Here is a 103,578-nt window from a genome sequence, read left to right as displayed (position 1 = left end):
GATTTTCCACTCCTTTCATCATTTTTGTGGCTCTGTGCTGGGCTCTCTGAAGCAGTTCCCTGAGGTCCTTCTTGACCTGAGGGGCCCAGAAGTGGACACAAGATTCCAGATGTGGCCTCACCAGGACAGAGAATGACATGGCATGAGGCAGAACCAGAAGAGAAGTTCATTTGCTAGGATATTTGATTCCAGTGCAGAGAGCCATGTAAGTCATGAATCTTTTTTTTCCATAATCCTCCCCTGTTTTCCAACCAAGCATCCTGTTGTCCCAACAAATTATCTACAGGGCACTGTTTGCCCAATAATTTGTCTCTAAGATAAATATTTTGACAGTTTTCCTCCTTTCTCCAATAGAGGCAATGAGGTGGTTTCAATTAGGGCTAAGGAGATTGCTGAGAATTTGAACTTGGGAAAAAAAGTCAGTTGACAACTCTGATCCCTCTGGCACAGCACCAGGGATGACAAATGCAAGGCGCCACGTGATTGCCTGTTGCTGCTGTTTGCAAATCCAAGTGTCACACTGAATGCTCTCCTCTTTCCCCTGTGGCTCTTCATCTGTTCTGTTAAGGGAGTGTGCTTCATTTGACTTGTGGTTGCTAAATTCACCATAACAGGTGCAACATCATCAGGTCTGCAAGAAAAAAGTCACAGAATCACAGAGTTATTGGGGCTGGAATAGATCTCTGAGATCACCAAGCACAGCCTGTGACCTAACACCCCCACACCGACCAGACCATGGCACTGAGTGCCACATCCAGTCTGGCCTTAAACACCGCTAGGGACAGCAAATCCACCACCTCCCTGTGAGAGGTCCATCCCAGTCTCTCATTCCCCTTTCCATCAGGAAGTGCTTCCTAACATCCAACCTAACCCTCCCCTGGCACAGCTTCAGGCCATGCCCTCTTGTCCTGTCACAAGCTGCCTGGCACAAGAGCCTGACCCCCACCTGACTACAGCTTCTCTTCAGGTACTTGTAGAGTGTGGTAAGATCTACATCTAGGTCGGGGCAATCCCAGGCACAAATCCAGGCTGGGCAGTGACTGGCTGGAAAGCAGCCCTGAGGAGAGAGACTTGGGGGTGCTGGTGGAGGAGAAGCTCAACAGGAGCTCTCAGTGTGCACTTGCAGCCCACAAAGCCAATCAGATCCTGGGCTGCATCAGGAGAAGTGTGGCCAGCAGGGCAAGGGAGGTGATTCTCCCCCTCTGCTCAGCTCTGCTGAGACCCCACCTGGAGTACTGCCTCCAGTTCTGGAGCCCCTATTGCAAGAGGGATGTGGAGGTGCTGGAAGGTGTCCAGAGCAGGGCCATGAGGATGATCAGAGGGCTAGAGCTGCTCTCCTGTGAGGACAGACTGAAGGAGTTGGGGCTGTTCAGTCTGGAGAAGCCTCTGAGGTGACCTCATTGTGGCCTTCCAGTATCTGAAGGGGGCCTACAAGAAAGCTGGGGAGGGACTGCTCAGGATCTCAGGTAGTGATAGGACTAGGGGGAATGGAATGAAGCAGGAGGTGGGGAGATTCAGGCTGGAGGTGAGGAGGAAGTTCTTCCCCATGAGAGTGGTGAAGCCCTGGAATGGGTTGTCCAGGGAGGTGGTTGAGGCCCCATCCTTGGAGGTGTTTAAGCCCAGGCTGGCTGAGGCTCTGGCCAGGCTGATGTAGTGTGGGGTGTCCCTGCCCATGGCAGGGGGGTTGGAACTAGCTGATCCTTGTGGTCCCTTCCAACCCTGACTGATACTGTGATACCATGATACTAAGATCCCCCCTGATTTTACTGCCTATGGTCATGGAGATTGGGAGAACACCAGGGAGAGACACTCTGAGGAAAGAGCAGACATTTCTGTTTGCTTCCAGACATTTTAGTTACTGCTTTCCTACCTTGCAAGAATTCTACCTTCTAATTATTCTACAGGGTCTCAAAAGAGGCTCAGAGCACAGGATGAGCAGAGAGGAAACCTGAGTCAAAAACAGAAACAAATGCAGTTGTTCTGGTGATTTCACAGCAGCATTTCTAACTCATGGAAAGCTCAGGAAGCAAAAGGGGGTTCTTGCTGACATGACAGACACAGATGGTTGATTCAATCTAGCAGAGGAATAAAAGGGCCACTTTGGTAGGAGGCAGGCAAAACCTCTCCCAGTCCCAGCAGATTGCTTCAGTCTAGTAAATGTGCTTTTGTTATGTTCATGCTCACAAGGGGAATGCTTCATGTGCATAATCTCTCTAATCACTGTGCAATCTGAAGTTTATTTTTTCCTGGAAAGGTCACTGCAAAATCTCATGAGAGAGAGGATGAAAAGGGTGTGAGCTTGGAGAAGTTGTAAACTCAGGGAGGGGGGAAAATCTTGTCCTCACGGGATAGTGGAAAGGAACAAAAGGAGGAAGGAAGATGAACCCAAGAGCAGTGGGGAATGCAGCAAAAATATTACAAGAGGCATTAAAAAATGGCTTCTGTAAAGGAATCAGTGGGAGTTGTATGCTGCTGGTGAGCACTTGCAGCCCAGAAAGCCAACCGTGTCCTGGGCTGCAGCAAGGACAGCCAGCAGGGCCAGGGAGGGGATTCTCCCCCTCTGCACCACTCTGCTGAGACCACACCTGGAGTACTGTGTCCAGTTCTGGAGCCTCTGTTCCATGAAGGATCTGGAGGTGCTGGAAGGTGTCCTGAGAAGGGCCACAAGGATGAGCAGAGGGCTGGAGCTGCTCTGCTATGAGGACAGACTGAGGGAGTTGGGGTTGTTCAGTCTGGAGAAGAGAAGGCTCTGAGGAGACCTCATTGTGGCCTTCCAGTATCTGAAGGGGGCTCCAGGAAAGCTGGGGAGGGACTTTTGAGGGTGTCAGGGAGTGATAGGACTGGGGGGAATGGAGCAAAACTAGAAGTGGGTAGATTCAGATTGGATGTTAGGAACAGAACAAGGGGACACAGTCTTAAGTTGTGCCAGGGGAGGTTCAGGCTGGATATTAGAAAGAAGTTCTTCCCAGCAAGAGAGATTTGCCATTGGAATGTGCTGCCCAGGGAGGTGGTGGGGTTGAGGTCCTTGGAGGTGTTTATGAAAAGCCTGGATGAGGCACTCAGTGCCATAGGTTGGACCTGATGGTCTTGGAAGTCTCTTCCAACCTGGTTGATTCTGTGATTCCTGAATTGCTGAGACTGGCACCATCAGAACCACACTTTTAACCAGGAGGTTCTTGGGTCTGTTTTACTCCCCCTTTCCAGGGACCCTCTTACCAGTAGCAGCAAAATGCAATTTAAAATTGTCCAGAATCCAGAATTATCCAGGCTGGAAAAGACCTTCGAGATCATCCAGTCCAACCTATCACCCAACACCATCTGATCAACTAAACCATGGCATCAAGCACCCCATCCAGGCTCTTCTTAACCACCTCCAGTGATGGTGACTCCACCACCTCCCTGGGCAGCACATCCCAATGGCCAATCTCTCTTTCTGGGAAGAATTTCTCCTCACCTTCAGCCTAAACCTCCCCTGGCACAGCCTGAGACTGTCTGTCCGATCCTTTCTCCAAACAAAAGACACTCAGAAATAGAGATAAAAGCTGTACTGAACTTTTGCTCCACTCAGGACAAAAACCTAAGATGAATGGTGGGGTGGATGGATGGATGGATGGATGGATGGATGGATGGATGGATCAATGGGTGGATTGATGGCTACAGAGATGCACCCAACATTTCCCCCTTGCTTGCAAACTAATGGAAAACACATTTTGTTCCTCTGACAAATGAACAGAGCAGAGCAACCTAGTTTTATATCTCCCAATCTTATCATTTCCTGTGGTTTTCTTTCTCTAGAGAGTTTTGGCTTGGAAAGCAAACAGACTTGTGCACAAATGAGTAATGTGTTTAGCTTTAGATCTGGCCAAAGAAAATCCTGGAAGATCTTCTCTGCTTGGATGGAAATAATGGATGTCACTCTCTGGGATTCAGCTCTGTTGCTGCTTTGATAGCTGATTGCAGTGTGCTAATCTCCAAAGATTCAGTGAAGTTCATGGGAGGTTTTTCTGACCAAGTAGAATTTAAACTACATCTGAGGGAGGATGTTAGGGCTTGGTTTGCCATGAGATTTTTCACCTGCACCTTCAAACCTTTAAGCCCTGATAAAAAAAATGAGAATTATTTTGGAAGAGTCCTAAACACTGCAGCTGAGAGGGCTTCTGGAGTACTGGCAGGCATGAAGGAAAACAGCTGTAGGAGTGTCTTCCAATAACCCCAAGCCACAGTGCAAAGGGCATTGCAAGGACAGAGCAGAGAGTGGTATGTCAGCAACACAGTTGAAGCACAAGCATTGATACCAGGAGAGCTCTTAGGGTGAGCAGGGTTGCATGCAGAAGACAGTCTGTGTCAGACCCAAGATCTGGAGGTGCTGGAACATCTCCACAGAAGGGCCACGAGGATGAGCAGAGGGCTGGAGCTCCTCTCCTAGGAGGACAGACTGAGGGAGTTGGGGTTGTTCAGTTTGGAGAAGATTAGGCTCCAAGGAGACCTAATTGTGGCCTTCCAGTATCTGAAGGGGGCTACAAGGAAGCTGGGGAGGGACTTTTCAGGGTGTCAGGGAGTGATAGGACTGGGGGCAATGGAAGACAAATAGAAATGGGTAGATTCAGATTGGATGTTAGGAAGAAGTTCTTACCCATGAGGGTGGTGAGAGACTGGCACAGGTTGCCCAGGGAGGTGGTGGAAGCCTCATCCCTGGAGGTTTTGTAGGCCAGGCTGGATGTGGCTGTGAGCAACCTGCTGTAGTGTGAGGTGTCCCTGCCCATGGCAGGGGGGTTGGAACTGGCTGATCCCTGAGGTTCTTTCCAACCCTGACAATTCTGTGATCTTCTCATTCTGGCCACACTACATGACTTAGGAAAGAGATGATCTATAAAGCAGGATCAGCAGTTGAGCCCTTCAGAAGCATTAGCTTTCTTCCCTCTTCATCTGAGATTTCTGTAAAGAAAAGGCAGAAGTTCAAGCCTCCAGGTTTGTGGCTTTGATTATCCCCCTGCTGTAGAAGGTATTGATCTCATTGAACTAAAACTCCTGCCTCTTTCACCAAGGCCCCTGTGCAGTGTTCATCAGTACAAAGATGAGCTTGTGGTTTCAGTTGATTAGACAATGGTCTCAGCTGCTATCTGCCTGCTTTTAAGAGGAGTTGTGTTTCTCAATACATTTCAAGCCTGTGCAGCCAGAAAATGGGAACTAGATGGGTTTAAAGCCAGCACATCAACACAAAGAGCATTTATTCTTTGTAACCCCTCTGTTTTTAAACTAATCTCATGAATCATTAGGTTCTCTCTCTAAGGTTCTGAAGGCTGAGCATTCACATCACTTCCCAGCTTCAGAGGGTAAGAACAGTTCTCTCCTTGAAATTTCCACTGAGTATATAGATTAGTGGACACTGCTGTGGCAGCTTTGCAATCAAAATTTCCCTTCACAAGGAGCTGGCTGGAGCCACGGGTGTCTCTTGTATTCCATACCACAAAATAGTCACCTTAATGTACAAATTCTAGCCTTTTCAGACATCCATCTGCTCTGGCTGTTAGCCAGCTGGACATTTGTGAGGCTCTCTGTTTAATCAGCAGTCCTCTACATTCTCTTCAGCTTTTTACAGATATCACAAGGCTCACAGGATGTTAGGGGTTGGAAGGGACCTCTGCAGATCTTCCAGTCCAAGCCCCCTGCTAGAGCAGGAGCATAGAATCCAGCACAGGTCACACAGAAACACATCCTGACAGGGCTGGAAAGGCTCCAGAGAAGGAGACTCCACAACCTCTCTGGGCAGCCTGCTCCAGGGCTCTGCCACCCTCACAGTGAAAAAATTTCTCCTCATGTTGAGGTGGAACCTCCTGTGCTGGAGTTTACATCCATTGCCCCTTGTCCTATCCCAGGGTGCATCTGAGCAGAGCCTGTCCCCTCTCTCTTGACCCCCAGCCCTCAGCTATTGATAGACATTGATCAGATCCCTCTCAGTCTTCTCCTCTCCAGACTAAACAGCCCCAGGGCTCTCAGCCTCTCCTCCCCAGGCAGTGCTGCAGTCCCTTCAGCATCCTTGTAGCCCTGCCTTGGACTCTCTGCAGCAGATCCTTGTCCCTCTTGAACTGGGGAGCCTGGAACTGAATGCAATAGTCCAGGTGGGGCCTCACTTGGGCAGAGTAGAGGGGGAGGAGAGCCTCCCTGGATCTGCTGGACACACTCTTCTCAACTGCGTATCTTCCTAATGAGAAGGACTCTCTAGATAGGTTTTTTTGGACAAGTTTCCTGAGGAGACTCACATGTCATGCTCCCTTACCCTCCAGTGACACTCCTTTCAAAACCACCCTGTTATAGAAGGGTATTTTTGTATGCTCTGAAAGATTTCCTGTGGCTCATGGGACACTAAGACAGCACTGTGGCCTTCTGGTACGAGCTGTTACTGTGTTAGCCCTCTGTATTCACAGAAGGAAGCTACAGTGGGGCTGTTGTCCTGCCTTTCTGGGATGCACATCACTCTGAGCCAACCTGACCCATTCACAGATGATATCTGGACCGTTGGGAGATCTGGGACACTGCAGTTTTGTTTCCATTTTCCTGACTATAGGCTTTGTGATGCTGTTCCTACCAGCACACTCTTTCACTTCTGCTTTACAGGACTCCAGCCCCAGAATCTCTTTCTTCACTTGAAGGCACATTTCTACTAAATCTGTACTATTGCATCGCAATGACTTCCTACTCTGAAAAGCAAGGAAGCTCAGAGAACTGCTCTGGGACTTGAGGAGAAAGTACTACAGGGCCAGCACATGATCCTGCTCTGGCAGGGGGGTTGGACTGGATCATAGAATCACAGAACTGTCAGGCTTGGAAGGGACCTCAAGGAGCATCCAGTTCCAACCCCCCTGACAGGGGCAGGGACACCTCACACTACAGCAGGTTGCTCACAGCCACATCCAGCCTGGCTGCAAACACCTCCAGGGATGAGGCTTCCACCACCTCCCTGGGCAACCTGTGCCAGTCTCTCACCATCCTCATGGGGAAAAGCTTCTTCCCAAATGATCTTCCTAATGATCTTGTGAGGTCCCTTCCAGCCCCTACCATTCTGTGATTCTGTGAACCCGGTTCACTGTCACCCATCCTACATCAAGGATTCCATCTAATACTACAGACACAGTGTTACCACAGGCAACACAGCCTTCCCCTTCTGATAGTCTGCAAACTGCAGGCTCCACTCACAAGAACAGAAAGGATGTTGCAGACAACCTTTGAGCTAAAAGCTCCTGAGTAGGCTCTTCTAGGAGTCATCTGCTATTTCCTATCTGGTGCTGCCTCCTAATGATGGCTACAGGCCTGTAAGTCCCAGCTTTGATGTATTGCTGTTACTCATTTTCTAGCCAAAGGGATTTGCACAGTTAAAAAAATCACTACTACAACAATTAAAACAACAACTATAAAAGGGAGAGACCTGTTTGAAAATGTCTGTAGCTGTGGGAAGCCACCATTAGAGGGATCCCTAGAAGAGAAGGTTCTGAGGAGACCTTACTATGGCCTTCCAGTATCTGAAGGGGGCTACAAGAAAGCTGGGGAGGGACTTCTTAGGGTGTCAGGGAGTGATAGGACTGGGGGGGGTGGAGCAAAGCTGGAGGAGGGGAGATTTAGATTAGACATTCAGAAGAAGTTATTCCCCATGAGGGTGGTGAGACACTGGAACAGGTTGCCCAGGTGGTAGAAGCCACTAGATCTCCTCTCCAGACTAAACAGCCCCAGGGCTCTCAGCCTTTCCTCATCAGGCAATGCTCCAGTCCCTTCAGCATCCTTGCAACCCTACATTGGACTCTCTGCAGCAGATCCCTGTCCCTCTTGAACTGGGGAGCCCAGCACTGGATGCAATATTCCAGGGGAGGTCTCAGCAGGACAGAGTAGAGGGGGAGGAGAACCTCCCTGGATCTGCTGGACACACTCCTCTGAATGCACCCCAGGATCCCATTGGCCTTCTTGGCCCCCAGGGCACATTGCTGTCCCATGCAGAACCTCTTGTCCACCAGCACTCCCAGGTCCTTCTCCACAGGGCTGCTCTCCAGCAGATCACCTCCTAACCTGTCCTGGTGCAGTTTGTTATTCTGTGTCCTGTGCTGCACTTGCTTGTTTAGATAAGCCTTCATTGGTGGTATCAGTCTCTATGTCTGTCACTGGATCCAGTGACCTCTTGTCATTGCAGTTTTCAGGCATTAAATGATAAGCCTCTTCTGTGAGATGAAGGCTGGGCCAAGCAATGCAATGGCCAGTACTAAACCAGTGGTCAAATGGCCTGGTGGGTTAAACCATGACACACCAGCACTCAGAAACAAGAGGTTTGCTGCCAAAGTGCCTTTGAATGTATGCTCCAGGAGGTCTCAAAGCTTCTCTCTCTCATGAACCAGCAGGGACTGTCTTGGAGGCCACTGTTTCCACTTAAGTCATGGTGTGTTTGGTGTGGCACAGTCTCTCCTTTTTCACAGAGCTGCCCTGGAGCTGCAGTTCTCTGCTTGGCCTGGGAGCATTAACAACTCCTATTTCAAATCTCCCATCTCTTTCAGACAGTGGCTTAACCACTCATCTGTAAATCACTCCACCTTCCAGCTGAATCTGTACCCCTGTGAAGAAAAGAGTTGCCAAATTCTGAGGTCTGAGTGACTGCTCTGATGGAACCTGGCTTTGTGATTGCAGCCCTCTGGCTGGTAGGCAGGATGCTACTGGTCTTCTGGTTGTAAATGAGCCCTAATAAGACCAGCATGGGGAGGGAACCCACCCTGGAGGCAGCTCCTGTGATACTGGAGAGAGACCAGTTCCCACCAGCTGCTGTTTCTCCAGACAGAGGCTGAGACTTGCCACTGGCAGCAGCAGATCTGTTGGAGGAACATAGGAAGGAGGACAATGGGGAGGGGGCCACCAGCAGCAACTGGAAGTGGCTATAAGGAGACAGAAGGCATATCTGAGGGATGAGTGTGGCCACCTTCCTCCCCACCCCCCTGCCCTTTGCAGCCTCCCTGCACTGCACAGAGCAGTGTGGCCAGAGCTTCTGGTTAGGGAGGAAGGGCATTAGAAACCTGCATTTCACTTACTTTGACCCTGAAGAAAACCAAAACATCTGTTCTGGGAGCAGACACTGGAGCTGAGGTGACTGCCTGGCCACCTGGCCAGCACCTCCCCTTTCCCTGGCATTTTCGCTGCCCTTGGATATTGCCTGCACCATTAGGAGCTGAGTGGTTCAGTGATGAGCCCACTGTGTGAGCAGATTCACACTCTGAATGCAGGACCCTTCAGAGAGGATGTGTCTGCCTGTGATGCTGCCTCTCTGATTTATTATCTGCCAGACTGAATAGTCTCATCAACAGCCTTGTGTTCTCAGTGCAGTGTTACGTGCTGGGGAGTGGGAGGGTTCAGTAAAGTCACAGAATCACAGAAACATTCAGGTTGGAAAAGAGCCTCAGGATCACCGAGGCCAACCCAGAACCCTACTCTGCAAGGTTCACCCCTAAACCACAGCCCCAAGCACCACCTGCAAACACAGCCAGGCCTGGGGACTCCACCACCTCCCTGGGCAGCACATTCCAATGCCTGACCACTCTTGCCCTGAAAAAAGGTTTCCTAATGTCCAGTCTGAACCTCCCCAGTGGCAGCTTGAGGCCATTCCCTCTTGTGCTGTCACAGTCTCACAGTATCGCTAAGGTTGGAAGAGACCTCAGGGATCATCGAGTCCAAGCTGTCACCACAGACCTCATGACTAGACCATGGCACCAAGTGCCACATCCAATCCCCTCTTGAACACCTCCAGGGACGGTGACTCCACCACCTCCCTGGGCAGCACATTCCAATGGCTAATGACTCTCTCCATGAAGAACTTTCTCCTCACCTCCAGCCTAAACTTCCCCTGGCACAGCTTGAGACTGTGTCCTCTTGTTCTGGTGCTGGTTGCCTGGGAGAAGAGACCAACCCCTTCCTGGCTACAGCCTCCCTTCAGGTAGCTGTAGAGGGCAATGAGGTCTCCCCTGAGCCTCCTCTTCTCCAGGCTAAGCAACCCCAGCTCCCTCAGCCTCCCCTCACAGGGCTGTGCTCCAGACCCCTCCCCAGCTTCGTTGTCCTTCTCTGGACATGTTCAAGTGTCTCAATGTCCTGCTTAAACTGAGGGGCCCAGAACTGTCACTGTGAGAAGAGACCAGCACCAACCTCTCTAGGCCTCCCCTCAGCCTCCTGTATTTCAGACTATCTGTCCCAAACTCCCTCATTCACGCCTCATCAGATTTCTTCTCCAGGCCCTTCCCAGCTTCCTTGCCCTCCTCTGCCCTGGCTCCAGCACCTCCACATCTCTCTTGGATTGAAGTGCCCAGAACTGGACACAGCACTCCAGGTGTGGCCTCCCCAGAGCTGAGTGCCAGGGGACAATCCCCTCCCTGCTCCTGCTGGACACAGCACTGCTGATCCCAGCCAGGATGCCTTCGGCTTTCTTGGCCCCCTGGGCACACTGCTGGCTCCTGTTCAGCTGCTTGTCTATTAGCACCCCCAGGTCCCTTTCTGCCAGCAGCTTTCCAGCCACACTGCCCCAAGCCTGTAGCATTGCTTGGGGTTGTTGTGACCCAAGTGCAGGACATCTGGCCTTGTTGAAGCTCATTCCATTCATGATGGCCATTAATCCAATCTATCCAAGTTCCTCTGTAGAGCCTCCCTAGCCATTTTTCTAGAATCCCCCTTGCCCATTCTTTGTTAGCTTGCAATCTCTTTCCTACTCCCATGCAAGGGAAGCATTCACCTAGCAGGGGAAAAATCCAACTGCTGGGACAAATTGTCAGCTTCTGCAGCAAAAAGCACAGACAATGAAGTCCAGCAACTGGTTCCTTGTTATGGGCCTCTCACTCCAGGTTCATGCATGGGAGGTCTGGATTCACGCAGTGCATGAAGCTGAGCAAAGGGACATAGAGAATCAGGCATGAAATCAAAGGGAGGGTGGGGTGATGGAAAGCGTGGGAGGGAAGAAGGAATAGCCAGAAAGGAGGGAGGGAAGAGAGGAAGGGTACCAGCAGTTGAAGAAGGGGAACAGGTTAATGGGTGATCATACATCTGATGTGAATCATCCTGAGTTATCACTTCTCCCACTTGGTCAACTGATTGAGCTATCACTGGACAATTTCTGATGGGGTGTTACTGAGAACAGAAGTAGATCATGTGTCCAGTGAGCAGAAATGGAGCTGTTACTGGAAACCAGTAGCTTCTGGAGGAGACTGAGCTCCTCACAGGGATCTGGAAACAGAGCTCAGCTGGAAAGGACATTACAAAGATCAAGCCCTTGCTGGCAGATTTCCTGCTTTTCAAAGGAGTGATCACAGGCCAGTAGTGTGTTTTGTTAAAGAGGGGGAAATGATTAATTATGAATGGGGCAGCCCCAAAGGAATTGTTTGCACCAAGTTGCATCTTTCCCCTCTCAGAATCCTTCTGAGATGTGTAAGTATCAGTGGATGATGTTTGTGACTGGGCACAATGGCAGGGCTTTTTGTTTCTGAATTAAACTCACCAGCTAGCAGGCACCTAAACGTTTTTGTAAGGAACAGGAAGACAAGCTTTAAAGGTTTGGCTCTCCTTGTGGGCTGCTGGATTTGGCTATTCCAGTTGTACAGAGGGTAGGTCTGGATTGAAGTCTTTTCTGGAGCTGGGCAGGGATCTCATGTACTTCATCTTCTACCACAAATATCCCCCTTGAGGTTCATCCATCTGTCCCAGTGGCATTGCCAAGAAGAGCTGATTGAAGTAGCATCTAACAGTGTTGCTGGACACTATGATTTTCATTTCCAAAGGGACTACAGCAATTTTTTTTCAGCTGGCCCATGGTGCTCTTGTTGGAGAGGATAACTCCATTCTTTTCATCTTTCTGCAGAGCCTTCTGTTGCCAGACACTTTCCTGAGGCTTGAGGTTTGGGGGTTTTTGAAAAGTTTTGAAGCAACCACTGCTACATTCTAGAGGGTTTGGATGGAAGCTCTGGAGGTAAGAAGATCTCAGAATCACAGAATGTTAGGGGCTGGAAAGGACCTGGAAAGCTCATCCAGTCCAACCCCCCTGCCAGAGCAGGGGCACCTAGAGCAGATCACACAGGGACACATCCAGGCAGGTCTTGAGTATCTCCAGAGAGGGAGACTCCACAACCCCCCTGGGCAGCCTGTTCCAGGGCTCTGTCACCCTCACAGGGAAAAAATCCTTCCTCCTCTTTCCATGGAACTTCCTCTGCCTCAGCTTCCACCACTGCCCCTTGTTCTGGCATGGGGCATCACCCAGCAGAGCCTGGCTCCAGCCTCTGGGCACTCACCCTGCACATCTTTATTAACATAAATTAGGTCAAATTTTAGTCTTCTCTTCTCCAAGCTAAAGAGCCCTCAGCTCCCTCAGTCTATCCAGAGACATCTGGCCCTGGTAGAGTATGTCCCCCTGGGCCACAAGGAATACCCTCCAGCTGTACTCTGCAGAGCAGACACCAAATTGGACAGAAGTTTGCCTTGTTGTGCTTGTGCCTTCAGGGTATCACAGTATCACCCAGGTTGGAAGAGACCTCAAAGATCATCGAGTCCAACCTGTCACCACAGACCTCGTGACTAGAGGTCTGTGGTAGCAGCAGCCTAAGGGCAGCTTTGACTATACAAAAGTATATTTTCATATCTAGATCATCAGCTAAAGGGTGGTCTCTTGGCCACAATTTTGTTAAGGAGCCACCAGTGTCACATCAGGCATTACAGAGGAAAAGCCTCCATCAGCTCGCTCAGCATGATCACATCCAAAATGCTGCTGTGTGCTAGAAGGAGCTCTGAACGCTGTGCACTATGAGGAGGTCAGCAAAATCTGACAGAAGGAATAACAAATCTGTACATAAAGGCAAGGAATTTTGGTTCCCTGTGTTTGAGCCCACCCAGAATGCACACGGCAAGGTTTCCAGGAGATTGAGGGAGGTTCTCTTCCCCCTCTAATCTGCCCTAGTCAGGCCCCACCTGGAATACTGCATCCAGGTCTGGGCTCCCCAGTTCAAGAGGGATCTGCTGGAAAGAGTCCAAGGGAGGGCTACAAGGATGATGGACTGGAGCACTGCCTGGTGAGGAGAGGCTGAGAGCCCTGGGGCTGTTCAGTCTGGAGAGGAGAAGACTGAGAGAGGATCTGATCAATGTCTATCAATAGCTGAGGGCTGGGGGTCAGGAGGGAAGTGACAGGGACAGCCTCTGCTCACTTGTGCCCTGTGATAGGGCAAGGGGCAATGGATGTAAACTACAGCACAGGAGGTTCCACCTCAACATGAGGAAGAACTTCACTGAGAGGCTGACAGCATTAGAACAGGCTGCCCAGAGAGGTTGTGGAGTCTCCTTCTCTGGAGCCTTTTCATCCCAGTCTGGATGTGTTCCTTTGTGACCTGTGCTGGATTCTATGGCCCTGCTCTGGGGGAGGTTGGACTGGAAGATCTGCAGAGGCCCCTTCCAACCTCTAACATCCTGTGAGCCTGTAACACCAAATATCAGCTTGTGGCAGCCACAGAAGCCATCACAGAGAGAGATGATAATTTATTGTCATAGGATGACTGTTGTGTCGTTTGACTGTTTTCTTACACAGAATCACTCACACCATAGTTTGCAAGAGTTTGGTGCTCCCCAATGAGCCTCAGCAGCCATAGAATAGAATAGAATAGAATAGAATAGAATAGAATAGAATAGAATAGAATAGAATAGAATAGAATAGAATAGAATTAACCAAGTTGGAAAAGATATCAGAGATCAAGTCCAACCTATCACCCAACACCATCTCATCAACTAAACCATGGCACCAAGCACCCCATCCAGTCTCTTCCTAAACAGCTCCAGTGATGGTGACTCCACCACCTCCCTGGGCAGCACATTCCAATGGTCAACACCATTACCATCATGTAACAGTGGATCAGTGATGGAACACTGTGAATAAGAAAAGTAAACACAGAACTTTATTAGGCCTGATTATGTTGAGAGGATATTTGTTGATGCTGTTGTCTGTATGGGAAAGAAGCCACAGAGAGAGCTTTAGGGCAGGTGGGCACTTTTAGCATTGAAGTTTCTCAGTGTGAGCTTCACTTGGAGGTGAATGGCTTCTCTGTCCAGGAAACAGCTAAAAATCAGTCATAAATACAGTTGGCAAAACAATGCAGAAGGAATATCATAGCTTAGTTCAGGTAAATGGAGGCAAACTGGGCCTAGGAATGTCTTTGGTACACCTAGTGAATCCTAAGTGAAGGAAATGGAAGTGGAAAAAGAAGCCAAGCAACAGGATGAATCAGACTGGAAATGATAGAGGTTGATGTGCAGAGGGTGTGAGAAATCAAGCTGGGTAAGAGCAGGTTTGGTGCCCTCCTTGAGGCCAAGAGCTGATCCCTGATGTTCCCAGACCTTGGCTGACACCAAACAGCATTGCAGGGTGCTGGCACTGTTCTAGATGTACCTGTTGACACAAAGGATAATAAACCACTGCTAATCTCATTAAACCAGCCAGGAAAAAAAAGCAAATATAACCTTGTTCATGAACCATACAGAGGATGGGATTTCACAGGACTGAACACCTGCTCTTTCTACTTGTGTTTGATTTTTCATGTGGGAGGTTAGATGAAAAATATCACAGAATCACAGAATCACAGAATTTCAGGGGCTGGAAGGGACCCTGGAAGATCACCCAGTCCAACCCCCCTGCCAGAGCAGGGGCACCTAGAGCAGATCACACAGGAAGGCAGCCAGGTGAGTTTTGAATATCTCCAGAGAGAGAGACTCCACAACCCCCCTGGGCAGCCTCTTCCAGGGCTCTGTCACCCTCACAGGGAAGAAAACTTTCTTCATATTTGCATGAAACTTTCTGTGCATCAACTTCCTCCATTGCCCTTTTTGCTGGCATTGGGCATCACCCAGCCGAGCCTGGCTCCAGCCTCTGGGCACTTACCCTTTTCATATTTATAAACATTGATGAGGTCACCTCTCAGTCTCCTCCTCTCCAAGCTACAGAGCCCTCAGCTCCCTCAGGCTCTCCTTGCCGGGCAGATGTTCCATTCCCCTAATCATCCTCATGGCTCTGTGCTGGATTGTTTCAAGCAGCTCACTGCCTTTCTTGAGCTGAGGGGCCCAGAACTGGACACAATATTCCAGATGTGGCCTCAGCAGGGCAGAGCAGAGGGGGAGGAGAACCTCTCTGGACCTGCTAACCACAGCCCTTCTAATCCACCCCAGAATGGCATTTGCCTTCTTGGCCACCAGAGCACACTGCTGGCTCATGGTCATCCTTTAATCCACCAGGACCCCCGGGTCCCTTTCCCCTTCACTGCTCTCCAGCAGGTCAGTCCCCAGTCTCTACTGGTGCATGCAGTTGTTGCTTCCCAGGTGCAAGACTCTACACTTGCCCATGTTGAACTTCACCAAATTCCCTCCTGCCCAGGAGATACTGTTTACTAAAACAGTGTCTGTACAAACTAGAAGATCCTTGCATCCTTTTCCTGACCCCTTCACATGCAGGCACTGTAACAGACTTACTAAATGACATTTTAATTCAGGCCATAAATAAGGGTCATGTCTGAGTCTGATCTTTGCTGTTGAAGCTGGAAAGGATTATCTGAGACCACAGAGTGCAGGAGGAAAAGGGAGCTATGTGCTCAAAGTTGCAAAATCCTGGTCCAATTGGACAGGATTATGTTTCAGCATCTACTCTAGATGCAGCTCTGGAAAATTCCTTACCTGATGTACTGTGTTCCTTCTTTTGGGGGACCTAGACTGACATGCAGGGGTCAAAGTTGTAAAACTGTGTAGAGTTTACAGCTGCAGCTGAAGTCAGTGATTGCCTTCTTTCCAGAATAAAGTCATAGAATCATAGAATCATAGAATCAACCAGGTTGGAAAAGACCTCAGAGATCATCAAGTCCAACCTATCACCCAGCACCTCCTGACAACTAAACCATGGCTCCAAGTGCCACATCCAGTCCTTCTCTGAACACCTCTAGGGATGGTGACTCCACCACCTCCCTGGGCACCTCATTCCAACGGCAAATTACTCTTTCTGGGAAGAACTTTCTCCTCACCTCCAGCCTAAACCTCCCCTGGTGCAGCTTGAGACTGTGTCCTCTTGTTCTGGGGCTGGATGCCTGGGAGAAGAGACCAACCCCCACCTGGGTACAACCTCCCTTCAGGTACTTGTAGACAGCAGAAGGTCTCCCCTGAGCCTCCTCTTCTCCAGGCTAAGCAACCCCAGTTCCCTCAGCCTCTCCTCACAGGGCTGTGCTCCAGACCCCTCCCCAGCTTTGTTGCCTTTCTCTGGACACCTTCAAGTGTCTCAATGTCCTTCTTAAACTGAGGGGCCCAGAACTGGACACAGGACTCAAGATGTGGCCTTACCAGTGCTGACTATGCCAATGCTAACCACCCTCCAAAATCAGTTTGCTGGTGTTTCAGATGGAGGAATAATTTTGATCCTATTTTGTTTTCTGTTCTGCAGTGCCTGACCTGTAAAATGAGAATGACCTCAATCTTCAGAGAGGTTTATGAATTTATGTTAATGTTTCTGAATTATTCATAGTCCTTTTTTGGGGGTTTTGTTGTTTGGTTGGTTGGTTTTTGTGAACATGACAGAGGACCCTGAAGGAATTAACAGTTTTGGCCTCCTAGAGAGTTTGGAATGTATTTGTGGTCAAAATGTTGATTTGTTGACATCCACCAGAGCCATTTAAATGAAATTTGGTTTACAGTCCACTCTGAATACAAAGTAGGAAAATTATACTTCCTTTGAAAGTCAGTTAGGTTATATATAAAGTCAGTCAGAAGCTGAGCTCCCTGTCTAGCTGTAGATGAGTTGGAGGGACTATATATTGTTTGATGAAGATGCCAGCAGATGCAGGACAGAAACTAATGGAAGCAGAATCACATAAACATTCAGGTTGGAAAAGACCTTCAGAATCCAAGTCCAAACCAGAACCCTACTCTGCAAGGGTCACCCCTAAACCATAGCCCCAAGTACCACAGCCAAACCACCTTGAAACACATCTAAACCACCTGCAAACACAGCCAGGCTTGGGGACTCCACCACCTCCCTGGGCAGCACATTCCAATGCCTGACCACTCTTGCCCTGGAAAAAGCTTTCCTACTGTTCAGTTTAAACCTCTCCAGTGGCAGCTTGAGGCCATTCCCTCTTGTTCTCTCACTAATTACCTGGGAGAAAAGACCAGCATCAGCCTCTCCAAAATGTCCTTTCAGGTAGCTGTAGAGAACCAGGAGGTCTCCCCTCAGCCTCCTCTGTTTCACATTAACCATCCCCAGCTCCTTCAGTTGCTCTTCATCAGATTTCTTCTCCAGGCCCTTCCCAGCTTCCTTGCCCTCCTCTGCCCTGGCTCCAGCACCTCCACATCTCTCTTGTACTGAGGTGCCCAAAAGTGAACACAATACTCAAGGTGTGGCCTCCCCAGAGCTGAGTTCAGTTATTAAACTGTTCTTATCTCAACCCACAAGTTTTACTTGGTTTCGCTTCTCTTCTCCATCCCACTGTGGGATGTGGAGGTAAGTGGGCAGCTGCATGGTGGTTAGTTGCTGGGATGGAGTTAAACCATGACAGAACTCACTGAAATTTTGTTTCACAGTAGGATGGGAGGAATTGATGATATCCAAACTTCTGAGCCCAAATCATGAAAACAAGAGGCCACAGAAATTACAGATGCATATGTCCATGGATCATAGAATATAGCATCATAGAATTGTTAAATTGGATGGGGCCTCAGGGATCAGCCAGTTCCAACCCCACTGCCATGGGCAGGGACACCTCACACTACAGCAGGTTGCTCACAGCCACATCCAGCCTGGCCTTCAAAACCTCCAGGGATGAGGCTTCTGGATCAGCTCTGGGTTTACATAAAGCAATGTAAACTCTACAGAGACTAATGAAGACCGAGCTATGAAAGCTTCCAAGCCTTTTCCCTCTCCTGCAAGATAGCACATGTGTCCTCTTAACAGTATCTTGTGACTGGGACTGAAGTCAAGAGAGCTTTGGCGTAAGTTTAAAGCTGTTGAATATATGGTTGTGTGATTTGCTGTTTCAGATTCTTCATTTGCAGCTGGGTAAGGCTGGACAACATAGAGAGATAAAGATCTTTTCTTTTGTAACTCTAGATCTAGACAAAAGTACCAAAAATACTGAGAGTAATCAGGACAGCACTGAATGGAGAGGAAGAAATTCCTTTTATAGGGAATAATGTCCTAGATATAAACATCATCCAGTCCAACCCCCCTGCCAGAGGAGGAGCACCTAGAGCAGATCACACAGGAACACATCTGGGTGGGTCCTGAATATCTCCAGAGAGGGAGACTCCACAACCTCCCTGGGCAACCTCTTGCAGTGTTTTGTCACCCTCACAGGGAAAACATTTTCCTCCTGTTTCCATGGCACTTCCTCTGCCTCACCTTCCACCACTGCCCCTTGTGCTGGCATTGGGCATCCCCCAGCAGAGCCTGGCTCCAGCCTTTGGGCACTCACCCTGCACAGCTTTGTAAACATGAATGAGTTTGCCCCTCAGTCTCCTCTTCTCCAAGCTAAAGAGACCCCAGTAGGCTGAACAATAGTGAAAACTGTGTGCAAAACAATCAGCTGCAGAAAAGCTTTTGGCAGGCAGTAAGTCAAGCTTGGCAGTGCATGCAACACTTGGCCTTGGTATATGTTAGGCAGATTGGAGATGTCTCGAAGTGAGAGGATCCTTCAAGCTATTTTCACTTAGTGAATCTCCTTACCACAGGGTCTCTGGGGATGGATGTTTTCCTCCTTGTGTATTTTCAGGCTTCCTGTGTGGTAGGCTGCCAAAAAAGAGATCACCAGTGCAAATGAGATGAAGCTACTCTTTCTTAAATGCTCAAAATCTTCACTCCCAGTGGAGAAGTCTGTATTATATTTACACAGGCATGTATTAACCAACTTAAAATGAAGACATCTGAGCTCCTTCTGAAGCTGGTGCAGGAAATTGTTCCAATGTGGGGACTTGCTCAGAAGTCAGTTGGGTGCCTGATGACCATGCTCAAAGCTGCTGTAATGTATGCTGGTTTAAAACATCCATTCCAAGGACGTGCCAGGAATGCAAGAGCATCAGGTAGTGATAGGACTAGGGGGAATGGAATGAAGCTGCAGGTGGGGAGATTCAGGCTGGAGGGGAGGAGGAAGTTCTTCACCATGAGAGTGGTGAAACCCTGGAATGGGTTGTCCAGGGAGGTGGTTGGGGCCCCGTCCCTGGAGGTGTTTAAGCCCAGGCTGGATGAGGCCCTGGCCAGCCTGAGCTAGTGTGGGGTGTCCCTGGCCATGGCAGGGGGGTTGGATCTAGATGATCCTTGTGGTCCATTCCAACCCTGACTGATACTATGATACTATGATCCCTTATCCTACAAGTCTTCTCTGAGCAGGGATTTGACTGTGCAAGAGGAATAGCTGAGGGGGTCACTCTTAGGGAAGCACTTCAGATGACTCAAAAGTATTGTTTAACACCTACAAGAAATCAGCTACGAACAATCTCTGTAGTTTCCATGGAATTAACTGCAATGCATTTCATACACAGATTAGCAGATCTGACAAGGTGCTGTGTCCATGCCTTAAATCCCTCAAACTATATTATCCTGGGGTCAGATCAGCAAGATTTTAGTGAGTGGGAAAAAAACACCCTCAGTCCTTTTCCATACAAATCCCTCACCCTGAATCCACTCGATTGCTTTTTTCTACAAACAGCATCTATAACCTTTCCACCTTCTAAAGACATTCCTCATCTTCCTCCTCCTTATCTACTTCCCTGAAATCTTTTGGCTCTCAGCCCACTGAACTACTCATCAACTCTTCCTGGCTTTCCCCATTCTTAGTGCTGTGCTCTTACCTACCCAGGGACCCATCAAGGGCAACAAAATTGGTGAGGGGTTTGGAACACAAGCCCTATGAGGACAGACTGAGGGAGCTGGGCTTGCTTAGCCTGGAGAAGAGGAGACTCAGGGGTGACCTTATTGCTCTCTACAACTACCTGAAGGGAGGTTGTAGACAGGTGGAGGTTGGTCTCTTCTGCCAGGCAAGCAGCACCAGAACAAGAGGACACAGTCTCAGGCTGCACCAGGGGAGGTTTACGCTGGATGTTAGGAGGAAGTTCTACACAGAGAGAGTGATTGCCCATTGGAATGGGCTGCCTGGGGAGGTGGTAGAGTCACCATCACTGGAGGTGTTCAGGGGAATACTTGATAGGGTCCTTGGTGCCATGGTTTAGTTGATTAGGTGGTGTTTGATTAGTTGATAGGTTGGACACGATGATCTTGAAGGTCTCTTCCAACCTGGTTATTTCTATTTCTATTTCTATTTCTATTTCTATTTCTATTTCTATTTCTATTTCTATTTCTATTTCTATTTATTTCTATTATTTCTATTTCTATTTCTATTTCTATTTCTATTTCTATTTCTATTTCTATTTCTATTCTACAACAAGTGCAAAACTAAGTTTTGCCATTCCAAGGATAATTTCACAGAACCACAGTGCATTAGAGGTTGGAAGGGACCTCCAGAGAGCATTGAGTCCAACCCTCCTGCCAAAAGCAGGATGACCCAGGGTATGCATCCAGGTGGGTTTGGAGACTCCACAACCTCTCTGGGCAGCCTGCTCCAGGGCTCTGTCACCCTCACTGCAAAGAAGTTTCTCCTCACGTTGAGCTGAAACCTTCTCTGTTCAAGTTTGTCTCCATTGTTCCTTGGCTTATCATGATGCAATTTAGTTTCAAGTTACATCTAATTCTAAGTGAGCTACTGACAGGACAAGTCTAAGGCAATTTGAGAGGAGAAAAAGGTAAAGCTGAAACATTTTTCAACAGTATTATAAGAGGGGTGGAGGTGCTGGAAGGTGTCCAGAGAAGGGCTACGAGGATGATCAGAGGGCTGGAGCTGCTCTGCTATGAGGACAGACTGAGGGAATTGGGGTTGTGCAGTCTGGAGAAGAGAAGCTCCGAGGTGACCTAATTGTGGCCTTCCAGTATCTGAAGGGGACTACAAGAAGGCTGGGGAAGGTCTTCTCAGGATATCAGGTAGTGATAGGACTAGGGGGAATGGAATGAAGCTGGAGGTGGGGAGATTCAGACTGGATGTGAGGAGCAAGTTCTTCACCATGAGAGTGGTGAAGCCCTGGAATGGGTTGTCCAGGGAGGTGTCTGGGGCCCCATCCCTGGAGGTGTTTAAGCCCAGGCTGGCTGAGGCTCTGGCCAGCCTGATCTAGTGTGGGGTGTCCCTTCTCATGGCTGGAGGGTTGGAACTAGATGATCCATGTGGTCCCTTCCAACCCTGACTGATATTATGATACTGGATAGTATTACAATACCAAACACACAACACTCAACACACTTCTCTGGAAGGAGATTGAGTTCCCACACTTCAAGCCCCTGTGGAGCAGAACAGACCTGTTCCACCGTAGCACCTGACAATGTGTTGCCATACAGTAGCTCAAAATCTCTGCTGTATGCAGATTTTGCTGTTTGCAAGATGGGATGAGTGAGAGGCTTGCCAGGCAGCTAGTTGTGGTTCCAGCTTCTCCAGCTAATTCAGTGCTTGTCTGGACAGCTCTGAACTATACTAGCTGCTAATAGTCCCCCTCGGGATCGTTTTCTAATTGCAGATTACCAGACACAGCAGGGCATCCCTTTCTTCTCCAGGGGTAATCCTTGTGCTGGGACAGAGAGGAGATTTATGAGCCAAGTATTCAAGCCTCAGATGAGAATTGCCTGTGTGAGAGAGAGAACAAATAAGTTGGTGAAGGCTTGAGCGATTTCTAGAGCTTTTGTGCTCTTTCAAGCAGAGAATCTATCTTTTGCCCTACTAACATCAGCCTGTCAATTCATCGCTGTGGGTATTACACACCAGAATGGCTTCATTCAGGTGATTGTTATCTGGATTTACACTAATCCAGGACTGTGCTGTCCTATCAAAGTCATGCTCCTGTGTCATCACTTGTGCTGAACTCACTTGTCTTGTCCGTCTCACTTGAGAGAGCCTTTATCTCCTGTTTTTCCCACACCAGAGATCTGATTGTCAGGTCTTTGGTGTTACAGCGCTGCAAAGAACACAAAGCTGTGGCTTGTGTGCCTAGGACATGATTTCAAATGAGAAGGTTTTAATAGCAGCAGTGATCCTTAAAAAATTGAATCCTTGTTAGTGATCCCTCTGTGTAGCTCACCAAAAAAGCCAATATTTTGAAGCTTCAGTTATGATGTGGGACACTCATTTATATATTTTTTCCTCACTGGTCTTTGGAAAGTGCAGAAATCCTGCATAAAAGATGACAAAACACTAAGTAAAACATTTCCAATTACAAGATCCCAGAATTGCAGAATCACAGAATGTTAGAGGTTGGAAGGGACCTCTAGAGGTCATGGGGTCCAACCCCCCTGCCAAAAGCAGCATCACCCACGGTAGTCCACACAGGAATGCATCCAGGTGGGGTTGGAAAGTCTCCAGCTAAGGATACTCCACAACCTCTCTGGGCAGTCTGTTTCAGTGCTCCCTCACCCTTACAGTAAAGAAGCTTCTCCTCATGTTGAGCTGAAACCTTCTCTGCTCAAGTTTGTCTCCATTGTTCCTTGGCTTATTACTGCGCACCACCTCTGGGAATGGCTCTCCAAAATCACAAAAGCTTCCAGAAGATCTTTTAGTGCTGAGACCTATCTTAACTGTGTGTTTGCGAAGCGTCGTCAGCCTTACGGTGCTCCCGAACTATTGCGTGAAGGTGTTTTCAGACCCGTTGCTCGTGGCAGGATTTCCTCTACCTGCCACTAGAGGGCAACACTGCCGCTCGCATCAGTACACCACCCCGACCGGCTCCCGAGCAACTCTGCTGAGACCACGGCTGCCAATGCCGCGTTAAAATGTGCGTCGTCGTCATCATCATCATTATTAATAACGATACTGTAATAACTATATACGACTAATAATATTAATAATATTTTTTTTAATATTATTATGGGCTGCCCAGCTCAAGAGGGACAGGGATCTACCGGACAGAGTCCAACAGAGGGCTGCAAGGATGCTGAAAGGACTGCAGCACTGCCTGGTGAGGAGAGGCTGAGAGACCTGGGGTTGTTCAGTCTGGAGAGCAGAAGATTGAGAAGGGATCTAATCAATGTCTATCAATATCTGAAGGCTGGGGGGCAGGAAGGAAGGGACAGCCTCTGCTCACTTGTGCCCTGTGATAAGGCAAGGGGCAATGGGATGGAAACTGCAGCACAGGAAATTCCACCTCAACCTGAGGAAAAACTTCTTTACTGTGAAGGTCCCCGAGCATTGGAACAGGCTGCCCAGAGAGGTTGTGGAGTCTCCTGCTCTGGAGCCTTTCCAGCCCCCTCTGGATGTGTTCCTGTGCAACCTGCACTGGATTCTATGGTCCTGCTCTGGCAAGAGGGTTGGACTTGAAGATCTGAAGAGGTCCCTTCCAACCCCTAACATCCTGTGATTACATCATTATTATTATTATTACTGCTATTCTGTAAAACCCACCCTCAGGTACTTGCTTTAATAGTTCCTTGTTGAATACTTCTGAATAGGCGATCTGGAAGGACACTGAGAGGAGAGCAATTGCTGCTGTTTGTGGCCATAGGATTTCTCTGTGTGTATCACTCCATTAGAGAGGTCATTGTCCATCCCACTGCTGAGGACAGTAACTTCCAATTGATTTCAGACACATAGTTCCTGATTTTGAACTACTGGTGCCAATGGGAGATTAAAGGAAAGAAGGAAATTAAATAAAGGCAAAGAGGGAAAGAAAATAAAAGGGCAGAAAAGGAAAGTAAGAGGCAAAGAAGGAGAGAAGAAGGAGAGGAGAGAATATGAAGAGAAGGAAGGAATGAGGGGGGGAAGGAATGAAGGAAGGAAGAAGGGAAGGAATATGAAGAGAAGAAGGAATGAGAGGGGGGAAGGAATGAAGGAAGGAAGAAGGGAAGGAAGGAAGGAGAGGAGAGAAGGAAAGATCTTGATCCTGTCACATGTGACTCAAATATTACCAAACAGGTTGACTTGTCTTAACTTGCAAGCACCTGGCATGGGAACATTCTATCATTTTGAACATTCCTAAACACAGTAATACACTCACTTAACCATGGTTGTGTTGCCTACATTAAAAGGTGATGTAATTTCCAAAAGAGATAACACTGGATCAACCTGCAATCAAAGGTGATTCTAGTTGTTTCACTGAGATTAAGTTATTACAACCCACTGTGATTTTTACCATGTTGCAAACACCCTACTCAATCTTGGAGTCAAAGTTCTCTGATTTCATGTCATGATCTTGGGACAGTTCCCATGTCTATATACATGTTGGATTACCACTTGAGTGTATTTTCTTCCCTGCTTGCTCAAGTGGCATCTGCAGATCACCTTTCAAGGAGCCTATACATAAATAAATATTCAAGCCTTACAAATTCCTGCTTCTTTGAAGACATTTGCAGTGTAACCCCACAGTGTCATTCCTGTTCCATGTAGCAAATGCCAGTAACTCTAACCAACTATTAATGATGGAGTCAGAGGATGGGGGAAAGGCTCTGGGGCTGTTCCCTCTTCCAGAATCACAGAATGTTAGGGTTTGGAAGTGACCTCAAAGCATAATCCAGTCCAACCCCCCTGCCAGAGCAGGAGCACCTAGAGCAGATCACACAGGAACATATCCAGGCAGGGTTTGAATATCTCTGGAGAGGGAGAATCCACAACCCCCCTGGGCAGCCTGTCCCAGTGTTCTGTCAGCCTCACAGGGAAAACATTTTCCTCCTGTTTCCATGGAGCTTCGTATGCCTCAACTTCCATCATTGTCCCTTGTGCTGGCATTGGGCATCACCCAGCAGAGCCTGGCTCCAGCCTCTTGGCACTCACCCTGCACATCTTTATCAACAGCAATGAGGTCACCTCTCAGGCTCCTCCTCTCCAACTACAGAGCCCTCAGCTCCCTCAGGCTCTCCTCATAAGGAAGATGTTCCACTCCCTTCATCTTTTTTGTGGCTCTGTGCTGGACTCTCTCAAGCAGTTCCCTGAGGTCCTTCTTGAACTGAGGGGCCCAGAACTGGACACAATATTCCAGATGTGGCCTCAGCAGGGCAGAGTAGAGGGGGAGGAGAACATCTCTTGACTTACTAACCACAGCCCTTCTAATCCACCCCAGAATGGCCTTGGCCTTCTTGACCACAAGAGCACATTGCTGGCTCATGGTCAGCCTTTCATCCACTAAGACCCCCAGGTCCTTTTCCTTTTCACTGTTCTCCAGCAGGTCAGTCCCCAACCTATCCTGCTCCCTGGGGTTGTTCTTTCCCAGGTGCAAGAATGCTATGCTTGAAGGAACACTATTCAACAGAAGCTTAACATTGTTCTTTTAACTGAGTAGCCTTGTACATTGCATACATCCTTTGCCATATGTGATATGGAAATTCTTCTCATGACTTAAGAATGCTTGAGGGGTCTGAGCATAGATATCTTACCACCACAGATAATTGCATTAAAGTATAATTTGATTATTGCCCCCCCCCCCCAAGTTTTGGAGTAAAAACCCCCAAACAATAGGGCACCTTCAATTTAATGGTAGCTTCTTATTTAACAAGAGGGGTTTTTATTAACTGCAGGGTCTTCTCTTCAGAATGCACACCTGATCTAGAGTGGAGGTGTCCCTGCCCGTGGTAGGGGGCGTTGGAACTGGATGATCCTTGAGGTCCCTTCCAACCCTGACAATTCTGATTCCATGAATTAAATTCCTTCACTACCTTTTTTTCCTGACATTAGCCAGCATAGCAAGCTTCAGAAGGAGGTGGATAAGATCCTGCTGCTGGTTATAATGAGAACTGCTGGTTTTCTTTCCCAGAAAAATTATGCAGAATTGACAAATAGTTGTGTGGTACCACTCAGCTACAACCACAGTCATAAAGAAATGTAGATGCTATCCTAATTTTCGTTGCTGGAGGCAAGAATGTATACTTTTTTTTAATACTCTCTCTTAGCCCTTTTCAATCTTAAAGACAATAAAAGGTGATGAAAAAGTCTTTGTGGTGAATCCCAAATCTAGGAGATCCCCAAGGCAGTGTGGTTAGCACAAAACCAAGGAAAACCTTTTAATTCTGTAGATAGAGTCCAGGCCTTTCAGTAAGTTAATGCAAGCCTGTTAAACACTCCTCTTAATGACAACCCCAAAACACAACGAGAAAAAGCTAAGCTGTGTATTGTGTTCAGTTCTGGGCTCCCCAGTTCGAGAGGGATAGGGATCTGCTGGAGAGGGTCCAGCAGAGGGCTGTGAGGATGATTAGGGGACTGGAGCACTGCCTGGTGAGGAGAGGCTGAGGGACCTGGGGCTGTTTAGTCTGGAAAACAGGAGACTGAGAGGGGATTTAATAAATGTTTATAAATATCTGAGGGCTGGGGGTCAGGAGGGAGGGGACAGGCTCTGCTCACTTGCCTCCTGTGATAGGACAAGGGACAATGGATGCAAGCTGCAGCACAGGAGGTTCCAACTCAACACAAAGGGGAGCTGCTTTACTGTGAGGGTCACAGAGCACTGGAACAGGCTGCCCAGAGAGGTTGTGGAGTCTCCTTCTCTGGAGACTTTCAAGGCCCATCTAGATGTGTTCCTGTGTGACTTGAGCTAGATTGTATGGTCCTGCTCTGTCAGGGGGGTTGGACTCAATGATCTCTTTGGGTCCCTTCCAACCTCTGACAACCTGTGAGCCTGTAGGCAAAGACCTTGTTAGATTTGGGCAGCTAAATTCTCTCAAGAGTTCCTCTGCACGCAGATGGTTTGGGACTGGATGATCTCGAAGGTCTTTTCCAACCTGGTTAATTCTGTATCTGGACCCCAGGTGCTGCTCTCAGACCCTGCTCACAGCCCAGGACCCCAGAGCTGCTGAGAAAGAGCAGTGGCATGAACGGCACATGGCAGTCGGAGCCGGCAGCCTCCAAACCTCCTAAGAAAAACCCAAACCAAAACAACAACCAACCAGCCAACCAACCAACAAAAAACACCACGTGTTTTGTTTTTTTAAAGAACCCTTGACTCCCTCTCCGGGAAGTAAATGAGGCAAATCCAACGGGGACTCGGTGAAAAACGTGGCCGCGCTGCTTCCTCCGAACACCGCCCAGCAGCGGGGCCAGCCAGCAGCTCCGCGACGAGACGAAGCCGGCCGCTGGCCGCCGGCCTCTCGTTTGGGACCTTTCCTTTCCCTTCCCTTCCCTTCCCTTCCCTCCCCTCAGCCTCCGAGGGGCTGCGGCCGGCAGCTGCCGTGCGGCGCACAGGTGAGCGCCGTCGGCGAGGCGGGAAAGAGGCAGGGCAGAAGGGGAGGGGTGTGTGCCCCGCTCCTGTGCCCCTTGGGCGGGTCGAGGGGACCTGAGTGGATGAAGCCTGCGTCAGTCAGGGGCGGGGCAGGGCAGGGCGAGGCTGGCGGCTGGGGATGGCGGCCCCCGCCCGGCCTTGGGGTTCCAGTTGTGGAAGAGCGGCGGCAGCATGCGGGCGGCCGCCGGGGTAGGAGCGGTGGCTGTGGGTGGAAGGCGCCTGCTGGCTGTGAGGGCAGGAGGGCTGAGGCGGGGAGGGGGGTACTCTCCGCCGGCTTGTCGCTGCCCCGGCTGTGCCGCCACAGCGACGAGCCCGCTGAGGAATCCTTCCCTCCTCATCCCGTTCGGCAGGGGTAACGGCCACCCCCCGGTCCCCTCAGGCTGTTTGGTTCATCTCTTTCCTTCTAGGACGTGGTGGGCATCCTCTGCCTGATCTCCGTGGTGGCCGCGCTGGATTTCAAGTACCACCACGCCGAGGAGCTGGAGGCGTACCTGAAGGGGGTTCACGCCGAGTACCCCTCCCTCACCCACTTGCACAGCATCGGACGCTCGGTGGAAGGTAGGGAGTGAGGGCGAGGAGGGGGAAGCGAAGGCTTGCTGGTTTGTTTAAGGAGGGACAGGCGCGGGGAAAGGTGGCTGCGTGCGCGTTTGCTGGCGGCGGGAGCCGCTCTCATCGCCAGTCTGATTGCCGGCGCCTCTCTGCTTCGATCTCTCTGAAGTTTCCACTTCCTTTTGCCTAAGCGTGAATAACAAACTCTGATGACTCGCAACGCCTCAGCTAGGGCAGAAATTATTCTTTCTGTCTTTCTGTCTTCTTTTCCCCTGTGAATCGGAAACCTCCTAAGCGGCAGTTTCAGAAACAGGGCTTCAAAGAGCTTAAAAAAATCTGTGTCGTCCCCCCTTTGCTGAGTGCCCAGTCTAGGTGGGGCTGTAATAGGAGCGTGTGTTCTCCAACTTGTGGCTGTGTTGAAAATACCTTCTCTCTGGGCTTTACCTATTATTCCTGTCAGTCTGGACTGACTAGAAAACAGGTTGCAGATTCCATACTGATAGGAGGTCGTGTGTTTTAAGTGAGGAATTGGGATTCAGTCTCAGACCCTACCATACTGAAATCAGTAATGGTCTTTCCTGCCTTATACAGAATTGTTAGGGTCGGAAGGGACCTCAAGGAGCATCTTGTTCCACCCCCCCTGTCATGTGCAGGGACACCTTACACTAAATCAGGTTGCCCAGAGCCATATCCAGGGATGTGGTTTCCACCACCTCCCTGGGCAATTTGTTCCACTGTCTCACCACCCTTATGGTGAAGAACTTCCTAACATCCAATCTGAATCTACCCATTTCTAGTTTTTTTCCATTCCCCCCAGTCTTATCATTACCTCACACCCTAAAAAGTCCCTCCCCAGCTTTCTTATAGGCCCCCTTAGATACTAGAAGGCAATAAGGTCTCCTTGGAGCCTTCTCTTCTCCAGACTGAACAGCCCCAACTCCCTCAGTCTGTCCTCATAGCAGAGCAGCTCCAGCCCTCTGATCATCCTTGTGGCCCTTCTCTGGACACCTTCCAGTACCTCCAGATCCTTTTGACTAGTATTTTTTAATAATAAAACTATAGGCAAGGAAAAAAAACCCAACCAACTACACAGCACACTTTGTTTAAATAGATTAAAAAGTGTAGTATTTATTAGTATATAAAGAATGTCTACTTTTAAGAAAAACAAGCAAACAAAAAGACCCCCAGAAAGTGTATTTTAATTCAGAAACTTCACAGCTGGAATAGACCTCTGAGATCAGGTCCAACCTATGACCTAACACCGTGATCAGACCATGTCATTAATTGCCACATCCAGTTTTGCCTTAAACAGCTCCAGGGATAGCGACTGCACCACCTCCTTGAGCAGTCCATCCCTGTGTTTAATTCCCCTTTCCATGAGGAACTGCTTCCTACCATCCAACCTAAACCTCCCCTGGCACAGCTTCACAAGCTGCCTGGCAGAAGAGCCTGACCCCCACCTGACTACAACTTCCCTTCAGGTACTTGTAGAGAGTGATAAGGTCCCCCCTGAGCCTCCTCTTCTCCAGGCTGAACACCCCCAGCTCCCTCAGCCTCTTCCTTATCAGACCTTCCCTCCAGTCCCTTCCTCAGTCTCATTGTTCTCCTCTGGACCTGCTCCAGCACCTCAAGATCATTCTTGAAGATATCCAATGGCTTTGATAAAGAGGTGTAAAACCAAACAGAAGTTCATTCTTCAGAAGTGCCATCTGTTCCTCTAATTCCATCTCCTACCACTGGAAGGAGATAGTTGTGGCATCTGTTACCCATCTATGCTTGTGGGTTTCTCTAAAACCTACAACTTCTCCTGAGTAGATAATAGTGAAAATCACTGCTAGTTTCTTTTTGTACCTCCTCCTGCTGTTACCACATGCATCTTCAAGCTTTTAAGGTATTCTTCTATTTGTCTAGGACATAAGTCTCAGCTGAAGAGAGGTAGCAAACAGCATTCATGTTGCTGTGCATATGTGCTCTGGTCTCTGTGCATGGCTTCACTCGCTCTTCAGAAAGTCTCATGGGAAGGCTCAAGCTAAACAAGGAGTCTTAAAGTTATTTAAGCTGTGTTATTGGCTTCATCAAAGGCAGAATCATAATGGATTATGTTATTCATCCACTTGGGAGAAGGCTGGTCTCTAGAAGTACGCTTCCTTCCAGTACATCCTGCCTATTAACTATATCTTCATGTTCCTGCCTCAAAGGGACTTAGCTAGCATTTTAATGATAGGACTTGATTCTGACTTCTCTGGTGTGAGCTCTGCTGGCTTATCTTTGTGAAGGTAGGGCAACATCTTTCATCTAACCTGAGAGAATGAAGTTTTGGCACTTACATATCTAGGCATCTGAAAGCTGATAACATGAAAGGTTTAACTTGTCTGAGTGCCATTAGCATGAAGATCTCTTGATTGGGATCAAGCAATGCACTGTAACTTCATTCACATCTTGGTATATTGCCTCCTGCTCTGCCAAACTGCGTGAGAAAAGATAATTATGTGGACTCTCCCTTGTTCTGCCAGCTCCATGCCATGATTCATAGAATTGTTTGGGTTGGAAGGGACCTTAATGATCATCCAGTTCCACAGTCAGAGACACCTTCCCCTAGCCCAGCTTGCTCAAGGCCTCATCCAGTGTGGCTTTGAACACCTCCAGGGAGGGGGCATCTACAGCCTCACTGGACAACCTGTTCCAGTGTCTCACCACCCTCACTATAAAGAGTGTTTTACTAATATCTTGTATAAATCTAAATCTACCTCTAAAAGGTGATAAGTTATGCTTTTTACATGTCCTGTGTGCATGCAGCATTCCTCTGAATGGAATGGGTGGACAGTGGAAGCTTTCTCAGTGCCATAGAAAGCAGAAGGACAGTGAAAAATCTTCTGTATTTCTCTATTTATTTTTTTAATTAAGATATTTCTAGTTCTAAGAAATATCATAGTATCAGTCAGGGTTGGAAGGGACCACAAGGATCATCTAGTTCCAACCCCCCTGCCATGGGCAGGGACACCCCACACTAGATCAGCCTGGCCAGAGCCTCAGCCAGCCTGGGCTTAAACACCTCCAGGGATGGGGCCCCAAGCACCTCCCTGGACAACCCATTCCAGGGCTTCACCACTCTCATGGGGAAGAACTTCCTCCTCCCCTCCAGCCTGAATCTCCCCACCTCCAGCTTCATTCCATTCCCCCTAGTCCTATCACTACCTGAGATCCTGAGCAGTCCCTCCCCAGCCTTCCTGTAGCCCCCTTCAGATACTGGAAGGCCACAATGAGGTCACCTGGGAGCCTTCTCTTCTCCAGACTGAACAGCCTCAACTCCTTCAGTCTGTCCTCATAGCAGAGCAGCTCCAGCCCTCTGATCATCCTCCTGGCCCTTCTCTGGACACCTTCCAGCACCTCCACATCCCTCTTGTAATAGGGGCTCCAGAGCTGGAGGCAGTACTCCAGGTGGGGTCTCAGCAGAGCTGAGCAGAGGGGGAGAATCACCTCCCTTGCCCTGCTGGCCACACTTCTCCTGCTGCAGCCCAGGATCTGATTGGCTTTCTGGGCTGCAAGTGCACACTGAGAGCTCCTGTTGAGCTTCTCCTCCACCAGCACCCCCAAGTCTCTCTCCTCAGGGCTGCTTTCCAGCCAGTCACTGCCCAGCCTGGATTTGTGCCTGGGATTGCCTCGACCCAGATGCAGGACCCTGCACTTGCTCTTGTTGAACCTCATGCCTCTGAAGTCCCATGCAATATGGTAGGGGACAGAACTCAACTGGAGTCTCTCCTTTCTTTGTTTCTTCCCCCCCCTCATCTTGAAAGAAAGTTTTGTCATGGCAGTGGTTATATAATTTTTGTGTAAACAAAGTTTGGATTTCAGTCATCAGGCTGCAGTTCTGTTCCTCTTTTCTTACATAAGATGACAAAACCAAGAATGTGTGTGTGCACATAGATGTGCCCTTCCTTGTCCAGGTTTATTTTGTGTCCCACTAGCAATCAGCTGAACTGTGATAGCAAAATGTATTTTAAGGATGGGAAGTAACAGGCATTAATTTAAATACTATAAAAATGAGATCACTGCTTTGAGAAGGAACTATTTACTACCACCCTCTGGGTTATGGCCTGTCAAGCCAGTTCCCCATCACCACACAGACCACTTCTCTAGGCCATAATGTGTCAGTTTGTCTAGGAGGAGATTGTGGATGTCTGTGTCAAAAGCCTTGGAAAAGTCCAGGTAGCCAATGTCCACTACTTGCCCTGCATCACCTGAGCAAGTTAGTCACAGAAGGCTACCAGCTTGATCAAGCACAATTTGTCCCTGATGAATGCATGTTGGCTTTTTCCAATTACATGCATCAGCTCCTGGCAGTCCCCAGGAGGATTTGTTCCATTACTTTCTCAGGGATTGAAGTGAGGCTAATGGGACTAGACTTACCTCAGTCCTCCTTGGAACCCTTCTTGTACAGGGGGGTGGCATTAGCTTTCTTCCAGTCTTCAGGGATGTCCCCTGATCTCCATGATTTCTTGGGAGTCCCTGTCCAGCTCTTCATCCACAAGTGATTTTCTGCAGGGCTGCTCTCTATCACTTCATCTCCCAGCATACATTGATAATGAGGATGGTGTTGACCCAGGTGCAGGACCTTGCACTTGGCTTTGTTGAACCTCATGAGGTTCACCTGGGCCCATTTTTCCAGTTTGTCCAGGTGCCCCTGGATGACATCCTGTTACCTGGTATGTCAACCACACCACTCAGCTTGGTGACATCTGCAATCTTGCTGATGGTGCACTCAATCCCACTGTCCATAGCATTGATGAAGATACTGGACAGCACTGAATACAACAGAATTGAATCAGCCAGGTTGGAAAAGACCTCAGAGATCATCAAATCCAACCTGTCACCCAACACCTCATGACTAACTAACCATGGCTCCAAGTGCCTCATCCAAGCCTTTATTGAACACCTACAGGGATGGTGACTCCACCACCTCCCTGGGCAGCACATCCCAATGGCCAATTACTCTTTCTGGGAGGAACTTCTTCCTAACATCCAGCCCAAACCTCCCCTGGCACAGCTTGAGACTGTGTCCTCTTGTTCTGGTGCTGGTTTCCTGGGAGAAGAGACCAACCCCCACCTGGCTACAACCTCCTTTCAAGTAGTTGTAGAGAGGAAGAAGGTCTCCCCTGAGCCTCCTCTTCTCCAAGCTAAGCAACCCCAGCTCCCTCAGCCTCTCCTCACAGGGCTGTGCTCCAGACCCCTACCCAGCTTTGTTGACCTTCTCTGGACACCTTCAAGTGTTTCGATGCCCTTCTTAAATTGAGGAGCCCAGAACTGGACAGAGTTCTCAAGGTGTGGCCTAACCAGTGTTGAGCACAGGGCAGAATGACTTCCCTGCTCCTGCTGGCCACACTGTTCCTGATGCAGGCCAGGATGCCATGGGTTTTCACAGTACAGACCCCTGAGGGACACCACTTGTCCCCTCTTTCCATGTGCACGTTGAGCCACTACCCTCTGGGTGCAAGCATCCAGCCAATTCCTTGTCCACTCATCAAATCCATATCTCTCCGACTTGGTGAGAAGAATGTTGTTGGGGACTGTGTGAAAAGCCTTGTGAAGTCCAGACAGATGACATCCATTGCCCTTTCCTTGTCCACTGATGTGGTCACTTTATTGCAGAAAGCCACTAAATTGGTCAAGCAGCACTTGCTCTTAGTAGAGCCATGGTGTCTGTCTCAAATCACCTCCCTGTCTTCCATCTGCCCTCTCAAATCTTCTAGGGGGATCTGTTCCATGGTCTTCTCAGGCACAGAGGTGAGGCTAACAGGTTGGTAGTTCCCTGGGTTGTCCTTTCTACCCTTGTTAAAAGTGGGTGCAATGTTTTGTTTCTTTCAGTCTGCAGGGACTTCACCTGACTGCCAGGAACATTCCAAATGTCATGGAGAGTGCCTTTGCAACTGCATCAGGCAACTTCCTCAGGCCTATGGAAAGCACCTCTGTGGGAGAAGGGTCTATATTGCAACACATCTCATCACAGACTTGTGTATGTTCAGGTTCCTCAGGTGGTCATGAACCTTGTCTTCACTTGGAGTGGGAAGGGGTCCTCATATTGTGGCCCTTCAACCTGGGAGGTGTGAGGAGAGAGGTTGCCAGTGAAGACCAAGACAAAGTTGTTGCAAGTCTCAGCCTTTCCCTCACCTGTTGTTACTAACTTCTTGCTCATCGGGCAGTAGGCTTCCTTTAACTTTCCTTTTCCCTCTTTGACATGCCTGTAGAAGCTGCTCTTGTTATTCCTTGTATCCCTTGCCAAGTTCAGCTCAACCATACCCTGGCCTTCCTCACCTCATCCCTACAACCAGGCAGCATCCCTATACTCTTCCCCCAACAATGTAGTATTGTACACTGCCGTTTAGACTAGGATTAATGATGAATGTGAAGTAAAGGCTTGACTTTTGGCTGGCAGAGAATCAGAATGGTTAGGGTTGGAAGGGACCTCCAGAGTCATCCAGTTCCAACCCCCCTGCCATGGGCAGGGACACCTCACACTACAGCAGGTTGCTCACAGCCACATCCAGGGATGAGACTTCTACCACCTGCCTGGGCAACCTGTGCCAGTCTCTCACCACCCTCATGGGGAAGAACTTCTTCCTAACATCCAGTCTGAAGCTACCCACTTCTAGTTTTGCTCTATTCCCCCCAGTCCTATCACTCCCTGACACCCTCAAAAGTCCCTCCCCAGCTTTCTTGTAGCCCCCTTCAGATACTGGAAGACCACAATGAGGTCTCCTCAGAGCCTTCCCTTCTCCAGACTGAACAGCCCCAACTCCCTCAGTCTGTCCTCATAGCAGAGCAGCTCCAGCCCCCTGCTCATCCTCGTGGCCCTTCTCTGGACTCATTCTAGCACCTCCAGGTCCTTCTTGTAATAGAGACTCCAGAACTGGATGCAGCACCAGAGCTCTCTGGATGTATGAACTGACTCTTCGAAGCCCAAGTGTTGGAGGAGGATAGGGACCTGTGTGTTACTATTTCAAGAAGTGACTGCATCTAGTTCTTTAATGGAAAGATCTAAACACTTTTTATGGCAGAAACCTCACTTGCTTCAGGCAGATAATAAAGTAATGTAGTTCTGGAGGTTATCTAGTTTGAGCTCCTGTTCAGAGCACAGCTGCTTGAAAGATTATGATGCTCAGGGCTTTCTCCACCCAAGTGTTGAATATCTGCAGGGGTGGAGATCCTGCAAGGTCACCAAGTGCCCTATCCAGTGCTCACCTACCTGTGTTTTATTGCATCCAATTAGGATTTCCCTTGCTGCTGAGTTGTTACCTGCCCTTTTGTTGTGCATGTCTAATAAAGGTCTGGTTAGGTTTTCTCTGTAATGTCCCTTTAGGTAGCTGAAAGTTGTAGCTGTCTCATCCTCCAGGCTGAACAAACTGATCTCCAGTCTCTTTTCAGACATGTGATCATCTTGGTCACCCATTGCTGGGCTTCCTCCAGTGTGATGTTGTCCCTCTTGTGCAAGGAGCTCCTAGCTGGACATGGTACTCTGTGTGTACTAATACTTAGTGGAGGGGCATATTTTGTCCTCAGGGTGCTGGGATTTGTTCTTGCTGATGTGGCCCAGCATATAGGTTGCCTTTTCTGCTGCAAGAGCCCAATACTGACTCTCATTTATCCTGTCCACCTGGGCATTGCTCCCATACCAAGCAGCCCCTGTTTTGCGGAGCTTCACTCTAACCAGTCTGCAGCCTGTACAAGCATGGAGTTGCCTTCTTGGGCTGATAATCTCAGTATGGGCTTCTTCCATTCCAGATGCATGAGTTTGCATCTGCCTTTGTCAAACTAAATGAGTTTGCTGTTGAGAAGTTCTTTCAGTTTGTCAGGGCCCTTCTGAATGCCAGCCCTGCCCCTGATGAAGATGTTAAACAGTATCAGCTTCAGTATTGACCCTTGAGAAATGCTGCTAATAATTTGCTGTCACCTGAACCACCAAATGCTCAGGCCAGCCAACTTATGATTCTGACCTCACTGTAGCCTGCTCATCTAATCCATCTGTTCCCAGCTGGCCTACAGAAATGTTGTGAGGGTGACTGAGCTCTGGAACTGGCAGATTCTCCATCCTTGGAGATATTCAAAAGCCATCTGGAAACAGTCATGAGCAACTAGCTGTAGGTGGCCCTGCTTGAGCAGAGGAAGGTGTGACTCTGTTGAAAGCCTTGCTAAAGTCAAGGTTAAAGAAAGAGATTGTTTCCCTTTCTCCCATTACCCAGTCACTTCTGCACAAAAGGTAAGCAGTCAAGTATGATGTGTCACAAATGAATTTTGAGGTGAGATGTACAAAATGTGTTGGGATATAAGCAGGCTATAACAGCAGTGTACACACCAGAACCGGTACCTACAGCCTCAGTGGAAGGCAAAGTAAAAGATGGTCAATCTATTTTGTGGTGGGTTAAATCACCAAATGGAAATTCACTGCTACTCTGACTGATTGCTGGGAACACAGAATCATAGAATGGTCTGGGGCAGAAGGCACCTCAAAGGTCATCCAGTCTGACCTCCCTGCAGTCAGCAGGGACATCCCCAACTAGACCAGGCTGCCCAGGGCCTTGTTGAGCCTCACCTTGAATATCTCCAGGCAACCTGTTGAAGTGTTCCACCACCCTCATAGTAAAGAACTTGTTCCTAACATCCAATCTAGACCTGCTCTTCTCCAGCTTAAAGCCATTGTCCCTCATCCTGTCACTTCAGGCATTGTAAACAGACTCTCCCCATCCTTCTTGTAGGCCTCCTTTAGGTACTGGAAGGCTGCTATTAGGTCTCCCTGGAGCTTTCTTTTCTCCAGGCTGAACACCCCCAGCTCCCTCAGTTTGTCCTTGCAGCAGAGGTGTTCCAACTTCCTGATCATTGTCATGGCCCTCCTCTGGACCTGCTCCATCAGGTCTATGTCAACATCTCTGCTAGGTTACTAGGAGGAATGTATTCTAGACTGCCAGTGCCCTATTCAGTCTCCAGGTCTGTACATTTGGAAGCTATGATATTTAATTATGTATCTCATTTCCTAAGCTATTGTACTTCAGCAGGGGCAGAAGGAAGTTAAAATGGATGTAGCCCGTTGGCTAACAAAGCTGAGTGTTTGTTCTAATTCAGTGGGCAAATTTGTCACCTGCAAATCTTGAGGGGGGTGGTTGTGAGCTTGGGAGAGACCTAGACATGAAGCAATGGATGTAAGCTGCAGCACCTCAACACAAGGGCTGGGTGTCAGAAAGGAAGGGGCAGCCTCTGCTCACTTGTGCCCTGGGACAGGACAAGGGGCAGTGGATGGAAACTACCGCACAGGAGGTTCCATCTCAGCATGAGGAACTTCTTTACAGTAGGGGTCACAGAGCACTGGAACAGGCTCCCCAGAGATGTTGTGGAGTCTCCTTCTCTGGAGACTTTCAAGGCCCATCTGAATGTGTTCCTGTGTGACCTGAGCTCGATTGTATGGCCCTGCTCTGGCAGCGGGGTTGGACTCAATGGTCTCTTTAGGTCCCTTCCAGCCCCTGACATCCTGTGATCATCCTGTGATGTGGTCTTGCAGGTGGATAGATACAGATGCATGATGGCCCAGAAAATCCTTTGATTCTTTTATACTTCCAGAAGTGCTGTTGAGTCTGCCTGTAAAGGATCTTTGGCAGGAGCTGTTTTCTAGCCCACACAATACCCAAGCTCGGCACAGTGTGCGCTGGGTAATGGTGGAGGAAGCGGCAGAGCTGTGTCAGCCTGGAGAACAGGACCTGGTGTAACTCTATTAACTTGGCCTGCCTAATACCACCCCAGCAAAAACCAGACTGGCTGCTCAGCAAGGCAACCCTTAGTGTGTGTTATCAAAAAGAAAACATTTGATGTATGTGCATTATCTGTGGCCCTTTTTTGCTCAAGATAAGCTTGCTGTTACTCTTATTGGACAAGAAAACCAGGGTGGTGGGAAGCAGGCTGCAGGGTTCTGATAGACCTAATAACCTTATCAGGAGAACCAAGACAAGCAGCTGTTGAAATGGCTGAGTGGCTTTGGTAGTAGATTCACACTCTTTCAAAAAAGCTCTTTTCAGATGCACTGCAGATTGGACCAGAGCGATGGCACGCTGATTACAGCTTGCTTAAGGTCTGCCTTCTCTGGAGGCAAGTCTGCATTGTTAGAATTCCACTCAAACTGGAACAATTGCAAGCACCATTCTTAGGCCAGCTCCTGTTCACTGAGCAAATGTTTTGTGTGGGGGTAAAGTAACTCTGTCTTTACCTAGCGAAGAGCTCCAAAGCTGGCTTAACAGCTGAACGTCTCTTTGGCAGATGCTGGAACTGGAGAGACAAAAGCCAAACCGAGCTGACCAGGTTGGAAGGTGGTTTGATTTAGAAATTTGCAGGAACAGCTTAGTTCAGAAGGGCTGTCCTGAAAGGTTTTTATTTTTTAAGGGGAGACCCATGGTTTAATCTCATTCTGCTGTTTGCTATTCAATTACTCTCTCTGTTGCCCTTGAACTGGCTCATTCCACCCATTAATCATAAGAACTTTGCTAACTTTGACTGGTGGGCCAAAGAAAATCTCCCTTATCAGCATTCTGCCATCCCTGCTCTATAAACAGAGAGCCTGAAGCATGCAGAGGGGGGGGCTGTGTCTATGGTTGGTTTGGTTTGTAAAGTCCATGTAGGACTAGGGGGAATGGGAAAAAAAAATTGAAGTGGGTAGATTGAGATTGGATGTTAGGAAGAAGTTGTTCCCCATGAGGGTGGTGAGAGACTAGCACAGGTTGCCCAGGGAGGTGGTGGAAGCCTCATCCCTGGAGGGTTTTAAGGCCAGGCTGGATGTGGCTGTGAGCAGCCTGATTTAGTGTGAGGTGTCCCTGCTGATGGCAGGGGGGTTGGAACTGGATGCTCCTTGAGGTGCCTTCCACCCCTAACAATTCTATGATACTATACAGGACTTCCACATGGCTGTGTGCACAGAGCATGCCATGTGCTACAGGGAAGGTGTACTCTCCAGGGCTCCCTGCCAAAGGGCTCACTAGGGATTAGGACTTGGTGCAGCAGTGTACCAGTGCTTGCCTGCTGACAGAGTTAATAGAGAACCTAGGCAATTAACTTGTCCCTGGCATCATTCTGCACAATCATTAGTGGAACCTGTGCCCAAATTGGTGACAGGGATCAGTTTAGATCTCCTGACTGTTCTGATATAGTGTGATTGATACTTTTAGACTTTTATAGGAGACTCCTGGACACAAGTGTCATAGTATCAGTCAGGGTTGGAAGGGACCACAAGGATCATCTAGTTCCAAACCCCTTGCCATGGGTAGGGACACCCCACACTAGGTCAGGCTGGCCAGAGCCTCATCCAGCCTGGGCTTAAACACCTCCAGGGACAGGGCCTCAACCACCTCCCTGGACAACCCATTCCAGGGCTTCGCCACTCTCATGGGGAAGAATTTCCTCCTCCCCTCCAGCCTGAATCTCCCCACCTCCAGCTTCATTCCATTCCCCCTAGTCCTAACTTCAGGTTCATTGCATGCCAATGAGAATGCTTAATAATAGAAGACCAGACATTCTACTTGTCTGGCATATATATTGATAGTGTGTAGCTGAAACATGAAAATAGGAACTTATTTTCAGACACTTATTGTAACATGGCATGGAAAGAGCCTGGGTTACTACCATCACCAATAAAATGCACTGAAAACTTTATTGAGTTTACATTAGGAGCATATACTCTGGGTGGCTTTACTTTCTTCAAAGCACTAGGGAAAAACAAATTGTAGTGCTGGAGAAAACAAAACTGAAGTCTGTGTCCATAAAATGTTTATACTCTACTGGAGTTGTTCTTAGGAGATTAGCTTCAGGGGTCCTGGCACTGTACAAAAATAGAAAGAAAAGGCTGCATACAGCCTAGTGTACTCTGAGATAAGTTTCTCAGTCTTGCCCATTATTAAATGATGATACAGACTGAATGGGAGTAGCAGTGTGTTCAAAGAGAAGGCAGAAATCAAAGGTGATTGAAAGGCAAAAAGGCTCTCTTGAACTTGAAAACAAATTCTCTAGAGGAAAACCCCCAGGGAGTGTGATGTCTTCAAAGAGAATAGGGAGCTGGGATTGTTTAGCCTGGAGAAGAGGAGGCTCAGGGGTGACCTCATTGTTCTCTACAGCTTCCTGAAGGGAGGTTGTAGCCAGGAAGGGGTTGGTCTCTTCTCCCAGGCAACCAGCACCAGAACAAGAGGACACAGTCTCAAGCTGTGCCAAGGGAAGTTTAGGCTTGAGGTGAGGAGAAAGTTCTTCACCGAGAGAGTCATTCGTCATTGGAACGTGCTGCCCAGGGAGGTGGTGGAGTCACCATCCCTGGAGGTGTTCAAGAGGGGATTGGACGTGGCACTTGGAGCCATGGTCTAGTCACGAGGTCTGTGGTGACAGGTTGGACTCCATGATCCTCGAGGTCTCTTCCAACCTTAGTGATACTGTGATATTGCAGTTAGGTTCTTTTCCTGGGCTTACATGATGTGAGTTATGTTTGTGCAGAAGAGCTTTGGTCTGTTCGTCTTGAATGACAGCTGCAGATGGCTTTCCTCTTGTCTCCACTCCTCACTTGTGCATCCCCTTCCGTCCTCCTCATCTCCCACCCCACCGATTTCCTCGGTACTGCGAGCCGCAGTCTCCACACACCAGTGTGGCGTGTGGAGATAACAGAAGCATTGAGATATTCAGGGTTCCTGTGCAGCAACAGGAATGAATGAGACTTTCTGCACTCTGAGGAGCTGGTGAGAAGCACGCTGAATTCACTTGGCTCAAGGCCAGAGTTTCATTTTAAAATGGCCCTTCTAAAACTTAATCATAGCAGTCAAACTTTGACCCACTCTTGTTTGCCCCCCCCCCCCCCCCCCCCAATGATTTATTTCCCCCCTGTTATGTACCAATTGCTCTCTTTGGTGTTCTTTCCTTCTTAACCATCTTTATCCTAGTCTTTGTTCATACTTGTGGCATATTAGAAGCATATATAGGAGAATCTGGGTGGGTTTATGGGTTAGTTTTTATAATTGCAAGGATTTTTTTTCCTCACAGATGGACTTTGTCCTAACAGCCTGGTAAACTCTATTTGCAGCATATTATGTGAGTCACTGTGATGGGAAGGGGAGGAGGGGGAAAAAAAAGCAGAGCAGGAGGCCTGACTCCTTCAGGGATTATCTAGTCAAGGCTTACCCATGACTTTAAAAACACAAAGTATTAGCCTGTGTTGTTAAAAATCTTCAGCTTCCAGCAGAGCTTTGCTCTACTGTGATGCTGTGTGATAAACCATGTGCTTCAATAGGACTTAGAGTTACTACATTATCTTTTAAGTCCATTTGTCCTAACTGAAACTAAGAAAAGAAATCCTTACATGCTCAATTGTGGTTTTACCTCAGCTGGCAACTAAGCACTGTGCCCATTTGCTCCACCCACTGTGGGATGGGGAGGAGACGTGGGGTGGGGGAGGAAGTAAAACTCATTTGCTGAATTCCAAACTGTTTAAGTAAAATAAGATAATTGTAATCAAAATTAATGTAGCAAAAAGAGAAAAATAAACCACAAGGCAAGTGGTGCACAATGCAATTGCTCACTACCAGCTGCATCCTGTGGTAGGACAAAGGGCAGTGGATATAAACTACAGCACAGGAGGTTCCACCTCAACATGAGGAAGAACTTCTTGACTGTGAGGGTGACAGAGCACTGGGACAAGTTGCCCAGAGAGGTTGTGGAGTCTCCTCCTCTGGAGACTTTCCAAACCCATCTGGATGCATTCCTGTGTGGACTACCTTTGGTGATCCTGCCCTGTCTGGATGTGTTCCTGTGTGACCTGTTCCAAATTCTGTGGTCCTGCTCTGGCAGGAGTGTTGGACTCAAGGATCTCCAGAGGTCCCTTCCAACCCCTAACATCCTGTGATCCAATGCCTGAGCAGTGATCTGCCCCTCCTGGCCAATGCCCCTCAGTCTAGATACTGAGCATGATGTTCTGTGGTATGGAATACTAGGGTATGGAATATTCCTATAGCTAATTTGGGTCAGCCGTCCTGGCCATACACCCTCCCAACTTCTTGTTTGCTTCCTCACTGGCAGAACATGGAAAGCTGAAAAATCTTTAACTAACTTGTTGCTAAGGAGTGCTTATCTTAAAGCATCAGTGTTTTATCAACATTATCCTCACACTACATCCAAAACACAGCACTGTACCAGCTACTAGGGAGAAAATTAGCTCTGTCCCATCCAGGAGGAGACTTGATGGGGTGCTTGGTGCCATGGGTTAGTTGTTTAGGTGGGTTGGATTGGTTGATGGGTTGGACACAATGATCTTGAAGGTCTCTTCCAACCTGGTTTATTCTAAACATGTTCTAAACCAGGACATGTTAAAAACAAATGCAGTTTGACATTTCATCTGAGTGTATCCTCTAGCAATTTAGGTACAGATGGTTCACATTTAAACTAATTCTAGGATGTCTCCTTACAGGAGAAAAGTCACAGACCTCCTGCCTTTGCCACAGTAGTAGTGTAATGTGACACAGGTGGTTTGTGTGCAAGCAGGCTTCTAATAGCCAAGTACTAAGATTTTTCCTGAGGATGTCATGGCTCAACATTGCATTCCTGTCAGTGCAGCTCTGGCTTTAATGCATTATTTTTTGAGCTTTTTATGTTTTGATTTTTTTTTGTGCAAATAACTTAGGAAAAAGTGTAATGATCAGTGTCAGAGGTTTAAAAGATTGCTAAGTCAAGACATTACTCTTAGATGCAATCACTTACTCTGAGCCTGCTCCTCTTCTCCTGCAGTGAAAGTAAAATAATTTGCTTTAATCACCCCACCTCGAGCACCGTGTCCAGTTCTGGAACCCCCTATTACAATAAAGATCTGAATGTGCTGGAAGGTGGCCAGAGAAGGGCCATGAGGATGAGCAGAGGGCTGGAGCTGCTCTGCTATGAGGACAGACTGAGGGAGTTGGGGTTGTGCAGTCTGGAGAAGAGAAGGCTCTGAGGAGACCTCATTGTGGCCTTCCAGGATCTGAAGGGAACTTACAAGAAAGCTGGGGAGGGACTTCAGAACGAGAGGACACAGTCTCAAGCTGCACCAGTGTCTATGCTGATGATCAGTGATCAAAATGCACCACAGGGGTGTAGTTTGAATTGCCTCTTCAGTACAATGTTGTTAGTTTTTAAACAAATTCTAATGGCAGACTTGCTTAAAAAGAAATAAAACTCCTAGCCTCTGCTTTTGTTGTACCTAAATCACAGAAGCATTCAGGTTGGAAAAGAGCCTCAGGGTCACCAAGTCCAGCCCAGAATCCTACTCTACAAGGCTCACCCCTAAACCAGCGCCCAAAGCACCTAGCCAAATCACCTTGAAACACAATGTTTCCAGTCTAAACCTCCCCAGTGGCAGCTTGAGGCCATTCCTTCTTGTTCTGTCACTAATGACCTGGGAGCAGAGACCAGCACCAACCTCTCCACAACCTCCTTTCAGGCAGCTGTAGAGAGCCAGGAGGTCTCCCCTCAGCCTCCTCTGTTTCACACTAACCATTCCCAGCTCCTTCAGTTGCTCTTCATCAGATTTATTCTCCAGGCCCTTCCCAGCTTCCTTGCCCTCCTCTGCCCTGGCTCCAGCTCCTCCACATCTAGCTTGGATTGAGGTGCCCAAAACTGGACACAGCACTCAAGGTGTGGCCTCACCAAAGCTAAGTACCAGGATGCAATCTCCTCCCTACTCCTGCTGGACACAACATTGCTAATCCCAGCCAGGCTGCCACTGGCTTTCTTGGCCACCTGGGCACACTGCTGGCTCCTATTCAGCTGCTTGTCTATTAGAAGCCTCAGATCTTTTTCTTCCAGGCAGCTCTCCAGCCACACTGCCCCAAGCCTGTTGTGTAGCATAGGTGGTCAATCTGTTTGCATTCTCCTCTTGCTTGAGGAGAGGACAGTAATGTATCCCTGTTACCCAATTTCAGGGTTAACCCTGTTGGAAAAGTGTTTCTAGTAGCTTTTTAGTCACCTTCCACAAAAGAGGAGGGCAACTTGCATCCCCAAGGGGAGGACTCGGACCCCTGGCTGTAGATTCTTGGAGCTACCAGTGTTGCTGATTCTCAAGGTTGTCTTAATTTAAAGCTTTACTGTGTGTAGCTATGGTATGGCATGTTGTGTTCAGCCACTCCACATGGCTACAAATGGAGACCTACTCATAATACATCGAGTAGTTGATAGGCAAGATGTAAGTTCTTAGCCTGAAGCCTTTGTTCCTGAGGCAATTGTTCCATGCATTGTTTTGCACAGGAGACAGAGATGGTTTATTTATTTATTTAAGCCTGGTTTTGTTGTTTGCTTTTTTGTTTTGGTGGGTGGTTTTGTTTTGGTTTGCTGGTTGGTTTGGTTCTCCTTGAATGAAAGCTGGCTGTGCCCGTGATTGCTAGTTTTGCTTCCAGAACACTTTTATACGTTGGGGAGCTAATGGAGATGCACTCAGTGCATAGGGCTGGCTGTAGCAAACTTCCCCTCCCAGCTGAGATGCTTTCCTCCCTGTAAAGTCCTCTTTCTGTGGCAGAGTGGTTGAGATGTGAGCAAAAGGTTAGAGGATACTACCAAGCAGATGAATCTGCAGCCTGATGTTTACTTGTTGTTATGGGAAAGGTCAGTCCATGGCAGTTGGAGTTATTTGATGTGCTATCTGTAGCTGCTGTGGAGCACACTGAGCACACAGTGGATTTAGGGCAGTTTCAGTGACATTTCCTGTTTGTTCCTAGCCAATATATCTGAGTCTTACAGTTACCTGAGGCACTCAAGCAGAACTAGAGCAGGACTGCATAAGTAAACTTTAGCTTATAGCTAGAATTGAAGCAAAATGTGCTCTCAGTAAGAAGTGGATTCCTGCTGTTCAGTTCAAAAGTCAAGAGTGGTCCAGCAGGCTTTTAGAACAGAGGAAAGTCTGGGAGTAGAGTAGGTACAGAATGATCGCAGAGTCACAGAATTTCAGGGGCTGGAAGGGACCTCAAAAGCTCTTCCAGTCCCAGCCCCCTGCCAGAGCAGCATCTCCCAGAGCAGATCACACAGGAACACATCCAGGTGAGTTTTGAATTCTCTCCAGAGAGGGAGACTCTCCAACCCCCCTGGGAAGCTTGTTCGAAGTACTTCCCCAGCATGCACTGCTAGCAAGGTGCACCCTGGCTGCTTCTGGCAGGCAGAGCCTATTTCCTAGCTGTGGTGGCCCTAAAGTAGGTTGAAGTACAAAGCTTGCTTTGATGCATGCTTGCATTAGGCTGATCTCAGAATCCAAGAAGAAACAAAGGCCCCCAAAGCACCTTTCCTCAGAGACAAAGGGACTGAGTTCTTCTGGTTTGTAGGTGGGCTTCCTTGCCCTCCTCTGCCCTGGCTCCAGCACCTCCACATCTCTCTTGCACTGAGGTGCCCCAAAATGGACACAATACTCGATTGAGGTGTGGCCTCCCTAGAGCTGAGTACAAGCAGCTTTTCTGCAAATTACTAGATGCCTGCCGGTTTCACATCTTTTCCAGTAAATAAGGCACAGATTTTTCAGAACCAGTTTAAAAAAACCCTGTGGTAACAGATGCAAGAGTTGATGAAAGGGGGAAATAGTCTGTTGGGTTATGGGAGTGAATAGGAAACCAGTCAGTGTAAACAGTGGAGAAAAGCCTGTTCAGCCCTAATTTTATATGTCTGTGGTGTTCAGGGAGCAATTCTGAATAGAGTTAGTGTCTACTCACTTCAGAACAGTTTTCCATTCTGGGGTGGTTTTGTTTGAATTTTTAAAATACAGGTTTGGGTTTTTTGTCCTTGACCCAGAAGGCCAAAGGGATCCTGGGGTGCATTAAGAGTGTGTCCGGCAGAGCCAGGGAGGTTCTCCTCCCCTTCTGTTCTGCCCAGCTGAGACCTCACCTGGAATATTGCCTCCAGTTCTGGGCTCCCCAGTTCAAGAGGGACAGGGATCTGCTGGAGAGAGTCCAAGGGAGGCTACAAGGATGCTGAAGGGACTGCAGCATTGCCTGGGGAGGAGAGGCTGAGAGCCCTGGGGCTGTTTAGTGGGGAGAGGAGAAGACTGAGAAGGGATCTGATCCATGTCTATCAATGTCTGAGGGCTGGGGGTCAGAAAGGAAGGGACAGGGACAGGCTCTGCTCACTTGTGCTCTGGGATAGCATAAGGGGCAATGGATGGAAACTCCAGCACAGGAGGTTCCACCTCAACATGAGGAAGAACTTCTTGACTGTGAGGGTCCCAGAGCCCTGGAGCAGGCTGTCCAGAGAGGTTGTGGAATCTCCTTCTCTGGAGCCTTTCCAGCCCTGTCTGGATGTATTCCTATGTGACCTGAGATAGATTGTATGGTCCTGCTCTGGCAGGGGGGAGATGGACTTGATGATCTCTTTGGGTCCCTTCCAATCCCTGACATCCTGTGACATTTGTGCTCTAGTGAAACTTGTAGAGACTGTGCTTTGGACTGGCAATTTTTCCTGTGTTTGTGTATAAAGAGTGGTTAGGAGACCTGGAACTGGCACAGTGGGATGAGTCATGTATGTGGAGGAAAAAAGAGTTGTCATTCTCATAAGATGCAAGCCCTGGGAGAGTGTCTAAAGCAGCTATGGATGTCCCAATTGACCACAGATTTGTAAACCTTTAGGAAAAGAAGCAATCACACATAAACCATGAGCTGTTTCCACTCCCTTCCCTTGAGTGCTTTGGTTACAAACAGGCAGTATCTAGATTTATTACAAGGCATGTGTCATGAGAATAGAACATCATCATAGTATCAGTCAGGGTTGGAAGGGACCACAAGGATCATCTAGTTCCAACCCCCCTGCCATGGGCAAGGACACCCCACACTAGATCAGCCTGGCCAGAGCCTCATCCAGCCTGGGCTTAAACACCTCCAGGGATGGGGCCCCAACCACCTCCCTGGACAACCCATGGAGATTAGAGAGAATAGAGTAGAACTAACCTGGTTGGAAAAGACCTTTGAGATCATCCAATCTAACTGTAGTTCTGCCTACAAGGTGCTGACTAAAGAGGATTGTCTGATATCATCTTTAGAATAAACCTTTAGACTAAACCAAACCAGGTTGGAAGAGACCTTCAAGATCATCGTGTCCAACCCATCAACCAATCCAACCCACCCAAACAGCTAACCCATGGCACCAAGCACCCCATCAAGTCTCCTCCTGAACACCTTCAATGACGGCGACTCCACCACCTCCCCGGGCAGCCCATTCCAATGGGCAATCACTCTCTCTGTATAGAACTTCTTCCTAACATCCAACCTGAACCTCCCCTGGCGCAGCCTGAGACTGTGTCCTCTTGTTCTGGTACTGGGTGCCTGGGAGAAGAGACTATCATCAGCCTGTCTACAACCTCCCTTCAGGTAGTTGTAGAGAGTGATAAGGTCACCCCTGAGTCTCCTCTTCTCCAGGCTAAGCAGCCCCAGCTCCCTCAGCCTCTCCTCATAGGGCTGTGTTCCAAACCCCTCACCAACTTTGTTGCTCTTCTCTGGACTCGTTCCAGCAAGTCAACCTCCTTCCTAAACTGAGGTCTCTATCTCTGTAAGTAGGGAAGTGCATATTAAATGGTGGGAAATTATTACTTTTTTTTCCCCCTCTCTCTCTAGAGAGAGGTAGCCTGATCACAGGATGTTAGGGGTTGAAAGGGACCTCTGGAGATCTTTGAGTCCAACCCCTCAGCCAGAGCAGGAGCATAGAATCCAGCACAGGTCACACAGGAACACACCCGGACAGGGCTGGAAGAGCTCCAGAGAAGGAGACTCCACAACCTCTCTGGGCAGCCTGCTCCAGGGCTCTGGGACCCTCACAGTGGAGAAGTTCTTCCTCATGTTGAGGTGGAATTTAAGCCTGTAAAAAGGGGATACATAGTAGGAGACCAGAAGTGGTCCTAGCATAGTAACTGTGTTGGTGATGTCCCTGTTGCTCAGTCATGCTGGTTCTTTGTATCTCAAGAAATACCACAACCGGGCTGAGATGGGACCATCTTTATTAGCACTTGTAAAGTTTACAAGTGGAAATACAGAGCACAGAATAGTCCTAACACTTTGAAACAGTGCTGCACAGGCACTGTACCAATTAATAGAATAGAATAGACCAGGTTGGAAGAGACCTTCAAGATCGTCGCGTCCAACCTATCATCCAACACCACCTAATCAACTAACCCATGGCACCAAGCACCACATCGAGTCTCCTCCTGAACACCTCCAGTGATGGTGACTCCACCACCTCCCCAGGCAGCCCATTCCAATGGGCAATCACTCTCTCTGTGTAAAGCTTCCTCCAAACCTCCAGCCTAAACCTCCCCTGGCACAGCCTGAGACTGTGTCCTCTTGTTCTGGTACTGCCTGCCTGGGAGAAGAGACCAAACTCTGCCTGTCTACAACCCCCCGAGCAATAAGGTCACCCCTGAGTCTCCTCCTCTCCAGGCTAAGCAACCCCAGCTCCCTCAGCCTCTCCTCACAGGGCTGTGCTCCAGACCCCTCCCCAGCTTTGTTGCCCTTCTCTGGACACACTCCAGCAAGTCAACCTCCTTCCTAAACTGAGGGGCCCAGAACTGGACACAGGGCTCGAGGTGTGGCCTAACCAGTGCTGAGCACAGGGCAGAATGACCTCCCTGCTCCTGCTGGCCACACTGTTCCTGATGCAGGCCAGGATGCCATTGGCCTTTTTGTCTGCCTGGGCACACTGCAGGCTCACTGCAATCTCTCTTGTAATCTTCAAACAAGCATTCACTTCCTTATATAGATGTTTGTTGGGGGAGTTATTATTACTAATAATGATAATAATATATAGTCTATTATTTTGAGTCTATAATGCATTGATATTATATATACCACATTTATTATTAATAATAATATATTGTATTCTAGTATATACTATATTGATATTCTATATACAGCATTTATCAGTAGTAGTACTAATCTTCAAACATTCACTTCCTTATATAGATGTTTGTTTGTTTTTAAATTCCTATTATTATCAATAATAATAATGGGGGGGGTATGCTTCTAATAGCTGAAGGACAGCATTGCTACAGTTGTTCTTGCTAAGTATGACATCTTTTAATCTCTGTATTAAACAGGAGACTTAACAAACACCAGTGGAATGAGAAGACATAAAATGCATATTAAAACCTTTCCTCCCCTCCCCAGACAAGAAGAATATCAGTTTGGGGCAGGGGGAATGGGGAGGTGGCCATGGTAGGCCTTCAGTCTAGTATTGCCATGGGCTGGCTTGGATTTCATAGTATCAGTCAGAGTTGGAAGGGACCACAAGGATCATCTAGTTCCAACCCCCCTGCCATGGGCAGGGACACCCCACACTAGATCAGCCTGGCCAGAGCCTCAGCCAGCCTGGGCTTAAACACCTCCAGGGACAGGGCCCCAACCACCTCCCTGGACAACCCATTCCAGGGCTTCACCACTCTCATGGGGAAGAACTTCCTCCTCCCCTCCAGCCTGAATCTCCCCACCTCCAGCTTCATTCCATTCCCCCTAGTCCTATCACTACCTGAGATCCTGAGCAGTCCCTCCCCAGCCTTCCTATAGCCCCCTTCAGATACTGGAAGGCCACAATGAGGTCTCCTGGGTGCTTTCTCTTCTCCAGGCTGCACAGCCCCAGTTCCCTCAGTCTGTCCTCATAGGAGAGATGCTCCAGCCCTCTGCTCATCCTCATCGCCCTTCTCTGGACACCTTCCAGCACCTCCAGATCCCTCTTGTCATAGGGGCTCCAGAACTGGAGGCAGTACTCCAGGTGGGGTCTCACCAGAGCTGAGTAGATTTGTTCTGCTTACCTATGCACTGTGCTGACCATTGCCAGACACGCCTGGTTAACATATGTGAGTGGTCTGCATCTTTTTAATCCTTCAAGATACCTTGAAGACTTCCTGCTTTCAAGCGCCCTAGTTCTTCTTGGATATCAGCTTTTTTTCATTACTAATGTTTATCCAGGCTGAGAGTTCAGAGAATGCTTTCTCTCTCAGTGGACCATGAGAACATGCTACACTGAAAAGTGAGGATAAAGTCTAATGGAAGGATCTGATGTACTGCAGTTGTTCATACAGACATCTGTCTGATCCCAGCTTTCAGGTACATAGATTATTCTGAGTATAGGCCAGATATTTAGAGTGGCTGTTTTCTGAACAGAGACAGCTGTTTTTTTGTGTTTTTATTGGCTGGTAACTTACAAGATTTATATCCCCAAAGGATTCATTTATATCCTTCCCCATAATCTGCAGGCTGCTTTGTTCAGTGTCCTGGCTAAATAAAGCTCACGTTTGTTGGTGCTTGTAAGGCTACTTCTGCAGTGCTACTGCATCAGTCATTCTGATTACACCTTTTTGGTTGTATCAATCATGTATCAGTAACTCCAGTTCTGTGCGGGTGTGAAGTCCCCTTGTGGAAGGCAAGTTTCAAAATAGCTTTAGGTTTTCCTGCTTGAATCATGGAATCATACAATGGTCTGGCTTGGAAGAGACCTCTGGAGGTCATCCAGCCCAACCCCCTCTGCAGTCGTCAGGGACATCCTCAGCTAAATCAGGCTGCCCAGAGCCCTGCTGAGCCCCTTTTTGAATACCTCCAGGGAAGGGTCCCCAACCACCTCCCTGGGCAAACTGTTCAGTGTTCCACCACCCTCATGGTAAAGAATCTGTTCCTAACATCCAATCTCAATCTGCTCTTTTCTAGTTTGAAGTCATTGTCCCTCATCCTGTCACTGCAGGCTGCCTTTGACTTTCATAGAATCAGTCAGGGCTGGAAGGGACCACAAAGATCATCTAGTTCCAACCCCACTGCCATGGGAGGACTTTGACCTTCCTGATGACTTCACTTGCATTTGTGACCAACAGGTCCAATAACACATTCTCTCATGCAGGGCTGTTATTTTCTTGTCTTAAGAAGTTGTCTACTAGGCACTCTAGGAGCCTCCTGGATTGCCTACAGCTACTTGTGCTGCTTTTCCAACGCATGCCAGGGTGGTTAAAATCCCCTAGAGGGATGGGAGCCTGTGATCATGATGTCTCCTCCAGGCAAATTGGTGATGGCAAATCAGAGTAGCTCAGGGCAGGGGTGCTGCTGGCGCTTGCTTAGCCAAAGAGAATTGCTCCTGGAGTCCTTCATTAGCTGTGGTAGTGTTTTGCCAGGAGACAGTGTTGCCCCACTGTTATCATGGAGAAATTATCACTTTGTGTTGAAGCTTGGAAGCACAATGCTGAGTTGTATGAGCATTTATTGCCTTTGTATTTCCATCTTCTTTGTGTGTGCACAGGCAGCAGTTGTACTCCCTTGTTACACCCTGATGACAGTACTGAGCTCTGCAGGGAACACAAGTAACAGACCCAGAAAACTTAGAAACCAAAGCTTGACCATGAGTGTGACTTCACAGCCAGGAGTGATCAAGGCAGGACTGATTTCTTCACACCTCTCTCCCTTCAAGATTTGAAACTGTGTGCAGTAATAAGCATAGTTTGACTTAGCCTCAGAAAATAGGTGTCAGATGCAGCTGGGAAGAGAGCCTGGCAGAGTTCTGCAATGAAAAGCAAACTGTAAAGATGTCTAACAATTAACCTGGATTTGCAGGTAGCCAGTAAGGATGGATTATCCGAAGACATTGCAGAATATGTTGCCAAGTGCAGTTAGGGACATGTTTCCAGTGTTACCATGCATAGTTACAGTGGATTAAAGAGCCTATGAAAGATTATGTGGTGACTGTGATACATCAGCAGAAGAATTCATCAAGGAGTGACTCTGTTGCCATCCTGTCTCACCACAGTATTCTGTATAAGTAACGTGGATGCTTCTTTCCCTCTTCTGGCAAGCCTTAATTATGTAGTGGTTGCTCTTGCAGTGAAAGCTTTACTGGTTGACAGTAGGCTGAACATGAGCCAGCAGTGTGCCCAGGGAGCCAAGAAGGCCAATGGCATCCTGGCCTGCATCAGGAGCAGTGTGGCCAGTAGGAGCAGGGAAGTCATTGTGCCCTGTGCTCAGCACTGGTTAGGCCACACCTTGAGTCCTGTGTCCAGTTCTGGGCTCCCCAGTTTAGGAAAGATGTTGAGATGCTGGAAGGTGTCCAGAGAAGGGCAACAAAGCTGGGGAGGGGTCTGGAGCACAGCCCTGTGAGGAGAGGCTGAGGGAGCTGGGGTTGCTTAGCCTGGAGAAGAGGAGGCTCAGGGGAGACCTTATTGCTCTCTACAACTGCTTGAGGGGAGGTTGTAGCCAGGTGGGGGTTGGTCTCTTCTCCCAGGCAACCAGCGCCAGAACAAGAGGACACAGTCTCAAGCTGCACCAGGGGAGGTTTAGGCTGGATGTTAGCAAGAAGTTCTTCAGTGAAAGAGAGATTGGCCATTGGAATGTGCTGCCCAGGGAGGTGGTGGAGTCCCCATCACTGAAAGTGCTTAAAAAGAACCTGGATGAGGCACTTGGTGCCATGGTTTAGTTGATGAGATTGTTGGAAGAGACCTTCAAGATCACCTTGTCCAACCTATCATCCAACACCACCCAATCAACTAAACCATGGCACCAAGCACCCCATCAAGTCTCCTCCTGAACACCTCCAGTGATGGATACTCCACCACCTCCTCGGGCAGCCCATTCCAATGGACAACCACTCTCTCTGTGTAGAACTTCCTCCTAACCTCCAGCCTAAACCTCCCCTGGCACAGCTTGAGACTGTGTCCTCTTGTTCTGGTGCTGGTTGCCTGGGAGAAGAGACCAACCTCTGCCTGTCTACAACCTCCCTTAAGGTAGTTGTAGACAGCAGGAAGCTGCAGAAGCTCAACAGGAGCTCTCAGTGTGCACTTGCAGCCCGCAAAGCCAATCAGGTCCTGGGCTGCATCAGGAGAAGTGTGGCCAGCAGGGCAAGGGAGGTGATTCTCCCCCTCTGCTCAGCTCTGGGGAGACCCCACCTGGAGTACTGCATCCAGTTCTAGAGTCCCTATTACAAGAGGGATCTGGAGGTGCTGGAAGGTGTCCAGAGAAGGGCCACGAGGATGAGCAGAGGGCTGGAGCATCTCTCCTATGAGGACAGACTGAAGGAATTGGGGCTGTTCAGTCTGGAGAAGAGAAGCCTCTGAGGTGACCTAATTGTGGCCTTCCAGTATCTGAAGGGGGCCTACAGGAAGGCTGGGGAGGGACTTCTCAGGATGTCAGGTAGTGATAGGACTAGGGGGAATGGAACTAAGCTGGAGGTGGGGAGATTCAGGCTGGAGGGGAGGAGGAAGTTCTTCCCCAGGAGAGTGGTGAAGCCCTGGAATGGGTTGTCCAGGGAGGTGGTTGAGGCCCCGTCCCTGGAGGTGTTTAAGCCCAGGCTGGCTGAGGCTCTGGCCAGGCTGATCTAGTGTGGGGTGTCCCTGGCCATGGCAGGGGGGTTGGAACTAGATGATCCTTGTGGTCCCTTCCAACCCTGACTGATACTATGATCTCCAAATGTTTTGGTTTCCTTTCCCACTAGATCTGGAGATTGGATTAAGTTCTTAATTCCCAGTTTACAAAGTTCTGTTTAGAATATTGATCCTCTGCCATGAACTGTGACAGTGCTAGAAAACTTAAAGCTGAGTGGTCTGGCTCTGTTCCAGTCCAAGCCTTGTAACTTGTCCTGGGACACAGTTGGAAAAAACACAACATTTGTCTTGATTACTTGAAATGCAGTTCACTAATTAGTTGAAGTCAGTTCTGATTTGGCAGGGAGGTGTGGCTTTGTGGTACACATCCAGTTGGTCCAAAGTATGTGAGGTAGCTTAGCTGTTCACTTCAGATCCAACCCCAGAGTTATGTAGGCTGTACTGATTAAAGGAAACTTTATCTATATGCTGAATCTTTTTTCACATGCACTAAATTACTGTTGTTTGGAAAGAAATCTTACATCATCCCTCCCAGGTACACTATCCTGTACTGCAGGCTGAGCAGACCCAGGAATTGATTTTAATTGGTAATAGTAGGTTTAATCCTTCTCACAAGCTGGAAATGCCAGCTTGGAAGTGGTGTTCCAGCTCCTGGGAGTGTTTATCATTTGGATGGCCCTCACACAAACCATAAACAGTTTAATGCTGAAGCCAGAAAGAGCAATTTAAATCGGTGCTTAATGCTAGGCTATACTTAGCTCTTCCTTGTGTTTCCCATGAGTGCAGTCTCACAGTGATAGCAGCAGGAGAGAGCCCTGCTGATGGCAAGGCACTGGAGATCTCTTCTGAATTTTCAGTCAGAATCATGGAATCATAGAATCAATGAGGTTGGAAAAGACCTGAGAGATCATCAAGTCCAACCTGTCACACAACATCTCCTGGTAACAAAACCATGGCTCCAAGTGCCACATCCAATCCCCTCTTGAACACCTCCAGGGATGGGGACTCCACCACCCCCCTGGGCAGCACATCCCAGTGGCAAATTACTCTCTCTGGGAAGAACTTTCTCCTCACCTCCAGCCTAAACAAGGCACAGAGGGCACTGCCAGCCAGTTTGCTGGTGACACCAAACTGGGAACAGTGGTGACCCCCCTCAGGCTGTGCCATTCAGCCAAACCTGGACAGGCTGGAGAGCTGGGTGGAGAGAAATGGATGACAGAAATAATGACAGCATTTTAGCTGCACTTGGACTCCTGTTGCTTGAGTATGTATAGTATTGAATTGGTGCTGGTGCTGCAGTGAGGAAGTGGCTGAAGAATACAGCACTGCCCTACACTGACTCACAAGATGCTCCCAAAAGTCTGCATGGAATGGATGTAGCTGTCAGCATTGCTAGTAGTTGGATTTGAAATAGCCCCTGTGACCTGCTTTCTTTCCAATAAAGCCAAGGGCTAGGCTTCATGCCTAGTTATTGGTGGCATAAGATGCTTCATATTCTAGGGATGTGTCCAGAGAAGGGCCACAAGGATGAGCAGAGGGCTGGAGCTCCTCTCCTATGAGGACAGGTTGAGGGAGTTGGGGTTGTTCAGTCTGGAGAAGAGAAGGCTCTGAGGAGACCTCATTGTGGCCTTCCAGTATCTGAAGGGGGCTACAAGAAAGCTGGGGAGGGACTCTTGAGGGTGTCAGGGAGTGATAGAACTGGGGGGGATGGAGCAAAACTAGAAGTGTGTAGATTCAGACTGGATGTTAAGAAGAAGTTGTTCCCCATGAGGGTGGTGAGAGACTGGCACAGGTTGCCCAGGGAGGTGGTGGAAGCCTCATCCCTGGAGGTTTTTCAGGCCAGGCTAGATGTGACACAGCAACCTGCTGTAGTGTGAGGTGTCCCTGGCCATGGCAGGGGGGTTGGAACTGGCTGATCCCTGAGGTCCCTTCCAACCCTGACAATTCTGTGACTCTGCTGTGCTTGGTTGGTTATTTTATATGTTAGGTAACAACTACATACAGAAAGGTAATAGAAATGTAGTAAATGTATTGGTTAGCTTAATGAAGGATGAGGGCATTAAACCATCTTACCTTCCAGGTGACTGATTTGTGCTTGTGTAGGCAGTTCTTTTTAGTGCATCTCATAGTGTTCCTTCTTTCCTTCTCGACGTGTTCTCCCATTCCTGAGGGTGCTGCTGTTGCCACATCGATTTTGTCTTTCTATCTACATGACTGCCTTGCTGCCACTTCACCATGAGGGTCATGACTTCCACTTCTGGAAAATGGTTGTGCTCCAGATTTTTTACTGCAGATTTAATGAGCCATAAAGATTTAGGAAATAGTGGGGTTTAAGTAGCACTACGTATAGTAGCACCTACACTCTCCTTTCTTGTAAGTAACAGTGATGGCTGGACTCCTGAGATGGCTTGTGGCTCCCAACAAGCTGGGGACAGGGAGCATGCATGCAAGGTTTGGGCTTTAGCAATCCATAGGCTGTGACTGCTATTACCAGGGAATTTGTCCAGTTTCATTGCTGCCATCTACTGAAAGCAGAGCTTTCAGAGTATCACAGCATGTTAAGGTTGGAAGGGACCTGCAGAGATCATCCACTCCAACCCCCCTCCTAGGGTAGTCCACACAGGAATGCATCCAGGTGGGTTTGGAAAGTGTCCAGAGAAGGAGACTCCACAATCTCCCTGGGCAGCCTGCTCCAGGGCTATGTCACCCTCACTGTAAAGAAGTTTTTCCTCATCTTGAGCTGAAACCTTCTCTGTTCAAGTTTGGCTCCATTGCTCCTTGGCTTATTCCTGTGCACCACCCTAAAGAGCTTGGCCCCCTCCACTTGACACCCCTCAAGATATTGATAGACATTGATCAGATCCCCTCTGTGGCACTGACTTCCACCTCACTGAGTAGGTTAGTGAGCAGCAGAGTTTTGCAAATGAGATCTGAAATGCCACAATATCACTGGAAACACTAATAAATTGCCTCCCCTCACCACACATGCCAGCATGTGGGTTTCCTTTTCTTGTTACCTGAAGTTCAGCTTCCTCCGTAGCTTTAGTGGTCCTAACTAATGCTCTTTCTGTGGCTTATTAATTCTTCCTCTGCTCTTTTGGTTTGGAATATCTGTCTGATACATCTCTGCCTGAAATTCCTCTGAGCAGTAACTCATGAATGTATTCAGCTTTTCTGCATTGTCTTTTATATCTCTCTCTCTCTATATATATATATACATAAAAGATGCTCTTTCTTTGTGATAATGAAAACTCTTTGTGGCTGTGAGCAACCTTCTGTAGTGTGAGGTGTCCCTGCCCATGGCAGATGGTTGGAACTGGCTGATCCTTGAGGTCCCTTCTGTGATTCTATGTATTTCAGAAAGCTCCTGTGATTTAATATTTGGGCTGGGGAGGAGAGTGCCTTTTAAATAGTTTCCCATTGCTTGATGACTTTGCTTAAGAAGATACTGCTTGCTAAACTTGTGCTGGGAAATGTTTATTACCAAAACAAACCCAAACCAATAAGAGCCAAAAACCTATTTACTAGCACTGCTTAAATGCCTTTCCAAATACAAGGTTCACTACACACTCTGGGTCAGAAGGCAAAACATACTTATTCCCCTAACTAATACAGCAAGTACTCATAGAAGAAAAGTCCCACAGCTTGCTTTGATGTGCTCTATATAGGACTGACTGGGAAGCAATGAAACAGGAGAATGTCTACTATTTATTTGGCTACTATTCACTTGGCTACTATTTACTGCTCTTTAACACCTTTATTGATGACCTGGATGAGGGCATTGAGTCCATCATCAGTGAATTTGCTGACGACACCAAGCTGGGGGCAGGAGTTGATCTGCTGGAGGGTAGAGAGGCTCTGCAGAGGGACCTCGACAGGCTGGACAGATGGGCAGAGTCCAAGGGCAGGAGATTGAACACAGCCAAGTGCCAGGGGCTGCACATTGGCCACAACAACCCCATGCAGTGCTACAGGCTGGGGTCAGAGTGGCTGAGAGCAGCCAGGCAGAGAGGGACCTGGGGGTGCTGGTTGATGGTAGGCTGAACATGAGCCTGCAGTGTGCCCAGGCAACCAAGAGGGCCAATGGCATCCTGGTCTGCATCAGGAAGAGTGTGGCCAGCAGGAGCAGGGAGGTCATTCTGCCCCTGTACACTGCACTGGTTAGGCCACACCTTGAGTCCTGTGTCCAGTTCTGGGCCTCTCAGTTTAGGAAGGAGGTTGACTTGCTGGAACAAGTCCAGAGAAGGGCAACAAAGTTGGTGAGGGGCTTGGAACACAGCCCTATGAGGAGAGGCTGAAGGAGCTGAGGTTGCTTAGCCTGGAGAAGAGGAGACTCAGGGGAGACCTTCTTGCTCTCTACAACTACCTGAAGGGGGGTTGTAGACAGGCAGAGGTTGGTCTCTTCTCCCAGGCAGCCAGCACCAGAACAAGAGGACACAGTCTCAGGCTGCGCCAGGGGAGGTTTAGGCTGGATGTTAGGAAGAAGTTCTCTACAGAGAGAGTGATTGCCCATTGGAATGGGCTGCCTGGGGAGGTGGTGGAGTCACCATTGCTGGAGGTGTTCAGGAGGAGACTTGATGGGGTGCTTGGTGCCATGGGTTAGTTGATTAAGTGGTGGTGGATGATAGGTTGGACATGATGATCTTGAAGGTCTCTTCCAACCTGGTTTATTCTATTCTATTTATCTGTCTACTATTCACTTGTCTACTATTTATCTGCTATCCATTTATCTGCTGTTTATCTACTATCTATTTGTCTGCTATTCATTTATCTGCTGTTTATCTACTGTGTGCCTACTATCTATTTATCTACTACTCATTTATCTGCTGTTTACTTACCTACTATGTATTTGTTTTTCTCTAAGGCTTGTATGAATTTTTACACTTGTTTAACAAGATCTCTTTTTCCCCTTCCCCTCTTAAAGGTAGAGACCTGTGGGTGCTGGTTCTGGGAAGGTTTCCAACCCATCATAAGATTGGCATTCCAGAGTTCAAGTATGTTGCAAATATGCATGGGGATGAGGTAGGTGTCAACTTTTGCATGTATACCAAATACAGTGACCAGAGGTTTAGAGTGAATTTCTTCCAGGCATGTGCTGCTCATTATTGAGGGGTGTCATACCTCAGAGGGGACCTAATATGTATGTATTTTTTTTAAGGCATTTAAAGAATAAAGTTCCCCTGTGCTGGAGAAAGGGCTCTAGGAGATTTTGCATCCTCTTTTCCTACACCTAAAATCTTCCTGAAGTAGAGAGCTTCCATAAATCCAGACACTATTCACTTTATTTTTTCCTGGCAATGAACCAGGCATGAAGTATTGACTGATAGAAGTTTTAAAATACATCCTCAGATTGAAGACACTGAGATGCTGGAAGGTGTCCAGAGAAGGGTAACAAAGCTGGGGATGGGTCTGGAGCACAGCCCTGTGAGGAGAGGCTGAGGGAGCTGGGGTTGCTTAGCCTGGAGAAGAGGAGGCTCAGGGGAGACCTGCTTGCTCTCTACAGCTCTCTGAAGGGAGGTTGTAGCCAGGTGGGGGTTGGTCTCTTCTGCCAGGCAAGCAGCACCAGAACAAGAGGACACAGTCTCAAGCTGTGCCAGGGGAGGTTTAGGCTGGAGGTGAGGAGAAAGTTCTTCCCAGAAAGAGAGATTTGCCATTGGGATTTGCTGCCCAGGGAGGTGGTGGAGTCCCCATCCCCGGAGGTGTTCAAAATGGCTTGGATATGGCACTTGGAGCCATGGTTTTGTTGTCAGGAGGTGTTAGGTATTAGGTCATAGGTTGGACTTGATGATTTCTGAGGTCTTTTCCAACCTGCTTGTTTCTGTAATGATTGCTGTGAAGCAGCAAATGTATTTATTTTAGGAAGAAAATGTCTCTTGGGAACCTTAAGCTAGGAATATCTATATTTACCTTAGATAGCACAGTGAGTACCAAACAAAATGCAGTTTCAGGATTGACTTGCTCTGGCATGAATGCCTCCTTATTAATGATAAAGGAGAAGTGGTGTTTATGAATCTTCCTGGTGTAGCACATGAATCTGGAGCAAAAAGGATTCACTCTATAATCTTTTCTTGCTTTCTGTTTTCCTTATTCTTTAGCTCTACCTGCTTATATTAGTCACAATCATAGAATCATTTAGTCTGGAAAAGACCTTCAAGAGCATCTGGAAGGTGTCCAGAGAAGGGCCATGAGGATGATCACAGGGCTGGAGCTCCCCTCTTGTGAGGACAGGCTGAGAGAGTTGGGGTTATTCAAATTGGAGAAGAGAAGGCTCTGAGGGGATCTTACTGCGGCCTTCCAGTGTCTTAAGAGGGCCCACAAGAAAACTGGAGGGGGACTTCTCAGGATGTTGGGTAGTGATAGGAGTAGGGGGAATGAAGCAAAACTAGAAGTGGGTAGATTCAGACTGGATGTTAGGAAGAAGTTGATCCCCATGAGGGTGGTGAGAGACTGGCATAGGTTGCCCAGGGAGGTGGTGGAAGCCTCATCCCTGGAGGTTTTGAAGGCCAGGCTGGATGTGGCTGTGAGCAACCTGCTGTAGTGTGAAGGGTTGGAACTATCTGATCCTTGAGGTCCCTTTCAACCCTGACAATTCTTTGATCATTGAGTCCAACTTACAACTACCACCTTCACTGCTAAACCTTGTCCCTAAGCACCACATCTACAATGTCTTTGAAATACCTCCAGGGGATGACTATTCAACCACTTCCCTGGGCAGATGTTCAGGATCAGTTTTAAGCTGCACAGTATATTCCCATGCAGCCTTTAACGTGAAAGGCAAAGAATTCAACAGAAATGGCAGAATTTATATATGACTATGAAAATGAACACATGCACTAGGCAGAATTCCCAACACTAAGAAAGTCAGAGCAGGAAGTGTATCCTTTGTGGGGCATAACTCCTCACAAGCTCTTGCTGTTGCTGTTCCCCATGTGTATGTGAGCACTTGCACGCCTACAGGCACTTGTGACATTAGGTGCCAAGAATTTTCCTCAAGCCAGACTCGTTTTGCCTTGTTTGACAGTGGCTATGCTTGAATACTCTGCTGGGAGCCTGACTGCTTTGGAATTTAAGTCTGTGTGGGAGGGAAGCTGATTCATCATTTCAAATGAGTACTCATGTTCTTGGGAGCCCCAGATAGGGTTTGCTAGATAGTTGCTACAGGCTGGATGTGGCTCTGAGCAACCTGATCTAGTGTGAGGGGTCCCTGCCCATGGCAGGGGGGTTGGAAGTAGATGATCCTTGAAGTCCCTTCCAGCCCTAACAATTCCATGATTCTATGCTACTCCAAAAACCTGATGTGTGTCAGCCAAGGGTACCTAGGAACTGAGGCTCCGTGTGACAGTCCCTGCAGACTGCTGAAGGAAATCCCAAACCTATGGCTACAGCTAACCCAGCTTTGGTGGGAAAGGGATGGAGGGCAGGATATGATCTCATTCAGGATGACCCTGCTCTCAAAGCCAGTGTTGCTGGACTGCATAAGGCAGTTCCTCCTGTTGAAACCTCCACAAGGAAACACTTCTGCCATTGTCACTGCCCAGATAGCTATGCCCAAGGAACTTTGACCATGGAGACAGTGCACAGTTTGCATATACACAGAATCAGGAATTGCTGGAGATGAGGCAATGTGAATCACTGCCTAGGATATAAATTTTTGTATTGATTATGAGGAAATGAGGCAAGAATATTTTTTGTTTGGTTGTTTTGGTTGTTTGCTTTTTTTTTAAGTATCTGGTACTGTGTCTGAGTTTGTCTGAGCTGGGCTGATACCATGAGGATGAGCAGAGGGCTGAAGCACCTCTCCTGTGAAGACAGATTGAGAGAGTTGGGGCTATTTAGTTTGGAGAAGACAAGGCTCCAAGGAGACCTTCTTGTGGCCTTCCAGTACCTGAAGGGGGCTACAAGAAAGCTGGGGAGGGACTTTTGAGGGTGTCAGGGAGTGATAGAACTGGGGGGGATGGAGCAAAACTAGAAATGGGTAGATTCAGATTGGATGTTAGGAAGAAGTTCTTCCCCACTGGAACAGTTTGCCCAGGGAGGTGGTGGAAGCCTCATCCCTGGAGGTTTTGAAGGCCAGGCTGGATGTGGCTGTGAGCAACCTGCTGTAGTGTGAGGTGTCCCTGCCCATGGCAGGGGGCTTGGAAGTAGATGATCCTTGAGGCCCCTTCCAGCCCTAACAATTCTATGATTCTTGAGCTGCCCAAGTCCTACATAGCACTAAGTACCATGGTACATTCTAGCTTCTTCATTAGACCAAGCATGCACCTAGAGAAGATTCTGCAAATAGAACTGTTCCTCCTTTTCAGAGCCTTATGATGCTCTTTGCTTTATGCCTTGGTTGGTTTGGTTGGTGGTTGTTTGGGTTTTTTTTTGGGGGGGAGGGTGTTGTTTGGGTTGGGTTGGTGGTTTTTATGGGGTGTGTGTTTGTTTTGTTTGTTCAGTTGTTGTTTTGCTTTTGGGGTTTTTTTGTTGATGTAACACATAGTTGGGGTTTTACTGTTTGGGTTTTTTTTCCTATCTGACCATAAATGTATTTCAGATGGCAGGAAATGAGTTCCTCATTTAAAGAAGCATTGGAGAACTTGGATATATTTTCCCATAATCTAAGTTTCCACTGGTCTCCAGTCACTGGGGAAAGATTCAGTTATCCCTGTAATATATTAAGCAGATAAGTTTTGCACTTGCTGTACAACAGGCTTCAACTTGTGTTCCATAGTCTTTCATAACTTAACAAGATTATGACTTCATTCATCTAGTTAAATCTTCTGTACTTCAGTGATGCTTCCCATAAATCATAGTATCACAGTATCAGTCAGGGTTGGAAGGGACCACAAGGATCAGCTAGTTCCAACCCCCCTGCCATGGGCAGGGACACCCCACACTAGATCAGCCTGGCCAGAGCCTCAGCCAACCTGGGCTTAAACACCTCCAGGGATGGGGCCCCAAGCACCTCCCTGGACAACCCATTCCAGGGCTTCACCACTCTCATGGGGAAGAACTTCCTCCTCACCTCCAGCCTGAATCTCCCCACCTGCAGCTTCATTCCATTTCCCCTAGTCCTATCACTACCTGAGATCCTGAGCAGTCCCTCCCCAGCCTTCCTGTAGGCCCCCTTCAGATACTGGAAGGCCACATCCACCGTGAGGAAGGTTCTGCTCTCAGGTGTGTAGTGGGGTGATGCTGCCCTTCTAACCTGCCATGATCACACAAATGACTTTTTGACTCAGCTGGCCAACTGCTCCTAAAACCTTAAAAGGTGAGAGGGAGCTTGAATTGCATGTGTGCTGACTGCCTAGACATGCTGCCAGAAGAAAATGTAGGTTGTTTGGAAAGCTGCCCAGTAAGGAAGGTCTGATAAAATAATGTGAGTACACAATACTAGGAAGAGAGGTTTGGTTGGGTTTTGGTTTTTTTTTCCAGAACTGGAAAGATTTATTTTTTAAAGGAAGGTTAATTTTAATGCTAGAAGACCTCACCAACCAAATTTTAAATGCTCTTATTTTGTGATGACCACTTCCAAACAGAGTGAACTTTGCCGAAAGGCTGGAGCCAGGCTCTGCTGGGGGCTGCCCAGTGAGAGCACAAGGGGCAATGAGTGGAAGTTGAGGCACAGGAAGCTCCATGTGAACAAGAGGAAAACTTTTTTCCCTGTGAGGGTGACAGAACACTGGGACAGGCTGCCCAGGGAGTAGAGTCTTCCTCTCTGGAGATACTCAAACCCTGCCTGGATGTGTTCCTGTGTGATCTGCTCTAGGTGCTCCTGCTCTGACAGGGGGGTTGGACTGGATGAGCTTTCAAGGTCCCTTCCAGCCCCTAACATTCTGTGATTCACAGAGATGCAACAAGACTTCTCCCATGCTTTGTGGGCCTTGATGAAGGTGGACACCATTTTTAGCAGTACTTTTTGTTTAACCCCCAGCCAGGTTAAAACTGAGGATAAGAGGTAGTTGAGACACTTGCAGCTATGTGAGACTTTCATCAAAGTAGATTGCACAAATGTGTAAGCCTGTGAAATGTTTGTAAAGGCTGCACTGAGGAAGATCATAGAATGGTCAGGGTTGGAAGGCACCTCAAGGATCACCATGGGCAGGGACACCTCACACTAGATCAGGTTGCCCAGAGCCACATCCAGCCTGGCCTTAAACACCTCTGGGGATTGGGCTTCTACCACCTTCCTGGGCAACCTGTTCCAGTGTCTCACCAAGATGAGGGAGAGGTTGCCTGCTGTGTTGTAGCCCCTGAGCCTCCTCTTCTCCAGGCTAAACACTCCAAGTTCCCTCAGCCTCTCCTCATAGGACTTGTGCTCCAAACCCCTCTCCAGCTTTGTTGCCCTTCTCTGGACACCTTCCAGCATCCTAACATCTTTCTTGAATTGAGGAGCCCAGAACTGGACACAGGACTCAAGGGGTGGCCTAACCAGTGCTGAGCACAGGGCAGAATGACCTCCCTGCCCCTGCTGCTCACACTGTTCCTGATCCAGGCCTGGATGCTGCTGAGATCCCTTTCAGTGCAAGCAGGGCTACTGCCTCACCCCAGTTAGCTGTTGCCTTCCCTTTCCTCACACTCAGAGTGGAAAAAGTGATCCCTTTCTCAGCCAGGTGTTGAGAAGCCTGAAGTCTGTGGAATTTGCCCAGGTGGTGACATCTTATGCTAGTCACCAGCTCAGAAGCAGGCTTTCTGTTGCCATTTCCTTCAGTGGATTCTGTCATAGCTGGTAGTTCCCATACTTCCATAGTGAATGCTGCTACAGAAAGAAATGGCTAAGTGCCAAACCATATTTGCACAAACAGCTGCTTTAACACTGGTGTGTTTTAGTAATGAATCATAGAGTGGTTTGGGCTAGAAGGGACCTTAAAGACCATTTAGTTCCAACCCCTCCCACCGTGGGCAGGAACACCTTCCACCAGCCCAGGTTGCTCAAGGCCCTGTCCAACCTGGCCTTGAACACCTCCAGGGAGAGGGCATCCACTAGCTCCCTGGGGACCCTGTTCCAGTGTCTCACCACCCTCACTGTAAAGACTTTCTTCCTAGTATCCACAGTCTAAATCTGTCCTCTTCCAGCTTAAATGCAGGACAAGCACAGTGGGGTGTGTAGCAGCAGTGCATCATCATCATCATCATGCTGTGGAAGTTTTACAAAAGACCATCCTCTGAATGTGGCATTGAAGTGGTAAACCAGGATGGACTCTGGATTTCCCTGCTGTAAACCCACTTCCTTAGGCAGGGGGTTGTGCCTGCTCCGCTACACCGGGTCTGCAGAGCAGTCAGGGCTGGAGCAAGGAGGCTGGCAAGCCTGTCACTCTGAAACAGGTCCTACCTGATGGTTTGGATCTTTCTTTCAACACAGTTCAACCTGAAAAAAAAAAAAACCAAACCACAAAACAAAACAACACAAAGCCCCAAAGCAACAGGCCATGTTTAAGGAGCTAAGTTCAATCATAAAATGGGCAGAGTCTATCCACCCATAGTCCCCTAGTAATAGGTCTCTGTCATGTGGCAAGAGAAAGAGTTGTAAAAACAGAGGTGCTGCAGTGAAGTGTTACAGTGCAGGTACAATTGGAGCTAACCTCAATCTTTTAAGTGGCTGCCACTAGGACTTCTTGAGTAAGCCCTTCAGGAGGTGAGCAGGGTGCTGACCCAGCCATACCTGAAGCAGCAGTCAGAGAATTGAAGGTGTATGTATACAGAAATGGCAGTCACACCCTCCTCTGCAGTGCTGCTCCATGCCCTGACACACACACATCCCTCTTTACCCAGGGCTTTTCCAGAGGATCACTGAAAGCCTTTGCTTCTGACTCTTTCCCTTTGGGGCACACAAAGAAGCAGCTGAGGAAGGAAACTGACAGCTGAAGATGCACAGAGCAATTTAATGTCTAACTGTAGCCCCAGAGGTGGGAGAAAGAGTTTTCCTCAGCTGAGCTGCAGCACAACAATGCACCTGGGCATTGCCCTGGGGATCCTGCCATTAAACCCAAATATTCATCATGTCTTCTCCAAGCCTCAGAGCACAAAAAGCTCTCTGCATCTTCACGTTAGACTAGAGGCAGGTTAAGGTGTCTGTCCTTGACTTCCCTGTCAGTAGCCTACCTGCACTTTGGACTAGATGACCTTTGGAAGTCTCTTCCAACTCTTCATCACTTCTCTTCCCAGGTGCTGTTGACCTCTCTAGTAACAGGGTAAAGCTTGGCTGGATAGTGGATGTCTTCCAAGAGATTGATCAAAACTTGAGCTATACTTCCCTAGAAACATTTTTTTCCCTTTCCTTTCCCTCAGACACCTCCAGATGTGCTTCCTCAAGACATGCAGGGTGCTCTGGACCAAAACAAAATCACCCCTCTGTCATCCCACCAAAACAGAGTGGTAACAAGTACACTCTGCCCCCACAAAGGGTGATCAGACCTCTAACTCTCTGTGCTAGAGGTTAGCTGAACTGATTAATGCACTTGGATACAACAACAGGGAGGTGGTGGAAGCCTCATCCCTGGAGGTTTTGAAGGCCAGGCTGGATGTGGCTGTGAGCAACCTGCTGTAGTGTGAGGTGTCCCTGCCCATGGCAGGGGGGTTGGAAGTAGATGATCCTTGAGGCCCCTTCCAACCCTGACAATTCTCTGATTCTAACAGTTATACAAGAAACCCCATAAAATAGAGTTAGTTTTTAAAATGCAAGTGTATCTGGGGGGATCTTTGAAGTGCAAGAATGTTAACTGTGAAACACTGCTCACCTTCCATTCTTGGTAAACATTGTTCTTTTCCACCACCTTCTCTTGCTGCTTCTCTTTATCTTTTTCACCCTTCCTGGTCCTTCTTCCCAACTTTTTCATTTCTAGATATCTTTTTCTCAGGCACTGAAAAAAAAAAAAGGTACAGTAGGAGCAGAGGCTCTTTCCCAGTTTCTCTGGAGAGCAGTCCAGTCTTGTCTGTGATTAGCTGTCTCCATGGCAGGGCCATTCTTGCTGCTGCTGAGTCTTCTTGCTTTATCTCTCATGCCCAGGGCCATATCTTGGCTGACTTCTCTCCTTTTTCTTCCTGCTTCCCAAGATGTCTGTCACCCAGAGCTGGAGCTGAGCTGCCCATACAAGACAGATTCTATTGCATCCCTTCTTAAATTTCATGGAGTAAATTTAAGAGTAGAATACAGAATTGACCAGGTTGGAAAAGACCTCAGAGATCATCCAGTCCAACCTATCATCCAACACCATCTCATCAACTAAACCATGGCACCAAGTGCCTCATCTAGGCTTTTTTGAAACTCTTCCAGTGATGGTGACTCCACCACCTCCCTGGGCAGCACATTCCAATGGCCAATCTCTCTTTCTGGGATGATCTTCTTCCTCAGCTCCAGCCTAAACCTCCCCTGGCACAGCTTGAGACTGTGTCCTCTCATTTTGCACAGGTTGTCTGGGAGAAGAGACCAACCCCCACCTGCCTACAACCTGATTTAAGGTAGTTGTAGAGAGCAATAAGGTCTTCCCTGAGCCTCCTCTTCTCCAGGCTAAGCAACCCCAGCTCCCTCAGCCTCTCTTCACAGGGCTGTGCTCCAGACCCCTCCCCAGCTTTGTTGCTCTTCTCTGAACATGTTCCAGCAACTCAATATCTTTCTTAAACTGAGGGGCCCAGAGCAGTCTGCTTTCAGGTACTCAGGTGCTGTTCTGAAACCTTCTGGCAACACAAGAGATTAGGTATTTTCACAGAATGTTAGCGGCCAGAGGAGACCTCAAAAGCTTATCCAGTCCAACCCCACTGCCAGAGCAGGATCACCTAGAGTAGGTCACACAGGAATGCATCCAGGCAGGTTTTGAATCTCCAGAGAGATATTTCCCCTTCCACCTTGCCAAAGCCCATTTGCTGTGATGCCTGGTCAAAGAACCACATATTTACTGCCACACTATGTGCACTGATGTAATGCAGCTTCCCCAGGTCACTGGATGGTGGCTTGCAGGAGATCAGTGGGAGTTGACAGGCAGGGGCTCAGAAGCTTAGGAACAAGTCTGCTGGAGGGCAGGGCGTGAGAAGAGCCTTCATTTTCCCGGTACAAATGGCATGGCTCAACTGATTGAGTACCAGCTCAGAGGCCATGGTTGCCTTCCAGTATGGCTGAGGAGGGACTTTTTAGGGTGTCAGGTAAAGATAGGACTAGGGGGAATGGAGCAAAACTAGAAATGGGTAGATTCAGGTTGGATGTTAGGAAGAAGTTCTTCCCCATGAGGGTGGTGAGAGACTGGCACAGGTTGCCCAGGGAGGTGGTGGAAGCCTCATCCCTGAAGGTTTTTAAGGCCAGGCTGGATGTGGCTTTGAGCAACCTGCTGTAGTGTGAGGTGTCTCTGCCCATGGCAGGGGGGTTGGAACTGGCTGATCCTTGTGGTCCCTTCCGACCCTGACAATTCTGTGATTCTATGGCATTTAAAATGCTGTGATCTGCATCTTAACAGAGTTGTTTGGAGCTACAGTTGTTGTTTGTTTCTCCTACAACAAACAGCAAATGTCAGCTAATTGGCAAGACCTGGTTTGTTCCCATCTAGAACAGTAGTTACACTCACAGAATCACAGAATGTTAGGGGTTGGAAGGGACCTCAAAAGCTCATCCAGTCCAGATCCCCCTGCCAGAGCAGGAGCACCTAGTGCAGATCACACTGGAACACATCCAGGCAGTTTTTGAGTATCTCCAGAGAGGGAGACTCCACAGTTCCCCTGGGCAGCCTGTTCCAGTGTTCTGTCACCCTCACAGTGACAACATTTTTCCTCTTGTTTCCCTGGAACTTCCTCTGCCTCAGCTTCCACCCATTGCCCCTTGCCTTGTCATTGGACACTCATCCCTCCTTGCCCTCTCGGGTACCAACCCAGCTTCTGAAGGCAGAGCTCCTGCTGGATGATGTCTGTGTTCCTGTGTACCTTAACACCCAAACCAGGATTTGGCACTGAAAATGCACCTTTGTGAAAATTCAGCAAGATATTTGTGCATTCCTTTTGCCCTGCCTGATTTCACCTACCTCTCACTTCATAGTATCAGTTAGGATTGGAAGGGACCATGGGCAGGGACACCCCACACTAGATCAGGCTGGCCACAGCCTCAGCCAGCCTGGGCTTAAACACCTCCAAGGACAGGGCCTCAACCACCTCCCTGGACAACCCATTCCAGGGCTTCACCACTCTCATGGGGAAGAACTTCCTCCTCACCTCCAGCCTGAATCTCCCCACCTGCAGCTTCATTCCTCAGACCTCATTCAGAACAAGTCTGAAAGCAAGAAGCTGTTTGTCTGTGATGCCAGGCTCATCCAGCAGTGCCACTTCACATTCCTTATTTTGATTATAAAAACATTAATTCCTTGAAATATTTCCATTTCAGTGGTGCAAGACTCATTCTAAAAGATACTGAGATGCTGTAGCTCTGGAGTAGAGCTTGCAGTGATTTAGCAGGCTTGGTTCTTGGAGTTAAAGTGGAGATAAATTGTCTCCAGAGTACATCCAGTTGCAAGCCTTGATTCATTCCCATCCCAGCCAGGGCTTAGGAACCCTACTGCACCCTTGAGGCATGGGTCACAGTGCTATAGAAAGTGCTCCTGGAAAGTGTGGTCCAGTGAGGGAACAGTGTACTAGTTGGTTTCCAAGGTAGGACAGGATTGTTCTTCTCTTGCTGGAACTTGCCACTCTTTTGCCTGAAGTCTGATAGAGCAGATTAAAGGGAGATGTCCTGCCAGCTTTCTCAGCCTATAAAAACTTACAGGAACAAAAATGTGTTCAGCTTGTTCTCTGCCACTGCCTTTCCTTGATCCAAAGTCTGCATGGAAATGTCCTTCCATCTGTTTTGCTGAGGACTTAGATTTACCTTCTTGAATTCCTCAGTGCGTGTGTTCCTGGCATTAAAACAAAGCAAAGCAGCAGAGTGTAACAGAAGTGTCCATGGGGCCTCTCTTGAGCCCGTGTTAAAGTTGACTTCTCATAAAAGGGGATCCACAAGACAAAAAGTCATGCTGCATAGTACCATGGTGGTGATGCACAGCACTGACACATTCAGGGCCCAGGGTCCTTGGGGCATCAGCACAGAGCTGCCTGCAGAGCAAGCGTGAGAACGCCGTGGTGCAGTTCTGGGCCCACGTGGTCCTTAACAGGCAGACGATGCAGTTTTAGGTTTTGATAAGGAGTTGCCTTATCCCTGCAGGATTTAAGCAGTGCAGCTGGCACACTCAGTTTCCTGCTACAGACAAAGCTCTGGCTGATCTAGGTTTAAAACCCTTGTGAAAACCCTCCAGTGACTGCTCCTGTCTATTAAAGGCCTTTATGGGAGAGCATAAAATGGCATTGACCAGAATGCTCTTGGGTGTCTGAGTAATCCAGTAAGAAACAGCTGTGAGTGCAAGAGAGCAGGTCTTTCTTTTGCCTTTTTTTTGGAATCACAGAATTGTCAGGGTTGGAAGGGACCTCAAGGATCAGCCAGTTCCAACCCCCCTGCCATGGGCAGGGACACCTCACACTACAGCAGGTTGCTCACAGCCACATCCAGCCTGGCCTTCAAAACCTCCAGGGATGAGGCTTCCACCACCTCCCTGGGCAACCTGTGCCAGTCTCTCACCACCCTCATGGGGAAGAACTTCTTCCTAACATCCAATCTCAATCTACCCATTTCTAGTTTTGACCCATTCCCCCCAGTCCTATCACTCCCTGACACCCTCAAAAGTCCCTCCCCAGCTTTTGTGTAGCCCCCTTCAGATTCTGGAAGGCCACAATGAGGTCTCCTCAGAGCCTTCTCTTCTCCAGACTGAACAACCTCAACTCCCTCAGTCTGTCCTCATAGCAGAGCAGCTCCAGCCCTCTGATCATCCTTGTTGCCCTTCTCTGGACACCTTCCAGCACCTCCAGATCCTTCCTGTAATAGAGGCTCTAGAACTGGACACAGAGCTCCAGGTGTGGTCTCAGCAGAGTGGAGCAGAGGGGGAGAATCACCTCCCTGGCCCTGCTGGCTCTACTTCTCTTGCTGCAGCCCAGGCTCTGCTTGGCTCTCTGGGCTGCAAGTGCTCACTGCTGGCTCCTGTTGAGCTTCTCATCCCCCAGCACCCCCAGGTCCTTTTCTTCAGGGCTGCTCTCAAGACAGTCCCTGCCCAGCCTGTATCAGTGCCTGAGATTGCCCCATCCCAGATGCTCTTTTTTTGGTGTTGGTGCTCTTCCACAGCAGACTTAAAATCAAATCTGTCTTTCTTTGTACTCCAGACAGTTGGGAGAGAAATCCTGCTGCATTTGATAGACTTCCTGGTGACCAGCTACAGGCGTGACCCAGTCATTACCCAGTTGCTCAATAACACCAGGATTCACATCATGCCAACAATGAATCCTGATGGATTTGAAGCCACCAAAGTGCCTGATTGTTATTATACACGAGGAAGGTAAGGGTGGCTGCAGGTAAAGGAAATGGGTGGGGATTAATAATGGGAGATAAGCAAGAGGCTGACTCACACTTGGTGGAGAGGACAGCCTAGAGGATGTGTTAGGGCTAATTTTCACTGTTACAGCATGGAGTTTTTGAAAGGCTGAGTCAGACTGGTGTTTATATGGGGTGCAGCTAAAGAAAATTGGTCACAATGGTGTAATGATCTAAGCTTTGAGGCAGGAGACCTAGATTGCAAATAGAAACACAATTACCTATTTAGACTTTTAGATGGAACACTGGAACAGGTTGCCCAGGGAGGTGGTTGGGGCCCCCATCCCTGGAGGTATTCAAAGTGGGGCTGGACAGGGCTCTGGGCAGCCTGATCTAGTTGAGGATATCCCTGCCGACTGCAGAGGGGTTTGGACTGGATGCCCTTTGGATGTCCCTTCCAACCCAGACCATTCTATGATTCTACTAAGAAAAAGAAGGAAAACCACCCACAATGTTCTATTTCAACTGGAGAACCCTGTAACTCTTCTTAGTGAGAAAAAGGTGTGTCTGAGCTTCTTGAATGGACTTCTAGAAATGTGTTTACAGATCATGCTGAATGCAGATTTAGTAAGAGGGAGGAGTTACAGAAGCAGAGCTGGCAGTAATAGATGCTGTGCTGATAGCAGAAGGAAATGTAACCTAACATTGCATCCTCTGCTACTTTGGCATTCCTTTGTATAACTCTTGCAAGAGACCCAAAAGGGGGGAGGAAAAATTTAACAAGCTAGAAGAGGGAAGAAGAGGGGAGAGTGAGAGAATGGGAAGAAATGCCAGAGGAAAAAGGTGGAATATGCAGAAAAAGCAAACTCATGAGCTGGAAGTTTCCTTGGATGCCTTCCATGGTAACCTCAGAAGGGAGTGAAAAGGTAATTTAGTTCTTGGAGTGACCAGTGCAGGCCTTCCTTTCTATTAGCAGAGCAATTGATTCCTCAGCAAATAGATGAGACTTTTATGGGGAGGTACCAATGGGATCCTGGGGGGCATTAAGAAGAGTGTGTCCAGCAGATCAAGGGAGGTTCTCCTCCCCCTCTGCTCTGCCCTAGTAAAGCCCCACCTGGAATACTGCATCCAGTTCTGGGCACCCCAGTTTAAGAGGGACAGGGATCTGCTGAAGAGAGTCCAACAGAGGGCTGCGAGGATGCTGAAGGGACTGCAGCACTGCCTGGTGAGGAGAGGCTGAGAGCCCTGGGGCTGTTTACTCTGGAGGGGAGAAGAGTGAGAGGGGATCTAATTAATGTTTGAGGGCTGGAGGTCAGGAAGGAAGAGACAGGGACAGGCTCTGCTCACTTGTGCCCTGGGATAGGACAAGGGGCAATGGATGGAAACTGCAGCATAGGAAGTTCCACCATAACATGAGTAGGAACTTCTTTACTGTAGGGGTAACAGAGCACTGGAACAGGCTGCCCAGAGAGGTTGTGGAGTTTCCTTCTCTGAAGGTGCATTCCTGTGTGACCTGCACTAGATTCTATGGTTATGTGGTCCTGCTTTGGCAGGGGTTCAGACTTGAAGATCTCCAGAGGTCTCTTCCGACTCCTAACATCTTGTCATCCTATGATTTCTCATCCCCTCACTGTCAAATACACAGTTAGCTTAACTGGGTTTAAAAACTAGTGGAGCTCAGGCCAAATGCTCCCTCTACTGACCTGAGAGGAAAAGGAAGAGAACAGCTGCACAGGCTGGACCTTCATGTACAGAGAGGAGAGAATCCCTCATATGTTTGAGTCACACTTTCTGCTCAGTGTCCACAGAGACAGCAGTACAAGGGGGACAGCCACCCAGTAGTTACCTTGATCTTCTATGCAAGTGAGAAAAACACAGAAAGACAAGACAGACAACATCCTTGTTATGTGGCTCAGGCTCTTCTAGCTCTTGTAGGTGGCTGCATGCTCTGTGCCTGTTAAATACCATTTGCTGTTTCTACTTGGAATACCCTAGAACTGTTTGGTTGTATCCTATGAAAACTGCAGTGCTGCTAGAAAGTGAACAAATCTTTCATCTTCTCACGTGCTTCAGTCGATTTGCAGTGGTCACCTTGCCTGTCTCCAGAGGGCACTAGCATGCCACAGACCTTGAGTGCTGGGAGGCTGCTGATGTGGAAGTGCTTACAGGCAGAACAGTCACTGCTAGGCCAAGCCTTGAGTCCTGTGTCCAGTTCTGGGCTCCTCAATTTAATAAAGATGTTGAGTTGCTCAAATGTCTTCAGAGAAGGGCAACAAAGCTGGGGAGGGGTCTGGAGCACAGCCCTGTGAGGAGAGGCTGAGGGAGCTGGGGTTGCTTAGCCTGGAGAGGAGGAGGCTCAGGGGAGACCTTCTTGCTGTCTACAACTCCCTGAAGGGAGGTTGTAGCCAGGTGGGGGTTGGTCTCTTCTGCCAGGAAACCAGCAGCAGAACAAGAGGACACAGTCTCAAGCTGTGCCAGGGGAGGTTTGGGCTGGATGTTAGGAAGAAATTCTTCCCAGCAGGAGAGATTGGCCATTGGAATGTGCTGCCCAGGGAGGTGGTGGAGTCACCATCCCTGGAGGTGTCTAAAAAGAGCCTGGATGTAGCACTTGGTGCCATGGTTTAGTTGATGAGAAGGTGTTGGGTGATAGGTTGGACTTGAGGATCTCTGAGGTCTTTTCCACTCCGGTTAATTCTGTATTCTGAAATGCCTTCTCTCTTGCCAAGGTACAACAAGAATGGAGAAGATCTGAACCGCAATTTTCCTGATGCCTTTGAAAACAACAGTGCTGACATCCAGCCAGAGACTCAGGCAGTCATGAACTGGATCAAAAATGAGACCTTTGTTCTTTCAGCAAACTTGCATGGGGGTGCCCTGGTTGCCAGTTATACCTTTGATAATGGTAACTCAGGTAAGCAAGACATAAACTCTCTTCTCCACAGATGATTTGCTTTAGGAACAGTAGGGACAGGCTTCTGCTGGAGTCCAGGGGAGGGCTACAAGGATGCTGAAGGGCCTGCAGCACTGCCTGGTGAGGAGAGGCTGAGAGCCCTGGGGCTGTTCAGTCTGGAGAGGAGAAGACTGAGAGGGAATCTGATCAATGTGAGGGCTGGGGGGCAGGAAGGAAGGGACAGGTACAGCCTCTGCTCACTTGTGCCCTGAGATAGGACAAGGGGCAATGGATGGAAACTCCAGCACAGGAGCTTCCACCTTAACATGAGGAGGAACTTCTTTACTGTAAAGGTGACAGAGCCCTGGAACAGTCTGCCCAGAGAGGTTGTGGAGTCTCCTTCTCTGGAGCCTTTCCAGCCCTGTCTGGATGTGTTCCTGTGTGACCTGTGCTGGACTCTGTGGTCCTGCTCTGCAAGGGAGGTTGGACTGGAAGATCTCCAGAGGCCCCTTCCAAGCCCTAACATCCTATGAGCCTGTGAACAGCAACATTTAAAAGGCTTTCTGCAAGATTTTTGCAGGTTTTGAGTTGAGATAGGCAGACTTTGATAAACCCCATCAAATTCCCTGCCTGGTACAGCTGTTTGGGAGATGTTTGTGTCTCACCACCCTCATGGGGAAGAACTTCTTCCTAACATCCAATGGGTAGATTGAGATTGGATGTTAAGAAGTTGTTCTTCCCCATGAGGGTGGTGAGACACTGGCACAGGTTGCCCAAGAGGGTGGTGGAAGCCTCATCCCTGGAGGCTTTGTGGCCAGTTTGGATGTGGCTCTGGGCAGCCTGATTTAGTGTGAAGTGTTCCTGCCCATGGCAGGGGGCTTGAAACTAGGTCATCCTTGAGGTCCCTTCCAACCCTGGCAATTCTGTGGCTCTGTGTAAGCCAGGAGTGTAGCTTTCACCAGGAAGGGGAGGTCCATGCTGGCTCTCTTTGTTCTGCAGTTACTGGCTCTTCCAAAGGCTATAGCAGGACTCCAGATGATGATGTCTTTATTCACCTGGCAAAAACCTACTCTTTCAACCATGCCAGCATGCACAATGGGACTGGCTGTGACAACAGACATAGCTTCCCAGAAGGCATCACCAATGGGTACTCTTGGTACCAGCTGGAAGGTAAGAATCTCAGTGATCAGTTGCTCCAGATATGACCTTCTGACTTTCTTCTGTCATCTTTGATGATCAAAGGGCTGTGGTTTTGAGCAGAGGAAGGGGTTCATGAGGGGAGTAAGAAAATGCATTGAAGCAGAATCTCTGAGCAGGACCTGAGTGTTTGCAGACTCTCACACTCAGGAGTTGCACAAGCCTCCGCTGTCTGGCTGCTTCTGAGCCCTTTCCTAAGGCCTGCAGAGCTGTATAGATTACAGGGTGTGCAGGCACTGGTGTGGCTCAAAGGTTTTGTCCTTTCAGGGAGATAAAATGGTCTTCTTTTCATGTATCATCCTTTTTTCCCAGTGCTTGATCATGAAAATAAATGTTCTTGTTTGTGTTAGGAACAGGGTCTTTACCATGAGGGTGGTGGAACTCTGGAACAGGTTGCCCAGGAAGGTGGTTGGGGCCCCATCCCTGGAGGTATTCAAAGTGGCGCTTGACAGGGCTCTGGGCAGCCTGATCTAGCTGAGGATGTCCCTGCTGACTGCAAAGGGGGTTGGATGGATGACCTTTGGAGGTGCCTTCCAACCCAGACCATTCTATGATCCTATGATCCTATGTGTAGCCAAACTGAATATGAGCCCTGGGTACTGTGCCACTGCCTGTTGCTTTCACAGTCTGAAGTCAAAGCCTTAAAAGACTCTTGGGATGCCTTTGGCAGTGGTGAGTGGTGCCAGCCTGTGAATTTTTATCTGCCCATATTTATAGTTGGGAGTGCCTGGATGAGCTTAAATCCAAGGCCCAGTACTCATCACTCCCAAAGTGCCACCATGCCTTAGAAAACAGCACCCTACGTGTCACTGGAGTAATTGAATTAGTTTTCCACAGGAGGCAGTAAATCCAAGCGTGGCATTAATGAATCATTTATCTGATTTGAAGAGAAGTCTCCAGGGAGACCTTGTTGTAGCCTTCCAGTATATGAAGGAGCCTCTGAGAAAGCTGGTGAGGGACTTTCTAGGGTGTCAGGTAGGGATAGGATTAGGGGGAATGAAGCAAAACTAGAAGTGGATAGATTCAGGTTGGATGTAAGGAAGAGGTTCTTCCCCATGAGGGTGGTGAGAGCCTGGCACAGGTTGCCCAGGGAGATTGTGGAAGCCTCATCCCTGGAGGTTTTGAAGGCCAGGCTGGATGTGGCTGTGAGCAACCTGCTGTAGAGTGAGGTGTCCCTGCCCATGGCAGGGGGTTGGAACTGGCTGAGCCTTGAGGTCCCTTCCAGCCCTGACAGTTCTATGATTTACTTTTCTCACAGGTGTGACCTAAGTGGCAATATTTCAACTCCCCTGTTTTTCTTCTAGCCTGAACTCAGTGCTTCTTTGCAGCTGAGCAGTGTTTTGTTTTATTTGACTTTTAAGGTGGAATGCAAGATTACAACTATGTCTGGGGACAATGTTTTGAAATCACATTGGAGCTGTCATGCTGTAAATATCCTCCAGAAGACCAGCTGGAAAAGTTCTGGAGAGACAACAAAGCTGCACTGATTGAATACATAAAACAAGTGCATCTAGGTGGGTGTGCAGGTGGAGAATGGATTGCCCTTGATCATCTCGAAGGTCTTTTCCAACCTGGTTAATTCTATTCTCTACAGGTCATCCTGAGTGCAAGCACACAGCACTTATAGGATGGCCAAGGGATCAGGCACAGCCAGCATGGATTTAGGAAGGGCAGGTCCTGCCTGACCAACCTGATCTCCTTCTACGAGCAGGTGACCCGCCAGGTGGATGTGGGGCAGGCTGTGGATGTAGTTTGCCTGGACTTCAGCAAGGCCTTTGACACCATCCCCCGTAGCAAACTCCTGGCCAAGCTGTCAGCCCCTGGCTTGGATGGGAGCACACTGTGATGGGTTAGGAACTGGCTGGATGGCCGAGCCCAGAGAGTGGTGGTGAATGGTGCCACAGCCAGATGGCAGCCAGACACTAGTGGTGTGCCCCAGGGTTCAGTGCTGAGCCCCATCCTGTTCAATACCTTTATCGATGATCTGGATGAGGGCATTGAGTCCAACATCAGTGAATTTGCAGATGACACCAAGCTGGGGGCAGGAGTTGATCTGTTAGAGGGTAGAGAGACTCTGCAGAGAGACCTTGCCAGGCTAGACAGATGGGCAGAGTCCAAGGGCATGAGACTGATCACATCTAAGTGCCAGGTTCTGCAGATTGGCCACAACAACCCCAGGCAGTGCTACAGGCTGGGGTCAGAGTGGCTGAGAGCAGCCAGGCGGAGAGGGACCTGGGGGTACTGGTTGACAGCAGCTGAACATGAGCCTGCAGTGTGCCCAGGCAGCCAGGAGGGCCAATGGCATCCTGGCCTGCATCAGGAAGAGTGTGGCCAGCAGGAGCAGGGAAGTCATTCCGCCCCTGGACACTGCACTGGTTAGGCCACACCTTGAGTCCTGTGTCCAGTTCTGGGCCCCTCAGTTTAGGAAGGAGGTTGACTTGCTGGAGCGAGTCCAGAGAAGAGCAACAAAGTTGGTGAGGGGTTTGGAACACAGCCCTGTGAGGAGAGGCTGAGGGAGCTGGGGCTGCTTAGCCTGGAGAGGAGGAGACTCAGGGGTGACCTTATTGCTCTCTACAACTACCTGAAGGGAGGTTGTAGACAGGCAGAGGTTGGTCTCTTCTCCCAGGCAAGCAGCACCAGAACAAGAGGACACAGTCTCAGGCTGCGCCGAGGAGGTTTAGGCCGGAGGTTAGGACGAAGTTCTTCCCAGCAAGAGAGCTTGGCCATTGGAATGTGCTGCCCAGGGAGGTGGTGGAGTCACCATCACTGGAGGTGTTTAAGAAGACTGTGGATGAGACACTTGGTGCCATGGTTTAGTTGATGAGATGGTGTTGGGTGATAGGTTGGACTGGATGATCTCAAAGGACTTTTCCAACCTGGTTACTTCTTTTCTTTTCCATTCCATTCCATTCCATTCCATTCCATTCCATTCCATTCCATTCCATTCCATTCCATTCCATTCCATTCCATTCCATTCCATTCCATTCCATTCCATTCCATTCCATTCCATTCCATTCCATATTGTTTTGCTTATCTTGTGTTGTGCTGCCCAGGGTGTCTGGCTGCTGGTTTATCTTTGCTTAATGCCAGTGCTGCCCTGAAGGTGGTGTATGAGGATTTAGGGAAACAACTTCAGCAGCAGCTGCTGTTGGTATTCTGGCTTTGGGAAGCATTAGAGAAGAGGCTGATTTATTTTAAATTTAAATATTAAAAAACAAAAGGGGGAGGGAGGGAGGGGGTTGGGGAGGGCAAAAAATCTCAAAAACCAGTAGGGAAGGTTGCAGCCCATACAGTAGGTTGTACCTGATGCTCTGAGCCAGTGAGATTAAGAAGCAGAGATTACAATGCTGGTTTGTAACTTGATGTGAGGATAAACTGTTAATGACAACAACAAAGGAGTTTGTATTTTAACTCCCTTCTGTAAGGCAGAAGTGATAGAATTAGTGACACAGCCTCTGAGTGCAGCCAGCAGCAAATAGCCTTTCTCAGAGGAGGATGCTCACTGTGGTTCCAGGTTGTGATCCTTCTTTCCTCTTCCTTTTTCATAGGTGTCAAGGGCCAAGTTACTGATAAGAATGGGAACCCCATACCCCATGCCATTGTGGAAGCCAAAGGAAGGCCTCACATCTGCCCCTACAAAACAAATGACCAGGGGGAGTACTACCTTCTCCTTCTGCCTGGGACATACGTGATCAATGTAAGTGTGCCACATCCTTGGAGGGTTTTAAGGCCAGGCTGGATGTGGCTCTGGGCAGCCTGATCTAGTGTGAGGTGTCCCTGCCCATGGCAGGGGGCTTGGAACTGGATGATCCTTGAGGTCCCTTCCAACCCTGACAATTCTGTGATTCTGCACAGCCTTACTGGATTATTGCTTCTAAATGCATTGAGTTCCTGAGCACAGTGAGATTGTATCCTTACAGACCAGTGAGCTGATCTGTAAGACTCTTTAGCAGGTTTAAAAGAAAATGTCTTGAGTCAGTAGAAAGGAGGAGTAGCTCTGGTGAGGCCACACCTTGAGTGCTGTGTCCAGTTTTGGGCACCTCAATCCAAGAGAGATGTGGAGGTGCTGGAGCCAGGGCAGAGGAGGGCAAGGAGGCTGGGAAGGGTCTGGGGAATAAATCTGATGAGGAGCAACTGAGGGAACTGGGGACAGATAGTTTGAAATAGAGGAGGCCGAGGGGAGACCTCCTGGCTCTCTACAGCTGCCTGAAAGGAGGTTGTGGAGAGGTTGGTGCTGGTCTCTTCTCCCAGGTCATTAGTGACAGAACAAGAGGGAATGGCCTCAAGCTGCCACTGGGGAGGTTCAGACTGGACTGTAGGAAACCTTTTTTCAGGGCAAGAGTGGTCAGGCATTGGAATGTGCTGCCCAGGGAGGTGGTGGAGTCCCCAGGCCTGGCTGTGTTTGCAGGCGGTTTGGCTGTGGTGCTTGGGGCTGTGGTTTAGGGGTGAGCCTTGCAGAGTAGGGTTCTGGGGTGGCCTTTTCCAAGCTGAATGTTTCTGTGATTCTGTGGAATGTTTTGACACAGTAAAATCGTGAAGTCTCTAGAAGGTCTAGAGATAGGCACTGGGGAGCCAGCTGGGATGAGTGTCTGGACCATGGTGATGCTAGCTTGAGGGGTTTGAAACAAACTGCAGAGTTCTTGCAGGGTGGGAATGTGGAGGATGGGATCCACATAGCCCCAGGCAGCAACAGGCTGACAACAGAGCCTCAGCTATGTCTTTGGGTCAAAACAGCTTCTCTGTGGAGATTGTCAGTAGCTGGCACTAGAGAACATCCATGCAGTGTAGGCTCTGCCTGCTGCCAGCCAAGGCCTTGTGCTTAGTATTATCAATAAATATCCTATTACCCTTTCTATCTCCATTTTTGGAGGGTTGGTCTTACCACTGTGTTGTGAAGACTTTACTCTCTTCTCATGGTGTGCTCTCAAACATGGTTAGAGCCCTTTCCCTATGAACTGTGAGTATAAGTAAGCCCATTAGACAATGACTGAGAGCTAACCTCACCCTTTCCAACTGAGTGAGAAAGCTTTTGTGTCTGCTCCTAGGCTACTGTGCCAGGCTTTAGATCCATGCTGAAGACAGTGGAAGTACCTGACAACACTGGGAACTTCAGTGCTGTGAGACAGGACTTCTCCTTCTCAGAAGTCTCAGTCAGACCAAGAGCTGCTTCATGTCCCAAAGTTCCCCTCTACCAAGAGCTGGAACGGGTTTTGTCAGCTGCAGCCAAACCAACTCTGCATCTCTTGGTCTTCATGACCACTCTGCTTGGAATGCTCCACTGAAGTCAAGAATGGCACAGGCAAGGCAAAAAGCTTCCTGCAGAAATGTGGTTCTTCAGACCAGGAATTCTATAGGCCAAAGAATGTAAGTTTTTATACAGCCAATTCTTGGGTTTACTGTGGGGGTTATGGTGGTTTATAGACCACTGACTCAGCAATCAAATGTTTGACTGTAACAATGGCAGACTCTCCTATTTTTCTACACAAGTTATTGGACTCTGAAGAAATTCTGTACAGGTAACTGTAGGAGGGACTCTGAAGAATTTCCTTGAGTTCCAAAAAAAAAACCCAAAAGGGAGTCTTTGCATCCAAAAAGGATTTTGACTGCAAATGTTTCATGCAAGCTCAGGTTCCTTACTGACCCAGCAGCTCATGTGCCATACACCTGTAAGCCATGAGCTCACTGCTGATTTTCTCCTAATAAAGTCACTGCTGGAAAAGGGGAATGGCATTTTTACCTACATTCTTGCTTACCTGCACAGATGTGAGACTGCTCAGGGCTGAAATAAGCTAAAAACCCAGGAACACACAGATGGTGCAAGATGGAAATCAGCCAAAAAGGCCAATGGCATCCTGGGGTGTATTAGAAGGAGTGGGGTTAGTAGGTTGAGATTCTCCTGCCCCTCTGCTCTGCCCTGGTGAGGCTGCATCTGGAATATTGTATCCAGTTCTGGACTCCTCAGTTCAAGGACAGGGCACTGCTTGGAAGAGTCCAGCTCAGAGCCACAAAGATGATTGAAGGAGTGGAACATCTTCCTTATGAGAAAAGGCTGAGGGAGCTGGGGCTCTGTAGCTTGGAGGAGACTGAGGGGTGACCTCATTAAGCTTTATAAACATGTGAGGGGTGAGTGGCAGGAGGATGGAGCCAGGCTCTGCTCAGTGCCCAGTGCCAGAACAAGGGGCAATGGGTGCAAGCTGCAGCAGGAGGGTCCAGGTGAACATTAAGGAAAAAATGTTTCACTGAGAGTAAGAGAGCACTGGAGCAGGCTGCCCAGGGAGATTGTGGAGTCTCCTTCTCTGGAGATAGTCAAAACTCACCTGGATGTGTTCCTGTGTGATCTGCTCTAGGTGCTCCTGCTCTGGCAGGGGGGTTGGACAGGATGAGTTTTCAGGGTCCCTTCCAACCCCTAACATTGAGATTCTGTGACATGATGTGCAAGTATGTGCTGCAGGGCCACCTTGATGGAAGCCTCATCATAATCTGTGTGCCAGCAGGCCAGAAAGAGTTAACTTGGGGTTCTGAAACCAGCACTCCTTTAAGCCAGAGCTGTGGAAACACTCTCTGGCAGCTTCATGCTGTTGGTGGCTGCTTGTTACTGAATTCAGTATGGAACAGAAGCACACCATTCTGGGGTTTTTTTAAACCTGAATAGTTCTACCAGTGGCTTTACAGTGTTTGTTTCACAGACCACTTACCAGGCTGTCTGGACCACAGCCAAACCATGTGCCACAAACTGGCTAGCACAAGCAGCATGCTGCAGCCCAGAAACTGGCTTCTGTGACAGCTTAAGTCGCCAGGTTCCCCTGGTTGGGCTATAACAGTGCTCAAAAGCAGCAGATTCTTTTTGCCTGGCCAGCTGCAAGGCAGTTTCAGGGCCCTCTGAAGCAGTCCCATACACAAAACCAAACCAAACCACACTCAAGAAAATGCTGGCTCACAGAATAAAGATCTGTCTGAGAACCAAGCAGCAGGAGCTTTACCAAGCCAAGAGATGACAACAAAAAAGAGCACCAAGGAGTATAGAAACAAATCTTTATTAAAGCTTTTTTTTCCCAATGCAACATAGTATTCAGTTTCCTCAGAAAAGGAAAAACTGAGAACAGAAAGACAAAGGCCATTACACACAGTAACTCTTCTGCTCCTAAGAGGATCTATGCTCTGTGCAATTTGAGTAGCTATTTGTATTCTGATGGTTACTGGCTGTGGCACTATGTGTAGTAGGCACCACCACAAGTCCTTGAAAGCATCTTCACCTTGGAACAGTGGCAACATTGCATAGGGATTTCACTTCCCCCTAACCCTCCCTTCCCCCTAAGAGTTGTCACAGCTAGGTGCAGTCACACAGGAAAGTAAAGGCTCTGCTCTGGGGAAAGCTGTTTGTTAGGTTCAGGAACTGTCCCTTCAGAATCAGGCTGTTAAGTGAAAGCAACACCTACTCAGAAGGGGAGACAATACCTTTTGAAGTATCACCCACCAGTGTTACAGGTACAATAGAGATACACACTACAGAGAGGCCTTCACTGGAAGCTTTCAGTGCATCTGTGCTAAGTAAAAAGCAGCAATTAGCTAAAGCATTATTTTAGTTGTGGGCTAAGTGCAATGTATTGTTGAAAGACAGCTTAAGACAAGGTTTCAGTTGTTTGGGTTTTTTTTCCCCTTTCCATTGTTTGTGCAACCTTTAAAGGACAAGTCACTCAGGAGAAGACTTTGACTTGGGTACAAACAAGCTGGGGAATTCCAGCAGTCAGGGAGGAGACTCCCCACAGCAGACACCCACCGGCCAGCTGGGGTTGCAGAGCACTGGCCTTGGGAGCTGGATGCATCCTTGTGCAGGCTGGCAGACATGAAGACTAGAAACACACTGCATAATGTGCTTTAGGAAGTACAGAGGGGACCCTACAGACACAGCCTGCTTCCACCTGCTGGTACTGTGGCACAGGTATGAGCAGTGCCCTGCTGCCAGTCACCTACAGGTGCCCCTCAAAGCTCCTTCCCACAGGGAAGCACCACAGCCAATATCCCCTCTTAGGCCAAGTGCTGCACAGTAAAAAGATGCATCCTCTATGAAGGTTTCTATCTTGCTGCAAGTCTTGTGGCAAGTTAGTTAACACACTGAGTTAATTAACTGCTTTAGAATGAGAAACTTCTGCCCTAACACAGCAGCAGCTTTAGGTTAAGAGGGGGAAGAAAGTTTCTTCACCTATTAACCCACTATTAATTTCAGTTTGTCCAGGTGCATCATGCTTCTCATAATTGTCTGCTCTCTCTTTTTTAAGAGCACAGTTTTCTGACACAGTTGGGGTTTTTTTTGCTGACAGTAAATAATAAGGACATTTTTTTTGCCTCATGCTAGCCTGTAAGGGGAGAAATATGCTTGAAGCCTTTCCCCTGGCTTCATACCCAAGCCCAAGCACCTTGGAGACAGTGACATTTAAATTCACAGCAAGCAGAACTTGGTGACAAAAGCTGTACCATGCTGTTAGACTGAAGTAAGCTTTTCAGTGGCTAACATTTTGAAGCATTTTTAAGCCTAACTCCACCTGCCAATGGATGTGGTAGCCACAGCCCCCCCTGCACAGGGGCTACAAGTCTCTTCCAGTGTGCTCATCAGCAACACTGAAGCAGCCAAGGGTTGCTGTGCTCAGCAACAAGCAGCATCTTGGTAAGGTGGATGTTTGGCATGGTCAGCAATGCTGGGCAAGGTTATTAAAGGAGGAAAGCAGCAGATTTCACAACCAATCAATCCAAATTGAAGACTCCAGCACTGTAGGTTCTCAAACATTTTATTACTCCACACCTGGAGCCCTTGGAAAAGAAACAATTTTGCCTTCTGCCTGGAGTGTTTCACTTTGCTTCCTTGGGTCAGGAGCTGAATTTCAATACTCATGAATAGCTACACAGTGGGGAAAGAATAATATTTAAATCCAAGAATAGGTTTATTGTACTTTATGAAAAAGAATAAATGGAGTTCTTGGAGCATCTGCACCTAACACCTACCTGACCTGCACGAAGGCATCGACAAAGACCATTCTTGAGAACTCTACTGTCACAGTTTGTCAGCATCCAGCCAGCCCTTCAACTGTCTTGGTCACAGAAATCATTACCACCCCTTGCAAATTAACACTGAAACTTCTCATCACCTCCAATGTAACCAGCGCCACAAAGCAGCCAGTTTAGCTCCTTGGCTGTACTCAGAAGATTGCAAAAGCATGCCAAAGGAAAATCCAACACCATCAAAAACGTTTTCACTCTGCTGATGCTGCACCAGCCTCCATCTCTAGTTATTAAATGTTGTTACAGAAGGGAAAAAAACCAACAACCAAACCAACCTCAAAAGACATCAATGCCTCTCTGGATAGAATCGGAATCTTTAAATGCTAGTTCCTTAAATATTTGTTCTTGTGACTGTGATTCACCAAGTCTGCACATTCCTGTTATCTACACACGTACCACCCAAGAGACTACTTCAATAAATTAAAGCTCAAAACCACTAACTGTAAGCACAAGAAATATTTACAAACTGCAATAAATTAAAATCTGTGCTATATTAAGTTAAGAATCTCACAAGACTTCACCAAGGAAGGACAATTCTCAGCTTCTGTACCAAGGTTTTGGCTGAATTCCTGTGCTGCTGCCCGAGGCCAGAAACATGTTTTAGAGGGTGGAAAGCGCAGGGTGATGAACGCCAGGGTGGTCACCACCTACCCTACACACACTGAGCACAGACAGCAGCACAGAGGCAGACCCAGAGACTTCAGCCTTTCAGATCAAGGGCCCATCCTGGCCTTGGGGTTGGGGCTGCAGTGCACCCCCCAAACCCTCTGGAGTGCTCTTGCCTGCCAGCATCTCCTGTAGGGACTGGAACGGACACCAACACTCATCACTCCCTTAAAGACACACTGAGTGGAGCAAAAAGAGAGCAAACCCTAAAGTTTTCCTGGGAGTTATTAAAATTGTATTAAGCCAGAAAACATAATTCAAAAGGAGGATTCACTCTGACACAGCAGTTTGGCCACAGAGGCAGCAATCAGCATTAGGCATTTCCTCAGCACCATGTGAAGTGGAGGGTAACTCCAGGGCTATTCTGCACAACAGAGAACATGCCAGGCTGGTACAATTTTAGATCCCAAAAGCAAAAATTCACTCTGCTGTATGCTCTCAGTCTAGCTTTTGCCAAAGCAGGAGGTGTTACTTAGGAGATTAAATTGGTTTTGAAGACAAATCCCAAAGCCGAGCAACGGGGAACAGCAGGGATCGTGGCTCTGGCCACGTGTTGCCCTTTATAAGCTGTAGTCTTGCTTTTTAAATAGAGGCCACTTCAGGGGGCTGATTGGAAGGGAATGCCAAGAGTGGGATGGTACAACTTGTCCCAGGAGGAGCTAGGTAAGAACAGCTGCTCTCCCAGAACTGCAGTTACACAGCCACCAGGGACTGTAAAAAAGGTATCAAACTGTAAGAGCATTAAGAAACGGGAGACAATGTACCAGGCAAAGCTTCCTAAGTACAGTCCCTGTTATATCAGTGTTGCTCCTGAACATGTCTACAACTCTCTCTCAGCTACAGATTCCAGATTGACACCAACCACTTGCTTGGTTCTGATCTGGGGTACAATGGAAGAGCCTCTCTGCAAGCTTCACTGCACTATTAAAAGTTTATCAAACCAACCAAACCAAAAATCAGAACAATCAATCAGCAGCAGTGTGAATGAAGGCAGGCAGCCACCTAAGAGAAGCATCCCTCCCTGAACAGTGTAAACATCTGCCCAGAGGACTTCTCTACCTTGGGCTCAAGGTTTATCAAGTCCCCCACAAAAAAAACTTCTGCTGACAAAAGAACTTCCAAGAGCTTCCAGCTACCTGCCATCCCTTTACCAATTGCAAAGGGCAAGCAATTTGCAAGTAAGAATGTGAAGGAACACCCAGCAGTGGCACTTACATTTTGTTTAGCTGAAATGCACTCTGGCCCAACTCAGATCTTTTAGTATTTCTCAGAATTAGCTCAAGTGTACAAACAAAACATGACTGATTCTGATAATTCAGTCTCCACCTATGAAGGCAATTCTTTGCAGGCCAAGTCTCTCCTCTACAGCTGTAGGTCCTTGTCTAGGTATTGCCTGATCTTCCAGGTGTTTGGATGCCTGGTTCACAGACACTTTATACCAGAGCCACTATTTCAGCTCCAACAAGAAGGTGATTACAGCAGCCAAGGTCTTTGCATTAGCACACAGGCATCAACATTTCGAATTCTTTGGGTTGGAAAGGACCTTTAAAGGTCATCTGGCTTCATCTATGGTTCTGTACTGGTGGAGTTAAAGAGGCTATTTAACCTTGGCCTGCAGGAGGTAACAGCACAATACCTGCATTTAGGCTTCATCTCCATTCTTGGCACTCCCTTGCCTAGTTACTTGACATTATTGGGCAGCTGATCAGCCACTACCTACAAAATTAAAAGGTGCTGAAAACAAGACACTTCTTGTATCTAGTTGTATGAAGGAATAGACACAACTCACTGGTACGGAAACTCTCTAAAGAGCAGCTCAGATGAGCCCTCTAACTGTATCCTGAAGATAGCTGAACTTAAAAAATACACTCATGCCACCTGTGCTGAACACACCACAGAAGTGAGTCAGTTAGCAGACTCCTTCGTAAAAGGAACTGCTAAGTTTCACGAAGTTTTGGACAAAATAGAGAAAGGAGGCAAGAGCTGATAGCAGGACAGGACAACTGGAGAACAATCTGGAGTTAGCCAAACACGTTGCAGTAAGAATTCTTGTGATGGAAACAGCAGAAACTGGGAACACTACTGAAGTTAGAGTGTCTGTGTGAACTAGAACTGCAGAGCTCACTGGTTCCTGCAGATGGAGCTGAACTTTTGTTTTCTTACTATGTTGATTTCACTGAATGTAGGGAGGAAGCTGCATGCTACACTGCTGACATCAGAAACAATTGCAGAGAGAAAGAGTAAGGCTGTCCCCTACTATTGCCTGACTTAACATCACACTGCTGCTCCTTCCTTTCTCTTGTCTGTTCAAGCCTCTCCTCATACTGCTAAAATCATCATGTAGATAGTACAGACTTCCAAACCTACACAGCATTTAAGAGCCAGTTTGTATCAAGACATTTGAGAGAACAACTGTTAAGACTGAACTTGGATCAATGACTTCTCAGGACACACACAGTGACCATGTACACTAAAAAGAAAGAGACACACAGCACCCTTCCCCATTTCCCAAACCCTAAAGGATTTTCTATCACATCTTTCCCCACTTGATTTTAAGATCTCCCTCAGCCTTTGGTTACTTGCAGGAACTGAAGTTTTGGGAATGAGTGAGACAAGATTCTGTTTGCTTATTTTATTGACTTATTCAGAGCCTGGTATCTTTGCCAAGCAAATGCCACTGGAATATGAAGAATTTTCGTTGTCTTAAGAGGAGGAACTCACATGAATGAACTCTTCCACGTGTCTCTCTCCTCTCCTAACAATTGAATTTGGGGTTTTAATGTGTTTGTTTAATCCAGGAAAACAAATCTCACTAACTTGTATGCAACATCAACCTATTGGAGAGGCAGGCAGCTTACAGGAAATGACTTATTTCTATTGAACCTTCAACTTGACTTCTGAATACCAAGCTACCCTCCTCACTCCAGTGCATTTCTTTCAGCCATTACTTTCCACACCAAACGTTAAGAGAGACCCAAAATATTCATTTGTTCCAATCAGCATACAAAAATAGCATCTTCTTCTCTTCAGCAGTCTGTGAAAAGGCTTTTGCTGCTTTCCACCTAACTAAAATAAGTTAGTACAATCATTTGGATGGGCTGCCTGCACACCGGACAGGGCTTGTTCCTCTTCTTCAGCTTCCTGGCACAGGTGAAGCAAGACATGAGGTGTCCTGTTTTGCCGTGGACTATGCAGCCGTTCTTGGGTCTGCTCTGACAGATGACACAGGGCTCTATGCTGCTCACAGGCAGACTGGATTCTGTGCTTTCCTCTTTGTCTAGCACTTCCCTCTTCTCAGGTTCCTTATAGTCCTCCTGACTGCTACAAAACACGCTGCTGGATGTCGAGGGCTGGGAATAATCTTGGCTTTCCTGGGACTCGGAGATTTGCGCTGCTTTGTCCTTGTTCTCCTCCGCAGCTGGTTCCTTCTCTTCGGTTGTTTGCACTTTCTTGCCGTCAGGCACATCAAAACCTTCAGACTCTAGAGGGGAGGAACTTTCTGTCTTGCTCTTTTCCACTTTGTCCCTCTTTTCCTCTGGGAGCCAGTCCTCACGAAGGGCCCAGCATCTGTGGCAGTGCCGTGGAAGCGGAGGGTTCATTTCGCTGCATTTGGGACACTTCCAATAATCCTTTAGTGAATTAAAGGTTGGAACAACTTAAGCTGCTTTGAATGCTTACAACTCAAGGATTCAGAGATCATCAACAATTTATTACTGTCCAAACCAAGATAGTTAACTTGGTACTTTAAAAATTCCCTTCAGTGTTTTGTCCCACTTTACAGTTTTGTTCAGCTGGAAGAGGTTGCCCCAGGGGGGTTGTGGAGTCTCCCTCTCAGGAGATATTCAAAACCCACCTGGATGTGTTCCTGTGTGATCTGCTCTAGGTGCTCCTGCTCTGGCAGGGGGGTTGGAATGGATGAGCTTTCAAGGTCCCTTCCAGCCCCTAACAATCTGTGAATCTGTGAAAATAGCCTTGACTTTAAAAAGACTCTCTGGTTTTCTTTTCTTTTTGCAGCAGATATGTGAGGTGTATAAGAAACAGAACAAACATCATTTACTGGTTCTTAGGCAAACTTGAAGAAGGGCCATGAGGATGAGCAGAAGGCTGGAGCACCTCTCTTATGGGGGCAGACTGAGAGAGTTGGGGTTGTGCAGTCTGGAGAACAGAAGGCTCCAAGGAGACTTTATTGTAGCCTTCCAGTATCTGAATGGGGCTACAAGAAAGCTGAGGAGGGACTTTTGAGGGTGTCAGGGAGTGATAGAACTGGGGGGAATAGATCCAAGCTACAGCAGGGTAGATTCTGATTGGATGTTAGGAAGAAGTTCTTCCCCATGAGGGTGGTAAGAGACTGGCACAGGTTGCCCAGGGAGGTGGTGGAAGCCTCATGCCTGGAAGTTTTTAAAGCCAGGCTGGATGTGGCTCTGGGCACCCTGATCTAGTGTGAGGTATCCTGGCCCATGGCAGGGGGGTTGGAACTGGCTGATCCTTGAGGTCCCTTCCAACCCTGACAATTCTGTGATTCTAAACTAAACCAGATAACCTCATGAAAAGCTTCTCACAAAAAGCTCACCACGCCCATTATTTTCAACAAAAGACTTCCAAAATGGGAACTGGGCAGGGGCTGAAGGGAGATTTAACCTGTGGGATTCTGAACTGCTGGTGCGCAGAACGGCCGCGAGAGGGCAGCCTGACACAGCAGTGGTAGGGAATGCGAAACACCAGCCGTGAAACTGCATCAGTGAGAAACCACTACCTCAATTAACCAGACACTGCATTTTTAACGACAAATAATGCATGCTGTACGGGGAACAGACACAGAAAATCCCAAACCAAACTAAAATTTACTTAGAAAATTCCAGGCACGTGTTGTTTGAGTCCCAGGTGGCCAAGAAGGCCAATAGGACCCTGGGGTTAGAAGATTAAGCAGATCAAGGGAGGTTCTCCTCCCCCTCTGCTCTGCCCTAGTGAGGCCCCACCTGGAATACTGCATCCAGTTCTGGGCTCCCCAGTTCAAGAGCAGCAGGAATCTACTGGAGAGAGTTCAAGGGAGGGCTACAAGGATGCTGAAGGGACTGCAGCACTGCCTGGTGAGGAGAAGCTGAGAGCCCTGGGGCTGTTTAGTCTGGAGAGGAGAAGAGTGAGAGGGGATCTGATCAATATCTATCAATACCTGACAGCTGGGGGTCAAGAGGGGAGGGGACAGGCTCTGCTCAGTTGCACCCTGGGATAGGACAAGGGGCAGTGGATATAAACTCCAGCACAGGAGGTTCCACCTCAACATGAGGAGGAACTTCTTGACTGTGAGGGTCCCAGAGCCCCGGAGCAGGCTGTCCAGAGAGGTTGTGGAGTCTCTTTCTCTGGAGCCTTTCCAGCCCTGTCTGGATGTGTTCCTGTGTGACCTGTGCTGGATTCTATGCTCCTGCTCTGAGAGCGGGGTTGGATTCAAAAAAGATCTCCAGAGGTCCCTTCCAACCTCTAACTTCCTGTGAGCCTGTGAAGGTTCCTTAATAATGAAGTCATCAGGCAAACAAGAAAATGTCCATTTAGTTCTGAAAAAAACCACTTAAAAATAGATGAATTCTACTGCTACCAGTGACTGGATTCTATGCTCCTTGTCCCACTGTCACTTCACCCAGCTAACAATCTTTGCCAGTCAAGGTTTTTACTCACAGCTAGAGAGATCTCTGGGTCCTCATCAAATGAATCAGCATCACTGTCTTCATCCTGGTAAATAGTCAGCTGATAGACCTGGTTTCAATAAAGGAAAGAATTAATGTGGATGTGGCTCTGAGCAACCTGATCCAGTGTGAGGTGTCCCTGCCCATGACAAGGGGGTTGGAACTGGATGATCCCTGAGGTCCCTTCCAACCCTGACAATTCTATGATTAATGTCATTGGCTTGGGGCATTCAATTCAAAATCTGCTATCTGGTTAAATTCTGGTAAGGCTTTTATTCAGATGTCACAAGAGGCACATGTGTGTTCGTTCTTCTCACTCCACAGAATCTGATGACTGGTTTGAGGGAAAAGAATTCAGCTCACATCTGTAACAGCCTGAAGAAAAATGCAGAGTAGGTAGACAGAAGGTACTGCTCTCAAGAACAGAGGTGATCCATCCCCTGTGCCACAGCTGCAGCACTCCCCAGCTCTGGGCTCTCAGTATGTTGAGGGAGATGGAGCCACTGGAGAGTGGAAGAGCAGCAACAGGCCACCAGGATATTTAAGGGATTGGAGGAGCTTTCACATGAAGAAAGGCTGAGAGCTGGGACCATTCAACCTGAAGAAGAGGCAGCATGTTTGTGTGCATTGTTGGTGTGCATAAATACCCAAAAGGAGGGTGCTGAACAAGGCACAGCCAGGGTCTTCTGAGGGGTGTCCAGTGACAGGGCACAAGGCAGCTGGCACAAATTGGAACACAGGAGGTTCTATCTCAACATCAGGACACACTATTCAAAAGCCATCTGGACACTGAATCACAAAATTGTTAGGGTTGGAAGGGACCTCAAGGATCATCTAATTCCACCCCCCCTGCACCTCACACTACAACAGGTTGCCCACAGCCACATCCAGCCCGGCCTTCAACACCTCCAGGGATGAGGCTTCCACCACCTCCCTGGGCAACCTGTGCCAGTCTCTCACCATCCTCATGGGGAAGAACTTCTTCCTAACATCCAGTCTGAATCTACCCACTTCTCATTTTGCTCCATTCCCCCAGTTCTATCACTCCCTGACTCCCTCAAAAGTCCCTCCCCAGCTTTCTTGTAGCCCCCTTCAGATACTGGAAGGCCACAATAAAGTCTCTTCAGTGCTTTCTCTTCTCCAGACTGAGCAACCCCAACTCTCTCAGTCTGTCTCCATACAAGAGGAATACCAGCCCTCTGATCATCCTTGTGACCCTTTCTCTGGACACCTTCCAGCACCTCCACCTGGTGTCCACTCTGGATACCTTCTTGTAATAGAGGCTCCAGAACTGGACACAGTACTCCAGGTGTGGTCTCAGCAGAGTGGAGCAGAGGGGAAGAATCACCTTCATCACCCTGCTGGCTCTGCTTCTCTTGCTGCAGCCCAGAGAGCCAGCCGGATCCTGTGCTGCAAGTGCTCACTGCTGGCTCCTGTTGAGCTTCTCATCCCCCAGCACCCCCAAGTCCTCTTCCTCAGGGCTGTTCTCAAGCCAGTCCCTGCTCAGCCTGTATCAGTGCCTGGGATTACCCTGACCCAGATCAGGATCACAATTTTGTTGTCTTCTTGCCTACTAATGAAAACTTCTAAACCTATGTTTCAGCATCTCTATGAAACATTTAGATTGATGGAGACAAATGATTCAGCAGTACCCCCCTGCAAGGAGTTACTAAGCAAGTGTATGAGAAGTGTTGTCAAAGCTCCACACATACATCTGCAAGTAAAAATGCAGCAGCAGACTCAAGCATACACACTGCCATTAACTCCAGCAGCTAGTGAGTGAAGTTACTCACAGTTTCTCAGGCTGTCGGGAGCCTGTTTCAGAGCCTGTAGAAAGGCTTAGCACCATCCCAGCTACTGCCAGGTGGGTGTGTAAGAGTGCACAGGCACCTAGTTCGGTTTACAGAATGACTGGGTGCAGTTTGTGACACAGCACAGGGAGTCCTGAATTAAACTGCAGAGTTGCTACTTCTGTTGGAATCTCAGTGTGAGGCATTCCTGTAAATTGGAGGGCCACAAAGATGAGCAGAAGGCTGGAGCACCTCTCCTAGGAAGACAGGCTGAGAGAGTTGGGGTTGTTCAGGCTGGAGAAGAGAAAGCTGCAGGGAGACCTTAGAGCTGCCTCCAGTATTTGAAAGGAACCTACAGGATAGCTGGAGAGGGATTTTTTGTATCAAGACATGTAGTGACAAGGGACAATGGCTTCACACTGGAAGAAGCTAGATTTAGACACCATGAGGGTGCTGAGGCACTGCAACAAGCTGCCCAGAGAACCTGTGGAGGCTCCAACCCTAGAAGGATTGAAAAGCAGGTTGGATGATGGGGCCTTGGGCAACGTGGTCTAGTAAGAGGTGTCCCTACCCATGGCCATGGGGGTAGAACGAGATGATCTTTAAGATTCCTTCCAACCCAAGCCATTCTATGATTCTAAGACATTTCCTTCCCACTCTCACCACCTCTTCAGTCAAAAAAACACCCCAAACAAACCCCAAATGTACCTCATCATCTTCATCTGTGAGCTCCTGTCCTTCGTCATTATGGCTGTAGTCTTCTGAATAAATAGACTCAACTTCAAACTCCACACTGAACTGGTCTGAAACAGAACTGTGGTCAAACCAGTCAGAATTTTCACTTAATGAACTGGCATCAAGATCCTGAAAAACAAGAAGAAAAGATACATTTAACCTCACCAGTCCACTGCCATAACCATTACTGATAACCTGTAAGACAAAACTCATCCCCACAGTTTAACTGGCTATGAAAGCAGTAACATCACAGCTGCTGTCAGGCAGAGCACCTGAGACAAATGAAATCAGAGGTAGCCAAAACCAAAGCCAGATCTGAAATCCTTTGGTTGGCTCTGTAGTAGGAGGCTGCAGTCAACCAACAGCCATGTTGAAGACTGCAGTGGCTGGAGTTGTTTAGCCTGGAAAAGAGGAGGCTCAGGGAAGACCTTATTGCTCTCTACAGCTTCCTGAAAGGAGGTTATAGACAGGTGGGGGTTGGTCTCTTCTCCCAGGCAACCAGCACCAGAACAAGAGGACACAGTCTCAAGCTGCACCAGGGGAAGTTTAGGCTGGAGGTGAGGAGAAAGTTCTTCCCAGAAAGAGTAATTGGCCATTGGAATGTGCTGCCCAGGGAGGTGGTGGAGCCCTGTCCCTGGAGGTGTTCAAAAAAGGCTTGGATGTGGCATTTGGAGCAAGGAGGTTGTCAGGAGGTGTTAGGTAATAGGTTGGACTTGATGATCTCCAACCTGGTTGATTCTATGATTCTACTACTTCACAGAGGCTCTCCTGAAAGTGGAAGAACAGATGCAAGTAGATAGCTTTTGCCTGTGTGTCATTGCATTCTCTAGTCCCAACTTCGCTAACCTTAAGTTGAATTATGGAACAGAAGTGCAGATGCAGGCCAAGTTCTGTCAATTCAGAATACAGTCTGTGACCAGAAACTGCTAAATTAGCTCTTTGTGACTTAGATCTAACCACAAATTAATTTGCCTCAGGCCTTGCAGAAAATTAAAACCCAGTAAAGGCTTGGAAAATGAATACAGCTTCTCCTCAGGGCAGCTGCTAAAGTTCTCTTGGAGCTACCAATTATCCCAAGCTGTGGACTGTCTGTCACTGCATTTCTTCTCTCAGCATTCCAAGAGATACTTCTACTAAAACACAAATTACATCTGACTTTTTTTTTTCCCCTCAATACTGTGCCAAGCAGGAAGACATCCTTGGTTTTAAAAGAATAAATCAAAATTAATCCTTGAAAAGAAATTCTTTCAGCTTTTATCAGCAGATGGATGAAAGACCCAACTCCACCCACACACCAACTCCCCTTTCAACTTCTTTTCTGTCCTCAGACACTGCTGAAGGCACTGCAGCTTTTAATTAAGGACAGGATGGTTTAAGAATCATAGAATCAGTAAGGTTGGAAAAGACCTCAGAGATCATCAAGTCCAACCTGTCACCCAACACCTCCTGACAACTAAACCATGGCTCCAAGTGCCATGTCCAATCCCTTTTTGAACACCTCCAGTGATGGTGACTCCACCACCTCCCTGGGCAGCACATCCCAATGGCAAATCTCTCCTTCTGAGAACTTTCTCCTCACCTTCAGCCTACATTTCCCCTGGTAGAGCTTGAGACTGTGTCCTCTTGTTCTGGGGCTGGGTGCCTGGGAGAAGAGACCAACCCCCACCTGGCTACAACCTCCCTTCAGGTAGTTGTAGAGAGCAATAAGGTCTCCCCTGAGCCTCCTCTTCTCCAGGCTAAGCAACCCCAGCTCCCTCAGCCTCTCCTCACAGGGCTGTGCTCCAGACCCCTCCCCAGCCTCCTTGCCCTCCTCTGGACGTGTTCCATCCTTTGTAAATTGAGGAGCCCAGAACTGGACACAGGACTCAAGGTGTGGCCTAACCAGTGCTGAATGACCTCCCTGCTCCTGCTGGCCACACTATTTCTCATGCAAGCCAGGATGCCATTTGCCTTCTTGGCCACCTGGGCACACTGCAGGCTCATGTTCAGCTACTGTCAACCAGTACCCCCAAGTCCCTCTCTGCCTGGCTGCTCTCAGCCACTCTGACCCCAGCCTGTAGCACTGCATGGGGTTGTTGTGGCCAATGTGTAGAACCTGGCACTTGGATGTGTTCAATCTCCTGCCCTTGGCCTCTGCCCATCTGCCCAGCCTGGCAAGGTCCCTCTGCAGAGCTCTCCTACCCTCTAACAGATCAACTCCTGCCCCCAGCTTGGTGTCATCTGCAAACTTACTGATGATGGACTCAATGCCCTCATCCAGATCATCAATAAAGATATTGAACCGGGTGGTGCCCAGCACTGATCCCTGGGGATCCCTAGTGCCTGGCTGCCAGCTGGCTGTGGCATATGTGCAAAAAAAAACAAAACCCAACAACCCCAAAACCATAAAAAAAGGATGCATTTTTCACTTACAGGAATGGAAAGAGAATCTGTAGAATCACTGCTATTGCTTCTTTCCCGGCACAGACCACTGACTACACACCAGGAGAGACTTTCATCAAAGGTCAAGGAAATGCTGTCTGACTTGTGGCGTTTCCTTCTGTCGCTCTGCAGATCATCTGAAGAATTTTCTTCTGGACACACACATCCAAGAAGATTTATTACTCCAAAAAACCCAAAACATCTATGCAATGCTGCCTTTTGAATAGTCTTAACAGAAGTTTACAACTTAATTGACTTACAGAGGACTTCAAGCAAAGTAAAGACATTCAGTATTATTGTACAGGGGAAAACTAAAGGCACCAAAATCTGATTTGCTTAAGAAAGGGACATTAATGCTGAGAGGCATGCAAGTGTGACATGTCCCTGAAAACAGTACTTCAGGAGCTGGCTTTCCCCACCTGTCCCAGCAGAACAGCTTGTAAATGGCAGGGAGTAAAATCAATTGCAGATCTGGCACCATTTTTACTGTATTTACACAGGACACATTAAACCCTCCCTAATTTGAAGAAATACAGCTAGGATGTGATTTTTTCCTAGCTCCCTCTGCAGTCAGTAGACACAAAAACACTTTGAGAGGGCTTCTGAATCCAGCCCAGAACCTGCAGGGAGACAGAGCAACCAGCTCCCAGGTCACATACACAGAGAGGACCTCACGGTTCAGGTTTTGAACATCTCAACAGATTTCTTAGCCAACAGTTTCACTACATGCAATTGTATTTCTGTACCAAACCACTAGGACTTTCACCACACAGTAGCAAGAGAATCTTCAGGGCCTTCTATGTACAAATTGAACTTGGGAAGAATTGCTTTAAGCTGTGCTTATTAAGTATGCTTGGTTTGAAAGCAAAAAGATGAAGCTTTTTAGATACATCGTGTTTCAAAACAACCACCTACAGCAGCACAAGGAGTAGAGGGACAGCGCTGTATGGGTAGGCAAGTCAAAATTCAGCTCCACTGACTTTTGGGAGTGTTTGGCAAGAAACAACATCATCATAAAAGGTGTTGCAAAGTCGGTATTCTAAGTGCAGTGGAGTGAAAACTTCCCACCAAGCCTGACAAGGTGGCTCAACAGACCTCGGCAAGAGCCTGCTGCCCCCCTACAGGTGCCTTCTGCACCCCCCCCCTAGTGCCCAGCTTCTCCCTTGCCTTGCAAAACACACCCTGACAATCCACGAGTCTCCAAGCCTTGCATCTTTCAAGGTAAAAGAAAAGAGAACGAAACACTTGTACATACTTTGAGACTTCTCTCACTTTCCCTTGGTGCTTCTGGGCTCAGCCCCTCTCTCTTTCTGAGAGCCCCACCAAATTTGGTGCCCCCAGGCCCAAGGGTTGCTCCTGTCCATCGTTGTCCTCATTTAGAGTTGTCATGGCTCCATGCTGTACTGATACTGTACCACCACCACAAGGTTTCTACACACTCTCTAAACGGCTCCACAGGAGCCGCTACCATCCCAATTTAACAAGAATAGTGGTTTAAAAGGAAGGTTTCCTATAAATTAGAAAAGAAGTGTATATAAAAACACTATATTAAAAGAACTTTTAAGGTTGCAACAAACTAATGAGTGGATGCAAAGGCAAGAGTTAACCATCAGACCTCCAATAAGTAAGCACAGCACAGGACCTTCGAGGTGCCCTGGGTCGTGCCTAAGTATCACAGGTTGTTGATAGTTAACCAAGGCTTTCCATCCCTTCACCAGTTTTTGTTGCAACATTAAAATGTTCTTTTAATTTAGTGCAAAGAGCTCATCAATGCAGCACAATTCCTGGACTGACTCACATGACAGTGGCCTGTGATGAACAAAAAGAAAAACAAACCCAAAAACCCTGAGGAACTCAAAAATGGTCCCTGAGGAACAGGAAGCTCTCTGCAGGGACAGGAGGTTAGCACGGCCCAGGTAATTACCACCAAGTCATCAGGGAACAGAATCATCCAATGGGCTGGGTTGGAAGGGACCTCTGAAGGTTCATCCAGTCCAACCCATTCTGCAATCAGCAGGGACAGCTTCAACTAGATCAGGTTGCCCAGAGCCCTGTTGAGCCTCACCTTGAATGCCTCCAGGGACTGGGCCCCAACCACCTCCCTGGGGAGTGACTGAAGTGATGGAACAAACTAATGTTAAGATTTCCACAGTACAGTGTTTAAGTAGAACTGCAGGGAACACTTCTATTGAGAAACTTGTTCAGCTCTGCGCTGACCAGCTTGGAATTTTGCTGTCAGAGGAAACATTCTGTGTTTTCCAAGTGTGTTTGTCACTGATTTACTGAATAACCATGACAAAGGGGCTTAAGCCACCAGATGTTTTCAGAAGTGCTTTGTTAGCAAAAGTGCTTAAGAAGTGCTTGGTCAGGTAGCTAAACATACCCCAAATCATCCCAAGTTGCTACCAGGACTTTGATGTCTGTCACAAATTGAAATCCAATGAAATCTGGTTTTAGGGAGCCAACAGAATGTCAAGTCTTGTGGCTGCCTAGAACTGAAAGGAGCTTGACTACATCAGTCAAAAAACGTTCTTGTCCTCAAGACAAAACAACTGCTAAGTCCTGCTGATGTGAACAAGTTCAGCAAGTCTGTGGAACAAGTTATTCCATCACCTTACTATCAGTTCTAGAGACCCAAACTGGAATAGGACACTGGAGCAATGCAAGGCAGCTGCCATTTTTGTCAGCCTGAACATTTTTTGTCAGGTAAGCAGAGAAACATGAATGGTATTTGTCAGCATCTTCCACAGTCAGTAAGGCAGCAGAATGCACTTTTTTCTCCCCCCTTAAGTGGCCATGCTACTGAAAGCTCTGCATCATACACCTGCACATACCAGATTCACTGTGGTTTCTCCTCCTAGAAGATGTAGCTGGTCGTGAGGCCACGTTTGATGAAGTCTGCTTCTCTTCCAACTCTTGCATAGATTCCTGGGTAACAGAAATACTAAGCTTGAGCATGATGGGGTGAAGGCCAGACTCCCCTAAAGGTATCTAAACCATTATCACACAAAACTGAAGAGGATTTACATCACAGAACAATTTATTACAAGGAACAAAACCCAAACAAAAAATCACCTTAAGAACATTATCTTCCTCGAGATGCAATCTGCTGTCACCCTCAGGTGTGTCAGGAAGTGCAGAGTCTGAAACCAAACCCAAAAAGACAAAGCTGAAGAAAAAGTCATTTGAGGCTCAAAAACATTAGAACAAAGAGAGAGAATTTAACTGCAGACAGCATTTACAAAGTCCTAAGCAGAATGTAAAACAGAGACATTTTGCAGCAATGGAAAAATGGCCCTGGGCAGGTGTGTGCAGCACCTTCCCTGCAACATTACTGAAGCGGGAAACTGGAGAAGAAACCTCAGCTACTAAGATGCTCCAAATCTTATTACTAAGTGCTTTCAAATGAAGGCTGTGCATTAGCTGGAATTCTGCAGGAAGTATAAAATACTCCTTCCTCTCCAAATGATATTTTATTAGCTGTCACCTTCTGGGGAAGATGAATTGAAAAGAAAGATTAACTGTAAGATATATATGCTTAATACCAGCCAGACCCTGAACACATTACCACAGAATCACAGCATGTTAGGGGTTGGAAGGGACCTTGAAAGCTCATCCAGTCCAACCCCCCTGCCAGAGCATTATCTTTCAAGACAAGAGAGGCATATTTGCAAGCATAACAATGAGGGACAACAAAGAGAACATGTTTCCCATCTTCAGCAGCTGAACATTTGCCTTTTGGGAAGAAACAGAAACAAAAGGAATCTTAATGTGGCTTCAGAAGAAAATGGCTTCCATTGTTTGGACTCCTGGTTCTTGTTATTAGTCAACAATTACAGCTCCACCGAGCATTTGTATACTGCAGGGAAGATGAGAGTGTGCTACAATTCTCCACTTCTGGAGTGGCTGTCCACATAGTTACAAGAAAGCTAACTTTGTAAGCGTGCAGCCATTTTAAACCAGGACTCAGTACAGCTGAGGGTGACCAGTTCTAAATGCACTCCCACCTGGAGATTTAAAACCAGAACACTAAGAGGAAGAACAGAAAGAAGCATTTGCTCTGACTTCATCACTGACACAAGTTTAAAAGAACCCATTTTTCTTATTACAAATTCTGTTGCTGTTGAGGGCTGTATCTGTGAGGAACACAAACAAATGACTCATTTTGCAATTTACTCCTCTTGTGCTCAGCTCTGACTCTGCTTGTTTTGGTTCCAGTCTGATAAAAATCAACCAGAAGCCCTTCAGATTTGTTTTCCCCCCCCCACAAGAAGCAGTGTTTGCTTTGATTCACTCATTGCTCTGGACAGTAGTGTGTAAAGCCAAACCAGCCAGCTATGGAGAGACTGACATTATCTGATCACTACATACAAGATGCATTAATGTAAGTTCTATTTTCCCTACTGCTATATCCTGAAACAGAAGCTCTTCCCACACTAGCTTACCTTGTTGATTGACTGCTATCAGATTTCTGGATATCATTGAATATAGTCTCCTTAGATGGGGATAAAGAAAGAGATGTTGCAAGTTAGGTACATGACATGAGAAAAGACAGCTTACCATTGTTGAAGGTGGAAAGAGTTTTTAACACACCATACTGATTATTCTTCATTAGGTCACAAACAGACTCTCAGAATAAAAAACAGTCCCATTTTACCTGTGTTCTTTTACTGAAAAACTGGTTACTCCAAATAAATCCCCCAGGAGATCATTTGCACAGTGTACAATATGCTGCTGTTTTTCATCATACAATTGCTTAGACATAATATATTGTCCAAGATAGAATATTACCTGTAAAATAAATAACATACACACACATTAGGTTCTGCTGTTTCCAGCTGAAGAGAAAATACATGAAATTCCTTGGCATTTGCTCTTCTCCCTTTGATTACCTTAAGCTCCAGGGCTGTTTAGTCTGGAAAGGAGAAGACTGAGAAGAGGAATCTAATCAATGTCTATAAATATATAAGGGCTGGGTGTCAGGAAGAAAGGGACAGCCTCTGCTCACTTGTGCCCTGGGATAGGACAAGGGGCAATGGATGGAAACTCCAGCACAGGAGGTTCCACCTCAGCATGAGGAAGAATTTCTTTACCCTAAGGGTGACAGCGCACTGGAGCAGGCTGCCCAGAGGGGTTGTGGAGTCTCCTTCTCTGGAGCCTTTCCAGCCCTGTCTGGATGTGTTCCTGTGTGACCTGTGCTGGATTCTACGCTCCTGCTCTGGCAGGGGGGTGGGACTCGAAGATCTCCAACCCCTAACACCCTGTGATCCACCAAAGGATCTGCTACTGTACTGACCACTAGGTAATTTTGTTCAGATTCTGAGGAACTTGCTAATCACCACCTAACAAGTCATCAGCAGAATAAAAACAATACTTTGTCTCAGCATCTTCTATGTAAGCTGTGAACTACACTGCCCCCATTCACTCCAAATGGAAGAACAATCTACCTCTATTCACTGTAATCTGCCTTTAGCAATCAGAAGTTCTCACCTCCTTCATAGTAAAAGTGTCCTTCTCGGCACCAGCTAGCTTTAACACCTTCAGCAGCAGGGGCTTTGGCTTAACCTGTGTAAAGAAAAACACCAATTACTGACCAAACAAAACACTTATTAAGCAGGTTGGCTTCCTCCTTCTCTATTAATCCCATGCACAAACAGCAACATTAAAGCCTATATTCAAGTTTTTAACTTGGCAAAGTTAAAATCACATGAACCAAATCATACTAAACATCTCATGCACCACAGATCTTAGTTCAGAGCCCAGTACACACAGCTCCTGAATGGGAGCTACAGGATTACTTTGGTAGTTCCATGTACAGGTCTCTGTCCTAGGGAATTCAGCTGCACTCCTTTGGTCCTAGCAGTGGCTCCCAAAGTGGAGGAAGGCAAAAAGATTTCTGTGCCTGTCAGGTCCAGACTGCAGCCCCGAAGCAAAACATAGCTCCTCCTTTTTCCTCGTCTCTTCCTGTGACACTTTCTAGGGCTGCAGTTTTGAATTTGCCAGCTGGCTGCTTTTTATCTCTGACCTTTTCTCAGCTGGGAAGCACCCTCTGTCCTTTCCACCTCACCTCAATCACTCCTACCTCCCCAGCAGCTTCCCACCCACTGTCCCCACATAGCTGTATCTGCAGCCAGTCTCTGACTACTTCCAAGGTAGAGGAACCGAAATGAACATAAGTCCTGTCCCTCCTTTTTTTTTCTGACCAGAGCACTGTCCTGCTTCCATTCACTGCAGTGTTCCACAAGCAGCTGTGCCAGTGCAGATGAGAAAACATTGCAGGAGACTGCCACAAGTGCAAAGGAAACGCCTGCGGAGCCACTAATGTTTCCCAGTGCAGGCTGGTTTAGTATTGCCACTTAAAACAATATCAGAACCGTTCTAAGAGCGGGCTAATACTTAGCTATCCCAATTTCTTCCCTAAAATAAGAGAAAAAGTATTAAAGAAAAGAAAACACTTCACAGGAAAAGTGTGAACAGAATGTAAAGGGACAAGAAATAAATGCTTAAGTGAAGGGGGACAGGGGGACAGGACAAGAAGTAAATGCTTAAGTGAAGGGGGACAGGACAAGAAGTAAATGCTTAAGTGAAGTGGGACCCGAATTACATTTCAAGCATCTGCTAAAACCAACGTTCAGTTTCAGGGCAGTAACACGAGATTAAGTGTCAAGAATCACAAATAATAACAAACAAGCTGTGGAAAACGTTAGATGACTGTTCACCTGTTCCTAGGTGCTTCACTTCTTCCAGCATGTGGCATATATATCATATCATAAAGGAAGCAAACAGTAACTTATTAAACTACTAATGCCAGCTAAGCACAGGAAGGAAGAGTTTCAGATCTCTGAATCCAGAACTAAATCCACGAGCTCAGATGCTTTTACCCTCCATGCCTCTCCTGCCGTTTAACCCTCCCTCAAGTAGAAGGGTGGCAGAAGCCCCATTCCTAGAGGTTTTTAAAGCCAGGTTGGATGAGGCTCTCATGGAGGGACATGATAACCCTTGAGGTCCCTTCCAAGCCTGACAATTCTACGATTGTAAGTATAAAGTTCTTTTGCCATACTGATCTGACAGCAGACAGCATCATATTATAACTTAAGTAAATAAGAAGAAAAACATGTCAACTTTTCCCAGTCTGCTGTGACTATCACTCTACACTGCTGAGCTTTACCCTTCTACAACCATCATTGCACACATGCCGGTTTGAGTCACTTCTTGCTATAAATAGGCTTTCACCTTCGGCATACTTACCATAAGATCCTTTTCATTAAAAGAAAGCAAACCGATCGTCAAAGGTCTGCAGGAAATAGTCTAGACCTAAACCATCACCCTCAACTCAAACACGAATGACCAAGATTTGCTTCACAATTAGAGGATCAAAGATGGACCATCTTCACCGGATTTCCTGGCTTCTCTCCAGCCATCACTCGAGGAGCAAAGCAGCTCTTCCGAATTAGCAGATCGACACTGCAAAACCCACGATAAACTCCCGCGTCCAACAGTTTTACTGACCAGCGCCTCTTGCTCCGAAGTGGTGACAGAAGCGGCATCCGAAAGAGAGGAGGACATCTTGGTATTGCACATTTGCCTGCAATTGAGCGGAGGAAAAAAGCTCAGGACGTGGCACGCAGCCACACAACCCGGGTTTCCCCCACCCAGCGCAGAGGCACCCCGGGGCCGGGGCCACCGCAGCGCTCCGCACTCCCAGCACTGCCCACTCACCTCGGTGCCCTTGTCCAGCCCACACGCCGAGCTCCGGCAGCAGGTTTCTGGGCCGAGTCGGGCCGGGCCTTATATAGCGCTGCCAAGAGGCAAGTCGGGGCTTAGCTCCCCGGCCGGCCGCGGCTCGACATGCCTGAGCATGACCAGGAGCGGTGGCGCTGCCCAGTCACCGCGGGGGGCAGGCGGGGCGCGGCCCGACGCTGACTCACCGCAGCCGCCAAGAGCGGAGAGGGGCGCGGACGGTGAAGGCGCCACCGAGGAACAGCTTGGTGTCTGTACAGCCTTTTGCGCAGCGCCGAGCTCGCTCCCTCCCTCCCTCCCTCCGCCAGCAGGCGCCGCGGCCCTCGCTTCAGCGCCAGGCCCCGAGCGCAGCGCCCTGCCGCTGTTCGGCCGCCCCTCCCCCAGCACCCGGGGGGGGCGCTGCCACGCGCGAAAAGCGAGCCCCGAGCGACCCCTCAGCCGCCGCCCCGAGCAAACCGGGACCTCCACGCACCGCCAGCCGCGCCCGCTCTGCTGCCCGGCCCGCGGGGGACCGGGGGCCCTACCACGCCGCAGCGCGGTCTGCACCCAACGCCGCCATTTTGGCCGCCGTACGGCGCGGCCTGTGGGTCTCCCCAGCGCCCCCTAACGGGCTCGGGGCAACGGCCGCGCCGCGGCCAGGCAGCGGGGCAACGGCCGCGGCGGGTGCCGGCCTGCGGCAGCGCCGCTCACAGGCGGGCACGGCCCGGGCGGGCCTGGGCCGCCCAGCCGGAGCTGCCTGCCGAGCCCCGCGCCCGTGCGGCGTAGGGAGACAGCCGGCACCCACGGAAATGCGGTGCCCAGGCTGAGGGACAGACAGGGCGAAGGCCTGGCAGCGGCAGGCGCTGCGAGACCAGCGCTGGCGGGCTGCTGGGAAGGCGGAG

At 48.2% G+C, this 103,578-nt stretch overlaps 2 protein-coding genes across 4 annotated transcripts; one reads left to right on the top strand and one right to left on the bottom strand.

The window, feature by feature from the left end:
• The first annotated feature begins 27,403 nt into the window (after positions 1–27,403).
• On the top strand, positions 27,404–81,070 carry CPM (carboxypeptidase M). The gene is made up of 9 exons (XM_068160969.1): positions 27,404–27,483; positions 27,702–27,852; positions 58,104–58,201; positions 70,379–70,551; positions 73,253–73,437; positions 74,416–74,586; positions 75,975–76,127; positions 78,162–78,310; positions 79,659–81,070. The coding sequence occupies exons 1-9, from the start codon at positions 27,466–27,468 to the stop codon at positions 79,893–79,895; spliced, it is 1,335 nt and encodes a 444-aa protein (XP_068017070.1). The 5' UTR covers positions 27,404–27,465; the 3' UTR covers positions 79,896–81,070.
• Positions 81,071–81,631: 561 nt separating this feature from the next.
• On the bottom strand, positions 81,632–103,268 carry MDM2 (MDM2 proto-oncogene). Of its 3 annotated transcripts, XM_068160965.1 has the most exons (12): positions 103,170–103,268; positions 102,677–102,755; positions 102,467–102,542; positions 100,448–100,522; positions 99,615–99,748; positions 99,403–99,452; positions 98,033–98,100; positions 97,792–97,885; positions 94,949–95,109; positions 92,510–92,665; positions 90,004–90,081; positions 81,632–87,962 (listed from the first exon to the last, which is right to left on the bottom strand). In XM_068160965.1, exons 3-12 carry the CDS (start codon positions 102,536–102,538, stop codon positions 87,396–87,398), a joined length of 1,455 nt encoding a protein of 484 aa, XP_068017066.1. In that variant the 5' UTR covers positions 102,539–102,542; positions 102,677–102,755; positions 103,170–103,268; the 3' UTR covers positions 81,632–87,395. The 3 variants fall into 3 exon arrangements, with proteins under 3 accessions (XP_068017066.1, XP_068017067.1, XP_068017069.1); XM_068160966.1 differs by lacking the exon at positions 102,677–102,755; XM_068160968.1 differs by lacking the exons at positions 102,467–102,542; positions 102,677–102,755; positions 103,170–103,268 and adding an exon at positions 102,206–102,456.
• Between the last annotated feature and the right edge of the window lie 310 nt (positions 103,269–103,578).

The sequence above is a fragment of the Melanerpes formicivorus genome, unplaced genomic scaffold (assembly GCF_026170545.1).
Source record: "Melanerpes formicivorus ecotype bairdi unplaced genomic scaffold, bMelFor1.0.p_v2 SCAF_54, whole genome shotgun sequence".
Classification (NCBI taxonomy): Eukaryota; Metazoa; Chordata; class Aves; order Piciformes; family Picidae; genus Melanerpes; species Melanerpes formicivorus.
The sequence above is the reverse complement of the archived record's forward strand: the minus strand, read 5'-3'. Positions and strand labels throughout refer to the sequence as shown.

Coding starts and splice junctions, on each gene's coding strand:
- CPM (XM_068160969.1), top strand. Junction 70,552..73,252: donor TGTTATTATACACGAGGAAG/GTAAGGGTGGCT, acceptor TCTCTTGCCAAG/GTACAACAAGAATGGAGAAG. Junction 74,587..75,974: donor CTCTTGGTACCAGCTGGAAG/GTAAGAATCTCA, acceptor TTGACTTTTAAG/GTGGAATGCAAGATTACAAC.
- MDM2 (XM_068160965.1), bottom strand. CDS start 102,538: ATGTGCAATACCAAGATGTCCTCCTCTCTTTCGGATGCCGCTTCTGTC. Junction 100,523..102,466: donor CTTCGGAGCAAGAGGCGCTG/GTCAGTAAAACT, acceptor TTCTTTACACAG/GTTAAGCCAAAGCCCCTGCT. Junction 97,886..98,032: donor AGGAAGATAATGTTCTTAAG/GTGATTTTTTGT, acceptor TCTGTTACCCAG/GAATCTATGCAAGAGTTGGA.